The following is a 111,730-nucleotide window of genomic DNA, read 5'->3' as shown; positions in this document are numbered from 1 at the left end:
GATTCTGGGTCCTTATCCTCTCTAGATGCGTATTCATGTGCTTTTACTCGGTAAATTAAAACTTCCTTACATTACAGCTAAACCTCTGATTCTGACGTTTTATTGTGACCTTCTTTGACATAAATGTCCCTTCTGTACTTTGCTACATAAAGGGAAGGTACAGATGGTTCCTGTAATTGGGGCGACCACAGTATTGAGATTAGTACATTGTGATTTTTGTCTGCTCTGTTCAAACACATGAAATGTACTATAAACATATTTGTTTCTGTTATCGTTAAAATGCATTTGGAATGTTTTCGAGGTTTGTTGGTAGCAGGACAGAGAATGAGGTTCTTAGAAGCTATGACGCCTTCCTTCATAGAACTGACTTGTTTATTTTTCTTAAGTAGTCTTTCCGGTGTAAATCTTGAAGGCATTTCTCATTTTGTAGAAAAGATTGTTGGAGCGTTCTGGCCAATGGCTTCCCAGTGTTTGGAAAATGGGAGCGGGGATAGGCAAAGTGGTGTGGCAAGGGTTGTGAAGGTCCATAGGACATCATTAAATTACAATTACAGTTTACCCATATTACCCACATAACCCAGTAAATGTCCACCATGAGCCATGTTGGAGCCTACCCCTGAACGGGAGGCCAATGTATGTATATAAAATGTATTTTTACTTGTACTGTAAATTCATGTAAAGTGCTAACAAATTTATGCTGAGGTTTGCATGTTTTGTAAATAGGAACACCACTGGCATTTTTATACTGTAATATGTAAATAAATTTGTAAAAAAAAAAAGTTTGTCTCATTATTATTTACCATATAATGTATTATGTAGGCCAGTTACTGTAATTAAAGCTGTGTCATACTGCTGTGAAATATTAATCGTGGTTACCAACAGCTTTTGATTTATAGCCTAAAATGTGCTACAGATGATCATATTTAAACAGTAGCATACCTAAGGGGGGTAGGTCTGCCCCGGGTGCCACTCGTCAGGGGTTGCCCCGTGAGCTGGGGGCCGGCCGGACAGATGTGTATGAGGCCCAATGGCCGTCTCACGCTGGCTTATGAAAGTACACTTGCCCTCATACAGTGTCCGGGGCACCACAGTGCTAAGCTGCGGGCCCACATTAGTTAGCCGTCGGGGCCGTGAAAATCTGCAGGAGAGGTAAGGGGTTGTGGCAGAGTGAATGGGTGAATGAATGAATGAGTGTGTGTTCAGGGGCAGAAATGGGTCAGACAGGCTGTTTAGGGGGACAGGGTTGGCACAGGCAGGCTGCTAAAGGGGCAGAGGCCTACCCCTTCATTGTCTGGCTTGGTGTATAGTGATACGGTTATGCTGCACTACCGTCAATGTCTTGCTCGGTCTATAGTGATGGGAGTTTTGCTGTACCATATTTTACCATTTTTAACAGTTGACATAGTTTACAAATGTGTGAAATAAATCTTCTTGCCAACATTCATTTTTGTGTGTGTGGGGGAGGGGTGCCACATACAGGATCCATGCCACATGCCAAATCTAGGTACGCCTTTTCATGTGACAATACTGAAGAAATGACACTGCTACAATGTAAAGTAGTGAGTGTACAGCCTGTATAACAGTGTAAATGTTTGTTTCCCATTAAAATAACTCAACACACAGCTGTTAATGTCTAAACATTGGCAACAAAAGTGAGCACACCCCTAAGTGTTTTACAGGATGACTGGATCCCCCCTGTGCTCTATGTATTGGTTTTCTATACAGGCTCTTTCTGTAAGTATGTCTTGGGCTGAACTGGATCATGCACAATGAGTGAGTTGACAGCCAAATGTGTTATTCGTGTGGCAAGACCAAGCTGCCCCTTGGTCTAAATGTCCCCTGTGCTAGCCATAGGCTGACTATATACCTGCTGTCCAGCTTACCCCTAAATGGTCTACTTATGCTCATTTACAGACACCCCCCCCAAAAGAAAAATAACAGCAGACATTGTAGACGTATGTCGTCGTTGGGGAATTGTTCTATGCGTTCTCAAATGACTGCACCCTTTTCATGCTGGGTAATGCTTGTTGTTTCTTCTTCTTTAGTATCCCCGGGCTTTTTGGAGCACAGACACCACTCTACATAGGATTCTGCAATTATGGTGCCAATCTCACACGAAGAGATATTTGCACTGCGCCAGCCTTAGAATAATAACTTTGGCTGGCAAATATTTAACTGGAATGGGTACAAAGCTAAGCATCTGGACACAATCTTGAAGGAAGAGCATTTCCAATGTTCCTGTGAACAAAATTTACTGCAATGGGATATCATTTACTGGCATATAAAGACTCCAAAACAAAAAAAAGCACAATCCATGGGTAGTTTTATTAAGTGAATCCAGCTAAGTTCCCTTTCAAAAACTTGTCTGAGTTGTCCACGCATTCGTACTTCCTTTGAGAGTCTTGCATGCAGATAAAGCAGATCCCTGATATTATTACTGGTATTGATGCATAGCATATATTATGAATGGAGTGGATGCTCATAACAAAGTCTTATAATATAAAACACAATGTTAGGGGTTGGGTTGGCAAAAAAGTGAGATTGGCCCCAATGGCTACTCTCCCTTAAATAGTTTAGGCTACTGCCACAAGCTTCCATCATCCTTTGTGTTTATCAATGCTTTACTAATATTTTCCAACAGGTTATAGGAAAGTTAGTGATCATGGAACATTCATTTCAAGAGGAATCCCATGTGTGGAATTTAAGCTCAACACACAAATCTACCCCACGTCGCGCCTTCACTCACCCTGATCTATGATCTGCTATTAATGTTAGAAATCATTTCATGAATCTCCTGTTTCAGATGATGTATTTATACCAGAATAATCGTTAATTGCAGCTCACGAGCTGTAGGGGCTAATGAAATGCACGTGTGGATTTCCACAGGTGTCTTCTCTCAGTGGGCGACGCTAGCAGCAGTTCTCGGTGTCAGTTAAAAAAGAAGAGACATTTATCTTTGTTGTGGTCTCTTTGAGAACGACTTGGTTTCACATTCCTATGAAGTACCTCCAAGCAACAACTTCTATGAATTAAATTAATTCTCTGTCTCTTTCCTCCCCCTCTTTGAGCTCCTGTGACTGAAGTCTAGATTACTACCTGCAGCACATTCCAGTTAATACACTGTCTCATTTTTAGACATAACAAAGGACAGAGTGTCTGCTTTTCTTCAGATAGCGAGAGGGGTTAGAGTGCCGCGTAACAAAGGAGTACAAAGCCCGCTTTGTGTTAGCAGGGAGCAATCTAATCCATATTTGGGTTAAGCATAAGCGTCGGCAAAACCCACTTGGCCTTCACAGTGAATCTGATCTATTTCGATTATTACCCATGATGCAGCGCATTCAGGGGGGGACAATACAATGGCCAGTTGATTTGCCCGAAATCCTGCTGTTCTTCACATACGCGGTGAATGACGGGATTAGAGGAAACGTTTTCTGATAGTAGACAGGCAGAGAGAGTGTTTGACTGGGTCTCTCTAAGGATCAAAACAAATGGCACAGTGTCTCCAGAAGAGGTGTGAGAAAGGGCTTGCTAAGTAAATCCCATTTATAAGCATTTCAAAGAGGGGATTCCATTGTTTCTACGGCAGAAAGGTGGAAAATGTACCAGATGTGTCTACAATATGTAAAGGAAAGTATGAATAACTGGCCCAGGACATGTCTACCGATGGTGCTAATATGCAGCTCCAGGTACTGCCCGGTATCACATCCATACTTTTTATGTGAATATCTAAGGGCCTCATATTATTATGTATTAATTCGTATTCCACAGCCCTGTAAACAGGATATAACAAGTAGAGCATCACATAGCCGTTCTTACAGAAACAAAGAGTAAGCAGGGCCCGGCTCAAAGAGCTACAAGAATGTTGGGTTAACGGAGAGGGGTGATTGGTGAATGAGTGGAACTCAAGCAGCAGATCATAGAGAAGCAGCCAGAGGAAGAAGGGGTCATAGAAATCACTACAAGTGCATTAATAGGCTTACATTTGATGCTTAGAATGTGCGTGGAGAAGATGTTTTAACTCACCTACTACCACCAACCCCAATGAGCTGCCTCCAAAAACTTATAGTTGACCAAATCCCCAAATCTTATATAAGCCTCCTGGCATTAATGTGGATTATCTGATGAAATATTCTTCAGCACTAGATGGCAGCTAATACATAAATCAAGTAAAAGTAAAGTAAAACTTTGTTACATTACATTTAAACCTCTCACCCTCTTGTCTTGACCTCTTGTTCTAACTTTCTCCTCTGAAATAAACTTCTCTACTGGGCTTTGTTAAATCCCTTTAAAATGTTTCCATCACATCTTCCATCTCGCTTCTTTCCAAGCCGTACATATTGAGATCCTTTAGTCTTTTGTGATATTTTTGATCCTGCAAACAATGCACTATTTTCCTCGCCCTCCTTTGAACTCTCTCCAATCAGTACTTTATACAGAGAGGGAATGTGACTCTGTTATCACGAGTAAAGCCAGGCTGACCATCTCCGAACGTACCGGTATTACAGAAACGTCTGACTTATATCCAACCTCCTGCTTGGCAGCTCCTCTTGGGATTCTCTTCAGAGTGCGCGTGTTTTTGTTTCTTTTAACCCCATTGAAACATACAATGTAACCTCTCCACTTCAAACGGTTTCTCATGCGGAGATCAAATACCCCAAGTTTTCCATATTGTTTAATGCTCATTATACTTGGCTGGATAATCCCATCAAGGGCTCTGAGGGCAGCCTTGACAATAACAAAGTGGAAAACAGTTCTATAGACTATTCAACATAAAACAAATCTGTCTCAAGTGGGTTTACTTTGTTTCGCTCAACAAAGAGGGAAACCCAGCTGATTACCTGTAACAGGTGCTTCCAGCTCGTCTCTCCGCTTGGTACAGAAGGTCTGATCAATTCTGCCATTTCATCTATAATGTAGCCCACGGCAGCCAATCAATTACTCTATTCAGACTCCCTACCCATATGATAACGTATTGATTTTCAAAGTCATCTATGTCATAAACATCCCCAACATATTAAAAGTATTTTAAATATAGTCTTTAACGTCCAGAAACTATTGTCTACTTTGCATTCCTAGTTAAAGGTATTTATTATTAATCACCATTCATGGTAAGTGGCAAATCAGTATGATGACATCACAGAGAATTAAAGCCCGTGATTAATATGTCTGTCCCCAGAAATGTCTCTTGAACTTAAGCCTTAAGGTGAAATATATTTCAAAACGTATTGCTTTGAATGGCATAACACGTATTTACCAAAAAATGATATGTTTGGATCATATAACATGGGCTGAAAGTAATATTATTAACCTCATTTGGCAGTCCGCATGTAAGTTTCCTGACTCATCACTCCCGTTGGCTACAATGTCTTATTTATAAATGTAACTACATGAAATATCCCCACATTTCAATTTCTAATGTGATTTATTCTACAACCTTTGATCAAAGTATTTACACAAACACATACATACACATGCACACCTCCATTAACACGATTTATGAATAAATCTAATTTCCTGAAAAGACAAACTATATGGATTTTATGTGTTTCAGCATGGTAAAAATACACATCAAGTCAAAATAACTCAATGTTTAATAATGATAAAAGAAATAGGCATTCGGGATACTTGTGGGACAACTAAAACACACTATATTGGGAATTTTACCAAGTCAACCGGAACAGCACCCTCATCATACCGTATTAATGAATGTAGAGATCCCAATTCTGATATAAGTAATTAAGAAGATGGGGCTTCCTACAATTCCCAATTAAATTTAAAATCACACCTCACATCATGGCACTGTAACAAAAACCCAAAGAGCTCAGGTGGGGTTCCTCCACAGAACCCCGAGCCACTGATTTGCCTGATACCAATATCAAGAGCTTTTGGGAGTTTTTGGGACTCAGGCTCTATATCTATGTTGGGAAAAGTAAAATGTATTACCTTGGACACAACTTCAACTAAAGGGTTCAAGAGGATGGGAAACTTGTAGTTTTCAGCAGTCCCTGTGATGTTCTTCATCATGTACTTAGAGGTTTGGGCACTGCGTTCAGCAGAGACACGCACAGTATAAGCGGTAATTCACAGAGAAAGCCTTTGGAAACTTTGGAAGGAAGTCCAATTCTTAGATCTGCCGTTGGATGTGGTTGAGTTAGCAGGGGGTCTGGGAGTGAATCCAACCCTAAGAAATCTTGCACTGGCCTGGCATTGAAGGAAGCCCTGGACACTGCATTTTTAATAGTTATTATGTGCTTTTGTATTTTCTGAATACTTTATATACCTCTCATAAAAAGATTTTTATTCATATTTAGATATATGTGCATTAATTACATGTTTGATTCCAATTCACAAATAATATGTTTCATATGATATCCTTTGACACTCAATGAGTTTCTACCTTGAAGAAGGTTATAATCAATTCTTCTCAAGAAGTGACATTCCTATAATATTCGGTAAGCGGTGCCGTGTCCAATCGCAAATGGATATTTACACTTACGCTAAATGCTGAAGACTATTTCCTGCTTCTTTGCTACAGACATCAGAAGTATTATTCCGAGGCGCCAAAGACGACATATTGGTCTAGCTTGTCCTATAATTTAGGTTTGGTTGCACCCTAGTCCTAACCACACAGACCTCTTTCAAAAACTTTCCATATAATTACGATTCCTTTCAAGAGACTGAACACTTTTTTTCATACAGAGGATGACAGTTACATTGAACCTGATTAAGTGAAACTCAAACTGTCTTATTTAGAGAAGGCTTTTACTAAGACCACAAGTTAGAGTGTTTTTAGACGTCAATAGACATCAGTCTATACTTTGTAAAGGCATTTACCAGGAATTAGTGTATCCCTTAGTAACATACAGAGAATGCGCTGAACCGTGGCCATTACTTGACACTTTTCACTTTTTTGTTGTTAAAGTTTAAAGAAAGGAGTGCAAAAGCAAAGAGAACGCCAAGAGGAACACTTATATGAAGTTGTTTCTATGAAGACAGATTAAATGCACAAGTACCTGTGTTAGTAAAAGTGCTGAACCCAATTTACTGGACCTGGTCATGAGGATTAGATCAGGGATACATATTCTAGATTTTTTTTAAAGAGTAATACTAGTGTGTATGAAAAAATATTTTAGTAAATTGATACTTTTTTAAATGTATCTTACGTTGTCAGCTTCTAGAATGAAAATACTGGTTCTAGATGCGGATAGAATCACCATTTTGCATTCATTCATTCACAGTTGCATTCATTGCATTCAAGTTCAAACATGTGGCCAGAACCGAAGCCTGTGCTCAGAATTACGCTAAATGACTTTGCCGGCTTAAACATATACGTACTCAACTGGAGAGCTCTTAAATAGGAATGATCCCAGTCCTTGAAATGTTTTAAACAAATCAAATGTACTTAGAAATATAAAGTGAACTTGGCAAGATTGATGCACAAATGTCTTTATAAGATAAACAAGTATAAAGACGTTTACTGCATCTCCAAAACATGCTATGGGCTTCAGTTAATAAGGTAGATTTAAAGGGACACTAACAACCATATGCAATTTAAAGCATACGATAGTTAAGAGGTCCCTTTAAATTTCTGTAGTGCCCCCCCCCATCCCCCAGCTAGTTTCCGTGCAGGTCATATTATATATACCGTATATATATATATATATATATATATATATATATATATATATATATATATATATATATATATATATATACACACACCGTCATCACTGGCTCAGCGAAAGCACTTGCAATTGATTTCAGACAGCTAGTCAGTAGTAAGAATCATCTTATCATGCTTCTCCCTAAGGTTCGGTACTTTATTTGTTCCCATTTCATTTAAAGAATGCATATATTAGTACTCATGAATTACTTTAATATGCATTCTTCTTTACTGAGGCAGTCACGTTCTGGCCACATCCAACATTGACCACTGACACAAGATTCTGTACAATGTAATTTCAGACCTAGAACTCTTCTTTCAGACCTAGCGCTTCATAAGCTCTGTAATCAGTTTTGGGACAATGATGAGCACTGTGAGCAACATTCTTAATATAAGGAAAAATGTTGTAAGCTTGTGAATCGGGCTCTCTCCACGTAATGTATTGGTTTGTATTAGTCTGTGAATTCTCGTCTTGTCATATCCCTTGAATATATGTATTGTATGAAGCGCGGCGTAAACTGTTGGCGCTCTATAAATAAAAGATGATAATAATACTAGCCTATATTTTATTTACATCAACTTAACTTTAATAACATTTCTTGCCAAAGTGCTATAAGCTCCCCCCACGTAGCGAGCTCGGCCAGGAACGTGCAAACATGGGAGACAGACACATACTATGGCATTTATCTCGCTAAATGAAGCGCCAACTTACAAACAGCAGAAAGTTTACTGCAGTAAATATAAATACTGAATATCCCTGGCGCAGATCCAACACGCCTAGTAACTTAGTCTTATTCATACTCGCTGTGGTCACCTTGATAGCCCAGGAGTTAAAATTAGAGCAGTGCCGTACGGTCCCGAGAAGTCCGCAGGGAAAGATTTGCAAGGCTCTATAATTTTACTCACAAACCACACTGATGAGCAAAACCACAATGACTTGATCTTTCCCTTGCTGACAACACAAATGCACGAATGGATGTAGTGCGAAAATAAAACAGGGCTTTAAAAAGTAAAACCAGCAAAACACAGAGGTCAAGGAAAGTTTACTGGCCTTCTCCAGCAATCGAAGATGTTGTCCCACTTACATTCTCTGAGAAAATAACCCCATTTTATTCTATACCATGGAAGTTAAATCACTTTCAACCATCACAAACATTTCAGATGGTTTTTCAGTGTCTATGGCAACAACCTATCATTTCCAGGAAAAAAATAGGAAAGAGAATTTTTCACTAAATTAAAAGTTTAAATGTTTTGTGAATTGGGCATTCAAAAGTGGTAGGAATAGCGTTTCTAATTCTGCTTTTATAGTGCTGGGGGTCGGGTCGGACACACTTCCTTGGAGTCCATGGCAATACTTTATTATAAGTTAGTTTTAGGTGACAAGCATATAAACACCCTACACTTTACATAGCGAGACATATACATACATACATACAAACATACATACATACATATAGATGTTTTCCAATCCCTGAAATGTCCCTCAAACTATGTGCTTTTATTAAGGCTTGGTAGAAAAAAATAGAATTGAAACATTGAAAACCACAATAGGAAAGAACAAAAATTTATAAAAAAAGTCACCATATATAGCAGGATAACAACATAATGCACTATTACTGATCCATTTCACTATTACTGATTCATTTCATTATTACCGATTCATTTCACTTTTTTGTTATTGACTTTATCTTTGGTTGTCCACATCAGAATTATCTCCAGTTATACAGTCACTTCTTTCTCTAAGCTTTATTATATTAATATATTAATGATATTTTTTAAGTATTCACATCTATTAAAGCCATGATTACAGCTATAACAAAGCAATTATTAGACCGGAGTATCACCAAAACCCTACAGAGCATACAAAACACACTTCTGGACTGCACGACCTTGAGAAATGTCCTCAAATTGTAACAGACACAAAAAATTATTATTTTTTTTTCCCTTCACTTCTCCTAAGTGACATTTTTCCATATAAATGAGAATCATTTGATGTTAATCTTTTTTATTATTGTACAGCGCAGTAACACACTAACATTACCATAAAAATACAAATAATTACAAACATAATGCCTTTTTCTGACATTTACAGAGTAAAAAAGTCCTAACAAATAACACATAAGGAAGCATCCAAACCTTATCATAATTTAATACTTAAGGGTTGGTAAAAACCTACATTAGAGGAACAGGTTCTAATCTGCATTACTTGTTGGAACATGATATTTCCCCACCGACAGATTTTTTATTTAACAGCACTTAAGCAGTACTGGCAGCCTTGTTGTACTTGGGTCAGCTTTCAGTGTCAATACGTTATTCCGAGTCCATGAGGAACGTTTCAAAGTCTGGATCCAGATCAGAGACGAGAGCATCCACAAAGTCATCCACGGAGGGACACTTCTGAAGCATTCCTAAGAGAAAAAGGTGTATATATATATTAGCAAAGTACAGTAAGAATCAAACGGAACATTCCAACCATCAACCTGTACACCGCGCCGCTGCGTAAATATAAAGCCACGCAAATATTCATGGCTTTTACAAGAAAAATCAATATTTTAAAAGTAGAAGTAGATTACCAGGGTATTATGTGATTCGGTTCCAGGGTTAAATGTTAAATGTTCATCTGCCAAGTGAATTCATACAAATATACATAGTCTATCAAAGAGATTACTATATGCTCAGGGGTAACTCCAATTTGGGACATGGAGTATATACCGGGATTTAAAAAAAAAAGGAAGCTTTAATGTATATAACAGTGAGGCCCCTTTAACTTTTTGAAGTGCCCCCCTTGTTAATGCCCATATGCATTTGCCCGTTTCCATGCCCCAACTATTTGCTGTGCAGATGTGTTTTACTTAACATCTGGGAGATACTCACCGTCAGCTCCAAGGCTGGCTCTGCCAACATTGGGAGGGGTATAACTGAGCAGAGACTTGCTATGGGAGTCATTTCCTGCCACTGATTGGCTGCTTTAAGCAGCCAATCAGTGGCAGGGAATTACTCTATTTGAAATCAATGGCAGTGCTTTTCAGGATAAAAGCCTTGGACAATGGAAGGGACATTTTGGGCATCAACTTATTTTTTGAAGGTTTGATGAACGAACATTCATTGTCCAGAGGCCATTACTTGGAACACAGGAATGCCACTTTAACAAGAAACGTGTAATTGTTTTATACATTTCTAAATGCTTCATAGCATTATCCAGCTACAGAAACTTGTTGGAACATAACATTTCTCGGGCTCTAGGTGCATATCCAAACAGCAGGACCTACAGCTAGTCTGTAAAGTGTGCCCTGACATCTTTGAGCAAGGCACTGCTTTAAAAAACACGATGCAGCACAACGGCAGCTTCTAAATACAGCACAAAATGATCATTACAATTATTCATACACTTATGATCATTGCTACAATTTAGTGTAAATGTAAGAAGTCCCTTCTGATTTTTAAGCTTAGGTTAAATATTAATTAGACACAAACTTTGGAAAGGGAATGCAGATTAATTAGATACGCACAACACAGGAGTAAAACAGTAACGTTAGAGCAATGCGCCTTCCTGAAGCCTGGCGCTGGCGAGCAACAAACATGGGCTTTTATGGCTGCTTTGAAGTGGTTTAAAAAAACCGCTCTCTTGCCAAAGTAAATATGACCCTATTTCTCTCCCTTTTCTTCAGCTGACACACCTTGGGTACATCTTGCAAAATAAAAATGCTTTCAACAATATAGTTGTTTTCTGAATAATTAGAGGCAGCATTTAATAAAAACACAAATGTTCCTTTATATCCTTAAACAAACATGGTCAGAGCCATTTGGCGTTTGCAAGATCTCTCTCTCCGATGAGCCAACAATTCACAGTTGAATCGGCGGCAGGAACTTGTGATAAGAGCCTAATGAACAGATACAGGAATGGAGTCATTTGGAGTGAATACCTTGTGCAAGCGCAAACATGAAGAGACCTCCTCTCTACATTTCTAAGAACAGTTACATTAGGCTCTGTCAGTTCTAGATCGTTAAGGAACAGAGTTGTCTCCCCTGCACCCCCCACAATGTATTTATAACATTTAAATTGCCATACGGGTGCAGACTTCATGAGTGAAGTCTGAGAGGGTGCAGCAGTTAGCGGCATGGCCAGGGCTTACCAAGACTTGTGCTTTTGAGTCTGCCGTAACTAGACATTTCAAAGAAGGACATATTTACAGTAACTTATAAATATTTCTACTGCTTCAATAAACATTATTGGGAGTTTTAAGAATGTCTGTGATACATTCATACTCTGTTAACATTCTGAGCTCCCTGGTAAAGAGAGACAGATAGAATTTGGTGCCACAGGACTGTGCCGTCTAAAATGGGACACTTCTGCAGTATGCATTATGCTTTACCTAAAAAGAAAATCACACATTATCGTCTCATTCATTAAGGGCAGTCTAAATATCTGAAACATAAACTGACTATGAAGTTTATCCCGATCATTTCATCCATGTTCTAAACGCAGAATTCAGAAGCAAATGAACCATCTGAGTGACTTGATGTAGCAAAGATATTTCGTATCGATTTTGCCGTCTAACTTTTTCTCATGATTCTCAGAGCCGGTGCCAAGCCAATTGTTCGATGAGGCTGGGAGAGGCATGGAAACTTCCAGCACAGGGGGGCAACTCCAACCAATTGGTCAAAGAGACCATACACATGATTCAGTCCTATGAACCACAATCGTCAATTGGTACCAATTAAAGGTGAACACCGGATTGTTTTAGTCGACTTCAATACAATGAATAAAGGCTTTGATCCCTGAGCGAGTAATATGATTTTGAATATGTGTATTTATAGTATGGCTTGGAGGGGTTCTCGAAAATACTGCAAGGATTTCAATGCAAACAAAATATATAGCATTTTATTTCACTATTAAAATGACGCTAATCAAAATTATCACAGTTTTATAGCCCTGTATCTAGGCAATCAATAAAACAGGTTTTAAAAATAAATGTCACTATTATAATCTATATATTAACTCCTCCCACAGCCACCTCTACTGAATGTCCCATTTAACTCCTCCCACAGCCGCCTCTACTGAATGTCCCATTTAACTCCTCCCACAGCCGCCTCTACTGAACGTCTCATTTAACTCCTCCCACAGCCGCCTCTACTGAATGCCTCATTTAACTCCTCCCACAGCCGCCTCTACTAAATGCCTCATTTAACTCCTCCCACAGCCGCCTCTACTAAATGTCTCATTTAATTCCTCCTACTGAATGCTGGGAGCATACCTCTGTATGCCTCTTGCATACTGAGGTAGTCCTATTCTAGTCAATGAAAGTAGCAGCAGCCAATCAGGTGTATGTCATCTGCCCACTGATGTTTTGTAAGCATACATGCGATTGGCTGCCACTTCAGTTACTTCAGTTGGAGTGTACTGAGCATTTGCAATCGTACATAGTAATTCTTCCTAGTAATGCCTCCTAGTAATGCCACGGAAGACATAAATCAGGTAAGAGCCTCGTGTTCTAACTCTGGTACTTAAACAATGCCTGTTCACACGGCAATCTGGACTCCACGCAATTAAAAAATAAAATTTTGGGGACTAGAGTGTTTAATTAGACTGAAGTTAAGAGCGTTTTGTATATTTCTACCTGATGAGCCGAGGGGCATTAAGGCAAACTGTGTGGTCCAATGGTCCTGTTTACGGACCACTCACTTTAATTGAATGGTTCAAATATGTGGACCCCTTGAGTGAAAACTCAGAGCTTCCAGCCTTTATGCTTCCTATTTTATTAATCCAGGAAAGAACGTTTCGAGATATTTTCAAGTGACGTGGTCCTCTGAGAGAAGACTGCAGCTGACCAGCGGAGTGGCCGTAGAACACAGCCGATTGAATGATCTTTCAGTATGTCATCCGCTGCTCAGGCACTGAAACTTTAATTAGCCACTGAATGCAAAGAAGGACGGTGGATGAACTCTAACAGGTTCGTAAGGCATATTTATGTGCTAAGAGTCATTGCAGATGGGTCTCTCCCAAGCCCAGGGCAATAAGAAGACTCACCTTTTCTTGCTTTGATGTTTTTGCCCCAGTAAAAGAAAATAATTGATGTAATTATGTCACTTAACAATGAGCATTCCTAGCCCAGTTTTCGGGGCAATGAGGAGGTGATTTATGGGTACGAATGCAAGGCTTGGTAAAGATTAAACATGCACAGCGAGGACCCTGCAGGAAAATTCTTGCCAAGTCCTTTTTGACAGGGGCAAGTAACACACGTAGAGAATATACGTAGCAGCATATATGAATGGCATCTGTATAAGCAATACTCAAAACAAATATATTTAAAAAGACAGGGGGCGTTAAGCATTAACAAAAAACAAAACATTCTGTTATGAAGGTTGAAAGATTTTTGGAAAACCAACATTAAAGACTACGAGTAATAAGACCACTTTCTGATATACGTATCCTACGCGGATAGATATCCCACGGCAAGCTGCAGAAAAAGACAAATCCTGATGTATTCAAAATAAATATCAGTTGCATGTGACAGAATTAACATTTGAACTTCATCATATTGACACATAAATACTAAAGAACTATTAAACACTGGTATTACATTTTCTTTTTAATGAAAAGAAAAAGTTTAAAATAACTCCTGGTTTCCTTTTCTCGGGATATAGGATGATAAATATAAAGCAGCTTAGAAGGACTGGATTCCATGCCGCCTTTGTACTGTTATCTACCACATGCTGTATCATATCTCTTTGTAGAGACTCTGATTTTATCTAGCCAGGGTTAGAGGGCTTAAAGATCATTTTTTTCAAAATGTAGCGTGGATCAAAGCAGAAAACATGATAACTTCGCGCGGAAACAAAGAGCAATAAAACCTTATCTGAAAATCTCAAGCTGTGGTATTCTTAGGAAAAAATGTTTAATTTAAAAACAGGATACAGATCAACATTAAACCCCCGATCAGTGGGACAGTTTAAGCAACATGATACTGTCAGGTGTACATAAAAGGCAGATTTAAAAGGCAGATATAAACAAAAAATACACCCACATAGATACTGTACTTTTTGGAGGACACAAAAGTCAGCGTTTAAATAAATAAATAAAAAATAACGCTTAACAAAAGTAATCCTTGTGATTCTTGCATAAATATTTTTTTTTATCTGTCATGTAACTGCATCAACTTCCTTACCACTAAAAATTACAGCTAGATCTAGTTTTCATAGCTTCTGTAGAGGTTTTATACAGCTGTCAAAGAATATATATATATAGATAGATAATAACTCAGGAATTGTGTTATATCTCAATTCGTAGACTGGAATTTGAAATGTAACATATTTAGTTAACATGATAGTATAATATACACTATACAGCGGTTTCCCATAGTTTCCACTGTATTATGTCCTTAACGTCACTGTAATTGATATTATGACATCTGTGTCAATTGTTTTAAATAATCACTGATTATCTCCTTGCTCGATTGCCTTCCAATGTGTTAAACAGGTATACTGTATCTGGGTGTGAAGATTCCTCGAGGACACTCGAAGCTTAACTACCTCGACGGAGTCCCTATCTTATTACCAGGTGGAATTTCCTACATCAGTGCCGCTTGCTTACAAACGTGACACACAGACACGACTGCAAATCGAGATGCCGTGCCGCGTGTCTCATGACGCAAGCAATAATAATAAAATAAAAAAAAAATTGCCAGAGATAAATATTGTATTCTCTAAGAGATTGAGTGGTCAGTTAGGCAAAGGTTTAACTTCATGCCTCACACACTAAACAACGCTCAGATTCATTAACATACAAGTTGCTGTTGGCTTTAAATTGTGTGAGTTTCAGGGGGTTGGAATGCAAGGTGTAAGGAAAAAAAATTGTATTAAAAATATAAATAAAAAACCCCAACCCCCCCACTCTATATTAAAAATAAAAAAATAAATGGCTTTACATTTACAAATGACCAGAATATCGGTGTGTGATATCCAAAACAGAAGCTTTATGTGTATGCCCCACTGGATAAGTTTAATTTATCTGGCAGGTAATTCAGATTCATATTATGAACTCTATGGTATGTTACACCACACAAAAAATACCGCCAAAAAAGGAATATCATCAAATTACCTTTGAATGTGGCATTATAATGTGTAATTTTCATTAATTAAAAACTACATATGGTTTGTACCAAACGTGATAGCTACAGGCACTGAACTCACTTGAATCAGAACACAAAGGCCAAGTATACAGGCTAAAAATAATAATTTCAGGAAAATACACAAAAGACTATTTTAAGAAATTTTGAGAAAATAGCCTTCACAAAAGGAGGAAAAAATATTTGAGAAAGATTTAACACAGCAGGTAGCTTAAAGAAAAACAAACTTTCACTGCAGGATAAAGTCTCATCCTCCTACAAGAGGATGTCTCGTGCTGTGAAGTCATTGTACGTGATGTATACTTTAAAACTAAACAACGTTACCCGTCATTTACTGATTATTCTGAGTTTTAAAATAATTGGGACTGAAAAAAGGACACCAAGGCAAAGTAGATTAATCCACCTCTATACATAACTAGTATTAGCAGGATGCCAATTTGTAGTTAGCGAGTGTGAGTGTTGAAGGCAGGCTCCGAATACCCTAGGTACACCCCAGCCCAGGCAAGTAATCATCATGAACGTAAGAATGTTTTTCTTAATATCGAGGATATGTTCTGCAGGGATTGCGCAGACAAGTAAAATGTTGACAATGGGAACAGGGTTAAAGGAGAATCATCTAATCACAACAGATGCTGTTTGTCAAAACATACGTTCTGCTCGGCTGACCAGACAGAGATCTGACCATCGAATGTCCTTGGCTTTCAACTTACCTTGAACCATCAGCATTGGCTCTTTTCCACCACCGTGGGCCAACATCTCCCTGCGATAACGCTCTCCCATCACCCTAAGCAAAAGACAGAAGACAGATCCGGTTACTGCCACCTGCACGCTGTGCTTTTAGTAACAGATGCCGCGATGATCTCATGTTTCCTTACAGTGCAGACAAGGGCTCGGGCTAAACCCAATCTGCTATCAATGGCTGCCTTCATTGCTCAAAGGAACCGTACCAAGCTTTTCAAATTACACAATGTTGAAAGACACCAGATACATTCAATATCAAAAAGTTCAGCAGGGCTTAATCCGAAAAGCAATAGCTAGCATTCCCCCCTCTGGTACAAGCAACCCGATACATTTATTACTGTATCAGCATCCATAGCCGTGTGTTACCTTAAAGGAACAGCATAACGTCCCAGACAGCCTCGCCAGCCTTATGGGTATTGGAACACGCATTCCTTACGCACACACATATTCATACCAACACACACACACTACATGTAAGCAGAACATGATGACTTAAAGGGACATATTATCTTTTGTATGCATCTGTGCATATAAAGGCACCATCAGATTCGGTAGCGCTGTTCCCAGAGCTATGTATAATAATAATAATAATACTAATAATAATAATAATTAGCAGATGGGTTATTTTTCATGAGGCCAGGTTGGGTGAATCACTGTGGCCAATGGCAGACCCAAAGCTTACCCCTAACCTCTATTCTTCACTCTCCAATGTCATTTCCCGTACAATTGTTGACTAGTGCTGGGTTAGCGACGTCAGCAACAGAGCTCATCTAACCTTATCTGCTTGTGGGCTGGTTGATGGTTTTATGTTTTACCATCACTCATACATATACTATTTTTCTTTTGATATTTTGGCAGGCTTCCTTTTTAAGTTAATAATTAATTCCCCTTTTTGTTTGTTATTTCTTATTGTCACTAGATGGAGGTTTTTTAGTCTGCCTTTAGGTAGTAATTCTTATTTAACCAGTGGATTTTTTATTTTTCAGTACGGCAGGAGCATGCTGCTTTTATGGATTTTTGCATTTAAAAAATACACAATCTTTTTTGGATACTTATGAATAAAATGTAAGTTTTAGGATTACCATTATTCAGTGAGCCCTCTAATTTGGTCTTTTGGTACTATTCTATATAGGGTTAATCCCCATTAGGGTGATTTCGGCCATCTCTTACCCTTGGTTTATTTTAGAGTTAATGTTTTTTGTTTTGTTTTTTTATAAGGGGTTATAATTTAAGTAAACAGTTGCTGATATGATATTCCCAGTCTCATTAACAAAATACATAGGTAGACGTGCAAAGTCTCAGTGAAGTGAATGAGGTTACATGTCAACTGATACAATGCTCTATTTAGGTCTACAGGCCAAGGTAATTTAAAAAGGAATTAAAATTATCAAAAAGAAAATAAAAAGATCTGCTGAACAATTAGAAAGATATATATTTATATTCATAAGTATAATTCCTGGGGGACCTGGGTGAGTTTTTGTACAGCAACAAAACAGATCAAAAACAGCTTGAGATAAAGCCACGGAAAGCAAACACTGTCCGGCAATCGTTCGATGTGCATTGGAGAATTAGCTCCATCTTATCTCTCCAGTAACGTTTGTAACTATGGTGGAACTGTCTAAACACACCATGTTAGGTACACTTAGGCTGGCAAACGGACTGCGAGAGAAATTAAGAGGAATTGACACCACTTTTTTATTTTTAAAACAAACAGTTCTAGTTTTTCCCCCCATACTATAATATTTTCAGGCAGCTGCATATTAGCTACTTGTAGGTGTTCTAGCTCTCTTGTCTTGGCCCAATCTACAATCCCTACTTGGACCGTACGTGGCAAAGAACAACCTACTTTTATCCAGTTTTGCTTTGGACCCGTTTACCTGTCGAAAGGGTTTTTCATAAAGCACTGCTTCCACACCATAGAGGCCACAGCTCTGGACATCAGATAAGAGTAGTATTTCGCCCCATAACCTGCAAGGTGACTAAATCTCAGCTGCCAGGCCTGAAAAATAAAACAAACATGGTGTACATGACATATGTGGGGAGCAGATTAATAGCTTTGATCTTCCACGAAAATGCTAATTTGTATTCAGCATGAAAATAAATAATGTAAATAACACAGAAATAAATCATGAAAAATTCACAGATAGGCGGCTCTTGCCTTGTGTGGTAGGGTAAGGCATAAAGGTTTGCCCGATGACACTTGGCAAAAACTTAGGTGATGGTAGAAATAAGGGCAGTGGAAGGTTTTTGTCCTTTTCAACCAGCGTTAAGTCTGGCTAGGCTAGAGGGTTTATGTAGGCTTCCAGGTACAGGCACCGCCACCAACATTATATAGAAATAACACCGCCAGATATGTTGGTCGCACCAATGATAACATTGTACAAACTTTGTACCAGAATCGGTACACTACCCCCCCTTTTTTATTTTTTTTTACTGATTCACAACAAGAAAAAGGCATGACTGCCCCTTTAATAGTGAATACAGAGCATACAGAAACATCAAAGGAGATTATTCAACAAGGGGCAATGGCCAGAGCTGGCAATTCTAATAACTCAGTGGTTCTGATTTCAAATTTATTGGGAATACATAGTTCCGAGAATGTAAGTAATTATTATTCATTGTTTTATATAGATTCATCATATTCCATAGCTCTGTACAACGGGCTCTGCTTTTAACTAATAAAACCCCACCAAAATACCACGCCAGGCCTCTTTACTATATTCCTTTGGTTTTTGGTGAACAAAACATACAAAGTAATGTGCCATTAAAGGATCCCAGTGTATTGAACCTTAGATAATAGCATCAAACGTAGAGATAGAGAGGAAGATTGGATGGATCCCTATTCAAGAACTGTGGCGTCACACCTGCCCTATAAGATAAGTTGCCTATCCGGCACACAGTCTGGTTTCTATCAAGAGATATTAGTTCAAAAGAAAAAAAAAGCCTGTTTAGTGGTATCTGAGGACATGGTTCAACAACACTAAGATGTGTTTTATTTCACTTATAAAAGAAGACTGGAAACTGTCAGCTATGGAAATCTTGACAATAAGCACACAAAGGTTTCCCCAGTTACGCTCACTCCAGACGACACTTTCTAGGGGTTATTACACCAAGCATGTGACTTATGCTTTTATCATTTATGGCTGAACCTCTCACAGCACATGTTCACTGTGTACCCTGGAAATCTCCTGCGCGATGCCCTATGAATGGACACATAGTGTATCTGTTGATTTTCATTTTATGTTGTTTAATTAACGAGGGACACATGGCAGAAATCTGAGGATTGTTGTTATGATGGACCCTCATGCCGACAGCATGCTCACTGAAGACACTCCAAGCACCGACAATGAGACACCATTGTATCTCCTATATGTATGTCCCTTTCAGACATTTACAGCCCGGCACGTCCATTCCATATAGTCTAACAAAGGATCCATGATTTCACAAACGCACGCATAGCCCTGCCGCTCAAAGAAAATAATTTCAAAGCAAGCACCAGATGAAACCACCGCAGACCCCGTCCCCCACCGCCTGACGCAGCTTTTGAATAGGATGCACACAGTACTCTTCTTAGTCGTGTGGGGTCACATCTGTATTAGAGATTTCAGAGGACATAGTCAATAAATGTCTGCTAAACATCTGTTCATTACGGCCACTAGTCCATGTAGGCCATATTCTGAACTATTTTATGGCATACAATAATTAAAGGACATAAACAGTCACATCATTTAAATATTGATATTTTAATAAGACATAAGGAAGCAATGCCAAACAATATCGTACATCCACCAGGCGAGCCTAAAGACTTGTTTCTTTTCCCACAGAAAGTCTATAGTGCAAGGGATTCTGGGTAGGTGTTCATTTTATACATGGCTCCCTGAGAGCCCATGTCTGTTGTGCTAGACTTGTCACCCCGAGACAGAAGCGCAGAAGCTAGACCACCACCACTCATGGTCAGCTGTTTCGTCTTTAATGGGACTCATTAGGTTGGTTACTGGACGACTGCTTGAGGTTTGGGTTGGTACGTTTGTGGGTCTTTAGACTTGCCTGATGGATGTAAAGCAATATCCGGCTTCCTTTATTTCTTATATATATTTTTAGGAAACTTCCGTCGCAGCTTTCAACACTTTACAGACTTTGCAAACACTTACACAATTCACGTTGTTTCATCTCTCGCTTTCATTCTCCCTGACCCTTACCTTTTGTAACCTTCTTTATCCCTCACTTTTCAGCCTTCTCTTTTCTTGCAGTATTTTTAACCCACTGTTTAAACATCACCCCCTCTCCAGCCAGGCCTTGTCCTTTTTAATGTCTCCAGATTCCCAAACTCACTTAGAACTCTCCCGCTGTTACCCAAAGATTTTACTAGGCGTAGAAAATGAAAGGTATCGTCTCCCAGCTGAACTGAAATCTATGCGCCCAGTTTACTAAATATGAGAATACCGAAAGTATAACAGTCTTGGTGTTCTAGTTCAAGGAAATGGAATATTCCTAAGAGACCCTCATAAAAGTCCTCTGGCTCTTAGGAGTTAATATTTAACAGCGCCCTTGCAAGCTTGAACAATTTTGCAATGAAACTGAAAAGTAAGCAAAAACAGAACAATTAATAGCAATCTATTTCCCCCCTTAAAGCTCTTAAAACCTATTTTTGGTAACATTAATACATTCCACTTTGAGTACAAAGGAGGGAGGCTAAGGGGTTATATATGCCTCAGCAAGAGACATGACCCTTTGCTTCCTGATAAGAATTAAAATATGTACAAAGTACACAACATTAAAAGGGCCCATTAACGTCTGAATGCCTTAGAAATTGTTAAAATAATATTTCAGTCGGTTTACAACCTAGAGCTCACAGCCAACGTGGGGAATTTTCGGAGGTTTTCTTGTAGAAACAAGGTGTGAAAAGCAAACACACCAGTCATTTAGAAGGTTGTGCTGTGATCACAGCATTCTCAGCGGTGAAAGATGTGTTTTCTATAACGCGGGGTGCATTACAAAATCAAAATGGAAAAAGGGAACCAAAAGTCACGTACACAATATGAAAGTGTGACCATGATCTAAGAATGACATCAGAGATGCAATTATGATGACTTTTCCTTCTAAGCCCCTATTAAATGTGACAAGCTAATGATGAAGACACCGGGGTGAGCCGTGTATTAGTACAGCGATGCCCAAGGCATGTGATAACAGACCATCGCAGGTCATGCTGATGCCTGCCTTCAGTAGTAGGTAGCGCAACATAAACCGAGAGCGTGACTAATCGCTTCTTAAACTATTAAAGATGGCTCCGTTCTCTCAACAAACCATCAATCCTGGCTGATCACCTTGTCTAAATAAATCCTACTATCTGCGTGTGATGGTCTTCAAAGGGGCAGCAGGCTGGCTGCCATCAGAGGCGCGGACGTATGTTATTGTTAACACCGAGCGTTTGGGTCTTAGTTACACGAGAGCGAAACGCAGGTATTCTCCTCTCCCAGGTACTGGTCGATGGACGTCACGTGTCTGTGTGCGGGTACATTCTGAACATGTATGTAAAACGTTCTAAGATGGAACTAAGGAACCTCCCAGTGCAGCGCGTGAATCTTTGGGAACCCCTCGCTTCTCTTTCTATTGTCTGTTGTAAAGAAAGCTTTTATCATTCATGTTACTTTTATTTCAAATAGATTTTGACGCAACTATGCAATTCCATTACATGTATGCTTATCTGCTAAACAAGTTAACATGACATTAATCCGAATGGGTCAGGGCCATTAGACCCTGGGGGGTGCAGCCGAACACATAATGATAACATAACATAACAGGTAGATCTCTCATTTTTTTTTAGAACAGCTCCAACAACACCACCCATTATATATATATATATATATATATATATATATACACACACATTATAGTGCTTCAAATCAGTATATCATTAGCATACATGGAACTTGGTGATTACTTATTCAAATTAGTCTTTTACATATGATTGTTGTACTTCCCAGGATCTTTTCTTACGTTTTGTGTAATTAATAGAATAAATAGTAGTTACATATCTTCTGAAACCTATGTTAACGTATATTATATATATCTATATATATATATATATATATATATATATATATGTCACCTTTTTACAATATAACTTGAGGGACTTAAGCAGTATTTTATCGTATAGCTACTCTGCATATGAAGAAAAAAAAAATTTGCTAAAAAAAAAACAAAAAACTTCCCAAAGACAGTAATTAATTCCCAAAGAAACAAGCAGTGACTATATAAAATACTGTATTAAAATGTAGATAATTTTATAGGTAAAAGAGATGTTTTATTCCAAACTTGGCAGCATAAGCCAGGCTGTCATCTCTCAGCTAAAAATGACACTCGGCTCTACAGCAAAGCATTTTCTGTTAAAATCAATTATTTTTATTATGGAGCTGGAGGCTGTTTTTAGATGTAGAAGGCTAAAATTAAGCTTTTAATACTCACATGTCTTATTAAACAGTAATTTACCACTTTTTACATAACTTTTGAGGTGGTTGTGTGTTGTGAGAATAGACGCATTACTTAGAGCAATGGGTTTATCAGAGGATTCATTTCCAAACCCACCGGACAGCCCAGGATCTGAAGTCAATGGGAACGTAGCGGAGATAAAAGGTCACGCTGGACTCTGCCAAAGACCTAATTCAAAATACTGCACTCGCGATTGTTATAAAAAGCATATACGGTACGTATATTTTTCTCATCCGGTACAGTTTCCTTAAGGGGAAAGAGTGATGTCATGAAGCATTTTTTTTGAATATTACTATACTAAAAGACACCAGCTGATTATACATGGCCCATTGTGACTGCCCCAATCGCCTCCCGCGGTGACTGCCCCAATCGCCTCCCGCGGTGACTGCCCCAATCGCCTCCCGCGGTGACTGCCCCAATCGCCTCCCGCGGTGACTGCCCCAATCGCCTCCCGCGGTGACTGGCCCCAATCGCCTCCCGCGGTGACTGCCCCAAGGGATACCAGTTGGCTTGCAACGTTTATAGGCAAAAATGGCACATGATGGAAAGAGAGGAACCACATAGGGGTCTAACTCACTAAAGGGAGAGTTGTGTTTCAGTGCCTTGTACATTAAATGAGCAAGATTTCTTCAGTCTGCCTAAATATTGAACTATACTTTATGCAGGGCTAGCTAAGCCCTTCACACTGAAAAACGTTTCATTCATACACATATACATATTTTAAAACAAATCTACATACACTTTTGTACAACATACAAAAGTTTGGGGTCACAGCTGTTTTCATGGAAAACAGTGAAATTTCTAGCTGTAACATAATTGCAAAAGGGTTTTCCAACGATCATTTAGCCTTTTAACACAACATGCCATTGGAACACAGGAGTGATGGGAGTGGTAAATGGCCTGTGTACGCCTATGAAGATATCCCACTAAAAATCAGCCATTTCTAGCTACAATATAGTAATTTACAACATTAAAGCTTATGCTGTATTTCTGATCCGTTGGCATCACTTGGAAATGTCCTTGTTTTTGAAGAACAGAAATTTTGTCCAGTAAAATGACATCAAACTTTTGAACAGCAATGTATGTTTGCACTACATAAAATCCATACCTGCTGACAAAAAACATCACATTATCTGTGTGTATAGATTATACATACATACACACACACACACACATATATACTTTATTTAAATTTTAAAAAAGTGTAACGAAGTAAGGAGGTAAAATGCATTTTTGTTATTACAAATTATCAGCCAGCAGAGAATATAAATAAAAAATACTTAAAATAAAACATTTTTGTGGCAGTAAAGAATTTGAGATTGTTGTTTTTGTTGCACATAGAGTACAGTTTCCATTCCAAGGCTGCTATTAACTAATATAATTTTGAGTGGAGAGAAAGCTTATCACAGAGACATACAATATTTGACTTGGCCCTTGGCATTGGCTTATTTCTAGGAAGCCATATGCCTATCACATGTACTTAACTTGCCTGTCTGAATTATCTGCCCCTTCTATTTCAATGTACCACGTCAGGATTTCAGTAAAGCCAAACATCAAATAAATTGTCAGATTTTCCTTCCTAGAACACAATCTCTTTTTAATTCCCTCTTGACTGTTTATATACACGACTTCACTCCTGACCATCAATAAAGGGAAACAGCCACCAAATCTATTACTAGTATAAGAATAAAAATATGTTTCCAAAACTGTTACATATTAGCCATCTGTATGTATCTTACCCAATATACCAACCACCCCAAATCCTTATTATATTGCCTGTCGTAAACAATAGAATGGCTCTGTGTTAATCACCCAGCCAGACTCTCTGACTAATAAAAAGTCTATGGAGGAATGGACTTAGTGTGGTGTTTGAGTAAGAAACAAAATATCACATGACTCAACAATGGCAGCCTTTAGGTCTGCAAATAAAGGACATCTATTGGCACAAAATGAGGTGAAATCAAGTTTTTTTCAATGCTAAACTACAATACTGCAAACAGCACTGGATTTTATGCTCAATGAGAAATTATATAACACACATACACTAAGATGGGGCATTCAATAGATGACAATGCATCCAAAAACATAGAAGAAGCCCCACACTTCCAGCGGGGTTATGCGGTTAGTGTTACAAAATCAAATGCAATGAAAGGCCTGCGAGAAAACAGCGACTGTAATACATGATATTTCATGGGTTTCCACCTTGGCAGCTTCTAGCATATTTAAACTAAAACTATAGTTAGTGTAAGTGAGATATCATATATTAGGTCTGTGTCACATGTGGCAGATTTAACATATGTATGAATCTCTTTCCCGGATGGTATCTCCTCTTCTCCTCCTGCCACATTTACAAAGGCTGCCTGCAAATCGTGGGAGAGTAACTTGGCCTGATGCTTAGCATGAGCTGAATGATGTAGAAAAGGAAGCTAAGGTGGCTGCATCCATGGTATGCCTATGAAGTGATTTTAATACATCTACTGGTTATTTCAACCTGCAAACATCTTCTAAATGTATTTAGTGTACTAACCGGTATGTGTGGTTTGTGTGATAGATCCGTCTTAAAGACTTGTAGAAAGTACCCGTTCACCCTCCTTGAATAGCTGGGGTTTAAATACGCATAACAATGGTTTAGTTTACAGAGAGGTTGGTAGATAAACGGAACAGCCAGCCAGGAGACGTGGTAGAGGTTATGTACGGGATAGGCATATGGCTCTTGAATGTCAGACGAGACCAAGGACCGAGCAAGGTCCGAGTCTTTACATTAGGGAAAATGCGAGGGCTAGATGGGCCAAATATACACTTTACTACGCAGTGTTCGTGTGTTTCTGCATACAATAGCTACTTATTCCTTAACAAACAGACAAGTCTGTACAAAACACTTTAATAGCGTTCCCCTACAGCACGCATCTACCGCAGAGCAAAAAAAAACCACATCATCGGCACGTCTGACCAATCTGGCCCAGGTGGTCAACCTAGAACCACATTTGAGGCAAGTTTCCCGCAAAGGAACCGACAATCTCTCCTATATATGTTTTAGGTGCGGTTGGCTCTCTGACATATAGTTTAACGGAAGATAAGACCCATTCGGCCCAACTCAAACCTTAGACGGTCCTTGGTCTCGTCTTGGATTCCGAATAACCAATGTGGACTGCAATATTTAAACTTTTTACGTATTTGGAGGAAACATTGTTTTAAAAAAAAAAAATTGGGGCATTAGTCTGTGAATCGCTTAGACAAGTGGTCTCGAAAGCTCTTACTTGAAACGTGTTTGATTGAAGAGACGGTAAAATAAACCAACTAAGAGACAATTTACATTTTGCTAAGAGAGTAAACCAAAAGATTAAAGGTCCAATTCACAACACGCCAATGTTTTCCTTAGCATGTCATCAATACATTTAGTATGGCAGGTAACGTAAATATTTAGAACTTATTTAGCTTGGGCAAAGAGGAAAGGAATTCAACGTCCAATTAACCACTTATGTGATTTCAGACATGAGCCATATGTTACTGTACTGTTACTACTTGCCTTGTATCTTGAAAGAGGGATTTGATTTCTCGCTACTATTTGGAGTAGTAATTCAATTCAATAGAACGCAGCCAAACAAACCAAAACATGTAACAAGAAACAACAACGCGTCATCAACAGAGGTTGGGCAGTTACGACAACATAAAATCATTAGCTACGGGACACGGTGCTCTGGCATACAATAGCACAGGGGTGTCCAACCTGCGGCCCTCCAGCTGCTGCAGGACTACATCTCCCATATTCCTCAGCATTATGGGAGATGTAGTCCTGCAGCAGCTGGAGTTTTCTGGGGAGTTGGAACTCCGCTGTGCTTTACAATGCAGGCCTCGCAGCTGGTGACGTGAGGTTACCCCAATAATTCACTGTGATATCTGGAAGCCCAAGCTTTTCATTCTCCTCCAAACAGCCCCCTGCTATAGAATAAACCCCTAAACAGTGCAGGACCTGATAACGTCCGACAAGCAACCAGCACTCCACCTCCTATGTTGCTAAAATGATGGTTCATAGCTCATTTGATATACTCGTTATCAGAACCATCGCATCGCATATACCGCTGTACTTTATCCGGTGCTCCCTCCTTCAATAATGCCCAACGATAGAGGGACGGCAGAATTAAACATATGAACACCATTACAGCAGCAGCCCGCAGAACTTTTCCATTATCCCACAAAGTGTGAAATAAATTCCATTCTCCATAGGCAGTGGTTTTATTTTTTTTTATTTTTTTTAAACAAAGTCTGTTTAGAGTGGGACGGAAACAATAACGGAGAAATTTATATAAATAAATACACAATGAATTATAGGCTTTTTACACAACCACAAAGAACAGCTAACATGAGAACAGAACATTCCAGTGTGTGAATCCGTGTAGTTGTAAATTTAAAAGGATATTATTTGCAAGTCATAACATTACTTTTCTGTGATCTCCTATTAAGTAAATGTCCAGATTAATTAGTTTAGACATATGCTTTCCAAAATCACTGCAACTTAATGGGCAGTAATGCTTGTTTTTAGAGACAGTAAAGTAAACATTATGTTTTTTACGTTCGCAGTCTCCTGGCAGGCAGTGCCAACGGGTCTACGTCGGGTGAGTACATGCTTGTGCGTTAAAAAAAAAATGCATCCCTCCTAGCTTCTCAATCCGGAACCTTGCCGGGACCCCCACGATACTAGCCCAGCTGGACCGGCTGAGATGTCATGAAGCTGAAAGGGCTGGAGCCCTGCACATCTTACATCAAAGTCTGGGAGTACTTATTTAATATAAATGTACAAAATGGAAAATATTATAATTGCTTCTTTTACAATTCAATCAGTTTCATTGAATGTGTAGGCGCCTCCTAAAAAGTGTTACGGGTACAATACTCACTGTTTGAGGAACATATGGTAAACCATAATACTTTTCTTGGGTTTCCTTTAAAATATCGGTTGTTGATCCTTCGAGGGGATGTTTTCCGTGGTAAATCTGATCCAGGATTGAGTAGAATACCTGCATGAAGATATAAGTAGTTAAGACAGCATATGCTACTTTAACATTGATTAAAATTGCTCTATTTAGAAGTATAAAGCTGCTTTTGTCACCAGTAAACCCAGTTTACCAACCAAGTCCATCGTGACACTTACCTGAAGTTGCATGTCAGAGGCTGCCCCGACTTTTTTAGACTCACACAGTCTGGACACCATTGGTTTAGACAGAGGCTAAAAGCAATATGAAAACACATTGTTACTATTAGTTACATAAGTATTCCATTTCCTATCGGAGGGATGGGTACTGCTGCTGCTGCTAGTACTATGAAATCTATACATATAAAACATTTTGGAAATATAGCGCATTTACCCTCAGTAAATTTACCTTAGTACCTTGGGATAAGGGTTGGAGTCGCACCTCTTTTCTAAAAACTCTTTAAAACGTCATTCTTATTCATTCTCATGTTCTTTGTCATTCAGCACATCTTTTATTAGTTCATTCGTTTTATGTCAGACAGCTGACATTTCATAAGAACGCTTACGTATTCTAAACCGTATGCTTTTCATCAAATTCTATTAATGATAGGATAGAACGTATGGTCCATTTATACCCGTTAGCCAAATCTTTGCTCCCAGACAGAGATAGGGAGCACATTAATCTAACCGCACATGTTCGCCCGCTCCTCTCTTGTGCATGACATCAGATCCAATTTCAGGGAAGGATTTGGAAGCACAGTTGGCCATTGTCTTTGGTATGAAAAAAGCCCTGTTTTTTTCATCTTCAATCTTTGGACTACGCTGTTCTTGGCAGGATTTGAATCAGATTACACTACATTAAACATTTGGCCAACACGTCTAGAACAATTACTTAATTTAAGAACATGAAAAGATCGGACTTGGACTTGAACTGTCCAAATACCTCAGTAAATTACATCTAAGGGATGTCACCAAAGTGACCCTTCTGCTAGGGTAACGGACATGCATGTGTTTTACAAAATGTACTCTCCAGTATTTTAGGGGGTATATTCTATACAGCTTATAGAGCACATATAGCACCACTAATATGGTCACAAGTCAAGCGATATACCAGTTACTCATCTGCAATAATGGGGGTGTCATTTATTCCTCTTTACCTGTCCAGTCTGGTAATGCCGTGCAAACTGGTTCACAACACGATAATCACTGGCAAAATACTCCATAAGGATGGAGGGGACTTCGGCAAAATCGGTGGCACATCTGGTCCCTGTAAATCAGGATGGGAAAGAGACTACAGATGAAAAGTGTATTCGTATAACAACCTTTTAATATATCCTTAATCTCAGCTAATGTCAGACATTATAACTGTTATGCTGGAAAGATAGGGGTTTCATACAATAAGCACCACAAAAATACATGAAGAGTATCCTAAATGACATATTGCGTCTCCAAACCAAGTATCAGTGATAAAGTGGGCATCAACCCATCTAAAAGCCGTCCTCATTCAGTTTATTTCTCGGTTTATATGGCAACAACCTATCAGTGTCTCTTTTTGTGTCATGTGACGGGTAAGCATCCTACGGAATGATGAGAAGAATGATTTCTGGGAAGTGCTGAGCATTGACCCGTGTAAGGAACGAGGACCGGAATCCAGACTTGAGGTTGATTTAAGGCGTAGTAGGTGGAGCAGCACCTTTTACCGGAAGAAGTATTCTGATAACATTTTCAGCTAAAATAATCTATTTTTTTATTCTTAATGATGTTACTCTAAAGAACCAAATGCGTAATCACACAAAGAGCAAGGTCATCTGTTTGAAAAATAGCATGCTCTTTCTAGCAACATAATCAAAGTCATTGAAATCCATCTGTACTTTGTACACATTTGGTTCTGGTTCCAGAGACAGCATTCCCTGTAATGTTTTAGAAGGTTTTGGCACTCCTCCTGTCCAGGCCTTTGGTTCCCCTCCAGGGGTAAAATCTCTAACTAATTCAGATTTTGTTTGTAAACTGAATTGTTGGGATTAGACCACAAATTCTCTGTTGTGACGACATCTGGTTGTTTTAAGATCTTATAGGATGCTGAATTCATTTACATGCATTAGTCGCTTACAGAACTTTTTGAAACAAGTATAATCCTAATTGTTTATATATAGCTTGTGTTGTTTTCTTTGGTTTCCTATTCAGAGTTTAGCGGCAGGAGATGGTAGAACCTGCTCAACTAATTCTTTTACAAGCAAGCCAGGTGGACACAACCTAGCAATAAGTTACCCCTTACAATGACCCATCAAAGAAAGTAGTCAATGCCGCGGAGTTGACCGGTGATGATCCTGAAGAATTTTCAAATAATTACATTTTATTTGTAATAATTGATTTGTTTGGTATTTAGTGCTTAAACTCCGGGAACATTCTCCACTAAACCAGGAGTTTGCAGACCAGTTAAAGAAACTGTTCCCAAGGTTATATTTTAGTTCATCTATTTTGCATGGACTTCAATATATTTTAGCGCATGCAAATTTGGGCATGCATTATTTAGCCGCTGGAGCCAGAAGGAGACTTCTGTCTCATCTAAGTCCTCCCATTTACTGTACATGCCAAGTAGCACCCTCATTTACATAAATCACGCAGCGGCCAAGCACAGGTATGTCAGCAAAACATCAGTGTTCAGATAGCATGTGCCTATCGATTTCAGTGGGAGCCCTGCTCCCTGAACTAGAATGAAACCTCTAGGAGCATGTGCAAGAAGCATACTGAGGTATGCTCCCTGCTTTCATAGAGGCAGCTGGGGGAGGAGTTAAAAAAGACAGAAGTCTAATTGTTTAACTCCAATAACTGAAGAACGCCTGGACCTAAAACACTTAGGATTGCATTTACACTAAACATGGCATTCTAAACACAATTGTAAGTACTGCTGAATTGTCAGTTTTAATAAAAAAAACAACTGGATATACTTAATTGTCACTGGCAAGGCGCAAATACGTTGTTTAGGTTTCTTAAAATTTTTTGTTGTTTTTATGCGATTAAAAATGCATAGGAAAAAATAAAATGACAAAGCTGCAGCACAGGAGAGAGTACAGTTAATGTTTATTAAAAGTGGAACAGCACCTTTAACGTAACGTTACGCATGACCAAACCGAGCCTTGAGAAGCTCAATGGTGTCGGCCCTTCATAATACATTGTGAAGTCAGCGAGCTGTAATACTCACCTCTTCCGCAAACCGCGTGTTGAGTGAACGCATTTCTAAACGCATGGATCACATGAGAATGACAGAATGAAAACTAGTGTATTTGTGCAAGGTTTCTAAATTAGCGAGATAAACCTGGCATTTAAATCGCCTACATCAATGACGTAAGCTGCCATTTAAAAGAATACACCCAAAAGCATTTACTTTATGACAGCTTCAAATTATACCCTGAAGCAAACTGGCATCCACAGCCACATCCCACGCTAAGTAGGTAAACATTTTGGATTTGCTGTTTTCCTATGATAAGTGACATGGGTGTTTAACCTATTCTAGCTACTTTTCCTATTTGTTACTATAAATCGTACACAAGAGAATAGATCGACCAGTTTCTGAACGCATGAATGCCAAAAGACCTTTATAGACTGGAAACTTCCGTAGTTCTCCTCTCCAGCCAGCGGAACCGCAAACGTAGACATGTTACACATTAACAAAAAAAAGATGAATGACAACGCTACGCACACAACTCCACCTTGTTTAATTAACATGACAGGAATTAAGCCTTACCAGTGACGTGTTGATAGCGTGTCCGTCCAAGCATGGAATGCATGGCATGGCCCATTTCATGGAACAGGTTTTCCATCATACCCGGAGTCAGAAGTGTCGGAGAACTCTTGGTTGAACGTGGAAAATTCAGCATAAGAACAACAACAGGCAGCTGGTATTCTCCGTCCTCCTTCAGCCGCCCGCCTCGTATTGTGAAGTGGCAGTCCTGTAAGGGGCAAAGTATGAAATTACCAAAGGGAAATGTTTTTAGAACCAGCACCTGAACGCATCCACAGATTTCCAGCAAAGGGACAGGGGAAAAAAGAGAAGGAATTTCACTGTGATATTAACCCTTTCACCGTATTTGATGAACCCGTGCAAATTATACATAATTTTGTTTAGGAAAAGTCAGGCCTTCTTTTGAGATCATAGAAATACATAATATTTATTAGCGTTAAATCGATAAAATTATACTAAAATAGTATATGTTTTTAAGCAATCTTGCTTACATTTTCTTCTATACTGTAAATGTTGAACAATGACCCAATTTATGTTCAGCAACATCTCCCGTTTACAGTCATACCCCACATGTACACATGTTTTTATGTTGAGGAGGCCACATCCATGCTTTGTACGTTACTCTTTATTACATATTTTGTAATACTATTGGCCTAAGGGGTTTGGGGGTAGTGCTTTCTTTCTTTCTTCTTAAACAAAATATATTTTATTTTCATTTTTTATATGTTTGCACTGTTCCCAGTGCACTATGGCTTGAGATCCCTTTGGGGAACCTCTCATTCATTTTATATGCCAGTGATGTCATGGTGGCATCACTGGGCTCCATATCAGTTATATTTATATTTTATTCATATATCATTTTTTCTCTTATATATTTTTTTTTTTATATTTTGGAAGGATGAGAAACTTTTTTTATCTGTCAGCAGGAGGAGTAACGGGAGAGCCCGGCAGGGTCTAGAGGTACCGGTGGGTGTCAGTAGCAACACCTACGATACAGGAATAACATTTGGTAAATCAAAGCCTTCAGTAAAAACAAAAAAATACTGAATTTTTCATGTATAGATTGTATTTTTAAGCACGCTGGTAAAAAGAAAATGCAATCATGTAACCCCATGTAGTCTGTCCTCTCATAGACATGTTTTATTTCTTGAAATCCTTTACTGTCCAGTCTGTGGATGTGTAGGTTCCACATTAATTTTGTGTAATTATGTCTAAAACTGTGTGACTTCACTGATATGTAAAGGAGAACTTTAGTCATGTCAGATTCTCTTACTTATGAACCTAACTGTTCAGAGACTCACAGTCTGTCCTCTTAACACCCAAAAATTGGACTCTAAAATAGTTCTCTATAAGTTGTCCCCCATTTAAAACCTCCAGGCCACTGACTTCTGTGTGGGACCCTCACTACAAATCAACATAAAGACAATATTCCAACATTTTGTACCTGAGGAGGCTTTTCTGGTCTGTGGAAGAAGTCACAGTAAATGTATCCCAGCAAGCCTTCTTCTTCATGAACCACGGCCTGCCGATGGAAGAAATACTCAAACTTTACTTAGTGAAAGAACCAAAGTTGCACATGAAGAACACTATAATAACGCCACGTGGTGCTCATGGGGATTCATGTTTTAGTAATCCTCCCACCTGGACACAGCCAGTTCTCTCTACATGCTGCGCTGATTGAAATCTCTCAATTTTGGAGAAAGAGAACTGCAACTATTGTGTCATCAGCTTGACTACAAACTTAATGTAGGTTTGGGATATAAATTAAGAACTTATCTACTCCAAAAAACCCCCCCGAAAAAAAACAAAAAAAAACCACTCACACTGGATATATATGACCGGTGGTCTTTATCACTATAGAAACAAAATGAATCATCCGATCAGCAGGCATGGTTGGCCAACAGCTGCTCTTCACAATTTAAACTAGAATCACTTTTTGTACATATACCTCATATTATATCTTTATCAACTCAGATTAAGTGAAATAAAAAATATATACTTTTTTTTGTTTTATTTATTTTTTTTAAAACACACACGCAAACAAAAACCCAAAAAACAGTCCACTGACCAGCTTTCGGACATCTTCGTGCCAAACCTCCCCCTTCTCTGGTTCTTCAGAATACAAGGAGATGCCAAGAATTTGGTTAAAAAGGGTGTTTAATCCTTCCATGCAGGCACCAAGAGAGAAAAATGGAGAGTACAAACTGGGCTCTATATTATACCTGCAGAGAAAAGCAAAAGTTCCATGTATTCCGCTGAACGCTTTTATAATTAAATCTTGCATAAGAAACATCATTTATAGTCATTTATCATATATATATATATATAAGTCTGGCCCTTTAAATCAATGATTAATTGGCCATGGTTCAAAAGCCTTTTAAATTATACCCCTTTCGAAATTTAATTTAGAATCTCTTCTTGGCTAAACATTCTGGATGTCTAAACAGCACATACAAAATAAATCACAAAGTGGTTTGTATTAAATCCACCCAGTGAAGCTTCTAACGTAAAAGTTCAGATAAAACATATACAATAAAGAAAAGACTTAATAACACACACCCTTTTAATCTGCCCCATGTGTACTAGCCACGTGAAGGCCAACTTTCAGAGCGAGCTACAGAGATCTCGGCCCCGACTGTCATAACAATTAGAGCGATAGTCTGGTCCAGGCTTCTGTACTTGGCAGACTATAAACACAAGATGTTTGACATCTGCGCTACTTTTCGAGCTTATTCGTTTCAGCCACTGCCAGGAAAATATTTCAGTTTGCCCCCTCTCTCTCTTATTGTAAATGGGGAAAAAGCTCTGAAATCACAGAAAAGGTCAAGCAAACGTCTGCCACATTAACATACTCTACAGAACGCCGGTTATTAAAGGGACCGTCTAATAGGGGTCGACAAATCTGCTTTGGATCCTAGGAGCCAGGCAAAAAATTTAGGAGCCATCTTTTTTTTTCTTCCCCAATCATATTTTTATGTCCATATTATTACCCCCTGGTCTGCAGTTAAAGGATGATTGTTGGGACAATAAAACATAAAAACACACCATTCTTCAGTGCTGCATCGGTTTGTACGGTACTGCAATTAACCCCTTCACGACAAGGGGTATTTTACACCATAAAGACTCAAGCTTGTATGTTTAACCATTATTCTTACACACACACTAACACCATACAGTAACACACGCTAACATTCTACCCTAGTATACACACATGATAACACCACGCGCTAACACACACACATTATATGCTGACATACACACTCATGCTAATGCCATACTGTAACACCATAAACGCCATGCACACACTCTCCAACACCATACACACACCGGATAACACTATACATATATATAAAACCACAACACACACACACACACACACATACACTGAATCTTGCACTTCAATACAGTCCAAATACCGGTATATACTCACAGACTGATGGATTCTCAATGCTAGCCTTGTCCAGCTTTTACCCTCTTGTCACTCAAAACCCTGGGCTCCAGAGAAGTTGTTTCTAGTCACCAGGGTTTGTCGAGCCCTAATCTAATGCCCGTGAAACCTTCTATGCATTAAAGGACTCCGTGAGTAACCGTAACCCTCAGCAGCCAGTCGGTAGCAGGAAAGTGCTCCCATTCAAATCAATAAGACTTTACACATGTGCATCGGGGTCTAAACAGATCCCTGCGCTCATTATTCAATGGAGCCAGCGCCGGATCGGACTCGAGGGGAGTACATAATGTTAAGGGAGATGCATTTGGCCGAATGCTTCTGCTGCAGGGCATTTAGCTGGGGGCTGGGAAAGGGCCAAACGCATTTGGGGGGATTCAGTTCACCCACAAATTTCAAGGAGCCACGCAGCCATCATATGCTTTAAAGTGCATTTGGTGGCTGGAGTGTCCCTTTAAACAAGATGATCTGACATGAAGGAATGATCAGCACAGGCACAGCTTCCCAAAACTATCTACAGCACAATTATGCCTATTGTCGGTTTGGAGCTGCTCAGTTAAAAAGGTCTATTTTTATGGAAGTTGTGATCTGCAGCCAAAGGCATCAGAAAAAGCATATAGATTAATATCTGGGCTGTGCCTGCTGTGCAGAGATAAGTTAACGGGGAGGAAAAATAATCATATAATGCCTAAGAATGGTAAACATAAGGTGGTTTCTAATAATAAAAGTGAACCTATAAACACCATTACATATATTTAACGTAATATTTACACAGAGGTGACAGTACCTCTTCCTACTTCCTAAATACATCACGCTGGCTTGCAGATTTGTCTGTCTGGCTTCTAACTCCTACACAAGTTTGTCAAGCGCTGTAATGAGCATTTCTCAAGAAAATCAGGCTCCCCGTTCCATATCACTCGCAACATTTCATATCCAGACTTTTTTCCAGGGAGTCAACAGAACTTTGGTGCATTGCCAGCCTTTTTCCCTTATCTCAGATATATATATATATATATATATATATATTTATTACAAGTAACTCAGTGTCGGGGTGCATTTACCAAAACTGTAAAATGAATCCCTTTTCGTTACGAAGCAATGCATACACAGCCGTTCATACAAGGCAGAGAAGTGAAGAAGTAAAAATCAGATCATCTCACACCGAAAAAGCTTACAAATGGAACAATAGGGAAGGAGAGCTTTTCTTATGCGTTAATTACAATAATTTCACCTTCCGTGACATCCTATATATGACAGAAAACAGAACCCGCATTATTCACAGAGCAATTGAGAGCACTTTTACCGGAATCCGTATAATAGTTAGATTTTGCTGTCAGTGACCTTGAGGCTGGCAATTACTGTATCTTGCAGATGACACTCGTATCGGCGGCCCTGAATGACGGTCTGCCTCCACGTCTTGTCAAACATGCACTTACGGGATTAGAGGCTTAAAGCTAAAAACGACATGGAAAATAAGCAGAGCTGCAGGCCGTTTATCAATTGCGTTACTGTGTTTTTCAGTAAATGATTCATCTCCAGCCTGTTTTTTTTTTTTTTTTTTGCAAAGTGTGTGTTGTGGACCTTTTTCCATTTAATATAGAAATAAAGCCAATAGATAAAAACATGTGCTATATACCAGACAGAGTATGCTAGACTGTTCATTAGATCCCAGCGTGATCCCGGGAAGCTCCCATGTATAACCCGGCCGAGTGGATTAAGCATCTTTCACCCAGATGTGGCAGAAGCAGACATTCTCTGCATGGCCTGCACTATGTAAAGAAGTCCTTGTTTATTCACTAAAGGAAGACTTGTGGTGTTAACTCCTTGGCGTCACTATACATTATGAAGATCCACTCCAGGGAGCTTCTGCTGCAGGAAGAGCTTGGCTTGCCCTGTATAATGTATAGTTAAATCAGTGAGATTTATGCACCTAACAACTGACTTACTTATGCAGGGCTTCTTGCTGGAGAACCTTGCCACTGCTGGCCCTTCATAATCCGGGCCTGGACATTCTGACCGGTCCATAAGAGAGGTACTTACCTGTCGCACAAAGCTGTCATCCGTTCGGGTCCCGCTCCGCGCAGCAATCCTCCTCCATCACTGACACTATGTGTCCGGGAAGGACATTAATTCTAGGCGTGCGGTGAGGGAAGATTATTGCGCCACGTCGCGTGACCTGATCACATCGCAACTCAGTCAGAGGAAACATACAGGAGGGAAGCGGACGATGCTTCCCTGTGTATACAGTATGTGTGTATATGGGTGCGGGGGAGGAAACAAGAAGTTGGAAAGAGAAAAAAGGGAAAGATACAAAAAGATGTCAGCAAGGGAGGTGCAAAACAGACATAGGTAAAAAAATAAATTGCCAGAGGGGGAAAGAATAGAACTGAAAGAAAGACAGCAACAAGCAGAAAGCAGAGAAAGGAGGCAAAAAGAGCTTGATAAAGAAAGGAAACCCAGAGAATTGGCCTTCCGTGTATAACTGCTCCAGAGCCCAAAGCTCCACAATATGGCCTTATTCATAAAGAAAAGCGAAGCAGGAGACGTGAGACCAAAACGGTCCTGTAAACTCTATCAATGCCCCCTTTAAAAATATATTTAGGTTCCAAACTGCGAAACTACCGCGAGCAACTAAAAAAAGCACATCTATAAATACTGTATTTAGGGTACTATATACAGTAATATAACATCTGTACACAGGTAAAATCACTATAAAAAAGAAAAGTTGTGCTCAGTACCTAAGCGTTTTAACTGTTTTATAACTAGAATGTGGAAAACAAAAACTATCATATATAAGATAGTCCGACGAGTAAAACATTAGTGGTGGGGTTTATTATGTCACCTCCAGTTGCACACTCTTGGAACCTGAAACGTAGCAAGTGTTGTTTCCAAGTTAAGGAATACTCAATTTTAACATCAAGGGCATCTTGATGAACACACACACACACACACACACATTTGCGCACACACATTCACACACACACACACACTGCTTTTATCCTCTGCACTTGAGCGCCCTCTGCTGTGTAAGAAGTGAATATTGCCAAATTTTGTATCACAAACAAAAAAGCCCCGAAAACCAGCACTAGTGAAACTAGTGAATGGCTCCCTAATCTGATTTTTTTAAAACTTACGTGTTATTGCTGATCATTAAACATATATTCAAATACGTAGCGATCCTATACAGTATACATAAGAACGATGAAGCCAGCGTTTTTAGCCCATGAGAAGATGGAGTGTTTAGTTGAAGTCGATAGCTTTTATTGGGCCCACATTAAAAAAGGTGTGAAGTTACACAAGCATCCCTCTCCTGTTGTAATTGCATAAAACACTGTGCTGACATGTATGTAAAGGACCGGGGACAGCCTTCACTATATGAACAAAAGTATTGTGACACCTGACCATTACACCAACAGGGACTTTTATAACATTGCAATCTAAATACATAGACAGTGTGAAGTAGGTTGCCTTTGGAGCTATAACAGCTTTCACTCTTCTGGGAAGGCTTTCCACACGATGTTGGAGTTTCTGTGGGATTTTTTGCCCATTTATCCAGTAGAGTATTTGTGAGATCAGGCACTGATGTTGGATGAGAAGGCCTGGCTTCCAATCTCTGTTCCAGTTCATCCCAAAGGTGTTCGATGGGGTTGAGGTCAGGGCTCTGTATGGGCTGGTCAAGTTCTTCCACATCAAACTCATCCAACCATGTCTTTACTCTTTACTGGAACTTAGGGACCCATACTCTGCCAAACCCAGATTCATTTTTCAGACTTCCAGATGGTGAAGCATAACTCATCACTCCAGAGAGCACGTTTTCACCGATCCTGAGCCCAGCGGTGTTGTGCTTTACACCACTCTAGCCAACGCTTGGCATTGTGCTTATTAATCTTCAGCTTATGTGCAGTTGCTCAGCCATATAAACCCATCTCATGAAGCTACCGACGCAAAGTGCTTGTTTGGATCTCTGTAGTGAGAGATGCTACAGAGGACAGGTGATTTCTATGCTCTGCGTGCTTCAGCTGCCCCACTCTGCGAGTCCAGGTGGTCTACCGCTTCGTGGCTGAGCTGTTGCTGGTCCTAGACGTTTTCACTTCATAACTATAACACTTATGGTCAGGCGGGACAGATCTAGCAGGGCAAAAGTTTCAAAAACTGACTTCTGGCCAAAGTAGCATCCTATGACAGTGCCACATTTAAAATCATGGAGCTCTTCCGTACAATCCCCTCTACCGGCAATGTTTGTCCATAGAGATGGCTGCCTATGGGCTTCATTTTATACACATGGTTTCATTTTAGCAATGGTTGCGGCTGAACTCAGGATTTAGGAGGCATGCGCATTTACTTTTGTTCATATAGTGTATATTTGTAGAGAACATAAAAGCTAATTTTTTTTTGGAGGGGGGGGGGCAATGGACTGCTTACTCACCTTAGATTTATTATAGCGATAAGGAACCTATTGTTTTTAACAGCAGCATGTACGTACATATCGTACTGAAAAGAGGCACTTACTTCTCTGCTCGTGAAACACCACCATAGAATGGAGGATCCCAAGGCATCAAATCCTGACAAACAAGAATACATACAATTTTAACCCCTTCAGTACCTCAAGTCCCAGAACATTTTGGACATTTTTTTCAACGATTATTCCCCTTTCCTGCAGTGTACCCATGTAAACTATATATTGTTTTTTTTCAAGTAGAGAAAGGGCTTTCGTTTGATATCATAGTTAATTTGCTGAAAATTTAGGATGAGAAATTTAGTAAAAACTCCTAATTTTCTTAAATATATTTTCCACTCTGAATCCTCCCAAAATTAGGTAAAGTGATGGAAAATCCCCTCCAAATCTATCAATTCAGGGGTCCTGATTTCAGAAATAATTTATATAGAATTTTCCAGGATTTATAGGGAACATACTATAAGGTGTACATTATTCGTAGAATTTTTACATTAGGTATGATGGGATTGCAGCTATTTGGCCACCAATCACTGTCAAAGGTGGCCGCAGAAATTAGTTTCTGTGCTTTTTTTCACCAACAGGTCTGTGTTGCATAGATTTTTTTGCACAGGTTATGTGTTACGGCAGAGAAACCCGGCCAAAATTGTTTAGCTGCATCTCATGATTACAGAGATACCTTACATCCTTAGTTTTTTCTTTCTAGAGGGCCATATCCATCCCTTACATATAGTACCCTATAGGGTACTATTTATTTATACTTATGGCTTAACGGGTTCGGGGGTTGTGAACGGAAGGGAGGGGGTTATACCTTTTAGATGTTGTGTTAGGGCAATGGGATGTAAGGGTTTTTTCTTTTTATCGTTTATAATTTTTAATTTTTTATTGTTATTGTTTATTGTTGTTTTTTGTTATCAGTGCAGTGTGGTTAGAGGTCCTCTTAGGGACCTCTTGAACATGTTATTAATGTCAGTGATGTCACAATGACATCACTCCACTCACTTTATTGTTTATTTTTTTTATTTACTGTATTATTTTAGGGAATAACACTATTTTTCTTATTATTATTCATGTTGCAGCTTGTGAGAAGAGTGAGAAGCATGAGGTTGCGATGAGGCTGAAAAAACTTTGTCCACATCAGTTCCATATAACAGGCATGCATTGAGATTTATCTTACTGGATTTATCGGATTCAGCTTTGTCTTCATCGCGGCCATCATTTCAAAGTCTTTGAGGGTACTGTAAAAAAGAGCGGTCACAATGTTGCAATAAAGCCATCAACTTAATGCAAATGTCTGCTTCTGATTGATAACTTAAAAAAGTAGCAGATTTCTGGATGTCAGCTGCCTTTAACAATTAATGATCGCATTTATCAGGTTTCCTTCCTTCTTGGCCTATAAACATCCTAAAAAAACTAAATGATTGCTGATGTTATCTTAAAAGAAGGGTAAGTGGTACATTTGCAGCTTTAAAATCCTAGCAACCGAGTGATTTAGCTGTAGTTTGGCATAAAGCGCTTTTCCCTATCACCTCCCATCAGCCTAAATTTCCTGAGCCCTGCTCAAAGACATACGGTAAAGGTTTTAAATGCAGTTTTAAATATCACTCACCGTTCGCGTAATTTGCTGGATAAATTTTCAAGGAACATCATCACATTCTCTGTAACAGTTAAAAGAGAGACAACACAGAAAAAAGATTAATATCAAAGCAATCGTTATCGTATGTCAATAGTATAGAAGTTCCAGGGTGTGAAAGGACTTGGTGTTATAAACACAAGAACATCCATTATGTTCATTCAGCTGTTGACACGATATCAGTTGTAGATCGCGGCTACTGGCGTGCCAGAGCTTGTTCTTTCTAAGTACATTAGATACTCTGACACCAAGATTATCCCAATTCTATGAATTACAGACACTGTCGTTTACAGAGCATATAGCGGAAGAAATAGGCTGTCTGCGGCACTTCTGCTGTCGATAAGTATGTAGAACGTGGCACAACAATAAATAAAAATGAAAACATGTTGAAAATTAGGAAAACATGAAAGTCTACATTACCTGGTGTTTTTGCCATGGTCCCCAATAATGCCCTGTGCGCAAATGTGGGGTACCCCACGAGTTGGGCTAAATGATTTCTGCTAGCAAGTAGTTCCTCCAAGCATTTCAGCTGTCTGGCATTTGGATAAAGAAATATCTTGTAAGCCGCCTCTCGTACCTTAAGACACGAACGTGTTACAGATCGGTATGTTAAAAGTTTTCATAAAAGAAATAAGGTGCAACAAAAAAGGGTGAAACAAATTATGCCAAAATGAATAACTCAAACATTAAATTCTAATATTTATTAGAAAATAAAATCTTTGTATATTAAAATTAACTTGTCCTTAGTGTCCTGCAGACAGGTGGGGTTTTTTTTGGATGCGAATAATTCTTGTGTGGTGTTACGAAATAGGGAATTAGTTTACAATATTAGGAAGAGTTTAAAGATTTATCGCACAAAAGGTTAAATAATTGTTTTGTGTGTCTGTGTATATTCACATTCATGAATACTGGTAATAGTGCCACCTCCTGCAAGAAGAAATGAGCAACCTGATTAAGCATTACTTACCAAATCATCTGGCGAATCTGGGTGTAAACCATTGATTTGTATGTATTTTCCATCCCATGCAAACTGAGAGCGGATATGTTCAGGGATTATCTGACTGTCAATTCTATTGGGGAGGTTTGATCCCATTAGAAAGTCACTGCTTAAATCAGAGATTTCAACGTTGAGGTTCACTGCTTTATGACGCTATAACGGAAGGATAAAAAGAGATTGCTTAGTACCGAGTGTGGGCTTGAACGGGGTTAAAAATGGACTATTACTAGATATTGCTTTGTAAAGCCAGAGAGTCATCTTTGTAAGAATTCTCCTTGTGTCCGTGATGTGCTCCATAGTGTAAATGGGCCTTATTGAGGAGCTGGACACCCAAGAGGGTGATCTGCCCCCAGTTTTGCAGCAGGGGGACTGCTGTCCTAGGTCCGAGCCTAGGCCAGGATAAATCGCTGATGCCTGCCTAACTTTAATTCCAAAGTAATAACTCCCAAGCACCTTCTCTCCTGTTGTCCAAATCAGCTCAAACTAAATAGAGTGCTGCTCATTTCAAGTGTTTGCTGCCATCTCGTGGTGAAAGGTTGGGCAGCTTCGACACGCATCTCAAGATGATTTGTTAAATAAAGTCTTCCAACCTACTCCGGTTCAAATAAATGACACACACTGTCCCTCGGAATGACGTTACACATTTTGATGGATAGTCTAAACATTTCTATGAGTGTAACTCAGTGTAAGTCAAATCTCTTATTACAAACCCCAGGATGAATTCAAACCAACATAGTATTCCTATAAAATAAGCAGAGAATATAAAATACACCTCAACATATGAATCAGCTCCTCCTCACAAATTAGAGACTAAACATTAGCGCGGCACGCACCGTTTAGAAGAGCTTACCTTTTCCTTATCAAGGTGGATGCCGCTGATCTCAAAGTCCATCAAAAACAGCTCCGCTACTCGTCTTCGGATATTATAGAAGAAAATAAGTGATATATCAACATTCTGCCCTTAAATGACTTCATTTATTCACATTTAAAAGTTACAGGGCTAGTATAATTTTCCATATTCCCCCACCGATGAAGAAGGTATTTAGTAAATATGTTAATATTAACACTATACTTTCCACAGGGCAAATGTACCTTAAATGCTTTAAGTCGTCAATTACTGGAAGGAATACAACCACATTGATTTCTCATTAGACCCCCTCAAAACCTCCTGAGAACCAGCACTGGAGCCGATTGGGGGGGTGGGGGGTTATAGCATGTATACGCATTGCAAAGCAAGGGGCTGGGGCATAACACCTGATTCTGATAAATCCTTTCATGCACTCTACTGGGAAAAACACTGGTAATTTAAAGATGAAATTATTGTATGCATTAAAGTACATATCATAATGCATTGAAAAGGTGCTGCTTCTTATACTCTGAAGAGTACAAACACCCATTGGAGTCCTAACAAAAGTATAAAACTTAAAGTTTAATAATATATTCCCCTAAAATAGTTAGTTTGTGCAATACTGAAAAAAATAGATGCCGGCAGTGAAAAAGTTAAAACGTCTGCTGGGAAGTATAAATAATGAATTGTATAACTAGATGAGGGCTAAACCACCTGTAGCTAGTAAAATAATAAAGAGATTGGGATGTCTATACTCTATCTGTAAATGGATCAGACGACAGCCCATTCAAGTAAGAGAATAATTAAATAAACCGCCAGAGATTCATAAAAAGCAGGACTGCAATGCAGACGCCCTGCCGAGGGGAAGCGGACGGTCATCCCAACACTTCATACAGCGCGTCATGGAAACGGAAAATGATTCTTAAAAGATTTTTACTTATGTGCGCAAACCTTCAGAACACGTAAAAGTTAATTTAATATAAATTAATGTTTTGTCTAAGATGAACAGCGATGAAAAAGGGCAAATTTATGCTGATATACAAATATATGCAATAAAACCAGGAACGAAGAAAAAAAAGTGCCAGGTTGTATTTACACCGATCATCCATAACATTATTAGCACTGACAGGTAAAGGGAATAACACTGATAATCTTGTTATCATGGCGCCTGTCAGTGGGTCGGATATATTAGGCAGCAAGAAAACATTTCATCCTTAAAGTTGATGCGTTAGAAGTAGGAAAAACAGGCGATTGTAAGGATCTGAACGATTTTGATGGCTAGACGACTGGGTCAGAGCATCTCCAAAACTACGGCTCTTGTGGGGCATTCCTATCAAAAGCGGACCAAGGAAGGAAAAGCGGTGAACCGGCGACAGGGTCATGGGGCGGCCAAGGATCATTGATGCACGTGGGTTGGGGCGAAGGCTGGTCTGTGAGGTCAAATTCTACAGACGAGTTACTGTACCTCAAATTGCTGAAAAAGTTTAATGCCGGTTCTGTCAGAACACACAGTGCATCGCAGTTTGTTGCGTATGGAGCTCTGTAGCTGCAAGATGCCCGTTCTGACCCCTACCCACTGCTGTAAGCACCTACACAATGGGCACCTAAGCATAAGAACTGGACCAATGAGCAATGGAAGGTGGCCTGATGTGATGAATCACGTTTTCTTTTACATCACGTGTATAGCCGGGTGCGTTGATTACCTGGAGAACATGCAGCACCAGGAAGCATCCATGGAGGCCGCACCTCGCAACTTACAGGACTTAGAGGATCTGCTGCTAACATCTTGGTGCTGGATACCACAGAATAGCTTCAGAGGTCTAGTGGAGTCCATGCCTCGAAGGGTTAGGGCTGTTTTGGTGGCAATAGGGGGACTTACACAATATTAGGCAGGTGGTCATAATGCTATGGCTGATCGGTGTATGATTTCCTACTGTCCAGTATACAGAAACACAAAGCAGTCTCAATGCATGCACTGATCAAGTCTACAAACAGCCATGTTAATATTAGGATAAATAATAATAAAAAAGTACCTGGTTTCTGGGTCTAAACTGTCCAGAACAGATTTGTTGTCTAAAAGATTCCTTAAACTTTGACACAATTCAACATTTGTGTTTAACCTGAAAAAATTACACAAATGAATTAAATGTAATGGAAGTTTATCATAAATGGAGGTACGTTTTATACATTTACAAACAAACCTGTAGCGCTTTACATCAATATACACATACATCACATGTTCCTTTTGGAAACATTTGTGAGAATTTGTAAAAGTAGCTGTTATCACGCTATATTATATTAGAAGAAAAACCTTCAGCGTACTCTTAAATACGCTGCACAGAGATAATTATCTAATAAGTGAAGATTCCGGCCCATTCGTAATTTTATTCAAGGAATGTTTGTTCCATATATAGACACGGATAATAGACATATATAGATAGATAAGTTGAAAGGTTAAGTCGCAATAAGAAAATTAAAAAAAAAAGTAATTTTAAGGATTGTGTTGTTCTTATATGATTAACCTTTTAGAGGAAATAATAAGCAAAGAAACCTAGACAGATTATTTTTGTCTGTTATATAAGAAAATAAAAAAAACTTTTTTTCATAAGAACAAGCAAAGCCACATATTAGGTTTTATTGTGGAGCCTGTATACATTCATGCATTCATTCTAGAGCTTTAAAAATACAGTGACAACATACTTCTCCACCATGGTACCTATGTTTCTACACGCTTCTTCAGCAGCCTCTCTGAATGAAGAGTCCGGATGGGCAGCTTTCACAAAATCAGCCTGCGGACACAAAAAAAAGGGAGACGGAAAGTTTTAAACTTCACAAAATTCAATCTTTGGTACTTGAAGGGGTTTTCTCAACAAAGCAAGTGGAACCAGGTGACATTCGGGGTCCTCACAGAACTTTATCAAGCCATTAATGTGCTCCAGCAAATATTTACACACGCTGATCATGTGACTATGCAAATCACGTCTTTAAATTATCCTCATAGTGTAACAAACAGTAGAAATAGTATTATCATTATATCTCAACATATTGCAATGTGTTACATCATTAACACACGTTAGATCCTCTTCATAACAGCAAGAGAATTATATTATATACATCAGATGGGACCAAGAGGTCACCTACACATGTGCATGTTAAGTATTAACACAATGCAATATACTGGGCTTTAATGACAGATACTACCGTATTTGCTCGATTATAAGACGAGGTTTTTTTCAGAGCAAATGCTCTGAAAAATACCCCTCGTCTTCTAATCGGGGTCGTCTTCTAATCAGACCTCAAATAGAGGTCTGATTAGGAGACTAAGATCCAGATCCCCCGCACCGCTGCAGGGGACCTGGATCCTCCTGTCTCAATCGACCCCCCCCATCATACACACTTACCGGTGCTTCCTGCTGTGTTGCCGGGGCAGCGGGTTGACGTCTACGCGATCCGCGTAGACAACGTCCGCTGCAGCCGGAAGGAGGTGTGGCTAGCAGCGGGGTTGTCTGCGTCCGTCGCATAGACCTTCCCCGACTGTCAGAGATCAGAGTTCCCCGCACCGGTGCCGCACCGGTGTGGGGAACTCTGATCTCTGACAGCCGGGGAAAGTATACGCGACGGACGCATACAAACCCCCGCTGCTAGCCACACCTCCTTCCGGCTGCAGCAGAAGGCGACGTCAACCCGCTGCCCCGGCTGGAAGCACCGGTAAGAGAGGGGGGAGAGCGGGGGAAGGGGGGTGAGAGAGGGGGGGAGAGAGAGAGTGTGTGTGTGTGTGTGTGTTAGTTAGTTAAATGGGGGTATAAGGTGTGTGTGTGTGTGTGTGTGTTAAATGGGGGCATAGGGCATTTCTGGAGTGGTGAAATGCCTTATACCTCCCTATATGCCACTCTGCCCCATAATATGCCTTTTAACCCCCTAAATGGCAGAGTGGCATATAGGGGTATAAGGCATTTCTGGAGGCAGAGTGCTCTATACAATGCCTTTTAACTCCCTTAATGCCACTCTGCCTCCTGAAATGCCTTATACCTCCCTATATGCCACTCTGCCCCATAATATGCATTTTAACCCCCTAAATGCCAGAATGGGATATAGGGGTATAAGGCATTTCTGGAGGCAGAGTGGCACATAGGGGGTCAAAAGGCATACCATGGGGCACAGTGGCATATAGAGGGTTAAAAGGCATATCATGGGCCACAGTGCCATATTGGAGTGGCAAGCCTGGGGGGAGATGTGCGTAACTGGGGGACAGGTTGGAAAATACAAGAAATAAAAACAAAAAAAATATTTTTCTCAATCATAGCTTTTATTAAAAAAAATAGTTTACATGAATTAACATTTACTGATAAAACGTTTTTCCTTTGGGGTCGTCTTATATTCAGGCTTTTTCTTTTTTTCCTAAGTTAATATTCAGATTTTGGGGGGTCGTCTTATAATCAGGGTCGTCTTATAATCGAGCAAATACGGTATTTCTGTTGTTGGGGTTAGTTTGTTTTTTTGTTTTTTTTTTTACACTAAACATTATTATTTTTTGTTTGATATAGCGCAGTATTTTGCAGCAATGTACAATGAGTAGACAAGACAGTATACAATATGACTTAATAAAAAAGTGAGCTTACAATCTAAAGGGAGTTAGGGTGTATGTTGAGTGCATCTTTACAGGGACACTCCAGCAAATTATATATAGACATATATCTTTATCAGGATTCTGCAGAATCCCCCAATGCATTTTTCAAGGGGGGCACCATGAAAAAGGGTATCTCAACTATAGCATGCATTAACGTGCATATGATTGCCGGAGTGTCCCTTTAAAGACGGAATCTGCGTAAACACAATTGATTCCAGCTACTATTTTGTCTCATAAAGTAAAATCTACTAAAATGTATAAACACCCATCTTGCAGCTCACACGAGGCACATAAATAACCTGTTAAAAGGTTCTCACCAGGTCGGCCACCTTGCAGAGCTCATCAGACAGGCGATCGAATAATCTGACGGTGTCGGCACCTGGCGGCGTGGAACATACTTTCTCCACCAAGGATTCTGTATTCTTCAGGGCATTATCCTGAACTATCTGAAATCCCTCCGGGGTACTTAACTCAGGAACGCCAAAAAGACCCTGCAACACATATAGTAAACCGTGTGAGAAATACGATGCGCTATCAGCAACCGATCAGACTTACAGATTATCTGCAACAAGCAAACACAGCTGCGTCATATGTCACAGACGCAACAGTATCACAGTTAATACCGCCGTCTGGTAACCGGTTAAGACAGGGGAGCGCAGGTCACATTCAGCCACAGGAGAAGCCCCCCCAAGGCACACAGAGAGGATCTAGTTATGTAAACGCTGCCTAATGCCAGGCTTGTCTTTGTCTATCGGACCCCTTGAATGTAAGAGGAGCTGCGGAAATTGTTATTAATAAATAAAACAAATAAAAAAGGGTGAAAAACAAAGCAAAGCGAGCAGGGGACAGCCGTGTATTCAGAAGAAAGGATTTTGCTGATTTTGGTTTTGTTAAGTAGCCAATCACTGGCAGCTGAAGTGAATTGGAGTGCTTTCTGCGCATGCATGCGGGGAGTCTGTAAGACCCCCGGGAACTCTTGTGCGAGCCAGTGCTGAAGTATACTATACAGCACAGCGGTAAGCAGGGAGCCGGAGGGCTGGGAAAGACACATTAACCCGTCCATTCATTTGCAGAGAGGGGAAAAAAAGGGATCCGTCAGCCATCATACGAATTAAAGAGCAGATGATGGCTGGAGCGTCCGATTAACAAATACTCAGTCACGGCTCACCTGTTACATCATAGCTAAATCATGTGCATAACACAATAATAAAGAAAAAATATAAACAAAATAAAGTTTTTTGGGGACTTTTCAACAGTACTTGGAATATTGTTTCTAATGGTGCATTTTGGCTACAAAAACGTCAAGTTTAGTAGAGCGAGTCCAACAACAACTTTAACCAGGGATAAATCAGACGTTTCTTTTTTGATAAATAATACTCTGCGTTTTAAATTGAACATCAATCTAATGAAATCCCAGCTGCAGAGGCATCCATTAAAGAACATCAACCAGAGCAAAGTCCGTTAATACGCGGCAGAAGGAGCAGTAAGAGGGTAAAGGTGACTGCTATCTGCAGGTTCCTTATTGCACATTTTTATCATAAAGTCACAGCATGCGAGTTATTACAATCGCTAAGCCATTCACTGTAGATACGTTGGCATGTGTAACAAAATACAATTAAAAGACGTTATTCTGCATGTTACCAAATCCAATGCAGCAGGTTGCCAGGGCAACAAAAATAACTGCTTGGCGCATTGGATTTGCAGGACATGGGGAACACAGGGTTAACCGTACAAAAAGTACAATGCACACCGGCAAGCCACCTGTACTTTTGGCATAACAGAGGCCCCATCGCCAAACAGGACACCCCCCCCCCAGCTGGGTATTCTGAGGCCCCAGTCCCAGCATGCTGAGCGAGACTGAGCATGAGGATGTGACATCACTTCCCCCACGCTCAAAGATAAGCAGCGCACGAGGAGCAGAAGAGCCGTCACCACAGTGTGACTTCCCCCTCCTGATCCAACAAAAGCAGAGGTACAAAAAAAAGTGCGTATGTTCCTGTGTGCGAGTGTTAGTGTGTTAAAATATGTTACTGTGTGTGAGATTTAGTGTGTGTGTAAGTATGTTACACACACACACTAACTCTAACACACCGTAACATACTTACACACATTAAATCACGCACCGTAACATACTTACAGACACACTAACTCTCATGCACAGTAACACACTTTCACACACACTAACTCATGCACAGTAATATACTTACACGCACACACTAACTCTCATGCACAGTAACATACTTACACGCATACTAACTCATGCACAGTAACATACTTACACACACACCAACTTTAATGCACAGTAACATACTTACACACACACTAACATACTTACACGCACACACTAACTCTCATGCACAGTAACACACTTTCACACACACTAACTCATGCACAGTAATATACTTACACGCACACTAACTCTCATGCACAGTAACATACTTACACGCATACTAACTCATGCACAGTAACATACTTACACACACACTAACTCATGCACAGTAACACTCACACACACAGTAACTCACCCACAGTAACACTCACACAGTAACATACTTACACGCACACTGACTCTCATGCACAGTAACATACTTACACGCACACTAACTCATGCACAGTAACATACTTACACGCATACCAACTCATGCACAGTAACATACTTACACGCACACTAACTCATGCACAGTAACATACTTACACACACACTAACTCATGCACAGTAACACTCACACACACAGTAACTCACCCACAGTAACACTCACACAGTAACATACTTACACGCACACTGACTCTCATGCACAGTAACATACTTACACGCACACTAACCCTTATGCACAGTAACATACTTACACGCATACCAACTCATGCACAGTAACATACTTACACGCACACTAACTCATGCACAGTAACATACACGCACACACTCATGCACAGTAACATACTTATATGCACATTCATGCACCGTAACATACTTACACACACACTCTCATGCACCGTAACATACTTACACGTACACTAACTCAGTAACTAAAGCAGTAACATACTTTAACACACACTAACTCTCACGCAGTGTATGTTACTGTGTGTGAGAGTTAACGTGTGTTACTGTATGTGCCATGAGGTAAAACACCCAAAGTCTAAAGACACACACACACACATTATATATATACATAGAATCTGACAGATCAGACCTGCCCATTTCTCCTGATGCAGAGACTCAGACGTATGCCATGCAGGTTTAAAGTCCCTCGATTTATTAACTCCTACCACTTATGCTGGGTGGCTGTTCCCCACTTATATATAACCGTTGCAATGTTATTGGGGTCAATGAATTAACCCCAGCAGGTCACCCTGATGACCCCTCACAGGCAGGTATACCAATATGTTAGACGGTGACTGAGGGGCACTTCTGTTTTAGGGGGTGCTTATCGGTGTGGTGTGACTGGGGGTTGCCAGCACTTACGTGACACTAAAAACAGCTACATAATCGGCTTTCCAAACACATTTGCTGTCGTTTCAACACACATTACTCCGATACATTCACACCCAGCGCACACGCCGAGCTCCTAGAACAGGGACAGAAAGTGGGACTGTCCTTCTTAAAGAGGGAGATTTGGTAAGTATGCACCGGAGAGCAGATGGCCGGAAGCCTAGTCACGCGCGCTCCGGTGCCACGGGCGCTCTCACCGAGTTCTTGCTAAACACGTCCAGCCTCCGCTGCTGCTTGACATTGAAAGCGGCCCCCACCGGAGACCAGCCGGTGCTGACTGCGCGCTGCGGTGCGACTGTCCCGACATGGAGCCGCACAGAGTACAGGGCGCGCCGCAGGGACAGCATGCTGCCGGGGGCAAGCCGGACGGCTACTCAATGAAATAAACTCCCCGGACACGCCGCGACACCAGCAGGCCCGCTAACCCCAGCGGCCGCAGGAAAACTAGCGAACGGCTACGACATGAAGAGCAGCCCGCTGATTGGTGGAGGATCAGGAAATGAGCATCAAATGGGCGGGGTTACACTGCTATAAAAGTTGTAGTAGGGCAACAGAATGAAGTGAAGTAAGCATGTGCGGCTACTCGGCGGATGTGTGTGTGGTTTTCAGAGTATTTACTATGAAAAAACCCCTTATATCCCAGAAAATAAGATATATATGTTATAGTTAAAGCATTCCATTTATTTATTCCATGATTTTTGAAACCATATACAGTAAAGTTATAATATAATAAAGTAATATATATTATATATATATACCATATTTGCTCGATTATAAGATGAGGTTTTTCAGAGCACATGCTCTGATAAACATCCCTCGTCTTATATTTGAGGTTGTCTTCTAATCAGACCTCATACATCTATTTCCCAAAGACAACTTCTGGATATGACGCTGAGCACGTGCACTCAACTTCTTTGGGCGACCATGGCGAGGCCTGTTCTCAGTGGAACCTGTCCTGTGAAACCGCTCTATGGTCTTGCCCACAGTGCTGCAGCTCAGTTTCAGTGTCTTGGCAATCTTCTTATAGCCTCGGCCATCTTTATGTAGAGCAACAATTCTTTTTTCAGAGAGAGTTCTTTGCCATGAGGTGCCATGTTGAACTTCCAGTGACCAGTATGAGAGAGTGTGAGAGCGATAACACCAAACTTAACACACCTGCTCCCCATTCACACCTGAGACCTTGTAACACTAACGAGTCACATGACACCAGGGAGGGAAATCGGCTAATTGGGCCCAATTTGGACATTTCTACTTAGGGGTGTGTGCCTGTGTGTTGAGTTATTTTGAGTGAACAGCAAATTTACACGGTTATACAGGCTGTACACTCTACTCTACACTACTCTACACTAATTTACATTGTAGCAGATTGTCATTTCTTCAGTGTTGTCACATGAAAATATATAATAAAATATTTACGAAAATGTGAGGGGTGTACTCACTTTTGTGAGATATATATATATATGTATATATATATATGTAGTTTTAGAAACACAATTTTATAAGCATAATGTTAAAAAAAAAGTTATATTCTGAAAAGATCAGTACTTTAAGTAGTAGTAGAATGTGTGTTGGGGAATGTAGCTCTTTGCTACAAAGTATTATTAAGTATTTCTTTGGGTGATATTATGATGGCGCAGCACTGTTGAATTTAGTTGATAAAAATGACATCACTCTCACTTGCCAATGGAGATAGCGCACCCACACATGCATTATTTGAACAATCTCAATGTATTTTGTAATCACATTTATTGAAGAACATTTTAACATTAGTAGCCTTTAGTCTGTACAATTACACTTTTTTTAATATAATAATTAGCTCTCCAACTATTGCTCCCACCATGGTTAGCTGGCCATAAACACACTCTTTTTCTTCCTAAGAACTTTGCTGAACATTGAAGATGGCCAGATACCTGTTGTCTATCCCTGGTCTATGTGCTATATTTGAATCAGGTTAAGGAAAGTGGATATAGCCATGTTGATCCAAGAAAACACAGAGTTATGGTCATATGTAATACATTTAATTCTAGAGTACTGTTAATGGAATGCAGAGAAGAAAAGAGACCTCCAAGGTCCCAAAAACATTTGCAACTTGAAATCTTTTTCTATATTGACTCAATGAAAATGAATCACATATAACTAAAGATTGAATCATTTACAAAAATTAGGATTTTTCAGAATAAATTTGCAAATGTATAAATCAGCTCAACCAATTAGAAAACCGGAAAATGTGGAGTCGTCATTGTCATCAGTATAAAGACCATTATTACTGTTGACGTCCTGCAGCCAAACTTCATCACGTTTGTTAAGCTTTAGAATTGAAGCTCCAGAAGCTTGATGAGTATTAGAACCATATACATGATACATGTACTGGACAATCTTATCATTATGTCGGAGTGAAAGGTGTACATTTTTCGAGTATACTGTAATTTGGTAGGTTATAAAATACAATCCATCTACCGGAGCAACAAATTTACCAGTCTCTGTGTTATAAATATTTTGTTCATTGTAAAAAACTTTAGTGAATTTAATTGGTGTGTTGGATGGCGGAGCTGAGGTCTTAAGACCAACATGAAAGGCGTAGACTTTACTCTTTTCAGGTGACCACGATGGACCTGGAATACCAGGAGGACCAGGAAGGCCACGGGGACCAGTAACGCCTGGTGGACCTACTTTACCTGGAGGCCCAACAGGCCCTGATTTTCCAGATTCACCTGAAAAAAAGTGAACAACAAAAACATAAGTTTGCATGCTCCAGTCTACAGCAATTTGGTTTCTGTAGTAAGTGATATCGAATTATCCCAGTAACAAAGCCCAAAAGATGTTCTTAATGTATGCAGCAGAAGACAATATCTATATATATATATATAATCTCACTTTACACTGTGGTGTAGCACATACCTAACTTTAAGACTTTAGTGAGCACGACACGTTCTTAAGTCAAGCAATCACAATGGAAAAAACGTTTGTGAAGCTAATTAATGGTTTAAAGAGATAAAAATGTATATGTGTTCCTAAGGCATTGGCAGAGAAAGACTATCTATGCAGGCGACTGATGGTCTCGAAGTATTGGGAATTATAGAGTTTATGGGGAATGTCTTCACAGAGAAGTATTATGCAGGAATAGTCCTTGCCAATGCTTCACTGTTTCTTTGCCATAGCTAAGGTGTAGCATGGCTCTACATGGAGTTTAATCAGTAACGCCTTATGATATATATACAGTATGTACACTTAGCTATACTTCATAGTCACCCGCAGGGAAAGAGAGGTCTTTACCACAGGAGCACATATCTCATTACTCTTATTATATACCGTATTTGCAAATGCTCTGAAAAATACCCCTCGTCTTATAATCGGGGTCGTCTTATAATCAGACCTTAAATAGGTCTGACTATGAGACGACTAAGATCCAGATCCACCGCAGCTGCAGGGGACCTGGATCCTCCTGTCTCCCCCCCGTCCTACTTACCGGTACTTCTGGGTCCCCGGTGTGTAGCTGGGGCAGTGTGTAGATGTCTACGCTATTCGCACCGGTGCGGGGAACTCTGATCTCTGACATTCGGGGAAGGTCTGCGAGATGGACGCAGACAACCCCCGCTGCTAGCCATGCCTCCTTCAGGGTCGTCTTATAATCGAGCAAATACGGTGTATATAGTAATAATTTCCATAATTATATGTGGACCGTGGTTGTGTTCATATCACATGCTTATTTTGGAGGCGCTATCTAACAGCCAAAAGTGTATTCACCATTACGTCAAAAGTTTCCAATATATTCTTAGTACGTACCAGGGTCTCCTTTCTCCCCTGGGGGTCCGTCTTTCCCATCTCTCCCAGTAAGTCCATTGTGGCCAGGCATTCCTGGGGCCCCTGGTATACCTGGGATACCAGCAATACATTCATTGTGTTTGTTGGCTGTCGGCTCGCTATACCCAGTGTGCCATCCTGTTACCAAGAGGATCACAACGAGGAAAAAAGGCCTCCTCATCTAAAAGCAAAATAAATAAAAAAACACAACGTATTGTTATGTTACAATGATCAGTGTAAGGTTTATGTTGGATGAGAGCTTTACTGTATTTGAGTAAACAATGTTATAAGAACATTACTGGGAATCAGTAGAACTATGAGTGATCACAACTACAGTGACTTCCATGTCTCCACTCCGGAGAAGTCTTTAAAACAAAAGAGATAACATTAGGTCTTGTCACTTATATCTAAGCTCTGTATCCATGTAATAGCAAAGAGAGGATGAACATCTTGCATAACAATGCCAGCGATAATCAATTTCAATTTCATTTTGTCGGGGGGAAAAAATCAATAAACAGTGTCTTTACTGAGCAACAAAAATACTTACAGCTCCTGCCTCACAAATGAACCGATAGACATCGACTGAGATGAAACGTTTTGCTTGTTGGCTTATACCACCACATTATTAACTCGGTTAGACAAGATTAACTATGCATTGTTAATGATAAAACTAAAGTGGGAAGCAAACTCACTTTGACGGGAAAATCTGTTAATATACAATTTACTAAAAAAAATACAATCCTACTGGAGCCAAAGGATTAAGGGAGGAGATCCAGAAGCTATTAGTGTGGTAGCCAGCAGCATATTTTGGCCAAGACTGACTAGGCCTAGGGTGGTAAGCCCAGGGGGGCGGCAGTCCCGCTGTCGCAAAACCAAGGGGCTTAATAGACCAGTTACAAGGGTAATCTCCCCAACATGGCCATTTACTCTATGGAGGAATGTGACAAACTGTCATGGCATCCACATAGGATGCGGTAAAAGGTGCTGTGTGCTGTGAAGGCCTAGGGCAGCACCCAGGTAAATACACCACGTGGTAGCACCATGAAGCCTATTTTGCACCATGTCCAAATTATAACTTTTTAGGGTGAAACTAACTTTGTTTTGTGCTGCCTGTATTGCCAATGCTAATGTACAACAAAGCTTCTCAACCTGGGGGCTATGCGCCCCTTACTTGCTTTAAAAGGGCACAGAGTTTGTAATGATTTTTGGATTATTCTGAGTCCCCATAACAGAGTTTGCCCCTCTTCTTGAGAAGATTAGCATGTGCTAAAAAGGGCATATTTGCCTTTATCCTAATCAATGAAAATACCGATATTAGGGAAATGTTGAACTATGTAATCATGTTTTTTAATCACTACATAAATCCGGCTGCTGCTGATCTCAGCCTTAATGATGTGAGCGTTTAATGTAAATGTCTCTAAAATAATTACACTGACGGACAAGCTATGAATAGTTTTACATTTACTTATATTAAAATTTGACAGCCCCTACATCTTGGCCATCAGATAGTAGAGAAAAAACACACATGGTGGCGGGCAAAGAAGATAATAACGATGGCCAATATATAATCGGATTTACAAAGCTTAGATTTTAATGTTGAAACGGTTGGAAATGTCAGCAGTTATAAAGAGGATTTTGTACTGTTAGTTTTGTACAGTTGTTTTACCCTTTGGGCCGCTTTACTATTGACCTGACCCCATCATAGCTATTCATCCATAGAGATAATATTTAACAGAGTTACTGGAAGGGTGGTGTATTATGCTGAGGACTTTTAATCTAAATCTTATAAACATGACTCACGTGATCTGGTAATTATTTAGAAAAGAACAAGAAAAAACTATTTCCATTAGTTCTAAATACCTAGATAAAACAGCCCATTTTAAAGTTATATATTATTTACAAAGTGGTTTCTGTGATCAGAACACTAATTTAGATCATGTTGTTGGATTGTAAATGCCTAAAGTAGGCTTTTTAATGGAAATCCTTGGCAGCCTGTTCTCCACTCTGAGACTAATTTTCCAGTGAAATAGGTTTCTGGACGCAAACAAAGAAGAGCAGGGTACCAGGGGTCAGGACCAGGGCAAGTAGGTCGGGTAGGAGCCCAGTTGCAGGGCATACCAGGGGCTCTGTCTGTACCCCTTGAGGCATCATGACTGGTAGGTAGGTACAGACAGGCACACAACAGAAGGAAAGCAGGACTGGGACTGGCAAGGGTGATGCTGAGAAAGAACCAGGCAGAGACCCGAGCCCTCTGGCAGGCCATAGGACTGGAAGCCCACTGGCAGGCCAAACGGCTTGGAAGCCCCGGGCAGGGCACATGGCTTGGAAGCCCTCGGGCAGGGCACATGGCTTGGAAGCCCTCAGGCAGGGCATACGGCTCGGACAGGTAGGTGAGTCTGGGACACGCCGGAGTCTGGTGCACAAAGCTGGAATGCGAACGTAGCCAAGGTCATACACAGGAGATCAGAACGAAGTACACAGAACGTTATTTGCAAGCAGTCTAACAGGAACCAGGTATATAAGGTCAGGGCTAAAAATAAGGTCAGTGCTAAACTCAGGTAACATGGCTCTGCTGTCCCGAGTAACTAGAAAGGGGTGCTCCACTAGTTGCTGCAGTTAGACATGACATTGTTATAATTATCACATAGCCCAGGCTAGCAGGGTGGAACCCTGACACCAGGGAAAGTGGACAGGAATTAGGCAGAATGTGGGTTGGAGTGTTTGGGAAGTTGGTGTAGCTACAGGCTGCACCCCTGCCAGGAGACAAAATAAATTGATTCGGGGACCCAGGAAAGCAGGTCTTCACCCAGAGACTTCCCAGGTATGCCACTTTTTAAGGGCACCTGATTATAACCCTCGTTTTGGTTAAAATAAGGATTAAGAAGAATCTCAGAGAGAAGCCAGTTATGTAAGACCTGATGGGCAAACTGATGTTACAATACTTATTAAATGTGTGCTTAAAGGTATTTTATTAACCAACTTTTATTTTAATAAATGCATGGGACAGGCATACGGCTATCTTGAGAACACGTCCAAGGGTCAAATAAGATTTTACAGCAGGGCAAAAATGGTAATAAACAAGCACACCACTAGATGCCGCCAGAGTTCATCATATATGTAAGACATCAGCACAATTTATAAAACCTAACAATGTTTAGTCATCAACATTCAATAAACGAAAATAAACTGCAAAAGTTCGTACATTTGTCGGGATTCATTCGTTTTTCACCACATGTAGCCTATTACAAGCCGTTTTGGCGCCATTACAAGCCGTTTTTGCTCCCGTTGATGAGGTAAAGTGGGAGGGGCTATGTGTGGCCAAATGACTGATAGGTAGAAGTAGCCAAAAAAGTGGGAGGTGGCCACATTGATGATTATGGCTGTGATTGATGGGTCCAACAACCTGAAGGAGTTTTTCCTTTTTTTTTTACTCTGGCCAATCAGCATTTACAAGGGGAGGGGCAAGCATTAGATATATAAGTGTGCCGACGCCATTTGGACTTGTCAGTGGCAGCAGTTACAGACTGACGGGAGTCGGAGTGTGAGACAGTGACAGTTAACTTAGCAGAGGCTGAGAGTGATGGTCGTTGCTCACCTACCATACTGGAAGTTAATGATTGTTTTAGTGCAAAAAATGTACAGTTGTGGGGTGGATTGAAGAAGCTGTAGTGACTGCTGCAGTGCATTACAGGGAATGCAGCTGACAAACCTGTGGAAATGTAAATTGCTCTTGATAAATAAATATTGGTGACAATATAATATGTAAAACACCAAATATTGGGGAAGTTCAGCTCCATGTGCCTATCATATGACAGTCTTTGCCTGCCCAGGCCCAGGGCTCTACTGCTGCTGCCACTGCACCTCTTTGACTGTCCTAACTCTGGTGGAAGTGTTTTTTTACATTTCTATAATGAAAGGTCAGTCCAGAAGGAAATCAAAAAGGCCCCCGAATTTCAACTGAGTTGAACGGCCACAAAACAGAATTTGTTCCCCAAAAACACAGCAAACACTAAATGTAATTTTTGTCTGAAGCGATCTTGCTCACCTCGCACATGTCTAGTGCAAGATATATCAAAAATAGCAGGACCTGTAGGACCAGTGATGGAAGTCCTGGCATTCTCTTTCCACAGCATCAAAGCTGACACCGCAGGCAGCGTCGGACAGGGAAATAGAGACCCCGTTGGTTCTGTACAGACCCAGATCTGCAGAGATGGTGATCAAAGTGAGAATAAAATGGTTTGAATACATTTATAGAAATAGACGAACTTGAGTCCAAGGACTGATTGTGTTTTACAACAGGAAGATGGACCGAATGGTTCTTATATTACTGGATCCCCTTCACGTTACCAAGAAGTCATCTGGGTGCTCTTGGTTGCAAGACTTTTTTGGAATCTGTAATATCTCTGGAGGGGTCTCTCTGGTCATGTTGCACTTCATGTGGAGTATTATTCTACTAGTGGGATGTTGCCAACATAAATTGGGTTTCTTTTTAGCTGGTGTGTTGGGTTACGAGATGTATTTGCTGTAAATTTTGTTTTTAAAACTAGTTTTTTATATTTATCCTATAAAAAACAAATTTTCCAAAGATTTCATTACCTGTAATACTAAAAAATGTCATATACATGATTACCTGCTTAGCCAGTAATATAGAATATATAGGCCGCACCAGTCATCCTCTCAAATGTTGTACTAGTAGACATTTTCATAAATGCAATGGTGGGGACAAATATTTTTCTTTTTTAGGTGTAGAAAAGTATAAGTTAGGTATCAGAGGTGGTAATGTTGAGGCCCTTTTTATGCGTAAGGAGGTATTTTGGATTTAGTATCAATAGAGAACGGGCAATGAATTGTTTCATTGATTTTTGATTTTATTTGCTACCAGTCTGCCCCCCCCCATTATGTCTATTACTATTGTGATGAACCTACCCTAATGATATAAGTAGTTGCTTGCTTTATTTGAATCTAATTTTATGCTATGGATTCCTATGATTAATTCATTTGAATTATTGGCTTTTTTCATATTTAGATTTAAAGATTAGATTTTGAATTTACTTGTTTATGAATTTACAATGATGCTTTATTTATATTTAACTTAACACGTATATACAATCTCTTTTATTGATATAATTATCACAAGATTTTATTTTCATTTATATTTACATTACTTACTATAAGTTTCATGATTCTGTATTCACGTATATATGCCATACATTTATCTGTGTATTTGGCGTATTTACGTGCTGTTTTCTCATGTTTAGTTTATGCGATTTTTATTTATGCTGTAAGTAGTTGTTCAGGTGTTAACAATCTAGCCCTTTGAAGGTTTCTTGATTTTGATTGGCTGGACATTATTTTAAATACTCTATTTTTTGTGATAGTCTATGATTAAGCCCATACGGGCGGAACGCGTAAGACAAAGACTCTGTACTTTGCTCGAATGGTCGTACAAGAGGATTAATAAAGTTTTTTTGGTTTTAAATCCACGCTTGGATATATGTATATTTTCTTCCGGATCGTGCCGCAGATATCCGCTCACATTCTTTTAGTTCTTGCCTTGGGCATCTCCTCCTTTTGTTCTTGGTTTAGAAGACTCTTTGCTTTTTCATACGCTACAGATGAGGTGACTTTAAGTGACCTGTTAGAAGTTGGGCAAGAACGTTTCGGATATCTTGAGTAACAAGAAAGACACTTAATAAAGAAATAATAATAAGTCTACAACACAAAAGTAAAGAATAAAAACAAAATGACAACTGCACACATCTTTCAGGTTACTTGTTAAATTAACAAGCACTTTAAAAGGTGAAAGGGCATTTGGAAACCATTTCAAGTAGAATGTAACAAACCGTTCAACAAAGCGTAACAGTAAAGTCGTTTCAGTTACGAAAAGAGCCGCACAACAACAGTTCATTACAAAAAAATAAAAAAGGTTCACGGGTTCATATTAACACTGACTTGAAAAAAATACATTTCAGCGTTAACACTCCTATGGATCCCCTAATTAAACATGTCGTTTGCGGTCATCACCCTTTTAGTACCAATCTGTGCCTACCCTACTGGCACTTGAAGGGTTATACCATCCTTATCATACAATTAGATAATACATATTTTTTTTCATTATGAAAAATACAACAGAACATTTATGGAGCACAAAATAAATAACATGTCTAATTACAGCAGATACAGTTGCTTGAAATGGAATATGCAAATTTATATAGCAATTTCAAGAGGGTACCAGACGACTTACGACGGCAGAAATCCAACCAAGGCTGCAATGCTGTAAATGTTCACTAAGAAACACAATGGCCAACTAAAACATTCATTTTTTTATATATACACATTAGATTGCAATAAAAAAGGTAACCAAATTTCAATCTTTTGAGCAAAATGTTGGGCATTATAAGAATAGAACATGTCATTTTGAAGACCATCTGCAGTAAAGCGAGCATGCATTCAATTTTAAATTCAACCTACTCTGAAGCTCAGTAGAGTTCAAGCAAAACCCAGAGCATGCGCAGCCCTTTTCTGCCTTTGGCTAGTAAATACCTGTTTCGCCTGCATCCCTTATTTGCCAACATATGGATTTCTATGAATAGAATCCTGTATTATGATACACACTCCAGATTAAAAGAAATAAAAAAAAATATTAAACATACATGTCCTGCATTGTTCAAGCATTTGGCTGCGTGACAACCTCTTTCGATGGTAGTCAGCTGTCTGTATATATTCATTTAGGTAAAGATGGCAGGCCGCACATTTTGAGTGTGTTCCTGAATATTGACAAGTGAATCACAGGTTTCACAATTTCAATAAGAATTTTAGGTTTTCCACAAGATTTATCAAAAAGGCTGAAAATATGAACGGAGCATTCAGAATACCTACAAGACATCTTAAACATTGTGCCAAAATCTAACAAAAAAAAAGGAAAAAATATATTTACATATTTAAAAAATAGCCATACAAATTCTTTTAAAATAAAATAAATACAATTAAAATTGTGAACATTTTTGTTTGGCAACATTATGAATGTAGATGCTGGACAATAAATCCTGCCCTCCAACAAAGAAAGAACCCCCCCCCCCAAAAAAAACCCACAAAAACTTGTTTTCACATTTCCTTTTTCTTCATATTTTTCCCTTCATTAAATGTTGTTTTAGTCTCCAAGTATAACAATAATAAAAAGTGTCTCCAAAGTACTCGGGGTTTGTTCTTAAATGTGTCATTCTCCAGGGAAGAAGCATTCAAAGTCCTTTGGAATTGTCAGACTCCTTATTTCTTGAAAGGCGTAAGTTTGGTGATTGTGTTCCAGAAAGGAGAAGTCTTTCGTTTGGGTTCTGCCAGCGCAAACACCTGCTGCTGAGGAATGCTGGTCGGCATGTTTAGATGGCGCTGGTGGATTGGATGCAGGTTCTGATGAGGAGGGATAGCAGGGAAGCCATTGTAGGCAACACCTACATCAAAGAGAACAAGATTAAGTCAATAAAATACCCAAACTTAACATCATAACGGAAAACTGATAAAACTGAAGTGAATGCTGCAATTAAAACAATACCATAATTTAACAAAAATGTATAGGTGAATGAATAAGCAGTGTGGCACAGAAAAGAGCATATTTTTTACATTCTGGACTTTAATTTTAGCACTGGCATGCAGATCTCACCAGCATCTCAAATTTATAACCCCCCAATGTTTGTTTGTTTTTTAACTATTATTTTACAAGCAAGGATTCCAAAGGAAACTGATCCTAAAGAAAATACATAGTTTGAGAAAGTTACGAGACCTCTCAGATGTAAAAAAAAACAAAACAAAAAGCTGTTCTTAAGGAGTTAAATCATGTGTAAGTGTTACACATGGTGGAGGTCTCTTTGTGACCAAGCTCAGTCTGATAATTAATGAGCTCTGTGTTAGCCTCGCTATAAGCGCAGCATTGACCGTTATGGGCCAGGGTTACAGCCTGCCTGGGGGGTTAGTTGTACTGCTTATTTTTAGGAATAGCCGTGACAGATTCCCAACGTAATACGGCACAGCGTGAGCGTTTTCCACATAGTTATTGATTTGTGCAGGGACATGATTAATTTGTGGAAATGCATCTGGTTATTGATCAGTAGACTGTGTGCACACTATTCAGACAACAATGAATTTACGGTAGGTCCAGCCAAAGTCATCTACTGTCTGGGTTGTTTGACTTCATTGACTAAAAGTCGTATCTGTTAATTAAAATTTCAGGATCTGTCCCCAACAATAGAGGTTTAGATGTAATGAAAGAAGCTTTACTTTACTGAGATAAGTGGAAAGGCCTCCTAGAAGAGGAGGTAGAGGTTCATACAGTGAGGGAATTCAGACACGCATGGGACAAGTATATGGCTCCTGGATGTAAGACAAGAACAAAGACTGATTATGGTCCGAGTCTCTACATCAGAAAAATTGGCAGGCAAGGGGGGCAAGAATGGTTCCTATCTGCCATCAGATTCTATGTTTCTTCTAGACAGGCCCCACTGGCCGTCCACTTCTCCTTTAAACGGGGGTGCTCCCCGCGAGACCACCTGTCGATGTCAGCGGGCAGTCCTGGCCAAGTCCCGCAAGGGTAGGCCCAGAAGTTCCCAGGTATGCTCACGGCGACCACAGACTTTGCCCTCGCTGCATATTTTGGCACTCACTTTTATTTTTTAATTCTCCGTTTATTACACATGTTTGGAAGACATGAATATAGCTTACACGCTACATTACATAAGCCAAGCCTATCACAGCATAAAGTCAATAAAGTATTTCAACAAGAGTGTGACACTCACTTTTTAACTTCCCTTGCCTCGACTTCTTTGCGTTGTGCATGGCTTGTTTCTTTTGGTCTTCTGAAATCTCCATTCCTGCAATTAAGTGTAGGTATCAGTATATGTTTCACAGATATAAAATATAACTAGAATCCGTAATGTGTGTGGTAAGAGTTACCCTGGTGCATTACAGCACATGATTAAAATGTATGCATTCAAATGTATCAAAACGCGCTACCCTGCAGAGTCACATGTGTTTATGTCACTGTCCTTGCAATCTCCATCGTCTCGCTCCATTGGGAAACCTTGCTCAATTACCAAGCTGCTTTTCCTGCCAGAACAGGCAGGTTTCAGCGCATGCATGAACATTCGCACTCTCCAGGTACTTTCTCTGCTTGCGGACCGGTTCAGTAATGATTCCACCAGCATTGTAACCTGCTAGCCAGGCACTGAAAAGATGAGGAATAAAACAGCCCTGTCTCATATGCGTGGGGCACTAGGAGACTATTCATTTCTCACTTCATTTATCAATTAGTGTTTATCGTTGTAAATAAAAATGACACAAGTGTTACTTTAATAAAAAGGCAACTATCGCTTTGCAGAACTTGCAAATGCATTGCTTCAAATCAAGCAGTACTCTAGTAATTATTTGGGGACTGACTGATCAAAACAATTGACACTACTGGATCCAAGTCTAGAATAAAGTGGACTATTAAAGCCCCCACATTAATATCCCCTCTGACCGCCATATATCCATTCCATGTCTTTTCATTTTCTATCTACCCAAAAAAAAGAGCACTGCTTTTTATTTTATTTAACTGGTTCCCAGTTATGTTCTTAGTTATTAATTTGTCTACCTAAGCGTTTGGAGACCAGCAGCTTTCTAAACACAAGTCTGGATTTTTTAAACCCCATACAATTTATATGGGCAACAACAGAAACACACAACTTGTATGAGTCTTGAAGACGACTACGGATTTAAATAGAGACATTTACAAAACAACACTGAAAATGTGTATGATGTGATAAAGTCATGGTATGATGTCATATGACTCAATGCAAATTAGCAAATGCGGAGCAATCGCCACAGAAACCAAGTGAACATCGATTTAGAACATCCATGCCATGCAACACACATAAATGACCCTTTGTCTCATATGCGGCTTGATGAAATCTATTCATAAATGTCCCTTCTGATCTGCAATTACAGTCACCACATATAAGATTTATACTATTCACCCAGCTTTATGAGACTGGAAAAACCCAGATCAAAACAGGGATTACCTTGTATTGATAAGCATTACAAGAAGTATCATTAGTCTTTCAGGCATCGCAACACGGCACAACCATATCATGAAACACACAACAGATGTGGCAATAAACAAAAGAGTGAAAATCGTCCTGGATAAAACACAGATTACCAAATAATTGGCAAAAAACGAATGGTCCAAGAGAATGAGTCAGTTAACGGAGACACCTCGGCATTGCCTAAAACTTGTGTGGACTATATCTTTTTCCATAAACGCTCAAAGTAGCAAAGCATTTATTTTGTGGAATTATAGTCCCCATAAAAGGTCACTACAATATTTTTTGACCCCTGCCTGGTGCGTGACCATTTGTTTATCAACAATCTAGTTTATGTTCACAGTCAACAGCAAATGTCCACGTTGTGTGGATGCCATGGAGTAGCTCTTAACCCCTTAATGACAAAGCCCGTACATGTACGGGGCTCAAAATGCATGGTTTCCAATGGGTTTAGGGACCGCCCATTGTCCTTAAGGGGTTAAACACACCAAAAATAGCAGTGACTTGTAACAGATGAACAATAATACTCATCGTGGGTATTATCAGCCACCGGTGTTCTCACCAAGGTAATTGCTTTTTGTGAATGAAGAAACACTGCCAGCACTTCTAATACTGAAGCTCCAGACGACACCACCTCTATTTTTTACTTTTCTTTCTATTTACTTTCAATTCATACAAACATGCGCCACACAGAAATACGTTGAAATGCACATACCCATCTCTTTGTCCTCCTGAACTCTTTTCCGTTCATCCACAAAAGCCTTGAGCCATCTCTGCTTGTCCTCAGGTTTCTTTGCGCAAAACAAATGGACTTCATCGGTCTCTTTATTTACAATTTTAAACGCATTCTTAATGTTTAAGTTGAAGTCTCTATCTTTTCCATCTTCGACGTCCATAAAATCCATCTCGTCCATGTCAATTCGACCCTTGTAATATAAAATGTCCCTCCGCAGTAGATCCTTCTTGCAGAACACCAGTTGGTGGTCAAATAGAAAGAAGGTCCTTTGTTGGGTCTTCCCTTGTTTGAAGATTTTGGTCAATTCCCCTGAGTGGATAAGTTCAGAACTTCTGGCTAAAATATCTTGTCCCTAAAATAACAAATACTTGTTTTAGTAGCAAATTAGGCATATCCTACCTTAACGACTGTCCCAAGGAAAAAAAAAATGTTAAAAGCCTCCAAGCGTAATAGGCATGAATTTAGACAGGTTACAGTGCATGAGAAGGGGGGACTTTTCTAAACAATATTTCTAGTAGAGGCATAAAGAAATTGGGCTACAATGTTAAGAGCATTTTAAAAATGGCCCTTGTATTCTCCTAGAAAGGCATGGTCTTGATTGGGGGTCACCAGCCACCCCAGGATATACAATCACCTACAAGTGCAGTAAAACAAATTGAGGCACCTGAACTGAGAAAACTCATATTTTAGGATCCTATAACAACTGGTACAGTCAACTCTAGCAGGTAAATACATTAAATTAAAACCATTAAGCATTACTATAGCTTATGCTTAAATAAACCTTTACACATAATTTGACAGTTTTCCAGAACAACCTATTATTATTTATTGTAATTCTTCAGCTCGGCGTGCTGCTTACCTCCCAACCTACTATAGACACCTGCCAGCAGGCGATTTTGTCTATACTCTCCAGGCGCCTCTTCCGCTCGTTAATTAGGCAAGCAACATTTTTCATGGCTTCATAAGCTTCCTTTATTTTGTTGTAATCACTGCAAAAATGATACAAAAAACAAGCATGCTTTAATCGCCTGTAACCTCTCGAAATTCCATGCATTTAGGTAAGAGCGTAGAACTTTCTACACTCTAATGATTCTCAAACTGTGGTCAAAAAGCCCTCTTGACAACGGTCCCTATACGCCCATGATGAATAGGGAGATTCCCAACTAGATGTTTTTTTTTTAATAGCTTATAATAGCGAGGGGGTCTTTTTAATTGAATGGCTTTCAAAGCCCCCCCCCCGATAACTTAGATCATATGGTGTAGAAATTGCTATGGAGCCAGAAGCTGGAGAAGATACATGTAGTCACTAAGGCCTCTGCAACCTCATCAGTGTGCTTAAGACTAGCATTTTCATCTCTACTCCCCAACCCCACGGGTCACAGACTCAAGATATGCTAGCACATGCGCAAACACTAACCAATGACAAGCACAGCGTAACAAGCAAACCTGATCCTACTTTGGGTCCCAAGACAGTTAGGCAACGCTTTTATTACAAATCACAAAATGGTCCAATGTTCAATACACAACAATTACAGTCTTTGTTCAGCAACACAATACTAATTGATTATGTGTTTAATTATATGAAACCCTCGACACCCCTGGTCATGACTCTAGCTGCCCTAATTAGTTTCTCTATCAAACACACACACGCAAAGGCAATCAAAACCCAGCGAGGATATTTTTTCACATTAGTCCTGTAGCAGCATTAGATACACTTCATCAGTTTATGTGGTGTTTTGCTGAATGTGTTATTACATATGGCCATCAATCATGTATACTTTTGATTTTGTTCTATGCAAATAACATTGTAATTCCATTACTGTGACCAGATCACATTCCGTTCCATCCGAATATGAAATGCATTCATGTATTTTATTTTTGAATTCCCATAATAGAGTTCTTGAATTCAAGGGTCAGGAAAATCCAACCCTCATCCCGCTCTGAAAGAATACCCTATTTTCTAACTGTCACACATGACTTCTTTTTAGGCTGTCCCCCCGCTGAGCCCAAAATACATCTCAACAGAGCTCTCATTGTGCATCTGGTAGGAAAATCCTTTAAATTGGATTGAGGGGAGTCCGTGGTCACACGATACACTAAGCCACAGACTGATAAGGGGGAATGGAAATTAGAAGTATGTTTCAGAGGCAAGGAAACAATAAGCATGAAAGACATCAAAATAACGCCGGTAGCCAAGAAGGATGAATGTCCCACTTGAAGGGTGAACACTGGAAGTTTGTACTTGCGGCTGAGAAATGTTTTCTAGAGTGTTCTGTGCATGAAAAACAACATAGGAAGTGTTTCCCTACATTATTCATGTACAAGTTTCTAGTCTTGTAAAATTTGTTTTTGCAAGTTCTACAACTAGATAAAGCAACCTGTAGTATACGCTGTGTTATCTTAAGTGGTGGCTCTCAGGCTTGTTATCCCTCTCCTTTTCTTTATGAGAGAGAAAATGAAACATCTTGCCTGGATGAGTTAAAAAATTTCTACTGCATTAAATAGGAATTATGAACACTTACCCAACTAACATTTTAGTGAATAAATCTGGTAACCTATCTCAATCCTCCCAAATGGTCTCCCCTCATGGTTTAAGACACACTACCTTGATACCCCAAACCTGTGCAAACCACCCTGCGTGCTGTAAGAAGCATCTGAAAACTCAAAACGCAACATGTCCCAGACACCCCCTTCCAAGCTATCATCAGTAACTCCATATTTATTGCAGACCACTAACTGCTAGAAGCGTCAAAATATTTTTGTGGACTTATTTCCCCGACTGCCAGGCCTAGGGATTACTTGGAGCAACGCAGAGACCTGCATAGCTCTCACAGAAACCTTTCACCAAAACAAGTGCCAAGAAGGTGTATATTAGAAACCCAGAAATGTTCTTCTCCATATATATTATAGACTATATAGGAAAAGAAAAAATACACAGGGTTTGGGGAGAGAGGTCAGGGAAGGGCAAAGCGAAGAGAACAAAGAACACAAAGTACAGAGCGATGCGGGGGTATGATGTCCAGGCAGCACATCTCCTAAAAGCACTGCTGGATGGATGCACTCACCTGTGCTCTTGAGTGGTATATTTGAGTAGCTCAGCCAGCTGCAGGGGGTATTTGCAGATCTTCTGTACAGGAGTCAGGAGGAAGCCATCAATTGCAATGTCTATCATTTGCTGGAGAAGCCGGCAAGCCTCAAAAAAGTGCCGGTACCTTCCGTGCTTCATCAAGTTTGATAGCTCCAAACAAGCATTCGGGTGGTTGTTGCAATATTCAGAGTAGATTGAGAAACCAACTTGCTACAAGGGAATGTGAAGCCATATATTTACCATTTACACACACATTCAAAACTAAAAATATACATGCATTTTAATTCAGAACGGGCTGCTTTTTTACTGAAACAAAGGAAAAAATATATATATATATATTTTATATATATCTATATACGGTATATGTAAAATCAATGTATATAAATAACTACAATGAAATCAAAATATCCTTCATAAATAATAAATGTCAAAGAAACTTTGTTTAGAAAACACCATGCAGAAGCTCCACCACACCATATTCATAAAACGCAGGTACAACCCCATGTAGAACAGCATGGAAACCAGCAGAACATTCCTGCAGATTGCTCCACGCGTAGCACCGAGTTGCTTTGTCAATATGGGCTGGTGTTTATGGCCACATACATCCACCAGGATGAGCTGCTTACATATAAACAGAAGACTTACATTTTCTAGGAAACAGCCCCCAATCTCACTCAGGTGAGACTCTTCCTTATTGTACTGCCTTTCGAGATCCTTCAAGAACGTCTTCTGGAACTTATAGATGTCTTCAATGTTTCCAAAAATGGTCTTCAGCTGGGCCTCGGTGAACATGCTTGTATGTTTTCGGCACTGTTTTATATAGCCCTTTACAAAAACAAAACAATATGTATATATTCGAAGGCTGCCCTTAAAGTTATTCCCAGGAGCTTGGGCTGGCCAATTACACCCCAATACTGGTTAAATAATTTAAAGGAACATATTTTAGGCTGGATTATTTTGAGTTTGTTTTAATAATTTTACTTGTAACAGCCTCAATGATGCATATGCAATGATGATATAACCAATCATGTAATAATAGTTAACAAAACCTCACATAAATGGGGAGAAAACCACAGTTTTTTCACACTGGAATTACACGGTTTTATGTTACTTAAGGCCAACAAAGATCATAATTAAGATAGAAGGGAAATATTGTAGAATTAAAGCTATAATAAATATTAACAGATTCATTTTTAGGCCATTATGGTGAATCTCATGGTGGCGTACAGGTACATCTATCCATCTGGAATTAAACACATGTAGTAGAGTTCCATGCTTGTACCTCACAGATGTCTTTCAGATGCTTGATGTAGACACGTTCAGTGTTCATTATTTCTCGAATAACATTGGTCCTCATTTGATCTTTGTTTTCTGTGTTCTTGTGGCGTACTTTCCTAACATCAACATCTTGTTCTTCATCCTGGAAACTCCCAGAATGTTCTGACACATCCTCCTGATTGACACGTAACTGAGAATGCGAAAAGACCAAGAGAGGAATTACTTTTTCAAGAGATAAACAAAAGCCTTTTTCTAGCCTATTTCAAGAGAAAAAGTGGAAAATTTATCACAACCATAATGTATTTTCCATAATGTTTCTGCAAGATTCTGGCTTTAACTGGAACTAGAAGAACTTGAGGTGCAAAGTCAGTCCAGCCTGTGCTACCATCTTCCTCGCTGTCAAAGTGGACAGGGGTAGACAGTTGCTACCATTGAGGCAGACAAGCCTTTCCACAGACACATCCCAGGTGGTCTCTCAGGAATTATGAGGCATTAATGTAATAGAACAAATGTTATACAAGAAACACAAATTACTAACTTACCCTGACAAAACTAGCAGGAAACCAGGCCTCGTGGTCTCCAATTCTTCCCCACCACCAGTCTTTGTTTGAGGCTTCCAGAACTCTTATGACTTCTCCTGCTTTGAAGGCCAGCTCTTGATCATCCATGGTCACGTGGTCCCACAAGGCTTCTGCATACACCACGCTGCCATCACTTATTAACTGAAATTACACAAGCATTTATAGGTTAGAGCTTTATCTATTGCAAAATGTACAGCAAATTCATACTAAAAAAGGTTAATAGGCATAGATGAGTTGAATTAGGATGAATTAATTAAACTATGGTGTTTTCTGCAACACACAGAGGGAAGCTTAACTGTTTATTGTGCTTCAGGAAAGAAACAAAGCCAGGTGGACAGATGAGATGATCATGAAAAAAGGGCTGGATTTAGGGTAGAATTTTAATTTCTCCCATGTAGGATCAATTGGCTTTTAAAAAGTCATAAGTAACAAAATAGATAACTGTTTTAACGAGGAACAACAGAACGAGACCGACAGAGCTATGATCAAGTTCAACGTTCTACTACGGAAGGACACAAACCAATCAGGAACCCAGGACTTTTGATCAATTAATGACAAAAGAAACTCCTAGGCTCTCTAAGGAAGGAGACAGGAAAAAGAATTCCTTGAGGGTTTTACCCAACCAACTGATTGTCTGTTTGACAACATTCATATATGATAAAAGTGCAAATGAATCTATAGGTGACTTTATACCTCGTTAATAGCCAGCTGTTCTCCTCCTGGCTGCAGATACCTTGGATTGGCTTGACAGATGTCATCATAGTTATAATCATCCTCACTACCATTATCATCGACTAAAGCAGGAGACTCCGCACCTCCATCTGTAGAAACTGAACAGAGTTAAAATTATATGTTATACGGGTCCAGCCTGTCGTATAAATCTGCAAAACATATGAATAAACACAAGATACACAGTTGTTTATAGGACTAAGAGGTCAGACACATAGTTATAGTAATTCTTTTTTGACACAGTGTGTCTACGATGGCTTTTATGCGCAATGATAGTAAAAGAGTTAAAGGGACAGTTTAATGTCTCATGAACACTTTGAAAGTACTTTGTGTATAATAATAATAAAAAAAAAAACCACACACACAGAGCTGAAGCGGTGCATCTCCCCTGTCAATCCAACCAATCAGTGGCTTTCTGCTCATTGGTGCACCTGGGGTATCATTTGACCCCCACCCTTGCAATATTTGCCAAGCCAGTGCTGCTGCGGAGCATATCACATAGCAGGATACGTGTTCGAGCGAACACATCTCCAGCACGTCTTCAAGGACCATATGATCTGCTGGCTGGAGGGCATACGATGGCTGGGTGTCCCTTTAAGCCAGTCCTGCATGCATCTAGAGAGGATCACGATGTATGCAAAATGGGTTAACCGTTCTGGAGAGCAGACAGGCTGCAGAGCGACAAATTACGTGTTCTGGATTTGACTCAAAACACCAAGATGCTTAATCCTTACAATACTAAATTCATATGTCAGCTGTGCCCCCCCCAATCTATGCAGAAGCACCCTCCCTATCACATGTATACAAGAAGATGAGCAGAGCTGAACGTTGGCAATCCCTGCAGAAATGAATTAAAGAAGCCCAAGAAATATGTTCAGTTTTCGCTCATTTTACCATCTGCAAGGTCTGTGAATTCAGGCGCACCGGGGCACAGAATGGTCTATAACCAGAAGCAACACAGACAGATGTCTGAACGATCAATCCAATGCTTTGCAGCAGGTGTGGCATCATATAATGCTTTAACAATGGCACCTGCACTGGACTTCAGATTGTTAAATGTTCTCGTTGCTCATCTGTAACGTGGCCTGTGCCACTGCCCTCGGAGCTCCTCCGCAGCCATGCAGCGGAGACTCCATCTCCGAGTAACAGACTGCAGAACATTCCATATTAACCGGGAAGACGACAGAACAAAAAGGCTTCTGTAAGAAAAGAGTCTGCTGGACATTTCCCATTGCGTTGGCACCAATTACCTTTTCGCATAGACACTAGCGTTAATTAAGCAGCGGAAAGGCTTCGTGAGTCAAGTTTTCCCTGCATTAAGGAAACGTCCGCTCACCCTGTGAACAATCTCAACAAGCTCTCCATCCAACACGGAATTAACAGATCACAAGTACTCACTTATAGCTTGTCACACTGCGCATGGAAGGTGATTGAGGTTGAAATGGTTAACATATTCTTGATATGTACGATTTGGTAAAAGGGGCTCTGAAACCCCTCAGACCTGTTAACGTGATAGACTACCATCTACAGAGACTGTATAGAAAAAGTCCTATACCGTTCCCTGTCCCCGCTGCAAACTTCAGTCTGAGAAAGTATCCACGCAAAACACGTACGACTGTAGGTAAACACCCAATGGAACATATGAAACATACAGCGGGTCTGACACGGTGTCATTTTACTTCTATTTGTTTAAAATAAAGAAATTAAATCTACAGACGGATCGTCACAGGACTAGACAGCAGAACATGTGCAAAGGACATTTAATGTTTTAAGAAATCACAAGCCTCTTTAGAAACCTGTAAGTGCCCCGTGCATTTATAGTCATCAAACGCCTTTATAAATTGAACCCATTCACCTCTAATGCACATGCCACCCGGGCTTGAAGGGTTAATTCAACACCAAAATCCATTCTGGAATTCTCATGAACGCCCCCCCCCCCGTCCTCATGTATTAAAGCTGGATATACAATACAGAAGCCGATCGCCTCTGACTACAGCTTGATGACTGCAGTGAGCCTTCATCCAATAACAGCCTCCTCGACAAAAATATAAGACAACGTACTTTTAACAAAATGCCAGAAAGATACGTGTTAACACTTTCACACATACCCATGTGAAGGCTCTCGAGACTCCAAAATCGTGCCATTTTGCCCCCGGCTACCATGCTCTTATGCCCCCAAAAATAAGCATCAGAAAGAGGCTTGGCTTTCCAAAGCCAGACACACAACAGCTAAAAAAAAAAAAAGAAAAAAAGCTGCTGGTTCAACAGACAGAGCGGCTGCCTCCGACCAGGCTGCAGAAAGAGCTTATTCATGGCTTCCATCCTCAGTGCCGGGTATCAGTCCGAACACCGGGAGGGAAGTGACAGTTCAGCACTACGCGCCGCTGCGAAACTGGTAGCTTTGTGTGACGACACCACGGGGCACCCTCAGGGAGAAAGCACTCAAAAAATGTGTCGATGTGAACGCAATCTGCCGAACGGCAGCTTATAGCAAACACATCCTGCCACGACTAGAACTTTCACTTACGGTCATTAAATAAAGCCACAAAAGCATAAATCCAAGCTTAAAACTGATTTTCAACACTAAGATTTGTAACAAGTACCCAGTGTACTTGTTACAAATAACAATTTGTAACAAGTACACTGGGTGAGAACACAAAATACTTATCCACATGTGTACAACTCCTCTTACTTAGCACATGGGTTCACAACCTTTTTATTAATTTAGAATTTATAAATAAAACCAAAACAACTGCCCTTGATCCCAATTCCCCCTTAGTTTGAGTTTCACTGTAATCCACAATGCCTTCTAGATATACAAAAAAAAAAAATTAAAAAAAAAGTTCGACCAAAGCGATTCCCAATGTTTTTCAACAGGGATTTGGGTTTTCAGCTAAACCTTGTAAAATACATTTCTGGCTGAAGTCATTAGAAGTTCCTCCTTATCTGTCAACGGTTCAAGTCCGTAACTATTCCTAGAACAGCTCAGGCCGTACAGTGAAACACACGTGTTCTATAAGACTACGGAACACGTGTGTGCTGTGATCTAGAGGAAGTTATTGAAGGAAGTTACAAAAAAAAAACAAAAACCCCTCACCTCTCTTAACCATGAATGTAACTGGGATTCATTTATTGAACGGTGAGCAGTGGGGAACGTTTTCAACTTGCAGGTGAACTTACACGGGCTGGCACTAGATGTACACAAAGCGTCTGTGACAAGACTACTGGGTGTCAACAAAAATGTCGGCATTTATGGAAATGTCCACCACAGAGCCTGTAGCTGCCAAAGCATTCTTGTCACTTCATTAGGCTTAGTTAGGTCATGGAAATGTTTAGTTCCACCGAGCACCCTGCTATGGAGGATGGATAGATGAGCTGCTGGGTTCTACTAAGACTTTTTATTATAGCTGACCAAACCCCAATTTAATTTACTGTAACTGGTACACAATGAGCCAGTAATACAAATTATTTTAAATGTGGTCTCTGGACACATGGACAGCTTTATTCTTCACAAAATTAGTCTAACCTATGACCAGGCACAAGAAGACCCCATACTAATGTTAGACCCCCTTCATAGTACACATCAAGCTATCCAATCTGGAAAAAGTACTTTTGGCCAGCCCTAGTCATATTTCTTAGCATAGCACAGGGTCAGGTGCAGGTTTGAGCCACCTGACAACAATGCCCCTGCACCTCTGAGACTGCTCCAGAGAGTACCTACAATGAAAAACTGCGTGGAGCCGGAGACAACCACTCACCTGAGGCAACCTGATGCCGCTATCCTTTGTTGTCAGTTCTAACAAGTCAAATTAACCGTAAACACTCTAGTTAAAGTGACTCACAGCAGTCACTAAAAACAGAATAGCACCCATCAACCGGAACTGTAGACTGAAGCGGAAACTAAAGTTGAGGTTACAAAAGCAAGGCACTAGTTGCCCACAAGCCGAGTAAAAGGCATTCCACATTCTCCAACTGGCACCAGTTTAGTGAATTCCTGGCACGACATTTGCCCAGTTTGTCAGATGCCCAGTCTGGACCTGCTTATGTGTATAACACTGGGAGCAACCATCGTAACATCTTGTTCTCAGGATGCGCATGAATATTCCTCCCTTTGATGGATGCTGACACAGCACATATACAGGTGGAGAAACTAGAAGGTCTTCAGGATAGGAAGTCAAATAACCGAGCACAGTGAAGTTGAGATCTGTGGTATAACAGTCCCTTTTAGACACATTTCCAAAAGGTACGGGAAGTACAACACCATAATTTAGCTTTAATGAACCCAATTAAGCTTAAAGGTGCAGCACCATTAAATCGCAACTCTGTGTGAGAAAAACATCTTCTTGGAAACCGTTCTAATCTACTAGGTTCCACCATAGAAATTTCTTTCATGTCTCCTTGAAACTTTAGTTACCTCTGACAACAATGGGTTTAACCACAAAGCAAACACAGATTAGGGCAGCTATTACTCAGCAAGAGAAACACGCAAGTATCAGAAACTTGTATCCTCTACAGGAAATACTGTCAAATCACAATTAACACATAAAGCACTTTAAATGCAAAATATTTTATACATTTATATGAAGAACTAACGTCATGTGCCACTCAAAACATACCATGGAGGACTTAAAGGGGAACCATCACCTTCACAGATTTTTCATCTTCCAATCAGTGTAATTGATTTGAAGACATCGAGTTAGCATTACAATTAACTCCCATGCATGTACCATGAATACCCTGAAAATATTTTTCCCCCAACTTCATCACTTCCAAAATTCATTATTTTTTATTTTAATTATCACAGGTCATTAAAGCGAATTGAGGTAAGACAACCTTGGAGCGATGCATTATGACCCTTGTAACCTTGAAAGAATGAGAGGCTGTGTGATGTTTATTTACAAGCATAGGTTATAGGCCCTGTGCCCCTTTGATCCTTTCTAACAGTATTTCATGCTGGTTAAGCAAGACTAAGGAAGGAAGGAAGGAACGTAAAAAATCCACCTGATCATATAACTCAAACAATACGTTCCATGCGCCACATATACCCTCCATGTTTTGCCTATAATGGACCAAACAAAAAGAAAAGTAGGACTTACTGTTAGAGATCCTGGTTTGCCTCTGACACCCGACTCGATCCAGTCCAATGGGTGTGCTCTGCGAGAAGGCATATGGGCGCAAACGGGCAGAAACAGCTTTGTATGGTGGTACTTTGTGCGCCGGAACTGGAGGACGAGGTACAGGCTATAAGACAAAACAATGTATTACAAGACATATACACAAACCTCAAAACACAATGTATTGAAATGTTAACAATTAACAATCTTCATGTTCTTTTAAAAATAAAAATAAAACCTCATGGCCACCTCTGATCACATAAATGTCAAATCTGTGTCCCCCTCCAGGCATCATATACAAAAAGGATCTCTTGACTTGAGGAGAACATTCTGACAAAGACGTCATATTAAATAATATTGACTTAAAAAATATATAACTATGTTTGAGAGAAAGCAGTTAGATTGCAAAGGGAGGCCTGATAGGCTTGTAAATATGAATGCCTTCAAGAGGACATCCAGTCCATCAAGTTCAACCATTCCTCAAACCCATATTGGTTGTTCCAGAAGAAGGCAACCAACCCGCTAAGACGCCAACGTCACCTCAAATGGGAAAAAAAATCCTTCTCGACTCCGGGGCAGTTGGACTCACCCTGGTTTAACATTACTTTATTTTGATTTGTGATAACCCTGTATGAATTTCATATCTAGAAAAAAACATCCAAACATTTTTTGAATATATTGATATGCTAGGATATACATACTCAACACACACAAATATTCCTCAAATTCTATTGGCTATCTTCGAGAAAATGTTTTCATTTATTATGACATAACAACAAGGTTAAAAAAAAATCTTAACCAAGACATTTTAACCCCACCAAGCAAAAGGGAATGATTTACAGCAGTGAGAGAATTGGATAAAATACTGAAGTGCATTCTGGTGAATAAAATAGTTGGAAAGGCAAGAGAGTTAGAAGTTAGTCTGATGACATGCATGGTTTATTATTTCATCCAAGTGAAAAGTACCAAAGATTACAGGGTCAATCGGGTTAGAAAATATCATTTTTGTTAAGATTTGGAGGAGAGTTGAAAGAGATTTCATTTTGTTGCGGTGTCATGCTTTCTGCGTTCTTACTTGTTGCAGCATGCCCCCGGTATCTTCGTCTTCTCTTGTTCCGTAAAAGCTGACACCTCCTATCACTGAAATGGGTCTCCTTCTACAATCCCCTTGGTACTCAGTGCTATGTTTTCGAAACTTTGCCTCTTCGCTAAACGATCGCAAGGGAAACTTACAATTCCCGTTATTGGGCTCATGCGAGTCCATTGGGACAGAGTCTTCTGGGATGGAAAAGCTACGGATAGCCATCTGACCGTAATCTGAAAGCGGCCTCGGCCGAGACCTGCTTTTTCCAGAGGCCCTTTTCCGAGGTGACACTTTTTGAAGGTCAGTTTTTTCTTCATCATGTGATGGGGGTTTTGTCCAGGACTCTTCAGTGGGAACCTTTTTTGAAAGGTGAACAGTGTATTTTAGGAAGACGGACAAAAAGCACTGCATAATTTAGGCTTTGCATCAAAATATTGCGCTGTTGCTGACCCAAATGTGAAACACTAAGCACACTTCCGCCACAATATCCATCATGCAATAACGTCCTACAGTTTAAAGCATCTTAAACACTGTCCTACAATTCTGCATACATAGATTTTTCTCAAAAAAACAATACTATACTACCGTTCCCATACCATGAAGCTTATTTACACATATGCATACATTGCTTTATAAAGACGGCTAATTCTCCAATTAAAATCCACTATAGTATATATTTAAACACAATAATAGTAAAAAAATGCTTTAAAAGAGGCCCTAAATAGGTAAATGCCATTGACAACCAGTGTTTCTGTAGCATTAAACTGCATTAGGCCCCTTAAGGGGACTTTGTAAACTCACTGATTGGTGATATTGCTGACCAACCACGTTTGTGCAAAGCGCTGTCCATCTTCTCAAAACTGGGATCGCTTTCCAGAGCAAAAAATGGCTGAACTTAATATTTCACCCAAACAATGTATGTTTAAAGATAAAAAAAAAAAAGCTTTATTCATAAATTCACTTTTACTTGCGGCTTATGGGAACGCATTGTCTTAAACCGTTCACAGAAACAGTTTGGACATAGTATAGTCCCGGAGATTGCCTGGTGAGCACTGCTTCTCCGGTTCTCCGGGTCACGAAAGTGGGGTCTTGATACGCCCCGCTCCTCGCCCAATTCCCCTTTAAATGGGGGTGTTTCCCGCTGCCGGACCCACAAGGGAAGGCTCCGGGTAGCCCAGAAGTTCCCAGGTATGAGTATAGTTCAGTCTTGGTGTTCTAAAGCTGAGTAGCTGTCTGACCAAAAAAAGAGGAACTTCCATACCAGCCTGAGCACAAGATCGAAATCAAGATAAAATGAAAAGTATTTTACAGAATACAGGAAGAGTACTTCAAATTCAATGACCCGGCGCCACTGAAGAGAAGCCCCTCCTGCCACAGAATGCTTTAAAATAATGTATGTATTCAATAATCAAAAACCCCCACATACTACATTTTCAGGAAAAAAATGGTTACATAGAAGTGGATAAGAAACACCTATTCTCCCCACTTTTCCTAATATAAAAACGCAGTCCCTAGTCTCACCAGTTCAGGATATCTTTATGTTTGGCCTGTGCATGTTTACATTCCCTCACTGTATTGGCCTCTACCACTCCTGCTGGGGGACGGTTCCACTTGTATACCACCCACCTAGTAAAGTAAAACTTCCTTATATTACATCTAAACCGCTGACCCTCTAGTTACAACTTACATACAGAGAGATGCATTTAAAAGAACAGTTATGCCACATTTTGTATTTAATTTTTTTGGAGACAGCACGCTGAAACAACAGATACAACAAAGCAACCAAAATCTTGATTTTCATACCTCGATTAAAATATTTCTCTATAGAGAAGAGCATTTAAAATATGGACTGGGATGACAGGGAGCCGGTATAAATACAAAAACTAGTACATATTCTCAAATACTTGCAAGTGCAATAAACAAAAACATACAGAGCAGTCAAGTAATAAATAAAAAACAAAATAAAATCAATGCTTTTGTTTCTGGCCTTTTTGCCCTAGAATGCTCTAAAACCTGATCTAACAGACATATGATCAATCATTCCAGGGTATGGGTTTAAAGTCCTAAAATACTCTGCACTGGGCAATTGGTGCACAATGCCTACCCCCAACCCTAAATGCGAACTCTGTGGGGGCAAATAAGCCTTTCCCGGTCACCATTACCTGCTCTTACCTTTTTGTCTGTGACCGGTATCGGCGCCCCACAAACACACTGAAACAACAGGCAGCCAAGCGACGGCATGGTGAACTCGGAGCTTTAAAGGCACATGGAAAAGACTAACGCAGGCTGTGATTTTCCCACTGAGCGTGTACTCTGTGTATTTGCTCACTGTGTTTGCGGGTGGACCTTGTACCGGTCACGAACAGCTGACCAAGGTTGGGAAAGTTAACCGGTTACTGTCGATAGGATGTGCCGTCCAAGTAACATGAAGCCTGCGAAATCCGTCATTAAAGCCATTCATTTGCACACCACGGTTTGCCATTTAAATGTAATGCTAGGATATTATGCAGTAAAAAGTTAAGTTATCCATTGAGGAAACTTGGCTTCCATGTGGAATACCCATCTGCAACTCTACAGCTCTCAAGAGGACTCCAACTCCTACCTTTCACAGCCAGCATTGAGATAGGAAAGTGGATTATGGGTTATATATATATATACACACACACACACACACATATATACACACACTCTATATAAAATATATAAAGCAAGAATTCAGCACATACCATTCAAAAAAAAAAAGCAAAAAAACACATGTGGCATAAATATTGGGGATTCCGTCACACTTGATGAGCATATTTGCTTAGCCGGCCACTACGTCAAAGTACCCAATTTTTGGCGAGTCCAATCTAAATTGTCATGGCTCTCTTGCTTACCTCCTGCCACACAGGCGCCTCAATAATGGTGTCCAGAGAAGGCTTTAAATTGCTTAAGAGTCTCATTTGGGTTAAAATGCAGTCCCACTGATTCAGCTCCTTGGTTAGCAATATAACCATTAACTTAACAATAAATGAAACAAAAATTCTGAATTTACTACAATGTTACCAATTTTAATTTGGTAATCAAATTATTGTCAAAAAGCTGGAATGGAAAATAGAAATAATGGCCAAATAAAATAATCTATGGCTTGACAACGGGATTTCTACAATGCAATCCCAGGCAGCTTTTAATTATTAGCACAGATATGAAAAAATAAAAGGCAGAGGTGTAACAATGTTATTTAATAGCAAATACCCAGAGCGTCACGCGCACACATGACCCGCCGTGACCCGAGCGTGATACTCCATGACGCTGTCCATGAAATGTCCACAGGCATTTAGCTATCTAAGATTATGCTATGTAGAAAGGCCGTGGGTATCATTCAAAATCCAATAGTCTAGTTATCAGGGACGATTACTACCCGGAGCAGTAACGGGAGAGCGGTGACTTGCCATGTACTTCTAATGATCCTTAAATCAACATACAGACTATAGAATAAGATACGCAGACTACTTCTAGACACAGGTTCCCCTGTTACAATTCATTATTGATTTATACAGAACCATATAGAACCAGCGCTCTAAAACGTGCAAGTAGGACGAGAAGATTTAGGATTAAGGTGATATTTTAACTGGAGTTTAGGGCAGATGAGTCTTTTTGTACTAAATTGCACTCCTTTCTTCTAATCTTAACCCTCTAAAGAGAGAATCAATTGAATGTGGGCTTTGTTATAAATCTATACCGGTAATTTATTTGAACCGTTAATGCCATTACAGAGGCCAGGGCTTGACATATCCCAGGTGCCGGGTCACCATGGCAACTATTAAATGCTTCCTGGTGCCTAGGGTATCTCCTAATGGGCATCCCTGGGTCATATGACATCATACAATCCCAACACCAATAAAAGGGGCAGTTCGCGCCATCTGGAAGAGGAAGAGCTTCCTGGGCAGGTGTGACGTAAGGGAATCGATTGGCTGCTAGATCTAAAGTGAGATGTTATGGGCCCCAACATTGCTATTTTAAACAGAGAGTGATACTTGCCATCAGAGATTTATATTCACACATTTACACCATCCTGTCGTGGAACAGAATTGTGATCTTGTCACCATAGCAACCAATGGAAATGTTGTTAGGAGAAAGATTAAATTGCCTGCTATGGTGGTAACTTCAAGTTTTACATTTTGATTCACCGTTTATGCATAACACACATACAAGACCACCGCATAATAAAAGAGTTAATCCAGCATACGTATACACACGCTGCCCCACGCTGTTCTCGACTGGGGGGGGATGGGCTAGTTGAGCATGGAGGTGGAGAGTAGGGTCTCTAGAGCCAGACACCATTACCCGCATTTGGAGTTCATATACTGGTACCCAGATGCGATTACTTTAACTTTTTAGCTTTTTCTCCTACTATGCTGAACTTAACCCTTTTATAACTAAATGCAGAATCAGAGAGGTCATTCCCGATTCTGCAGAACGCCAGGTCTGTCATTTATGTGGGACAAGAGGGGCCGCTGCATAATATTGCCTCATTCTTAGAGTCTGTTGGGAACACAAAATCATGTGTTGATATGCTGTTGCCATAGAAACAGAAAAAGCTTCTTTAAATGTTTCTCTGCAGTCTTCTAAATGGTTCCTGGGGCAAGAACTGCTTAACATACTAGAGAATGTTTTACTCTTTAGTTGAAGTGGAACAACACAAACCCAGTGAGTCTTCAGGTATGTCAATGACTACTTCAATGGAAATTACTAACAAGGTACGAACACGTACAAATAAATGTCACCAAAAACCAGTGTCTGAAGGATGTCTAAGGCCAGCTTGGATGCCAAATACATGGTGCTACTCACCAAATGTTTAGGATGTGCCCTTCTTTTTTTGAGAGGCCGATCCATGGTTGGAGCAGACATCTTATTTTCTAGTAGATCACCATCAAATCCGACGTTAAGAACATTTAGAATGTATTACCCCCCCCACGTTAAAATAAAAAGAACCCGCGATTAAGAAGATCCTCTTTCAGCATGCAGAAATGCCAAATGGTTTCTCGGAATAAACCGTTTTGAAATTACTCTGTGAAAGTGTAGTATGACTTCCTTCCTACTCAGACACATAGCTGTGCCACATCTCGCTCTACAACCAATGACATAAAGCACTTCCCTTTGGTAGGTGGATGTCGCCAGACTCCGTCCTGATTGAGAAACCCTCTGTGGGATCACACCACAACCAGTGAGGTTCTAGTAAAACATCATCAGCAGCCATCATCAGCACATATAAAAGTAAACTGTCTCAATTCAATAATCTACAAGTCTACACCTGTATAAGGAAATCCAACGATATAATCACAGCAATGGACAAAAGCACAGTAGGTCATATTAATTATCACGCCTGCCCTCCATAATGTATACGTTATAGGCATCCACATATATCACTCTATTATACACCCTCTCTCAAATTGGTTGTAAGCTTAACCTGCACTCAGAGCTTTACATGCTTTACATGAAGCCCCTCTATTCCAAAAGTGAAATTGAGGAAACTGCAAAGCAAAGCAGGGGGCAAGGTTTCACTCACAACTACATTTTCTATTTTAGCCACTAGAGGGCAGCAGCACTGCAGGGATTGCTGTGTGAAACGAATGCAACACTGAAATGTCACTACTAGAGCTCCCAGGTATTATAGCACCAGCTATGGCACCTCACAGACATTGTTGTCCTGCTGACTGTACAACTGGTCCAAAGCAAACCGATTATAAACAAGATTCATATGGCTTTCACGTAATACAAGTTTTATAAGAAGCCACTCCATATTAAAATTGTGAGTTGTTGGCTTGGGAAGGAGAGGTTTAGGACTAGCAATGTAAAGCTAAAACATAACGGTTTTATGGTATGGGGATCCCATTGAGCGCACACACACACACACACACTCACTATATATATATATATATATATATATATATATATATATATATATATATATATATATATATATATATATATATATATATACACACACACACACACACACACACACACTATGAGCACCATCCTGTTCAATTGGACTAATAAACAGGACCAAACAGAAGGGTAAATATTAAAAGTAACCAAAAACAGCATTTAAAAAGCAGTTATTGTGTTGTTACAATGGATATACCCAAATCTAACCTTAGAACTTCCTGGTCCGTGCTATGGTTCAGTCACGACAAAGACTGAGTCTCCAAACAATAGCAATTATAAAACGGTACTGTTACTTTTCAAAATATGGTAAGTTTGATAAACAGTACAATTATCAGCCAGATTTTAGTTTTTACATACATTTGGGGAGGCTGAAGAACACTGACCAATATGGTAAATTTAACATTTCAAACCAAGAATCATATCCAAGCCCCTACCCCCTACAACAATGACCAAGCGTGGAATAATTCTTACCTCATCTTGCTTTTCTTCATTGACTACATTGAGACTCAATTGAGAGTGGCTGCTGACCCCGCTATCCTCATTCCCATCATCAGAATACAATGGCTTTACATGGTCCTTAAAAGAGAGGGGGCTCCTATCAGCCTTTTGCATGACCACCTCGGATCTTTCATCGCTTTCCATTGAGCTCAGTGATAAAGTGCTGTGATGGTTTGGGGAATGGATGGAAATACTAGACTTGTACAATTCCGTACTGGGGCTTTGAGGTTTTGGGGCTGTTGGCCTCACAGGAGTACCAAAAGGTCCATATTCCGATACAGAATGGGTCATGTGCTTTGGTTCCTCAGAGTCAGAATAAAAGACCTCGTTGGCCAATGGGGTTAAACTTCTACACGTAGGGGACACACTGCAGTCTGATGATATTTTAGGGTCAGTATGCAGAACACTCATTTCAAAATCAAGAGCAGCAGTAGGGGACTGTGTGGAATTGAGAAAACATTTAGAATCCGATAACGGAGAATGTGGGTTATATATACATCTCCTTCTGTCACTTTCTGCACTGCTTGAAACTCTCCTTGAGTAATCATCGTGCAAGCGACTGTTTGGTCTGCTCCTGTGGGATTCCTCGTTAGTTGGAGAGGCGCACTTATTACCCTCTCTCTTCCGACTGCCGTCCGTCACATTGCTCATGATTTTTAATACCCTATCAAAATCTTTCGCTCTAATTGGACTTCTCCAACGCTTTGAACTTCTCTCAGGAGTCCCGCCCATTCTACCTGAATCGGCGGATATGCTTAGCATAGTCGTTTGTACAATCTCCCTTTCGCTGTGGGATTTTACATCTGCCAGGTTGGAGGTAGACTTCCTCTTGAATGAACTCTTTTTGAGGAAATTTAGATTGTCTGTGCTCTTACTCCTTCTATAAATGACACGGTTACTTTCGGAATCTTTTACTATAATCTCACAGATGCTTGGTTCTTGTCTAGCCGGGGACAATGCAAGGGGACTACGACAAGCACGAGTTTTATCATCATCTAATAAATTTATACGTCCAGCGCCATAGGCACGCCTGATGCTCCTAGATCTATGGGTACTTCTCAAGAAGGAGTTATCCGTTTCCTCAGCATCTGATCCATCGGATTGAAGTCCATCCATCATATTGTAACATTCCTGCATGGGCCTTGACTTTAGAAGCCTGCATGGGGATTGATAACTTACAATTCCATCGGTGGGTGAGCACTTCTGAACATCCCCACCGGACTCTTGCGCGTTTAAAATATTAGCGTTTTCCTTTGCCTGTATACCCTGCAGGACAGAAGACTTTAATTTTTTGAAGGAGCCCATCTTTCTCAAAGATGACAAAGCATTCCACGTGGAGGAATTCCCTGCAGTTATCATAGAACGCGGCCTTTCGTTACCAGGGCTTGCTCGTTGTTTTGGGGCGGTATAGCGGTGAGGGGTTTTAGAAGCGGCCAGCTTTTCTTCCTCTGTTTCGCCTTTCTTGCCGGCACTGCCACTTGCCCCATTGTGACAGTTCCCATCAGATAAAGTTCTTGAGACACACTTATCTGCAGCGTGAGAGGTAACTATGGTGTTGTTCCCACAGGCATTGGCGGGAGACGTCATACTCTCAACCATATAAGCATTCGGATAACACTGCCTATGGTTCAGAACCACAGTGCTGCTTTAATGCGTAGTTTGAAGAACCAGACTGTCATCTGTTGATGTCTTTTGTGTCTTGCTTTCACTTCTTTTGTATGCATGAAGCTCCCCAGCGCAGTCCTCTGCTTGCCCCTGCAAAACAAAGCCAGCATTTAGTAAGTCTTTTTTTGTGTCCCTCTCCATACAATCCTGTCCTGGAGGAGGTGGAGGGGTGAAAGGTTTTTGATTAAAACTTGAGAAGCACCATTAATCTCAGAAAGCCGAGTCGCATGAGACCAAGAGAAAAAGTCTGTCGCCTTCTCTCTAACCTAATCATGGCTAGGAAGATGGAATCTGCCTTTTATTTTAAGCAACATCTTGACATTTTTGTTGGGAACCCTCACAAAAATTTAATAATGAAGACATTGCCGACAAATCTACAGCCAGATTTGGATTTCAAAGCTAATAATGGAAAATACCAACAAGATGGAATTAAACTTCTAAATAGGACAGAAAGTACATCTAGTGTCAAACAGCAATGTGGGTTAATGTATAAAACATTATATATATATATATATAATCTCAAATGCATATATTCTGGATAGGGTCGATTTAAACCATTGGGTTTAACATGGAAACTGGGAGAAACTGAGTCTTAAGGAATGTTTTTTTTAAATGAAATGAATGTGTCCTTTTAGTTCAGTAGGAAACCGCCGCTGAACTTGTAAAAACTAATACTACTTAATCGCACACCAAAACATAAGACTGGCCTCTATATCCCACACAGATATTTGTTTTTGCTGTTGGAAGGGCAAAAAGTGTGCCAGAATAAACTAGGCTCAAGTACAATGACACCGGAGGGGGGCCGAGCAAAGTGTACACTACTTATTTACAAGCCAAGGGGAGTTATTCATTAAAGACTCTTGCCGGATAGTGTACCTAATCCAGATTTAACTGCTGCTGGCTTGAAACCGACTAATGTTGTTTATGCCGGACAATCACGTGGGATGGCTAACCAACTAAATAAATTAGTATAATTTGCATACAAACACATTAGAGAAGGTTAGAGAGACAGATGGTGCAATATATGCTCTCATTTATAAAACTAAAAGGGTTAATTCATCCTTAATTCAGCCGGCAATGATTGCAGTGGAATTTACTGATATTTAAAAAGAAGGGTTCATTTTATGCTAAATACGCATTCAATGTTACATCATTTGTAGTTTTTTTTTTTTTAAAGAATATTTATATTCCTAGAAAACTGAATAAAAAGGACACACGAGGAACATGAAGCTATTAAATGCACAAGGAAGAGAAAAAAAAAACGACATCTACCATGTTTGCACCAGACACTGTTCAACATAAACCGATTAAAAAGTGGGAAAAGCGAGACCAAGGGGCTTATACGTAACAGAGATAAAAAGCACGAGACACAGTGCCTAAAAACGAGCTTCTAACGTAAAATAATGAACCTTTATACATATTGATGCAATAACATCACTTAGGATATGACAGTAACTTCAAAATCCTGGCCATTTCTCCTAATATGAGCCATGTATCGGGTGGCAATAAAACATTCCAGAAAAACCTGCCCCCAAAAGCTTTGTTACTTGTCACAGTTGCAAGATGACGACACTTTTTGATTCTTTGCCCCCTTGGTGTCATTATACCGAAGCCGCCGGTTTGAGTTGGGTGGACTTCCAAGAGGGAGAGAGAGGGGAGCTACTCGTCTCAAAAGGCATTGTTCGCATCTTGGAGGGACAGAAACCAACCAGTAACACGCGAATAACATGAAAGTCTCCGCTGGGTGAGCTTTTCAGGCTGAGGTGCTTTGTATTCGCTTTCTATGTGGTTTCCAGGCTAATCATGGGAACTTGCTGGGATTAGGCAGCTCACAGCGGAAGTGAAGCCCCTTAGCACCCACGGGTAGCGGGGGCAGCACTCGCACACCTGGCTCCAAGGACCCCACCGGTGCCAGTAACGACTTATTTATGGAGTATCAAGCAAATGAGAAAATATTTCCATGTTTCCATGGCTGTTTCCCAAACATTCTGTTATAATGATCAGGAGAACCAGACACATTGTATCTAACAACCAGTAAGGGGCGCCCTGATCAACCAGTAGCAGGTGTACTCGGCTCAGCACACCAGCTCATCCCCAGTACTCCCAGCTCGGCCAGTAGCAGGTGCAGGCTGCTTCCCAAACCAGTTCACTTTCCCCCAAGGTCAGCCAGACACCGGCACCCCACCGGATCAGGGCTTTAATTCGCATCATCCTCCTTTACACATCATTCACACGGTCTAGAGGGCTGGGTATATCGGACAATGCATCTACAACTCCCAACACGCACAGGCAGAGCTTAATGGGAGTGTGATCAAACAGCAACCCAAATCCACAGTTAAACATGCCCATTAATGCATATCATCATAGTCGATTCAGTCCATCAGAAGCAATAATACTTACAGCAAATGAAAGCGCATTTAATACTATTGTTCAGCGATTAAGCCTAGAAGACACGGACAATCAGGCTGATAAATTCAGTTACAAGTGGAACTTCCCCACTACTTTCTTAATTCGCCATAATCAGGCGATCTGGCTAGTGGTAGATGACTAGGGAGCCGTTCAATGCCTGCCCGGGTCTCCATACCTGCTTACAGCGAATGCCAACTCCCAGCACGCAGCGCAGCCGCTCCCATCGCCGGCGGCAGGAGGCAGGTCATGCGGAGTCCAGGACTCTCCAGAAGGAGATGCATTCAGGAGATGCCAAGGGCTGTAATCCACAAACACGAGACGGATCCCCAGGAAAGCAGGAGATGAGCGCCTCTGATCAGCGGGCTGGCCCCGGCGGCTGTGGGAAGGGCCGGCAGGCAGGCAGGAGGAGCTGTGGGAGGAGGAAAGCTGACTTCCAGCTGAGACTGTCTCCCCACCAGAGACAGAACCTGCTTTCCCACTGAGACCGTCTCCCCCAGAGAGACAGATCACCTTGCAGTGTGGAGAGACTCAGCCCTTATTAGTAACACTCAATCACAGCAGGGACATGTGCTGCATTCAATGCATGGGAAGAGGGGGATTAAAGCCCACCAGGCTGTGCATCCCAGCACTTGTAAATGAGTGGGAAGTGACTGTGTACACAGGTAGAGAATGTCAGACCTGCTGCTGGGCACTGCTGGTATTGTACTACACTCATTACCAACAAAGGCTGCCCTCAGATTGATTCAGTGTAGTTTTAATTAGATCATTATGCCATAGATGAACTCACTTATCTGCAGGAAATTGATCCATCTGCGAATCTCTTTGTTTACTTGAATTACTAAACAAAGATCAAATGCTTTGTCTCCCTTTAGCACAGGTAAGACGTATCTGTAATTGGATTTAATTTTAATCGCATTGGGTGTGGTAACTAAGGGGTTAATGCCATTGTATTTACAGGTATGTAGCTCTATTACAATAGGAGAGAGCGAGGATCAACAATAACATTAAAATGACAACACACAACACGAACAAACATAACTGTACAGAGGGAGAAGGGCCTGATCCTATGAGTTTACAATCTATTAGGATTACAACCCCCTGCTCCAGAGATGGATCCAGTACTGCCATGAAGTGTGCATTGTTATTATTTATTCATTTATATAGCGCCAACATACTCGGTGGTCCTGTACTGTGGGTAAACAGGACATAACTATTTGGACGTAGGGGAACAAAAAGTGAGGAGGGCCTGGCTCAAAGAGCTTACAATCTAGGAGTTTTATGAGAAAAACACGGTACACTGTAAACCACCCCATCATGACTGGGGTCCGTAAATGTGCTTGTTTATTGTACGGGTTCATTTCTAAAATAAAAGTGACCCGAGTAAAGAATAATTAGGCCATTAGGTTTGAAAGCTAAACAATGGGAAGTTCTGCGTTGTTGGAGGTACAGAATGTGGCGTTTGTTTTGTCGCCTCCGCTGCTTCACCGCATCGGTTGCCTAGCAACAGCATTAGTGTCAATTAGACCTGGCATTGAAGTAAAGGTGATAAAATAGACAGGTAACCAGAGCATTTTAATTAAGGGGGTTAGATGTCAAAAAATATTCCAGTGCAAAGTTTGGAAAGTGCACTTATCGCCATAGCGATTGATGAAGTGATCCAATTAGCAGGAACATTCCATCGAGTTCCACGGTGATAAGACTAATTTTCAAACTTTGCTCAAACTTCTCATACATGGCCTTCAAGGAACCCCCACGTGCAGACAGAGTACTGAGGGGATCCTTTCACATGTCCTTTATACTGAAACACTGCACGGTTCCTGAGAAGTATCTTGTGACGGCCACGTTTTATAGCTGTACTATTTATCTTTTGTGCTGCTCTAGGCCGGACCTAAAGCAGCTCCCCCGGGTGACCCCATCGCAGCCGCCATGTTCTTAAAAGGCACCGCGCCTTACAAAGATCTCCCCTGTCACAGTCCATTAACCAGAGGGACACTGGGGGGCCGGATTGCAAGGTGGTATCTGCCCCCGTGATTTTGCAGGCCTCAGCCGACCAGGGTCCCTCCATGCATTTGCAAGGGATGTTAATTTAAATGTGACCCTCAAGTATAGTAACAATTCAATAGTAAGAATACAGCGAGTTAAACTTTTACAGTAAATGGGTCGAATAGTTGGCGTTCATCAGAAGTATGGAGGGTTTTATCTACATGATTAGGGGTAAAGGATACAGAACGAATTCCTCTCGATCCCACAGATACAATTTCGTAATTCAGAATGTATGAACATATGTTACACGGAGAGAATAAATAGCGGTATATTTCACTGGTGAAGCCGGACCCGCACAGTTCAGATACATGGCGGTGATTCTTTGGGGGTGGCAGAGGAATGGCTGCATTGGTGGGACCCTACTATGCACGGGGACACTGTATCTGCACTCACATTATTTTCACTTTTTCTTTATTTCTCTGTTTTATTGTTATCATGAATTCTTAGTCCGTCAATTCTAGTCTTGTCATACCTCTTGAATATATGTATTGTATTAAGCGCTGCGTAAATTGTTGGCGCTATATAAATAAAAAATAATAATAATTCTTGCATGCTTTTGGAATCGTACCAGTATATAAAGCAGGGCTGCGAGCCCCTTAAAGCGTGGGAGGCTGATCACAATGTACTGGAAGCGACTGACTTATGCTCGCTGTACGGTAATTGTGCCATGTATGTTGGTCTATTTCAATATAACTGCAATTTAAACATACACACTCAATAACTAGAATAAAAAAAAGTTTTAGAGTGGTAATAAGTAGCCTTTTACTCAATTTAAAAAAGTAGACAAAGAAGAATGAATTTCCACCATGTCCAAACAGGTTTTTTCTCAGGACGATTATTCTAAATATTAATTACTGACATTGCACCAAACAACATGTTCTTCTCACATGGCTATCAAATTTAGTGTTCAACTTGCCCAAGGCAGCCCTTGGTACAGAAAAGCCTAATCTGCTGTAGAGCCGGTTTTAAAATGCATCTTTCCCTTATAGGTGACAATCACTGCTGTGAATGGTTGGGTAGATTCTGTGGACCAAAGTCCTTGTGATTACTTTTTATATATATATATCTATATATATATATATATATATATATATATATATATATATATATATATAGCATAGCACAGCGTAATCTGATGGCGCTATATAAAACAATAAATAATAAAAATTAGTGCTGGTTAGTGGGTGACTATATGAGCAACGGATTTATTTATTTATTTAATTTTTTTTCTTCGTTCCACTCACTTTAGATTTTGTCAAATGATTAAAAATAAAACTATGAACATGTCTATTTTTGAAAGCATTCTCACTTTACTGCATTTTGTTCACACCTGCCTAAAGCTTTTGCGCAGTAATGTATGTATGTGTGTGTATATATACAGTATATGTACATGACCAAAAGATTGTAGACACCCCTATTAATTATTGAGTCTAGGTGTTTCAGCCGCACTCATTGCTAACAGGTGTATAATACGAAGCACATAGGCAGCCATCTCCGTACACAAACATTGGCAGTGGAACGGGTCGCACTGAAGAGCTCAGTGACTTTAAACATGGGGCTGCCATAGGATGCCACCTTTGCCACAAGTCAGTTTGTAAAGTGCCCGGCTAGAGCTGTCCTGGTTCACTGTAAGTGCTACTGTTGTGAAGTGGAACCATCTAGGAATAAAACAGCTCGGCCATGAAGGGGTAGATCACGCACACTCACAGAGCGGGGCTGCGAAGTGCCGAAGAGCGTAACATGTTCTCTGTAGCATCACTCACTACACAGTTATAAACTGCCTCTTGAAGAGAAATCAGCACAATCTCTGTGTGTCGGGAGCTTCGTGAAATGGGTTTCCACAGCTGAGCAGCTGCACACAACCCAAAGATCACTGTGCGAAATATCACGCGTCGGCTGGAGTGGTGTAAAGCACATCGCTACTGGACTCTGGAGCAGCAGAAACCTTTTCTCTGGAGTAATGAGTTACGCTTCATCTGGAAGTCTGATGGATGAATATTGTTTGGCGGATGCCAGGAGAGCGTTACCCACCGGAATGCAAAGTGCCTGCTGTAAAGTTTAGTGGAGGAGGGATAATGGTCGGGGGCTGTTTTTTAGCGTTTGGACCCATTAGTTCCAGTGAAGTGTGATGTTAACGTCAAAGCATACAAAAACATTGCAGGCAACTGAATGCTTCAGTGTGTGGCACAAGACATGGTTTCACAAGTTTGGTGTGGAGGAACTCGTGGCCCGCATAGACCCTCAACCTCATTGAACACCTTTGGGATAAAGTGTCTCGCTGATTGCAACCCAGGCCTTCTCATCCAACGCCAGTGCCCAACCTCACAAATGCTTTTTTGGCTAACTCAGAAATCTTGTGGAAAGCCTTCCCAGAAGAGTTATAGCTAGACTTGTGCATTCCTAATCGCTGCTGCTGCCAGAACATCCTCTGGGGGCTTGACATGACCTTCCGATGCTCCATCATTGAAGCCCCAGCGGAAATGCCCTTGTCTGGATGCATCTGCTTACTTCTCCCTGGCAGCCAGTGAAGTCTGTGCCATGCGCATAGACAACCTCTGCTGCTGCCGGCACTTCCGCCAGGGCTTCTATGAAGGAGCACCGGCTTGACATGACAGTCATAGAAGCCTTAGCGGAAATACCGGGCAGCAGGAGGTTAAAAGGCATTTCTGTAGGCAGAGAGCATATAGGGGGTTAAAAGGCATATCAGGGAAGCATATAGGGATGTATAAGGCATTTCTGGGGCAGAGTGACATATCAGTAAGGCAGAATGGCATATATAGGGGTATAAGGCATATCTTGGGGGCAGAGCGGCAAGCCTGGGGGCAGATGTGCTTACCAGGGGGGCAAATAAAAGGAAATAAAAACAAAAAAAACTTTTTTCTCAATCATAGTTTACATGTGAATTAATATTTATTAGTAAAACATTTCTGCTATAGGACAGTCTTATATTCCCTAAATTAATATTAACATTTTTGGGGGTCATCTTATAATGGAGCAAATACGGTACTATGGCAGCAGATAAATGCACACGAAAATGAAGATGCTTTGTTTCTTCCTCTTCATAAATACTTCCTAGCTAATCTCCCTGGTCCCTTCCCCCATACAAGTCACTGCCTCTAGCCTATCTTAAGTCTTTGTAGTATAGCAGGGGTTAACGGGAATCCATAGGAGCTGCCCTTCATTGGCTGATGTTGGAGGAGCCCCCTGCCGACGACCAATAAAATCGATCTTACGGACCTTTAAAATCCTGGTGCCAAAGCCATTGGTCTTCCCTGGCCAAGTTGCTCTGAGGTGTACCTTGGCCTGCTCTTTGCCAGGGGGACTAAAGTCCCCATTCCTCCCAGGTCAAGTTGCTCAGAGCAGTTGTTTGAGATCTGAAATAACTGCTCTGAGCAGGAACGGGCAAATATTCATGGAATAAAAAGCCTAGTTATAACCACAAAGGTGGAGCCAAATCCATATTATTGTCCATGGTTTTGGAATGGAATGTCGAACGATGTTCTTCCATATTCTTGATCATCCACTTCACCCTGCCCAACCTTAGCCACCCCAGTAACATCTGTGAAGGTGGCAGTGTTATACTCTGATATTACTCTGGTTATCACAGAACAGAATAAGAAACTATTTTCATCCACGGAAAGGTAAGCCAGCTAACTACCCCTGCTAATTCTTGATCCTAGGTTGACACTGTCTGGTTCACAGTAATAATTCACTTTATAACATAACATATACGTGCGGATCATTACCTGGGCTTTACGATCTTGCTTGTTTTGAAACCCTTGCCCTCGAGGCTCAAAGTATTAAGCCTTTGTCAGATGTTATAATTTATGTTTGGTCAGTCCTCAAGTATATCGGCAAAGGTTTTCCCAAGATGGGCAAAGCCAAAATTAAAGCAATAAGTCTTTTGTTTGGCCACTTCCATCATATCCCTTATTTCATCTCATTCCCTTCATTCAGCTTGCATTCAGTTGGCCCTTACTGCTTTCCCTATACTTTAGATATCCTTGTGTGGTATTGATGTTGATGCATGGGCACAATTCCTAGGGGTAAGGGGCTTTAGCTTGTTTTTGTCTACCTATACATCTCCTTAGTGGAAGTTACATGTAATTTGTAACTCATTTGTTTTTTCAAATGAGCATGAACTCTAAGAAACTTAGAATTTAATGGCATTCCATCCATGTTTGAGTTACGTTATTATATTAACCCACTCCAGGATCTGCAGGAGAGGGCCCTGGACCTCTTTTATTAAATGTAAACATATATATGAATGAGTATAGTTTTTTTCTGGCAAATTGGAATTGAGCCACTACTAGGTTTTTTATGCCTTTTTTTCCTTCAACTGTTTTTGAAGGAAAAAATGTCATGTAGGTAGTAGGCATTTTTTTTACTCTGCGCTCTTGATAGTATACACTGAAGGTGTTATGGATCTTATTAAACCACTTGGTTTTATTTGCACAGTAATATTCCCATAGATGTGAGGACAGCCATAGGTGAGTTTCAGGTGCCCACTGTCACCGGTCGTGGAATATCACTGGCCTTGCACAGTCTCGAAGCTGGCATCACAAAGCTTGTGCTGTCTCGCAGCTCATCACTCCACTGTGATGAATCTGTGAAAAGAGACACCGATGTATGTGCTTTATACCATATATACTAATACATGCAAATCTTGGGACCAGCACTTGCGTGGAAATCTATAAAATAAATTCAGTTTCATGTCGTTTGTGAACAATCACAATCATTGTGAAAAATACAATTTAACTTTTAGTAAGCGTTTTACACAGAGCTTGGTCTCTATGCTACGCCCCTGTTTTCAGTATAACAGGTTAAGGTCGCTGAAACAATAATGAGTGTAACTGAACCGGGGTGACAGATGATATCTCTGCGGGCTCCTGTACCGTAGTGAGTGAAACGCAGAGCCCTGAGATACAGTTACAGGATTATGTCTTATTTAAGCCTATATCATCATCTTAATTGTGTTTTCTTTGTGTGCCTTAGGATTGCCATCAAGGAAGCAGAGACATACGCTGTTCATAAATGTTTTGCTTACTGAATTCTGGCAAACACCTATAGACTACGAACCATTATTGTCAAGATGGTGGTTTATTTTGTTTGTTGCATTGTTACAGGTACATTCCAATATGTAAAAAACACCACTTTATTGTTGTTGGAGTTTTTTTTATATTTTAAATACATTTTTGACCGACCCTTTTCTAGCTCTGTCCCATGATCAATCCAGTTTCATCATATTTGCCAATACGTAAGATGGAGACTTATGAACTTATGAACAGTCCTTTGCTCTGCCGATGCCCCATTTACCCAGTACCCAATATCCAATACCTATTTCCCCAATAGACCGGCACTGTCTAAGAACTAAGTGAGATGGTCTTGACCAAATTGGCAAATATGCATCTAAAGTTATTTATTATTTAAATTAAATAAGAAACAGAAACCTTTAAAATATAATTTAGCCCACTGAAGACTGGATTCAGTGTCAATCATTCGACATTTTTCATTATATTTATTTAATCTCAAACATTTCATTTCTCTCAATTACTGTAGATCGCTTATCACAGGTGATCCAATTTAACTTTAAGTGAAAAGGTAACCCATTTCAGCATCTGAATGCCTTTCAACTTTTACAGCCTAGTGCAACACGACCAATTTCGACGGTAACGCTTCGCTCTTAGCTGCGTTAATAATTAAACTGGTCCCATTTCCCTTACTCCTACTCACACACTTCCACAATAAGAATTAATTGAGTATTCCGTGTTTGTTGTCACAATTGTTTTCACAGTCTGACTTCACTGCCATGGTGTGCGAGGTGCTGTAAATCATTAGTTATAGTGTGTATGCTGTGGATGTTTCCATGGCAACCCTGAAACCTACTAGGTGTTTAACTTAATTCACCGCCCTATTTCATGTTAGTATGTTAAGTAGCAAGTTACTACGACATCATTAGAAGGGACTTTGTTTGGGTCCTCAGTTGAAATATTTGACCTTCAACACTCCAGCAGATCTGAATCTTAGATTCAGTTATTCTCAGCCAAACATTAGCTGAGGGTGATAAGTGTGATTGGCTATATCCTAAAGGGATCCTTTGAACAGTGTCCCAAGTAAGCCCGTTAGGCCTCCTCTAGTTTAATGGTGGTGTCTGGAAACTGTATTCATCTGACACATGGCAATGGACGGCCTCGTTGAAGCCCTACAACCACACAATTATTTCACACAGACTAGCCTTGTGTCATCAGGGTATGTGTTAACTGGCCAATGCAGTGTACCTCCTGAACAAATCTCTGGTTTATATCAGCAGGAGTGCCACATGTACTAATGCCTGGGAAAATCTCTCCATTTTGCTACCCAGATCGTCTTCTGAACCTCGTTATTTCACGATTTCTGTTTATGGTTGTTTTGTTTCTTTTCTGCGTGGGTTAATGTTTGCTGCCCTTCTGTCTAGTACTCCAGCTTTCTAACTTTTTTGTTTGCAGTTGTTAAGTGGCTAGGTGTGAACCATGAGCTGCCTGTATGCAATCAACAAATGCGGTCACCTGGGATGTGTCCCAATAAATTGGTACATACTTGCGGCAATGTTCAGGAATGCCCTGTCGCATTAAGGCCTGCGACCGATAAATGATATGTGTGGCCGCCTGCTAGATGCCGCCATTATTAAACTTTTGCAGTGTATGGCTGCTTGTATTCATCAGGCGGCCATGTAATAAACCATTGGATCAGCCACACCAAGGGCATAAATGGTATGTTGGAGTTATCAGCATCATCACTGTTTAGCATCCCTAGGTGCTCTCTTTCATTTACTTATTTCATCTCAGTAGCTCCACCGTTTCCCCCATGGTTCCATCCTGATTATTCTCTTACCTTACAGTTCCAGAACAATATACTGAAATTGGAAGCCCAACCATTGTGATCTCCAGGCCACTGACTTACAGTTCTCTACAATCAAACGGGATGTTGGCATCAGACAGCCTGATCTCCCTACTGATGAGTAAATACATTTAAAAAAAACACAGACAGACATACAGACCAGGAGGTCTACATCTTATGTTCAATATAAGATCCAGGATGAGTGTAACTAAAAAGACGAAGCTAGATCCAAGTGAGAAGAAGTAGAGAGGTTATTTTACATCACATCGCATTACTGATAACACCAGAGTGCCCTTGAGATTAGAAGAAAGGAAGTTTCAACTGTAATGGGGTAAAATTATCTAGAGGCTGAGTCACTTATGATAAGTATTTATGTGAGAAGGAAAAAAGTTCTGAATGGATTGGAGATAGATTTACAACTTAATTTACAGTAACCAATGCTCTGCAGATGACCACTAAATGCTTGGTAAAGGCATGCTACTAGTATAAATATATACATATATATTTGATTAAAAACTTTAGATAACTAAACTCTGCTGTTTTCCATTCATCCTGAATGTTTTTTTAAATATGTTTTCAGAAATGTGGTGAACTGTATTACATAAATACACAGGTTATTTTTACAAACCACTTACTTATAAAACCCCCAATAAAACAGGCCATTGTCATATCATTTTCAAGCGTAACTCACAACCGTTTCAATTTCCACAAGACGGTCAAGATTTTCGGGGTCATGTTCAGCTGTCCTATTACTATTACCACTATAACAGGCAGCAGTGATCATGCACTAGTTAGGGAGATCAGAGGATCCTCTGTGACTGGACCACCGAGCCATAAAACTGATTGAGGTTTGTGCAGCACAGACCCCACTCACAGCTCTTGCGTGACCCACACATGGTGTATTAAAGCTATGTACTGGGGTATAACACCACATCCTGACATTCTTCCTTAATGTAAAGTACTTAGGTAAGTCCATGATCCTGGTCCACCTCTAACTCTGCTCCAACCATGATGTCCCAATTTGTCCCAATCTCTGTAAAAACACAGGTGGATTAACATTGATCCTTTTTTAGACCCATGTTAATAAAAAAAGACAGCTGTCCTCCAGGTACTAGAAATAGAAAAAATACAGTGTTAGGGGTGGTATGAAACTCTGCTGTATAGTGTGTTTATTGGGAAGCTTTATTAGCCAAGTGTGTTTGCTTTCTACTAACTACACCATGTATGAAAAGATAACGGAGTAGGGTTAGGCAGCATTCTGTACTCATGCTTCTGTGAATTACAGCTCCTTTGACAATCAGCCACACCATTAACTAATATGACATCATAGGATATGTAATCCACATTATCTGAAATTCAGGTAACTGTCCTCACAATTCAAGCCTGAGCCTTTAAATGTCACGAAGTAAGAGTAGGTGTAAAGCAAGCAATATTACTTATTTTTAAAAAAAACAAAACACTGTGTGCCGTGACTCACATGAGAACCTTTTTATTGTATTTACATATATATTCGTTAGATAAATTATCATAGACAATTTGTGGATCTTGCACATCAAAGTTAACCACATCAACAGTTTGAAACACTCAAAGCACAGGCATTTTACTGGAAGTTCCGCTTCCATTGGCGGTATTATTATATGAGGTGAAGGTGTGTATTTATATTGTAAAACCATACAGATTATGAAATAACCTTGCCTGACCTGCAAGGCAGTAAGTGACAATGGTGACTTCTGTCTACCGGCTTCTGGTTTTGGACACTAACCTTATTAACGCGTGTCTTTTTAGGTGTGCCACATAAACAATTAGTAGATTAAAAAGGTGCGCTGTCACAAAGACAGGGAATGGGATGTTCTTGTAGACACTGAATTTTGGCAGACTCTAATATATTATAATGGTCCACATTCTACCATGCCTGGGATCAGCCCAATTTTGCCCCAGAGGCTCAGGGAAATAGAGCCTTGTAAGTTTGTGAGCCGGGCTTTCTTTACCGTTTCTTTATCGGTTTGTCTTGGTCTGTCAGTTCTAGTTCTGTCAGACCCTTTGAATGTGTGTACTACATAGAGCTGCGTAAATTGTTGGCCTTATATAAACAAATAATAATTAAGAAGAAACAACAGAAACAGAAGATTTCTTTTGGTTTAACTTTAGCATTTTGGAATTTCCAGCAATAATAGAAATAGGGGAGTCCTTGATAAAATGGGTGATTTGGGGATGTGGTTGAGGTGTTCATAGGTCTACACAAGCCAAACCAGGGCCAAGTCAGGCATCTGCATCTGACTTGTTCTTCTATAACTAGCCTACTGGATACAGAGGCTCTCCGAATGTGTCTGTAAGGAGAGGATGGTTTTGGCTATAGGTCTGGTTCTTCCTGTCCTGATGAATCCAGCCAAGTCAGCTTGACCAGCTCTGTGTGGGAAAACTTCTTACATTTGGGCCAATATGGTAACCGTAAACAGATCCAGAATCTTCATAAGTGTCTAACGTGTCTTAAGGGGTCCAGTAGGAGGGAAGGGGGCATATTGTTAACCACACTCACTTCTGCCTCTACCCTCTCCATTTTTACTCATGCTCTGCTCGTTCACAACCTAACCTCCACCAACAAAGCATTTTTGTTTTAGAATATGGTGGGTCCCAGTAGTGTGTGGAGGTACATGGAATGGAAATCCAACTACAGTTCTTGGTGTGGGCAAATCCCAAATCCCATTGGAGGTGCCAAGAAAAAAAATAGGATGCCAAAACGTGAAGCCAAAAAGTTGCTGAACCATTTAAACAATACTGACAACATTGAGGATTTTTGACTGCTTTAAATACATTTCAAACATGTATCAGATTGGTGGAATCCAGTGCTTCAAGCCTTTAAAATTCATATTATGGATATTCAAATTAAAATGGTTCGGCTACTCCTAATCCAATTTGTATACAAGAAGCCCCAATCCTGATTCACATGAGCTATATGTGAGAAGAAGGATAATCCCACCACTTGGTTCCAAAACAGAAAATAAGTGTTAAGTTATAAACACATATACAATACATATTGTATATGGGGCAACAGTGTTTTTATTACCATATAAAGCAGACTCATTCTACTTGTTGCTATTGACATAACACATTTACAACTACATACCAGAAGCGTTCTTTATAAAAAGCCACTTAAGAAATTTGAAAGACAACATATAGACAGATGGTGATTTCAAAATTGATACCTTGAAAGAAATTCAAAACATTCAAACCAAAATGGTGGAGCAATGCATTACATAATGAGATAAATGCCTCCAAGAAATTAAGTTTTCACTATAAATATTACATTTGCATTTCTGGTTATAGCAGGGGTAGGTGACATTTTCCCTCATCGTATTCAGTAAATACTGACACCTCCCATCCCATTCCACCATGACAGCTGGTTAATTTACACGTGTGAAAATAGTAACATATCTCCATAGGAAGTGGAAAAATCACAGTTTTAAGAAAACCTCTGCCAGTTTTTTTTCCACGGTTTTCTTGGGAATTCAGTTTCTCCCTAACATACCACCCCTTTGATCTACGGAGTGGATTCTTTGGGTAAAATATCGTGTTACATGTTTATTAAATGTTCCTCAATGAATAATAATATTTACCAATATATTTCAGTGTCACTTCTCCAGTTAATGATGCAGAAGAAGACAAAGCAGGAAGCAGTTCTAAAACCGTGGGCATGATTGTTTTTTTGTCATTTGGTAGTTGGAATTGTGGACCATACCATATGACATAAAGTAAAAGCTACTTATTCTGAAATCATTTAGATTTTTTTTTAGAAAATAGAATAGACAATAGAAAATGAACTTATAATCATACACACAAGTACATTTTCTAGGTCATCCATCCACCCTGTTGAATTATTCTTTTGTTATCATAGCCAAAAGGCATTAACTTCTAACCTGGTCTGACACCACTCCTTAAAAGAAACTGGTAGTTATCGACCTAGGAATCCAGTTAGAAGTACTGTACAAATCCAACAATGGAGAACAAATATTTTAAGTCAGGTTACCGATACTACATCACGTAGCTCTTTAAAGGACTGAGCAACAATTCAGGTTTTCTGTAAACAACGTCATGGTATTGAAGGTTTTGTGAATATATCCGGAGTTTCACCAAAAAAGGAGACGCTCTATGAATTGTGGGTCTTTCTTTTAAGTTTCCTTTAACAAAAAGCAACAGTTTACTACCAAATACAAGTAACCTATTAAAAATAAAAAAAACGTGAAATTCGTACCCACTTTCCTAGTCAGAAGTACCCCAAAGTGCACACATGCAATAGGCTCGAAAATGTGGTCTAAATGTTGAGTTCTCAAACCGTAATGGATATTCATTTCTAATGGATGGTAATTAAAGGTAGAGTAAAATATTCTGGTTTTATTTCCTCTAAAGATTTAATCAGATGAAAATATTTTTTGCTCAATGAGAATATATGACCTGATTTTGTTAGTATGATTATATTGGTTGCGTGTATTATATACATGGTATCTCCTTTTTTACTACTCTTACCAGTCACACTATTACATGGACATGCAGCACCAGTGATCTGTTTAATGAGTGTTTGCACTTTGTATTAATGTTAGTGAGCAGCAGAATTTGGGAAGACTGTACCAAAATCCTGTTTTTGCATCTTCTATGTGCTCAAAGCTAAATTGATGACACAGGTACCCAAAGTGTTGCAATCTACCTAGCCAGATAGGGTCCCTTGTAAAAGTTAGTGCATGGCTGTAATCTTGGAATGCCGCTATGTGCCACTGAAGTGCAATGCCAAGTGTCACGTTCATGTCATAGCATAACTAAGCGTGGTCAAGCTTTTTGAAAGAGGAGCGGGAGTCGGAGCTGATAAGACATCTTTCCTCATCCTGTAGACCGGTCCTTCAGCACATCCACGTCTGGCGAGGAGAGAGCTTAATATCTATATGGTGCCTTTTTTTTTTTTTTTTACCTTTTTTGAGAATATGCCACCCATTTCTGATCATTATGTGCCGAGCTGCAGCCATAAACGCCATTTAATGAATGATTTATTTGTCCATCATACATAGATTAACCACAGAGTTACACCAAATATCAGAAATAAAGGGCAGGAAGGGGCTGGAAATTTTTTAGGTTTTCCAAATAATTACCATCTTCAATTCAGACCCTTAGTTGGGAATTGAAACCCAAACATTCCATTGTTTGCCACAAACCAGTAATATAAAATGTGATTAAACTGGCAATTTTTTATATCTGATTGTCTTTTTATCAGTTGGATAAGCAGGTAGAACAGATCTTATATGACGATTATACAACCTTTCTTCTAAAGAAAATGACAATTACATTTTACAACATCCACGGCTGCATTTAAAGATTATAGAAGGATTTTAAGAAAATGATCATCCTATAAAGGCTGTGTGAAGCTCCAGAAGACGAAGCAATAATGATATTAGCATAGTTTTACAGTGGTCATAATTATTCCAGCAACTGTGCCAAACCCCAATGATATATAACCGCTTTACTATAGTATATGCAAAAAACTGACCACAAACCACAACGGCCGACCTTTTAAGATGAATGTATTTTGTATTTGCTATGCTTTTGTCTTATATCCGTCTATGGCTTTTTATCTCTTTGGTGGTTTGTGCAATGTACTGTATGCGCCAGCTGCCACTGAAGGGGTTAATATTAGGGGTATAATTTACAGTTTCCCGATTACACTTCAGCGCAGGTGTACATTCTGAGTAGCCCCAAAGCTGCACAAACAAGAAAATCAAGGATGTATATTGAACTGGTTTTTCAGGCTACGCCAAGCCTTCTCAGCTGGAAGCTCTGTGAGCGGCTGAACCGCACTCGTTAGCCAGAAGCAGTAACTGAACCGGTTTGTAGGTCTCATTAGACAGACAGTGTTATACTACAGTCACATACGGAGCTAACTGCGCTCTAACACCTGCCGGCTTGCTATGAGCACTGTATCCAGTCTCTATACATTTTTCATGTACATTGGAGGGCATTTTGAAGGGACTCCAGCACATATGATTGTATGCGAACATCTGTCTCATTTTCCTTCTAGTCTGTTTCTACTAAAGCAGGCAGTATACTTCAGTACTGAGCCCGCACATGCGTAGCCGTAAATAGCAGCTTAACTTAGTTGAACTTCATTTGAAGTTAACCTTGTGAGTTGATTGCCTGTCTTAGAACTTCTGAAGCTAAATTAGCCAGAATTTCCCCCTCTACACAATATGTCAGACCGGTGGAGGTAGAGCAGGGTTTCGGGATTTGCGCACCTTGGGGCACGGCTAGCCGGTGGACTAGCGTAGAAGGCCTGCAAATCTTCTAAAATGTTTAACTGGATTGATACTCCCGCTCTCCATTTTACGATGGGATTTGCTAGATTTGCCCAAGGCTCCATACATGAGTATTGTCATTACTTCACAGCACTCATGTTGAGGGAAATTCCCATGTATAACCACCATCGGGGCCGACATCAGAAGTCTTGGAGTCCAGTACAAACGTTCTCTGTCCCACCCCATGCCTGTCTCATGCATGCAATGGGGCCACCTAGCTCCAATTCCTGGGAAGGGAATGACCTACCATAAACCCTGAATGAACGATTCTTCTGTACTGTAATTTTATATGCACCGTACACCCATCAGATAATCGAAATCACAAAAATACCAGCAGGCTACCGTATTTGCTCAATTATGAGGCTCCCTTGTCTTATAATCGAGGTCGCCTTTTATCCAGACCTCAAATCAGTGGCACTGCCGTCAAGCCGACTAGACCCAGGGGCTTGTCACTCACGCTATCTTATATTTCTCCTTCTTTGACAACCGCTTCCGTGTCCTTGTCTCCTTTCCCGCAGCTTCATTTTTTCTATCTATCTATATATCTATCAACACTATATATATATATATATATATATATATATATATACAAACATTTGTCTTTACAATGGTCATGCCATTAAATCCCAAAATATCTCCTACAAACTCAGGATAAATCCAGGTTCTCAAAGTCAATCTGTCTGGGCTTATTCTTCTTCTAAAATGATTTAATAATATGGGAAAATAAAATCACTTATGACATACGGTACGTCGTGTACGTCTAACATGACTTTTACTCACGTAGTGTGAAACCTTTATAGGGTTTTGTAGTCCAAAACACAGATAGAACTTCCACGGTGCTACTACGGCTTTAAAATGAACTGGGCTGAGAGTGATGTGAGTATCCTGAGATTATTATTATTTATTGTTTTATATAGTACCATCATATTCCTCAGAGGTTGTGCGATGGGTAAACAGGACATAAGTAGTATTAAAAAAATAACAATTCGATTTACAGGGATGTAGAGGGTTCTGCTCAAACGAGTTTACAATGTAGAGGAAATGACTACAATTACTGCATTGCCTTCAGCAGGGCTTCTCAATCCTGCCTGTCTGCACCTCTCTGGCTGCCAATCTCTGACACCACAGAAGCGGCGTTACCTTTAAGGTCTTCTAGTTTAACGGCACCTCACTCTCTTACACCCTACATTTATCACACATCACTCTCATCACACCTATCAAAGAAGACACCTCACTCCTTCACACATTTCACTCCCATTACATAAAATACATCACACATATCACACATATCACACATCATAACTCGCTGTGTATTAGGGTCTGAAGAGCATCTGGGGAGGCCTTTGGAGGAATGACAGGACTCGATTTCTAGGCAACTGTAGTATTTCAGTAAATGTTTAGGGGAGCGTTAAGGAGAAAAATAAAAAAGCAGTTTCTGTAACTGCTCTCTATATCTGACGATATTTTAAAAGGCTTCCTTTAACTTTTATGATTGGTCATTACTGTCCCTATAACTTTATCTAAATTTCAGTGGCTGATTAAATCTAGCTGCACAAGAATCCGCTGACCCTAACAAAGTAATTTACATGACTTTATACCAGGTGACTTTTCACACAGGATTTAAATAATCCTCACGTGGATTAATCATTAATGAAAAATCAGGGAAAGAGGCGAAACTGAAGCATAAATTATTCTTTGATGTGAGTTTGTGACCTAGGTATAGAATTGTACGACGTTAGCCATAGAAAGAGAAAAAGGCAAATTTGGTAAAGATAATTCTTGATCATGTTCATAATAACACATGGGCTATAATATATCATTTCTTCACTTTTTGTGAAACTTGACCTTTAGCACATAAAAAAAAACACAGGCAACTTCCGAGAAGCCTATTTCCTGATGTTATGGCAACAAAGTCTTTTACATTTTTTAGTATTTACCGCTACCACAGATAACCGGTTTAAGTTAATCTAGTTTTGGTAAAATATAAACAAAGATTAATAAATTAAGTTTAATTTTAAGTTTATACAACTTCTGAAACAAAAATGTAACCAAAATAGTCATCAACCCAAAGTGAAGGGTTTTCATATCCTCTGCAAGAAGAATGTAGTTTATTGGAATGAAATGAGTGTTTCCTCCCCATCTTAAAATCTTATCTGTTGGTTTGCACTTTAAATATTGGTGGAATTGATTCAAAGCTGGAACACAGATCACTGCCCTATTTATAAAAAAAGAGGAACATACTGTGTGACTATCAGCTAAATCAATAACCTGCAAGCTTTCAAAGTATTCCAGCAATTCTGTGTAAATGTTTTGTTATATATTCCAGGAGGGACTGATCTAAAGGTTAACATGAAAGCCGTAACCCCATTAACTGAGGACCCTTTTAATAAGCGCGTAATGCAGGGCAGCTTTGGCGTTTAACCATGACTGCAGGGAGAATGTGCATTGCTTGTAAACTGTATACAGTAATGTAGGAAAGCGTTATCTGCGGGGCCTGGAGGCTGCCATTGTTGTCAGTCATGTAATATTTCGGGTGGCATTCTCTGCACAATCACCACATTTAGTGGATTCTTTATGGCAATGCTAATGAAGTCCGTTCCTTAATAGACTTTCATTAGTCACAGCGTTGGGTTAGATTAAAATTAAACATTTTACCACAAGGAAGTATGATAAATAGCAAAGGTACTAGATAAGCAAGATTCCAGTGCTAGAACACATGGCTGATTTGCAGCCTTACAGGCACCTATGGGCCATCTGGCACATTCGCCAAATGCCTGGTGGGCCACTGGCCAACAGCACCACACACTCACCCAATCTACTGCTCCAGCGGCAGATCGGGTGGTGCAGTGTGTAGCCAGCAGCTGAATATCCCCAGCCGCATGTCCCATCATCAGCCATACCCAGCCACTGCATCAGAGATCACATATATCTGGCCTACTTCATCAGTCACATCAGTGCGTATCCAGCCATTGGCCTTAAAGGACCAAGGCCGCCTCGTCATCGCGTGTCCGGCCCTGCAGCTCTCTGATAACATTACCCAGCAACCAATACAATATTTTTGAAAACTTTTTAATGCTAACGTTAATATTTCTGTTAACTCTGTTACGTAAAATAAGCATTTGTCTTTTGATGGAGTACTCTCACAGTGAATTCATATCTGCAACACTTCGGCAAAGGTTCAATTCTCCATTCCTGTGATCTTTTCAGGTGCAATGCGTTTTTATTGTACAGTAAATTGTTTCACTGCTTAAATAAATAGCATCTGTTTGCTAGACGGAGAATTAAAAGGCTGTATCTGTACGTGTATTTCAGGATCTTATCCTTAATTAACCCATACAGCATTGTTTACCAATTCCAACCTTCCGGCACTGGCTTTTATAATGACATCTGTGAGTCGATCGATGCTTAAAAGATACTCAGGCAACCAGGCTTTTTAATCGTGCATATTATGTCATTATTTTTTCTAAATAATGCTGAAGTGTTTCATATAGATGTTTGAAGAGCTGTCTTCTCCTGATCATAGCGTAGCTGGAAGATCTGTGAGATTTGTTTTCTATTTGTTTGGAGGAAATTATGATCATGTCCTTGTTGCATAGGATATCTTGGGCTTATATAGTATAACACATACCCTAAATGTACTTTGTATTTCTTTTATGGTATGGATAAACAATGGGCAATGATTATACCTGGAGTTTAAGTGAAAGAATGAATGAAGAAAAAAAATATGTCATAGAAGCCCAGGGGGCAATTATCGCCCTACAGCCCTCATCTGGTTAACAGTGATTATCTACATTCCTTGTCATTCTCCTCGCATGCATCTACACCTTGCAAGGTATAATTAAACATTATATCCCAATACTGAGCAGAGCTGCCTTACTTCATCTTCACATGTCAAATAACTTGGTGTAATACTAATGCATTATATTTTTGTATAACGACATTCACACATTCACAAAACCACGACAGGGTAGGACATACAAAAAAATTCACACTCTTGAGGTGCATCAGGAGGGAGTCATATATATATGTATTTCATATATATATATATATATTTATTATTATTATTTATTGTTTTATATAGCGCCATCAAATTCCTTATATATAATTATACAGTTGATTCTCATCATTTATTTCACAGGTGGATGGTAGGGGTGCAGCTGATGATTTCCACATGGCTTATGGCTTTCTGTTCTGCATATGTTAGTTCTGTATGTACATTCTGTGATGTAAACAATCCAAGTGATTGTATAGCAGCTGGTGCACTTTATGAGTGACCTTAGACCTTGTGCCTAGATCTTCCTGGTATTTCAGTCAGTGAAACACAGCGATATCTCACTGGTAACCTGTAAATTCCTATCTACATGTTTTTCACAAAAATGTCAATGTTTTGCAGAGTATTGTACTTAAGATTGTTCAATACTCCAAGGTAACTCCATTATGGTTTCCATTATTATCCAAAAGTGCTCAATTCCGGCGATGTATTCCAGTCTAGCCCTCCTTTTTGTTTAAAAAAAATATTGAAAAATGAGTTCCGAAAAAAACCTGTCTTGGTCGCTTGTTTCTACAGTGACTCCCCCAAAACCAATGTCGAGCACAAAACATTGTGTGATGTCATTACATACCCTGTCTAGTAGTGCGTGGGCATGATGCACCTGCCTCAACATGCCCCTCATATGTCCTGGGAACTTCTCAGGGTAGACTACCCTGCGTGATTTTTGGTTTTGGGATTGGGCAGGGCTCGTCACACATTGTAGGGTGAGTCGAACCCTAGACAACCTTTAGTGAAAGTGGAAAGGGAACATCACTGGGTCTACTGAACATGTGCTCATATATATCTTTATTGGAGACAGATGGTCTTGACATGCATTTTCCCCTCAGTTGAAGTTTAGGGACTGAATTTCCTGCAACCCATCTTTCCATTGGCACATTAGCCTAATAAATAGACTTATGTCCCATCAGAAATGCACTTTAGAGCATGGGGAGCCTGGTGCAACTTTAGCATTTAGGACAAAAAAGCCATGTCATTTAATGCGTATCTGCTTTCTTTTCCTTTAAGTAGGCACAAGACACCGGATTCTCATCTTGTGATTTCTTTGGATAAAATCCCTATTTGTAAACCCTAATATGCTAAGGAATTCCTAAACAGCCGATAGTTCATCTAAATATTTATCTTTTAAAAGCAAAAAAACTGAGGTTCTTGCTTTCACGTTAGTCAGATTAAGAATAGTGATGTCTGTCACGGTCAGGACTACTTGCCAAGCCGTGACTGTGTGGAGGGCGTGGGCATGAAGGGGTTAATAGCACCAGGCCTCTGGATTTACTAACTAGACCCCTTAACAGGGCATAAGTTACACCAAATTAACCCCGAAATCCTGCCTGTATCCCCCCAGGTAGTCTGCCACCACTCACGATTTTGATACCGGATTCGTGAGAAATCCGAATAAGAACCTTTATCTCTATATATATATCAACCCACCCCGGGCAAACAACATATATATATATCCTGTAGAACTCAATAACAATATGGTAACGTGTTATCCTCTCTTAGGGTTCGTGGATATCGATACTAGAGCCCAAAGACAGACTTGGATTATGAATATTTTAATAACAAAAAGACAGAGATTACACAGTGCCAGAATTACAAAAAACAAGACATACAAAAGAAAATAAAACAGCAAACAGTTCTTAAAAACAATGGGACTTAAACACAGGACCCTCACTCACGAGTTTCTCCAATAAGCAGGCCTGTGGGAACTCCTTAAGTCCAGATGGTTCTTATGATGTTGTTCCGATCAGAGTATATCATGGAGTTCTCCTTTGAGGTTGCTGCATTGTCCCTAAATCAGACTTTTGCAAGCAAACGCCCCTCTGACCACATGACTGATTATATGACACCATCCCCAAGAATCAGGTCCCATCTTTGATGTGCCAATAAGTTATGGTGGGGTAAAGGTGATGGAAACCCCTCCACTTAAGATAGGAATGGAATTCCTATAACTAAGGATCCTTATCTGTTAGGCCATGAATCACCACAGGGGTCCTTTGGGAAGATGACACCTCTAGCCAGAACAGATACAGAGGGCATTCACAAAGAAACACATTAAATCCACCTCAGATTAACTCATCGAGTGCTGAAACAAAGAAACTAACCGCCTCTGCTGGGTTACCCTTCCATGCATCCACTACATTAAATGAGTTAATCATGACACCTCCCCCTTTAAGATGGTGGACAGAGGAGGTCAGCACACGCTGATCTACTATGTCTGCCTAAATTCTAGTCTCCCCCTGACAAGACAAACAGTCAGCGTTCCCATAGAAGCTGACTTGTCACACCAGCCAGTAGAACAATACTGCTGTAGCACCGGACTCCATCTGAGCAACAGTCTAGGCTTCCCATCTAATCTATCTGCCTGAAGAGGAGGGTTGTGATAGATTATAACAGTGAAGTCACAACCATACAAGCATGGCTGTAACTCCTGTAAAGCACACACCATAGCTAAGCACTCTTTGCCAACCCTTGAATAAACCTCTTCCTTTGGCGATAAGTTACTCAGATGTTTTAAGGCCTCATCCATTTGTTTCTCTGCCCTGCTTAGGATAGCTAAACGCTGCCCATTCCCAAGCAAGACAGCAAACGGGTGTCCATTGTCCTGGGCATCCGTTGTGGATCCCAGGCTCCTGGCTTCACCTACACTCACAGGGCGAGGGGTTTCTTGCTGACTGGTCAATGTAGCTGTCTTTTCATCAACCCATTCTATATTATCCTCTGTAGCTGTTGCCCCATCATCTTGCTGGTATGTCACTACAGCTACAGGGGAAATATTCTGCCCCTCACATTGCCCACTCAGTGAACACACAAAAGGGATAACGTGGTGTGTATTTTCCTCCCCCTCCTCCTCCTCCTTATCTCCAGACTTTACAGCTTTAGGGGTCTTAAGCACAGTTGGGAAACTATCCCCTTCCTGCTTCTTAACCTCCAGCACTTTAGGAGTTACATTAAGCATTTCATCTGGAGCATGAAAGCAGGGGTTTGGCTGACACACAGAAACATCACAGTCCATATACCCCTTGTTTACCCTTTGAGAAAAGTCAGTAATATGAATATCCTCAGACATCCCAACATCATGCATACTTTCTCCTGTACCCAGATCTAAGTACTCAGGTGCTGTAGACACGGTTGGGCCCACATCCCCAGTCCCCTTTAGTTTTCCAGGGATAATACCTTCAGGGCATACAACTTCTGAAGACACGTTGACAGAAGTATCCCCAGCATGCCCAAATCCCTTGGCTACCTGATCACCCATAGTAACACTATGCTTTTCCGTATCAGGGGGCATTGAACCAGAAGAGCCACTACAGACTCCCTGTTCCTGAACCTCTGCCCCTCCAAAGGTCAAACCACACTTTTCCCCTAGAGCTTGCTCTCTAGGTGTGGTCCCTTGGTGCACATCCCCCTCCATCTCTTCAGGAGACAGGATCCTGGGTGCTGGTTCAGACAGGCATACCTCTACCTTCTGGGCTCCCTCCCAGCTACCCACTACTCCCAAAGTTTCAGACAGTACCTTAGGTTGGACAGGGCTCTCTACCAGCCCTCCAGGTTTGCAGGTTTCCTCAACTGGGGCATACTGGCAAACAAGTCGACCCAGATCCTTGCCCAGCAAAACATTAACAGGAATATCCTCGGATATCCCCACCTCCCGCAAACCCTTGCCCACACCCCAATCAAGGTACACACGTGCCACTGGCACTGCAGGGCGCACCCCGCCAATTCCATGGATGGACATGGTCTTCCCAGGGATAAGATCCTCCAATTTTACCATCTCAGGCCGCACCAGAGTGCAAGCAGCCCCCGTATCCCTGAGTCCCATAGTCACACGGTCACCTACAGTCACTCTTTGTAGGTTCTCATCTTCATTCCCCTGAACCCTGGAAACAAACAAGACAGCTGGGTGTTCCTCAACTGCTACACATTGCAAATTGTCTCCTTGTGCCTCCTTTGGTCTAGCCACAAATAAAGCAGGTGCAGCTCCCCCAGCTGTACCTCCATTTCCATTTGTCTGTGGAGATGGTCTCTTAGAAGGGCAGGTGGCACTCAAGTGCCCAAACTGGTTACACCGATAACACCGGCGGGTATCCCCCTGGCCCGATGTGGCCCCTGCTCTGTTGGCTAGGAAAGGTGTTGGTGATAATCTCCCGGTTGGCTTAGGAGTTGCTCCTTTCCAGGTAGATGGTCCTTGCGATGCTTGTACCCGCTTTGTTGTTGGAGTACGGTTGTTGGC

The 111,730-nt window shown here is 40.2% G+C and overlaps 3 protein-coding genes across 7 annotated transcripts; all 3 read right to left on the bottom strand.

Annotated features, from left to right (window-relative positions):
* Positions 1 to 9,651: 9,651 nt before the first annotated feature.
* Positions 9,652 to 51,670, bottom strand: MIPEP (mitochondrial intermediate peptidase). Its single transcript, XM_053456420.1, has 19 exons — positions 51,414 to 51,670; positions 48,047 to 48,220; positions 45,803 to 45,891; positions 45,136 to 45,222; positions 43,106 to 43,169; positions 42,226 to 42,408; positions 41,679 to 41,835; positions 41,235 to 41,283; positions 40,803 to 40,863; positions 39,682 to 39,734; positions 33,796 to 33,949; positions 33,172 to 33,249; positions 31,731 to 31,935; positions 29,143 to 29,252; positions 28,166 to 28,240; positions 27,912 to 28,031; positions 18,408 to 18,529; positions 16,500 to 16,573; positions 9,652 to 10,071 (listed from the first exon to the last, which is right to left on the bottom strand). The coding sequence occupies exons 1-19, from the start codon at positions 51,561 to 51,563 to the stop codon at positions 9,974 to 9,976; spliced, it is 2,103 nt and encodes a 700-aa protein (XP_053312395.1). The 5' UTR covers positions 51,564 to 51,670; the 3' UTR covers positions 9,652 to 9,973.
* Positions 51,671 to 52,925: 1,255 nt separating this feature from the next.
* On the bottom strand, positions 52,926 to 59,442 carry LOC128473847 (complement C1q and tumor necrosis factor-related protein 9-like). Its single transcript, XM_053456072.1, has 3 exons — positions 59,365 to 59,442; positions 55,000 to 55,198; positions 52,926 to 53,927 (listed from the first exon to the last, which is right to left on the bottom strand). Exons 1-3 carry the CDS (start codon positions 59,440 to 59,442, stop codon positions 53,419 to 53,421), a joined length of 786 nt encoding a protein of 261 aa, XP_053312047.1. The 3' UTR covers positions 52,926 to 53,418.
* Positions 59,443 to 62,143: 2,701 nt separating this feature from the next.
* Positions 62,144 to 88,572, bottom strand: SPATA13 (spermatogenesis associated 13). 5 transcript variants are annotated; one of them, XM_053456414.1, is made up of 13 exons: positions 88,376 to 88,572; positions 84,100 to 85,881; positions 77,689 to 78,054; positions 76,596 to 76,740; positions 71,464 to 71,600; positions 70,732 to 70,911; positions 70,194 to 70,379; positions 69,557 to 69,736; positions 68,889 to 69,121; positions 66,683 to 66,812; positions 65,803 to 66,175; positions 63,804 to 63,878; positions 62,144 to 62,465 (listed from the first exon to the last, which is right to left on the bottom strand). In XM_053456414.1, exons 2-13 carry the CDS (start codon positions 85,723 to 85,725, stop codon positions 62,284 to 62,286), a joined length of 3,813 nt encoding a protein of 1,270 aa, XP_053312389.1. In that variant the 5' UTR covers positions 85,726 to 85,881; positions 88,376 to 88,572; the 3' UTR covers positions 62,144 to 62,283. The 5 variants fall into 5 exon arrangements, with proteins under 5 accessions (XP_053312389.1, XP_053312390.1, XP_053312391.1 ...); XM_053456415.1 differs by having other exon boundaries at positions 71,464 to 71,591; XM_053456416.1 differs by lacking the exon at positions 77,689 to 78,054.
* Between the last annotated feature and the right edge of the window lie 23,158 nt (positions 88,573 to 111,730).

The sequence above is a fragment of the Spea bombifrons genome, chromosome 2 (genome assembly GCF_027358695.1).
Source record: "Spea bombifrons isolate aSpeBom1 chromosome 2, aSpeBom1.2.pri, whole genome shotgun sequence".
NCBI lineage: Eukaryota > Metazoa > Chordata > Amphibia > Anura > Pelobatidae > Spea > Spea bombifrons.
This window is presented reverse-complemented; position numbering and strand designations above follow the sequence as displayed.

Bases quoted from the DNA above. Each gene is read 5' to 3' on its own strand.
- SPATA13 (XM_053456414.1), bottom strand. From the start codon at position 85,725: ATGGTTGAGAGTATGACGTCTCCCGCCAATGCCTGTGGGAACAACACC. The intron at 69,737-70,193 runs GTACAAGCATGG...GTTTTTGTAAAG, and splicing joins ATCTGAAAGACATCTGTGAG to GGCTATATAAAACAGTGCCG. The intron at 63,879-65,802 runs GTATGTGCATTT...ACTTAATTGCAG, and splicing joins TCAGGAGGACAAAGAGATGG to GAATGGAGATTTCAGAAGAC.
- LOC128473847 (XM_053456072.1), bottom strand. From the start codon at position 59,442: ATGACCAGAGAGACCCCTCCAGAGATATTACAGATTCCAAAAAAGTCT. The intron at 55,199-59,364 runs GTAACGTGAAGG...TTTTGCTTTTAG, and splicing joins AGCACCCAGATGACTTCTTG to ATGAGGAGGCCTTTTTTCCT. The intron at 53,928-54,999 runs GTACGTACTAAG...ACTTTTTTTCAG, and splicing joins AGGGGAGAAAGGAGACCCTG to GTGAATCTGGAAAATCAGGG.
- MIPEP (XM_053456420.1), bottom strand. From the start codon at position 51,563: ATGCTGTCCCTGCGGCGCGCCCTGTACTCTGTGCGGCTCCATGTCGGG. The intron at 45,223-45,802 runs GTATGTTGTCAC...TAATTTTTTCAG, and splicing joins ATAGGTACCATGGTGGAGAA to GTTAAACACAAATGTTGAAT. The intron at 28,032-28,165 runs GTAAGTGTCACG...ATCTTCATGCAG, and splicing joins CCTCTGACATGCAACTTCAG to GTATTCTACTCAATCCTGGA.